Source organism: Rattus norvegicus, chromosome 4, assembly GCF_036323735.1.
Source record: "Rattus norvegicus strain BN/NHsdMcwi chromosome 4, GRCr8, whole genome shotgun sequence".
Classification (NCBI taxonomy): domain Eukaryota; kingdom Metazoa; phylum Chordata; class Mammalia; order Rodentia; family Muridae; genus Rattus; species Rattus norvegicus.
The window spans coordinates 160,577,593-160,721,771 of NC_086022.1; the positions used below are offsets into that span (position 1 = coordinate 160,577,593).

Here is a 144,179-nt window from a genome sequence, read left to right on the forward strand (position 1 = left end):
AGTTCTTCATGATGTGGTAACTCCCAACCAAAAAATTATTTTTGTTGATGTTTTATAGCTATAATTTCTCTACTCTTATGAATTGTAATGTGAATATCCGTGTTTTCTGATGGTTTCAAGTAGCCCCTGTAAAAGGGCTGTTTGACCCTCCATAGATAATGACCCACAGGTTGAGAACTGCTGACATAAATTATCAAGGTTGCCCTTGGATACTTCTTGGGGCTTGAGGGTGGATGTCTATTGCTAAAGATACCACACAGTTAGGACATGAGATTTGCATGAGTCAGGCTGGACCTGAAAGCCTCTTTCCTGTGGTTCCAGAAGATACTATGCAAGCTGCTAAGGGAGCAACACAATTAAACAATCCGACTCAGCTACAACACATAGGAAACATGTTACTGACCAGTACAGTCATTGTGGAGTTATCCACAAGGGGCACTTACATGTCTCTGGTAATCAATAGCTGTCTAATTGGACTTCCGGTCCACTCAGCTGGAGACAAATCATACCTGCTACTGGAAACCTGATTCAATAGCACCTGCTTGCCACCAAGTCCTCATACAGGAAGGTGAAGGGACCTGTCCAAGGGCACACAGGTAGCAGGTGAGGTTGCCGGTGCTCACGCCCTCTTCTGTGGAGTGTCAAGGTCTGGCTTTCTGTTGTGGCCTCCCCAGCGCAGAGTCAATTCTGCAGGAAATGAATCTGTATGGGGGTCACCAGCCACTTAGACACCTGTGCTTTCTACTCTGTGCAGAAGTGGAGCTGAGCTTCCTACAGCTTCCTATAAGCTGACCCTTGGTGGGTCATACTACTGTCATTTCCCTGCAAGCAGACAAGCAGAATGAAGGCCTCTGGGAAGTCCCTAGGCTCTGGCAGGTGGGTTGTCATATGGCTTTGATGCTGGGTTTCTTTCTTTCTCTCTCTCTCTCTCTCTTTCTTTCTTTCTTTCTTTCTTCCTTCCTTCCTTCCTTCCTTCCTTCCTTTTGTCCTTCCCCTCTCCCTCCCTTCCTCCCTTCCTCTTCCTCCCTCCCTTCATCTCTCCCTCCCTATTTCCCTTCCCCCCTTTTTTCCTTTCCTTTCCTTTCCTTTCCTTTCCTTTCCTTTCCTTCCCTTCCCTTCCCTTCCCTTCCCTTCCCTTCCCTTCCCTTCCCTTCCCTTCCCTTCCCTTCCCTTCCCTTCCCTTCCCTTCCCTTCCCTTCCCTTCCCTTCCCTTCCCTTCCCTTCCCTTCCCTTTCCCAAATCATCCTCTAACTGTAAAGGACTCTCGGCAGCTGTCATCCTGGAGGCTTCCAGTGTCTACACCCTGGTCTGTGCCAACTGCACAGGTCCTCATTTTGATGACCTCAAGCACATAAGCCCAGGAAGACATTAACAACTATTTCTTTGCACCTGACAAGAAAGTGCTAGATAGTACAGCCTTGGGGCGCCCACAGGCTGGAAATGCTCCTAGGAAGTCAGAGACCCAAATGTGCAGAGCATGTTCAGAGGCAGAAACAAGCTCCACCGTGCCCTGATGGAGCATGGAGGCTGAGCTGAGGCAGAGTAAAGAGTGAGGGTGCTTTTTAATCCTGTCCCAGCACCTGGGACAGTAAGGAAGGCTGGAGAGAAGGCTCAGTGGTTAGTGCTTATCTCACAGGCATGAGGACAAAAGTTGAGATCCACAAAACAAACATATAAATGCTGGCTGGGTGTGGCTTCCAGCCTGAATGCCACAGAATGCAGAGATGTGATCACCAGTGAGAGCTGGCTACCAAGAATCGCTCTATCTAGAAGTGCTCGGTTTGACCAAGGCACCTACGTGTCTCAAAGATAATGTGGGAAAGTAACAGAGCACACTGCAGGGCATCAACCTCAGGCCTACACGTGGACAAGTAATGAAGGGCATGTTCTACCATCTCTTGCTACACTACATATATGTAAAACATGTATACACACATGCACACCACCAACACAGGAAGATAATACTAAAGGCATCAGCAAAGTGATTTTTATTTTCTGTCGTTTTGTTTTAAGACAGGATCTTACCACGTCAGCCTCAAACTCTTGATCCTCCTGTCTAAGTCTCTTAAGCTTGAGTGCTGGGGTCCTTAGCCGTGATTCCAACTAGAAGCCAGTACTCTTGGTGGAACATGAAGCATGTCGCCTGGGACTCACTGGAAGGAGCTATAAGACCCATCTCTTAAGAACAAAGAAGGGGTGGAACATTCGTCGCTTCACTCAGTGCTGTGATAAAAATCCTGAAGAAAGCTATCAAGGAAGGAAGGGTTTATTATTTGAGGGCATGGCCCATCCCGCAAGGAAGGTGTGGTGGGAGGACCGTGAGGTAGGTGGTCCTACTGCACCTGAAGACAGGAAGCAGAGCCTGATGACTGTCTTTGCTTACTCAGTTTCTCCTCTTTATACAGTCTGGGGCCTGACCCCATGGAATGGTGCTGCCTACATTTAGGGTGGATCCCCCTTACATCAACTAACCCAGAGTAGACATTCCCTCACGGACAGAGGCAGGGCTTTGTCTTCAGCATGATTCCAAAGTTAATCCTCACAGAGGGAGGCAACTACTCAGAGGACACTGTCACATTATATTATTGCCCATAGGGATGTAGTAGAGTTTAATTGGTGCTTTCTGAATTCTCTTATATTTTTGGCTCTGAGCTTAGCCTTTAATGGAGGAGCCATCTCTCCAGCCTGCTTCCTGAATTCTCAAAGTGATGTTATAGAATCTATCTCATGGCTGTTTTTGCAAAATAAGATAATTAAAAATAAGAGAAGAATTAGTGTGAACACTGAGTTGTCCCACAAACATTAATTATGCACATGCTTCCAGCAAGGCACTCTTATGTCTGGGATATAGTAGCATGTAAGACAGCTCAGACTTCTGCTCTCAGCTCATCAAGAGCAATAAATAAGTAAATAAACAAGCATATACTTTTAAGAGATTTTGTCCAGGCATAATCCAGCCATTGCCATCAAAAGCAAAAACTGCTTTGATAACCTTCAAATTACCCTGGGCTATCCTTGGGAAAGGACTAAGTATCCAATTCAGTGATAGAAATACATATAGTACTAATGCTGTTAGCATACTATGGTGGTTTGAATGGATATAGCCCTCACAGGCTCATAGGAAGTGGCACTATTAGGAGGGGTGGCCTTGTGGGAGTACATGTGGCCTTTGTTAGAGTAGATGTGGCCTTGGTAGAGTAGGTGAGGCCTTGTTGGAGGAAGTGTGTCACTAGGGGTGGGCTTTGAGATTTCAAATGCTCAAGCCATGTCCAATGTTCATCTCTCTCCCTGCTGTGGATCCGGTTGTAGACGTTCAGATACCTCTCCAGGACCCTGTCTACCTGCATGCTACCATGTGTCCTGCCCTGATGACAATGAACTAAAACTCTGAACTGTAAGTCAGCCCCAGTTAAATGTTTTCCTTCATAAAAGTTGCTGTGGTCATGGGGTTTCTTCATAGCTGTAGAAACCCTAAGACACATGCCCTGGACAAAGGGGGGTTAGTAAGAGAGTCACTAGACTCTCACCTGGGATTCTAGCCAGCACTCACTGCCAACCCCTTAGCTCTACATGGTCACAGAAGGAAAGTCCATTGGAGTAGGATGCCATCGATGGATCTTTCATGAAATTTCTACCCATGTGGCAGTGGGACTTTTCAGTGATATAGCATTTGAACCATTCATGCTCCCATAGTAGTAATGCCAAGAAGCTTCACAAACTGAACATTAGTAGAATTGTTTCTTTGGTTTGTCAGTGTTCAATCTGGGGTGAATAGACATTTGTTCACATCTCCCTGAGGAAGACATGAACAATCCTATAACCTAGGGTAGCAGTGAGCAATAGGGAGGAATGGAACAGAGTGAAGTGAAGGAGAAGCAAGGATATTTCAGTGGTAGGGAGAAGGGATAGTGGTGATGGTGGCCGCTTCAGCTACTGGGGTTGAGGAAGTTCTTCATGCAAAGGTAGAGTCTGAGCAGAGATGATAAGGAGCTGAACAGTGTTCCACTAGGAGAATCAAGCAGTGCTCCACCAGGAGAGCCAAGTAGTGCTCCACTAGGAGAATCAAGCAGTGCTCCACTAGGAGAGCCAAGCAGTGCTCCACTAAGAGAGTCAAGCAGTGCTCCACTAGGAGAGCCAAGTGGTGCTTCACTAGGAGAGCTGAGCAAGAACCCACTAGGAGATCTGGTTGTGGCAGCAGAGGCAGAGCCAGGCTGCCATGACATCTTATTTTTCGGGTTCTATCTTTGCCTGTAGGGCTGAGCTTGAAGCAAAGACTTTGTATCTTTAAGAAATAAGCTAAGCAGTACAGAGCAATCACAGAGGTTCCCCATGGTAGAGATGTCCGATGAACCTAAGGGGAAACTGTACTGTTAGTGTGACTGAAGCAGGCTCAGAGAGGTAGTCAGAGCCAGGTCCTTTGCAGCCTGGAAGCCAGGACAGTTCTAATTTTATTGTAAATGTGGTTAGGAGCCATTGGAAAAGTTGAGAATTTACATGATCTGGTACACACTGACCAGGGTCTCTCTGTCCATTCAGTATAGGGGAAAGATGACTGTCAAGTTAAAAATACCCAGGGAATTAGTGAAGGACACAGTTAAGTATCTCTGGGCGCATTTACAGGGACAGTTAACTAAAAGGGGAAAGACCTTCTCTGAATGTGGATGACACCATCCCATAAACTAAAAGTTAGGCAAAAGACTTAGATTCAACAATTCGAGCTGCTGCTTTGCCACCCCATCTCTGTCATGAAGAACGGAAACTTTATCGGAGTAGCTACGTAATGGAAAATAAATCCTTCTACCTTTAGGCTGGTTGCTCAGGCGTTTTGGCAATAGCAATAAACTTTAATAAACAAGGTATTCGCATCTTACCCAGGAATGGGTATGGTAAAAGTTATGAAAATTATTCAGGTTCTGTATGTGCTATAAGAGCAGAATTATGGGATTTGCAATCTATAGCATTTACAATCTATAGGATATATAAAACTAGGTGAACGGAGAGGTGTTGGTCAGTTTTCCGTCATTACAACAAATATCCAAGATAATAACTGATTAAGAGGAAAAGGTTGATTTATGAGTCTCTGATTCAGAAATTTTAAGTCATTTGTCCCTGTTGTCTTTTGACTATGGCAACTCAATTTAAATTGGTGGGGCCCTGGTATCACAGGACGCTTATCTACCTTGTGGTAGCCAGGAAGAGCAGAATAGGACAGGAAATGGCTGGAGTTCCAATATCCTGTTGAAAGGCATGATCCAATACCTAACTTCCTCCCGCTAGGCCAACTCCATGAACTTCCACCGCCTCCCAACAGTGCCATAAGCTGATAACCAAGCCCTCAGCCCTTGAGGCTGGGAAACAGTTCAGATCCAAGGTGTAGAAAGTGCAGTATTTCCAGAGGTTGGAAAATCAGTGGGGGGGGGGGGGAGGTTGCTGGGAAGACTGGAGCTCAAGAACTTGGCCCTGAGAATGAACGGCATGGGCAAAGCAATCTGAGGACATGTCTAACTAAGGCTGAGACTTGGGGCTGGAGAGATGGAACAGCAGTTAAGTGCTTGATGCTCTTGCACAGGACCTGAATTTGGTTCCCAGAACTCATGGGATGGCTCATAACCATTTGTAGTTTCAGTACCAGAGGATCAGACCTCCACAGACATCAGGCACACACACACGGTACACATACGTAGACACAAACACTCAGATCTCTAAATTCAAACCAGAGTGATAAGCTCTGAAGCAATCTTTAGTTTCAGACCTTTAGTTGTTAACCAAATCTGAATCCAAGGGTGTACTGGCTGGTGATTTTCTGCCTCTTTGGGGTACAAAGTTGTATGAAGGGAAGAACTGATTAGTTAATCTATGTCATCATTGTGTTTCATCAGCATCTACCTAACTCACAACAGGCTTTTTAAAATACTAACTTATTGGAAGAAAACAGAATGCTTGCACAAGAAAGCAGGATCAACCCTCAGGAGGGCGAAGGGTGTGTTGGCTACACCTTAGGATTCCCACCCCTGCTGCTGTGCAGGCCCAGTGAAGCCTTCCAAGTGCAAGTGGACTTCACATGTGGCTCATGCCACAGGGACAAGAGGTGGGACATGAGTTCGCCTAAATGATATGTATCTTGTCATTTGAGCCACAGCTGACCCTAAGATCTGCTATTTTGTGTCGCCTAGTTTTTATGATATCCTGAAAGAACAAAATCAGGTCTTGTGGATGGTTGCTTGTATGCCTTTGTACACAGGGAGAGGATTGGACACAGCCACAGGTCAATTATATTACCTCCGAACTCAAAAGGAAGAAAGTTAGATGGTTTCTAAAAGTTAACTTAGGCAGTGCAGAGTCAGGAAGGGTGGACTTTTATAAGCTGTCAGGGCAAGGGTACTGACAAGGGAAAAATTATGGGGATCTGGAAGACAAAAATGGTAAACACAGGGTGTTAGCCACTATTAGCCCTGTAACAAACCATCCTACCCTAAAACAACCACTTGCCATCACATATAAGTATACATGTCTGTGGGCGAGCTACATGGCTCTTCTGATTGGAGCCAGGCATTCTTGGTCCAGCCTGGTTTTGGCTGTTCTAGCCTGGCCTTGACTGGGTGGCTGTTCTGTACTAGGCTGGGTCTTGCTCTCTTATCTGATGCTCGTTTGGCTTGGATGATCTACAGTGGGCAAAGCTGAGCTACTGAGACTGGCTCCACGTCCTTCACACTTCCTGACAGAGAGATACAAGGAGAAGAGAAGGAATGTGTTGCACTGAGCTGAAAACTTACAGACTGGTACTCATAGCATTTGGTGGTAGCGGGGGCGGGGGGGAGTAGATACTAAGTTGGTCCAAATGGAAGGAGTGGGGTTGGAGCCCCACCCTGTGCTGAGAGTAGTATAAACACACTATGCAAAGGACTTGCATCTAGAGAGAGTTAGAAACAGGGCCATGTTTGCAGTCTGTTTTCACCAGGCAGCTTGGAGCTGGCTAGAACCGGCATGGGTCTGGCTATCCAGTAAACTGCCTCTGACCCTTACAGAGAGCTGAAGCCCAGAAAGGGCAGGTAACACAATTCCAGATGGCTCCAGGAGAATCTAGAGATGTCTGGGAGATAAGAAATGTCTTCCTACCTTTCATAATGTAAAATCAAAACACCTTTCTAAGGAAGAGAAGAAGACAAGAAGACAAATTAACGTACTCAATTATGAGAAAACAGCCTGGGACGGCATAGAATGAAGGTATATTTCACAAAGGAATCCAAAACCGAGATGAAGGATGTTGGGAGGCCACGCAGGGTCTCCAAACTGCCACGTGGAAACCCTAATAGGATTAGGTGTCAATGGTTCTTACTTAACAAGCCAACCTTACAGAAACAATTGACACCATTTTTTCTTCACTGGTGAGGCAATCTTTACTCAGCCTCCCCTCTGCCCTGTTCCACTTTCTTCATCTCATCCGGGACAAACTACACAGTCCAGGTCAATCAATGCCATTCACTGACTTGCTTAAGACACACTTGCTAAATGCATTGTCCCCTCTTAGGTGCTTAGAGCTACAGGCCTTTCCCCCAGGGCACTCTGATCTCATGGTGGGAGGCGATCAGTGAATGGGCACAACATATGCCGCACAGGAGGGTATGCAGGCAGGACAGGTGATAGAGCACCAGGCTGGCGACTACACAGGTGGCCAGAGAAGGCACCCTGAGGAAGTAACCTCTTTATATATTTATTCATTTTTCTTTATGTGTATACATATTTGGTGTCTGCAGAGTCCAAAAGAGGGGATTAGATGCTCTGGAACTGGTTTCGAGCTAACACACGGAGCTGGGAACTAAGCCCAGGCCCTCTGCAAAACAGCAAGTACTCTTAGCCACTGAGCCCTCTCTCCAGGCTCAAGGCACCCTTTTAAACGTTGCAACCTGAAGACAGATCATTCCAGAACTGCTAGAGGATAAGCCTCCTCCAGAACTGTGAGGAAGGGCCTGGCAGTGGCAGGCTGTAACCTGTCACCTCTAACACATCACAGGTTTTGCTCCAAACAAATAATTTTCAAACATGTTTTTTTTTTCTTTTTTAAATCCCCCTGCGGGAAACAAGCCTCGTCAGAGTTGGCTCAGAAAGTGTTTGCATGTCTGTCCCAGGGAATAAACTCGAAGGTCCCTGAGTCTCAGTGGTCCTCAATGGAGCCAGCGCCCTGGTGTGTGGGGCAAGAAAGATTTGAACCCTGGAACCGCGTCCAATTTCCCCCAAACCCCAGTAACAAGATCTCATGGCCTTGGCAAGCAGGCTCTTTCCCCACTTCCCCCTGTCTTCCCTTCCTTCCCACTGGCCCTGGCCCTACCCCTGGAGCTCTTGGATGGGCAGAACAGCTGCGAGGAGGGATCAGCTTTCAATGAAACAATAAAATACTCCGGCATATCCCTCGGAGTATGGCATTTATGACTAGGGTGGGCTGGTTTGCTTGCCCAGACACCCCCTCCCCAATTCCCAGGCTTGCCAGCTCAGACATCCACATATCCATAGCCAGTCCTCACAGGCAATCCAGTGGCAGTGGGGGTGGGGCAGGCATTCACAGGGCCCTGGAGGACCCTGGTCAATGAGGTGTCAGTGCTTATTGGTGTCAGAGGCTATGCAGTCAACACCCTCTAGAACAGCCTGCTCTCCTATAATCCCCGTGGTCTTGCCCTGTGCAGACAGCTGCCTGGGGCAAGCATTCAGTTCTGTGGTTCAAAGACAGGGAATCCCGCCCTAGGAGGGAATCAAGTGGTTCCCATTCCCCAAAGCACTGCATTCACCCAGCCCCTTTGTCTTCAGACCCTTGTCTAGATGTGAAGTCCTTGACTTCATAAGTATCCCAGGCATACACAGTCCCCCACGATTGGACTCTACTGACGCCCTTCACACCCCTGTGCACAGATGCCCAGAAGGACTTCTTCCAAAAAGCTCAGGGTCTGACACCGCAATGCAAACTTTGCAGTTTCCACCCTTGCAGGTTCCCCCCCGTTGGAATCTTGTTGGTGACCCTCTGCCTGCTACAGAGTCTATGTAATTATCTTACACGTCTCCTCTCATTTTTGTCTTTATTGCTTCATACAAACTAGTGGAAAGCTGAGGTAGAAAGCACAGAGCTCATAAATGTGATACAAAAAGGAACAGGATAGGTGTCATTGGACGACTCACAGAAGACCAAAGGTGTCACAGTCTGAGGCTCATTAGCATTAATCAGATTGACTTTCCTACACAAACCAGACATATCCGTGCCTTGGGGCAATCAACCCAGAATGCTCCTCAATGGGATTTCCACACAAGTCGCTTCTCAACTTCTTTCCAAGTCACTGTTTACATCTTGGTGTATCCACCAGCAAAACTATTCCTGACCCTCCTCTCTCTTTGAAATGCTAGCCTGCATGTCACCTCCAACCACATGTTGGGTCCTCTGCACTGTCTCTGATTTCGCTTTCTCTTTCTCTCCCAATCCCCTTGCTGTTAGCACTTACCACATCTAGCAGTATGCCTGAATGTATCATTGTCCATCCTTCTGCGTCCTTATGGGATGGTGAGTGCAAGGGGTATACCAGACATCTAGATGATGTCTTGTGTCGAGGAGGTACTCAATAAAATCTGTTGAGTGATTAAATGTTGAATTGTAGCATAACTGAATAAATAAATAAATGGGCTCAAAATGTGCGGCAGATATTGTAAAAGTTGTGCCTAGATGCAAGGGTAATTAGGATCTCACAATTTCTTTTAGATTCCTGGGGAAAATTCATCTCTCTGCCACATGGAGCTTTCGTGGCATAGCTTTTGAAAAGTTGACTTGGGACACAGTTTCAGGATCACGCTAGATGTAACAAACAGAAGGAGACAGCCTCAAACAAATTGAGCCTTGAGTTAGGAGAAATATAGGGAAAGGGATTATCCAAGGCAGGGGACTGAAATCAGGGGAGGTTCCTTGCAGGTGACAGTGTGACCTGCTCTATTGGTGGTTAACATTTGGCTACTGTGGGCCTAACTTTGCAGCAGGCCGTTGTGGATCAGTGACAGCCTAAGAACACAGTTGAGGCTGTATGGAAATCCTCACTAGGTGTTTGCTAGTTGGCCTTTGAGGTGGCTAAAGCTTGTTTTTTTGTGTACTCAGTGGGAAGATCTGCAGCTCAGAGTCTCCCTGGAAAACTCCTGTGACTAGAATTAGGAGTCAAGACATGCTGCAGAGTGGGAGCTCCTAACAAGGCCCCAAAGGAAAGAGACAGCAGCAGACTGATGCAGGGACAAGGGCCTTCCCGTCCACCATTACTTGTCTGTGATTCCCTGGCTGATACCCTTCATAAACGCACTGGGTGTTATGATGTGCTAGGCTCTTGGCTCACCACGGTGCCTGCAACCCCTCACTTAGCACACCTGTCCCATGTTATTGCCAATAAGTATTTTCCACTAGAACAATGGGAGAAGAGGAGGAATGAAGGAGTTAACGTAGGCCAGTTTACATAGCTCCTGCCAGATGGAATCAGTGTCCGAGTTCCCTCCAGGGCCCACATTCACATCTACAGTCACATCTTGTTGAGCAACTGTTATCTTGGCTCGAGAGTCACAATGGCCACAGGTCATGTTGGGACACCCAAGGCAACTCCCTCTCTGCCTGCCCCAAAGGACTCTCACTGCACTGAATATGCAGTGTCTGAGTGAACATTGTGCATGGAGGTTCTATGTGGAATAGAAGCCAAAATAAACCCTTGAGGACGAAGCTGTTGGAGGTCAAATGAGCAAACCTGACATCCAGAATCAGAGGACATTTTGACTTGGAGGGCCTGGTGGACTCAGAAGACATGGTTTTCAAGCCAGTGGACAGTTAGAAGACAAGCACAGGAATCAATTACTGCTTCCTACCTTCTCTGAGGCAGGGTCTGTTGTTGCTTAGCATTGAGCTCACCAGGCTCGTTGGCCTGGGAGTTTCTGGAGATTCTCCTGTCTGCTTTCTACCTTACCTTAGGCTGCCTGTGTGTGAGGGTCTCTTACACGCTGGGTACTGCTGGTTCCTGGAACTGCAGGGCAGGAATGGGGATGGGAGAGACATGGACCTGGGCAATCATCCAAGCAGTGTATGTAGAAAGACCCTGGGCATGGGTTTAAGGTCCGTCCTCAGCATTTTGAAGCTTTTAAATTTTTGTGAGCAATGGCTACCTTGTCCACAGTTTGTCCTTAGTCTTTCCAATTCCATAGATGGTTTGTAAGAGGAGGATTATCCCAGTAACTAGTAATGCTCATGGTCTTCCTTCAGAGAAAAAAATTAAAGGATGGGCTGGGGAGATGACCCTGCAGTTAAAGAGCCCATAGTACATTATGAGGATTTCTAGAATCCACTTATGTGCTAGGAGATTCAGTGACTCACCTGGGCTTATATCACCTGGGAGACTGAGACAAGGGGTCCCTGGTACCAGCTAGCTAGCTAGACTAGAGGAAGCTATGGTGAGCTTGGATTCAAGTGAGGAACCTTGCTGTAACACATAGGCTGAAGAGTGAGCAGGGAAGACACATGACATAGACCCCTGATTCCCTCATGCATGTCACACACACATGTGAATGCCCACATGCACACACATATACATACAAGCATACATACCACACAAACATACTCAAGAAGTAATGGAAAAAATGAAAGAAAAAGAGAGGAACAGAGCTCCACAAATGAGAGTTCTGTGTGTGAAGTTCCTTGACAGGAGCCAGGGACCCCCAACTCTGTGGGAACCAGAATTTCCCCTCACCAGTCCACAGGGGAATGCTTCTGGATGATCCCTGAGGCTTGAGCTCTGAAAGTGTTAGCTTTCTTGTTGACCAAGTATGATTCTGGGGAGGCCATAGCTTCCTCTGAGGTTTAATCTCTCCTAGATTAGAGGGAGAAGTTCCAAGTTCAAGAATCAAGACTCCAAGGTCACCAGAGAGGCTTCCTCCAGCAACTGATGGGAGCACCCCAGAACCTTGTCTTTCTAACGCCCCAGATGTGAGCACTCTGTCTTCCTATGTCCTCAAGAATTGTAAGTTCCTTGCTCTGTTCATGATGTAAGTAAGCAAGGTTGAGTCACTGCCCTGGACCAGAGCTGAAAGGGGCTATGAGACCCATCAGAGGATTCTGACTTCATTAACAGTCATGCTGACATAAAGCAGGATTCATGTCAAAAATTCAAGAGGAAACAAGAGAGGATAAGAGAAAAGGAAACATTATGAACAGCAGTTATCCCGGGACTGTGACCCAGCATCTGGATTTCTAGCTGCAAGAGACCAAAAGAACAGGGACTGGAGCTGACTCTCTTCTCAGGATGAAGGCATCAGAGAATACTCAGGGTGGCAGTGAGCATGGGTCATACCCGGGAGGGAGTGAGCGAAGGGGCACCTGCTTCTTCCCAAGTCTTACATCGACTCTGAAGCTAGGATTTGAGACTGGCTGAATGCTTCTTCAGTCTTGCTCTTCAAGGTGACTTTGAACCTTCTGTTTTTCTAGAATGAGATCTACATGGAATCTATAGTGGAACCATTTTATAACTGTCTCCAGATAGACTTGGATTGTTTTATATCAATCCAGAGAGAGGCCTTCTTGATGGGTTGAGCCTCTTTGGTCTGTGATGTCCCTACTAAAGGCCACTCTCCTGCTTCATCTCCACGGGGCACAGGATTGGGTCCTTTTCTGTAGGACTGTGTCCATACTCTCCAGAAAGGCACAGTGGGCCTTTGCATGCACAGAGCTCTGTGCTGGGTGCTTGCATACTTTGCGGTATCTGAATACTCTCTTCAATTTTCCTGCTTAGGAAGAAAAAACTCCCTTTCCTGAACCCACTTTGGCAAAATGAAGAGCTCCTCATTCCTAACAGCAAGTCCCTGTGCTCCTGAAATGGCCATCCCTTTCTATTTGTTCCCTGAGGAGTTTGGGTTGCAATTTGTAGGCCACAGAGGAAAGCAGAAGGTTCATCTACAGAGCAGGTACAGTAGTGGGAGCACGGATGTGCAGAGAGACGGTTGATTCATCCAACGTCTGGTATTCTCCTCCATCGCGGTGTCTTTCCTATCTCAGTTATTCTGTGGTGGAACATGGGATCTAAAGATGACGTGACAAGAATCCGAGATGACAAGAATCCAGCGACAGCCAGTTCAGCCAGTGAATCTAGTACTGCAACCATCACAGATACCAAGCACAGCCCTCCTCTGTAGCTTGACTAGTCATGGACTGAAGACTGAATGTAGAAAAATCTAGCTTCCTGAAAGGGGACAAAGGGTAGAGAGAGAACGGCAGCTTAGTGAGATCCGCTGGGCCCTTGCTAATGCTCTCCTACCAGCCCTATGGTAGTGTGATGGTTAGTGTTAGCCATAGAATAGAGAAGCACCTTGGAGATGGCCTTCTGGGTATGAAATTATCTTGATCATCCATGAAAAGCTGTCTTGACTGTGGCAGGACCATTCTCTCAGCAGGAGATCCTAGACTATAGAAAACTGAGAAGACAAATGAGGAGAGCATGAGTGCATTTACCATCCTCTGTTTCTGATTATGGATGTGATGTCATCAGATATTTTACTCTCTTGCTTCCTTGACTCCCCTACCAATAAGCTATACCTTGACTAGTAAGCTAAATTAAACCCTTTCTCTCTGAACTTGCTTGAGTTAGAATATTTTATCACAGGCCATGAGGAAGAACAGAATGTTTTAGACCATCCGATGGAAGGCCTGATTCTCACTCTGACTCTGCCCTATAGATTATGGGCTGTATGATTTTTTGCCTGTTGCCTAACTTCTCTGAAGGCTAGGCAGTTTCGTAGTTTTGGATAGGACATAATCTGGCCTTTCCCGTGTGTCCCAAGAGCCCACCCAGCTCTAATTACCCTTGGTGGGATCTCAAAGCTCTTGGAGTTGTCTGGATTAGCTCCCAGGACACTGTGTAACTGAATCAGGAATGTTTTTATACTTTTTTTTAAAAGGACAGAAAACTGAGGGTTGTTGAGTACAAACGAGTGAATGACAACTCCGGGAAAATCCCCAAGAGAAGCCTTCTTGAAGTTTGCCTTAGAGGAAACTTTGGGGTGACAGAAACCTGGATCTGGGTGGGGCAAAGGTCCCCACCTACTCTGGCTGAGGACCTGCCAGCAGGAGCCCTAGGCACAGGAATTTGGAGGGTGTGACCCTGCCTATTGCCTGCTCCTAGAGCCTTTTAGAATTGGAGGGAGATCAGGGACTTGCCTTGTAGCAGGAAAGAGGCTGCAACATACTCTTAGACAGACAAACAGGTTTGACTGGGTAGAAGTCCCTGGAGGGAAGAGAAGCAGTGTTGGGCAGAATGCTCTCTGTTCACAAAAATCAGTGTCTAAAGCCTTGGATAAAAGAACAAATATCTCACACAAGGCTGAAAGGGGTGGAGGGTGAATCAGAAGTCTGGCCTTATTTGCACTTATTGTCAAAGTTTGGCTTTCGGTTGGTTAAAAATCCTAGGCCTTAATTAGGATTATTAATTACTCTTTGGCATGGCTACTTCCCATAGACAACCTGACATTACTGTGCACCTTGAATGTCAGCACTGCCACCCTCCTGCCATCCAGTCACTTGCCCTCTCTCCTTTTCCTGTGCTCTAGCTCTCCTATGTGAAGCCATTGCCCCCCCCCCGCCCCCCATAGACCCTAGGGTCTAGAGAGAAGTAAGCTTCACAAAGGCATGAATCTGACTTGCCTGTGTTATCTCTCTACTTGGTGTCTGAAAAGATGGCTGGTACACAGTAGCTGCCATCTGAGTTTGTGCCTGGAGGGTGGACTAATGCGCACCAGCTCATCACTAGATGTTCTTTGTCTTAGGGATGCAGACCTGGGCTATTGTCTTCCTTAGCTATGTTTACAGTTTGTTTGCTTCTGATTTGAGCCTCATTTCTAACATTTCACTCAGATGGAAATAAAGGAGCCTCAGATCTTTGGACAGAGAAGGAGAGGGGACAGGAATGAGTAATAGAGAATAAATCCATGCAAAGTACAATAATATATCCATGTAAAACTTTCATAAAGAAATTTACTATCTGCTATGAGATTTTTAAAAATTAACAATAAAAACCTAAAAATATCTTCGTCTAGAAAGGAGCATTATTATTCTATGCTCCTCAGATTACTGTCTCTCCTAACGTACCACTGATGTCTAAGTAATGAAAGGCTAGCAAAACCCTCCTTAGGACGTCCATTTTCTATAAGGTTGGACCCTTTTTCCTGTCTTACCTGATGCTTATGAAAGGGACACATTCATCATTTTGAACAAGTATTGACTTAGTACTTACTGGTGGCCTAGACAGCTTTTGGGACAACATTCCGACTCTCGCAGGATGACGCCCCTTGGCACAGAGCCAAATGGGACAACATGGTAAAGAAGCAATTACACAAATAGCCTTACATCTATAATTTCATTCGAGCTGTGTGAGTTGAAATACAATTCTGGTTCCTATGAGAATATGAAATGGGAGGGGGAAAGGCTTGGCCATAAATAACCTCAGGATATGTCAGGAGAGGCCCCCAAAGAAAAAGAAGGTCTATATCTATCTATCTATCTATCTATCTATCTATCTATCTATCTATCTATCTTTATATCTATTTTTAAACCAAGCCCTGGGGTCTGGGGAGCTTGTTCAGTCAGTAAAGTGTTTGCCATGTATACAGAAAGACCAGAGTTTGAGTCTTGGCACCCAGATAACCATTGGGTATTGCACACCAATAATCCACTATTGTGGAGGGAAAACAGGTGGATCTCTGGGCCTTTCTATCCTTCCAGCCTATAACCTATAGGTGAACCCCGGGACCTAGTGAGAAATGCTGTCTCAGAGAGCACAGTGAATGTGGTGGTTTTAAATGAAAATGGCCCCTGTAGGCTCATAGGGAAGGCTTAGGATGGGTGGCCTTGTTAGATTGGTATAGCCTTGTTGGAGGAGGTGTGTCATTGGGGGTGGGCGCTGGATTTCAAAAATTCAGTAGCTTACTCTGTCTTTCTGCTGTAGAGCTTTCAGATACCTCACCAGGATCATGTCTGCCTGCATACCACCAGACTTCCTTCACGGATGATACATCTGGACTGTAAGCCAGCCCCAGTTAGATGTTTTCCTTTTAAAGAGTTGCTGTGGTCATGGTGTTTCTTCACAGTAGTAGAAACCCTAAGACAGTGGATAACTCCTGAAGAATGACACCCAGGGTTGAGCTCTTGTTTCCATATACATCTGTACACACACACACACACACACACACACACACACACACACACACACACTCACACTCACACACATGCAAACAAAAACCCAAGACCCAAAGGCAGAGCATGCTTGAATCAGATGAGGGGTGCCTAAGACAGGCATGAACAGCTGAGCTTGCAAAGCCAGGCCAGAGAGCTCTGGACCAGAAAGGTATTTGTTTCCTGCCAAGATGTTCCTCCTTGACCAAGAAGCTTTCCTAAGGGCAACAGCTAGGGAAAGTGCTCACCCAGGAGATGATCAGACTTCTTAGGTGTCAGCTTTTGCTTGGGTAACTTTTTGCTGCTGTAACAAAATTCCTGAGACCGGATAGAGGGTAAAGATCCTAAAAACACTGTGCCAGCAGCCAGTGAGGGACTTTGTCAGCATCAGATGATGGGAAACTGCAAGCATTCTAGCTCAGATATCTCGTCTTTTACTTCTGAACCTCTCAGGACCTCACTGGTCTCATTTTAATTACCTTCCACATGTTCCCACTTTCCAATACAATCAACAAATGCAGCAGGGGCTTAGGTTGGCTTGCAATCATAGCACTCAGCACTCAAGCGTCTGAGGGAAGAGAATGATGAATTTGAGGCTAGCCTTGGCTATATCTAGAGAGAGTAAGATATAGAATGTCGACCTGGCAGCTTAGCATTTGTGAAATCCTGAATTCAATCCCCAGTACACACACACACACACACACACACACACACACACACACACACACACACACACACACACACCCTGAAATGTCCTGAGATCAGTAGTATACAAAACTGACACCTAAGGCCTATCCCCATGTCATGGAATTTACCTGAGAGTGCAACTATACCAGGTCACAACATATTCATTTGCTCTCCTCAGTAATCCTCTAGCAGCCTTTCCAGCTCCCAAAGATATACCCTGGATGCCCGGCATCTTGCCATTCTCAAATGGAGGCCTGAGCCTGGATCTGTCGGGTGGGTTGTGAGTCCCTCTGTCTAGTTGCTGATGTGTTGGTGACCTTGACTTTCACTGAACTTAAACTCAGCTAATAGCTACTTACCTCTGTTTGTTTGCATTTTTTTTTTTTTTGTTCCAAGCATGTGCACAATCCCTTTCCCATTGGATATCCTTACCACGATGTTCTGTGGGCACATTGGGACTCACTGCTCCTACTATTGCTGTATTCTCAAGTCAGATTCAGAACCAGGTATGGAAACGGCATAATCTTTTCAGTGCTTTCGTCTTTCACCTTCTACATCTAGCTAGTTAAACATCATGTTGATTATCTGAAAACTGTGTCTCTAATCTGCTTTACACCCTCTTCCTACTGTTTCCTCCCCACTGTAGGCCTTCCCATGTCATTTTTTGCAAATCATCCAGCTCTCGTGCTAGGATGCTGTCTTCTGTCTATTAACTACGCCGACACCAAAGTTGTCTTCTGAAATGCAGGTGGAGACCCTCTTGTGAATTCATTGACTAATGAACCAGTGATCTTCTCTGTGTAGCAGCATCCCCCCAGAACATTCTAGAAATGCAAATCTACCAACCCCATCCAAGACCTAATGAATCAGAAACTCAGGACTGGGGCCCAAGCCATCAGGATCTGTTGTAACAAGTCCTTCAGGCGATTCTGAACCCAAGCAAGCAAATCCAAGCTTTAGATCCCTCCCTCCTGGCCTTAAATTAGGTTATCTTCAACACTGTTTCCCATTTCCCAGAGCCCTAAAGTTGTCACACCAAACCTTTCTGTTCTCTCTATATATGTTAGATTCTTGTCCATCTACACCTTTGAGGGTTGCTTCTGTCTAGTATATTGTTCCTCCTCCTTCCTCTATAGAACTCTAGACCATCCCTTAAGAGTCATCTCAGAAGTCATATGCCTCCATGAAGCTTCTCTTTTATTTTTATTTTTTTATTTTTTTATTAACTTGAGTATTTCTTATTTACATTTCGAGTGTTATTCCCTTTCCCGGTTTCCGGGCAAACGTCCCCCTAATCCCTCCCCCTCCCCTTCTTTATGGGTGTTCCCCTCCCCATCCTCCCCCCATTGCCGCCCTCCCCCCAACAATCACGTTCACTGGGGGTTCAGTCTTAGCAGGACCCAGGGCTTCCCCTTCCACTGGTGCTCTTACTAGGATATTCATTGCATGAAGCTTCTCTTGACTGTCCTGAGCAGTGTGTTCTTGCCCACATTCTGGACGCCGGCAGCCCATTTGTTGACAACCCAGTTGCAACTATTTCTGTCTCTTGATTTGGCTTCAGCTGAGGGAGAGACTTTCTATCAGATAATCGGGGCTGTTTTAAAATAGAGCAAGCTGCTGGCTGGGCACTCATCGTGAGGCGTGGGAATTGTCAAGGGGACTCCACACTGCCTTCCCTGAGGCCCCGTTGCTTCTACTCACTACTTTTCCAGGGGCGAAGATACCTCTTGTGAGCACAGTGCATACAGCTGGGCAGAGTGCCCACCACCTAGTAGGCATGCCACTTTTTTTTTTAAAACTATCAAATGAATAAAAATAGATTTCTGCCTTATAAGGGAACATGGATTACTGGATCTCCAAGTTTGAGTCTAAATAGAAATCCCTGCCTTCTATCTCCACAAAATACCTACAAAATACTGTAGAATTGTCACTGTTCATACTTCAGATGAAAGCAACAGTCACCTTGTCCCTAGCGCTAGGACTCTTAAGTGACCAGGTGGGTGGAGGGAATGCCTCTTAAATCCTGGTGCCTGGAGGCTGCTCCTGAGGCTGCCATTCTCCACTGGTAGAACAGTCTTTGGGATACAACTACTTGGACCCTATCATCTCCCTGGCTGCACCAAGGGCACACTCATTCACATTACCCCACTGAAATTCAGAGGCCAGCCTCTCAGGCACTTAGCATGGGCTTTACTGCTGCTGCTGTCTTCCTTAGTGAGGAGCTTATGTCTCTAAGCTATGGCGACTCCTTGGGTTCCTATCTGGCCTTTTTATCTGATGAGCTGTGCAACCTCTGGGAAATTGCTTATGTTAACAAATGTCCCGAAATGTTCAACAGAAGACTGAATGACCAGGGATTGGGGTGGGTGGTGGGTGTTGAGAATCTATGAAGATTAATGAATGCTCATAACCTAGCCAGGACCCGGCAGCGTGTCTGTTTTTCCCTTGACTTTTGTTGCCTCTTAGTTTCCACCTGCAGTCCCCAGTACCAGCTTTTATCCCTTTCTTTCTTGATTGGAGGATCCACCACTCCATATCCTTCTGTCTTGCTTCCAGCAGAATCCCTGCTACTTTTCCTGTTTGGAAACTTTTCACCCTACCTACCCTTTCTTAGTCTGCTTCTTCTTCTTCTTTTTTTTATCTAATAGGTTTGCACAACCTATTATTAAATGTTATATATGTCTATATGTATTTATTACATCATTGGCATTCATTATTACACTGGGCATTTAAGCTTTTCTATAATTTTTGACTTTTTTTTATTAACTTGAGTATTTCTAATATACATTTCGAGTGTTATTCCCTTTCCCGGTTTCTGGGCAAACATCCCCCTCCCCCTCCCCTTCTTTATGGGTGTTCCCCTCCCCATCCTCCCCCCCCCTTGTCGCCCTTCCCCCAACAATCTAGTTCACTTAGTCTGCTTCTTAAGCTCCACAGTTGGCTGGCAGTTCAGTCTCTTCAAGGTTAAATTTGTGTTCGAGAGCACTCTGTTTCGAGCATTAATTTCTTTTTAAAAAATGCAGTGTAGCATTGGTTAGAATATCAAAATAGTTACACACACACACACACACACACACAAACAGGTGGGAGAGAGAGAGAGAGAGAGAGAGAGAGAGAGAGAGAGAGAGAGAGAGAGAGAGGTGTCCACACCCAGGAGGCATGCATACCTAGTTATTCATCTGTCTCCACGTGCATAGCTGTCTAATTCATTAGGCTGCGTTTCACAACTTCCCAATAAACTTTAATATGTTTTTGCTGCAGAGCATTCCGTAATTTAATCTGAAATGTCAGTGACCCGCACACAACAGTTCAGCCTAGCCAGACTCTCAGCCTTGGTAACCAGTTCCTTCAAGAAAGGGCACTTGGGGCTGGAGAGATGACCCAGCAGATAGGAACATTCGACTGTTCTTCCAGAGGTCCTGGATTCCTAGTGCCCACCTGGTAACCCACAACTTTCTATAACTCCAGTTCTCAAGGATCTAAAGCCTTCTTTTGACCTGGCACCAGGCATGTTTGTGGTACACAAATATGTATGCAGGTAAAACATCCGTACACAATTTTAAAAAGAAAGAAAGACAGGGAGAAAGAAAGAAAGAAAGAAAGAAAGAGAGAAAGAAAGAAAGAGAGAAAGAAAGAAAGAGAGAAAGAAAGAAAGAGAGAAAGAAAGAAAGGAAGGAAGGAAAGGAAGGAAGGGAAGGAAGAAAGAAAGAAGGAAAGAAAGAAAGAAGGAAAGAAAGAAAGAAGGAAAGAAAGAAAGGGTATATAGAACACCCTTTCCTGCTTTCTTAGTCTTCCCTATTTGGGTTCCAGCACAGGCATATCTGAAGAGGGATCGGCCTCCTCTACACCCCATGATTCCATGAGGCTGAACATCGAAGCAGACGAACCTGTAGTCCTTCAGAATGCTCTCACCAGTACCAGAGTTCTGCTCTTCAAGGTTGAGCCAACCTCCACCCAGAACCAAATCAAAAGCCAGGAGCTTGAGTCTAGACAGAAAGAAGCATTTGAATTTCAAGGTGCTGTGGATCCCATGAGTACATCAAGTAGGCCAATAGCCCACTGTGACTTGAAAAAGTTATGAGAATGTCACTTGAGAGGACATGAGAATGGAGATCTTGAGGAAGAAACTTTTGGTTACAGAAGCTTTCAAATGTATGAGATTTTTGGGAGTTGAGATCTTGGCCTGGGAACCAGGGTCGAAGAGTGAGGAGTTGTTGCTGTGGACCAGCCTTTCCTGAGTTTCAGGGTACTCTGGTTGGGGCAGAGCCCATGCTGGGCAGAGTTGGTGCTTGTGAAGCGAAGCAGGACCAAAGCCAAGACACTCAACACTGGCTTCACATACTGAAGGGCCTCAGAGTTTGAGGACTGGAGATAAGTTTTCCTGTCAGATGAGTCTCTTGACAGCTGTGAACTGATACATAGGCTTCACATTCTCCTGACACACATGCTCAGAGATGGTAAAAAACCAATGCAAATGGTCTCCCTAGCCCCAATGGAGGGCATTCGCTCTGAACTATGGAAGTGTACATAGACACACGTGCACCCACACAGAAAAAGGGAGCAGTAAGCAGGGAAACTCAACAAGTTCCAAACATGGGAATAACAACGACTTTCTAAGAAGAGCACTAGAGCTGGAGGGGGTGGGGGTTGAGGAGAACATAATACATACCTTCAGAAAAGCAGTAGGCACAACTGCCAGCAAGGCATATTTTCACTGCTTAGAGGCCAAGAAATGCCTCCTTCAATGTGTCCATAGAGAAGAAGACTTGGTGAGAGAGCTAACAGAGAGATCAGCCAGTGCTATCTTAATGTCCTTTGCCCGTCCTGTAGGTGAGGGTTACATTTTAACAAGTGTCCTCTACTGCAGACCTTCTACCAGAATCCCAGAATGAGAGTTTCTACTTACCCTCTCAACAGCACTGCCATCATCACTAACACTGAGACCTCAGCTCTCAGGCAGCCTCCAGCCTCTACGGTGCCACATTCTCCTTAGAAATGCTCACTGGGACACTGGATCAAGGAGACCCTGAGAACTGAGCTCCTGTGGATCACCGAACCTCTGTTAACCTATTTGCTGGTCTCTCCGCCCTGAACCAACACCAAGGCCACAGTGTGTCTCCAGGAGAGGATGATACCTCTGGTCCCCTAGCACTGTGGTGCTCGTGGGAAATGCAATCAATGCTCTCCAGCTAGAAGAGAGACAGGCGGGGAGAGAGGAAATGGACATCTTGTGCATCATTGATGTATGAACTTCACTCTTCCCTTTGTCAATGTCCTGCAAAATCCAACCTACCCTTCAAGGAATTTTTTTTTTAAAAACAAACAATGGCAGCCATCTTTGAGAGTGTCCAGTGTATTGTGAGGATAAAGTCAGTAGCTTAATAGTTTAGGACCCAGAATGGAATATAAAATGATGTTTTTAACTGCGGTTGCTGCTTTTTGTCACATGTCATGCAAAGGACATATATTCCCTGTGTGAGTTTTAGAGGCCTCAGGGAGAGAACACATAGGGCTTAAACTAAGGCAGAGCAAGGCAGGTCAGAGCAGGTACACGACAGGGTTTTGGGCGGTCACGGAAGCTTCCATGTGGTAAACCTCTGTGCCTCCAGCAAGAGAAGAGAGCAAAATACTGCAGCTCCAACAGGATGAAGTGTATCCCAGTGGGTATAGGAGATCAAAATGCTCTCTGCTCTCTGCGGGAGAGGGCATGACTAATGTCCCTACTCTCACAAGGACCAGAGTCTATCACTATACTCATCCCTTACCAGGGCTCAACAGGTACCAAGAAGGTCCTTTTTATTTGGACCTTGCACCCCGTGGTTGCATCAGTTAGCATTGATACATGGTTGACCACGATACCCTGGAAAGGACTGAAGGGCCATAGTACTCTTGCAGGCCTACCTCTGGCCACAAAGTCCACGATGGGCATTCCACCGACCTGCCAGATGTCCTGGGAATCTCCATGTGACTGCATCCCCAGGAAACCAAGGCTCTGGTAGTCTTCAAACCCTTCACGAGGTCATGGAGGAGGGGCTGGAGTTTGATCCAGGTCTTCCTCCCAAGACTACCACTTTACAACTGCTCAAGAGCTGGAGGCTGGCCACGAGATCAGTGGGGAAGGCCCTGGGCCAAGAGAATCTCTAATGAGTACATTTATCTTCTGTTTGTGGACTATTCATGAACCATTTCAGTTTGCTCCTGGGTAGACATATAATTTTTCTGTTACAGCAACACACACACACACACACACACACACACACACACACACACACACACACAAATTTGTTAGGAATAGTTAGAATTTTTTTCCCTTTCTGTGCAAAAGAATGAAAACTACTTACCAAAAGCAAAAACCAAACCAAAGCCAAAAGGAAAAAGAAAATTCCAACCCTTACACCACCCCCCAAACAACAAATGTGCCAAGAAATAAAATGGCCTGGTCTGTTATTGTTGGCACAAACCATAATTCTAATTGGCAAGCCTATAGCTGGGAAGAGTAAGGGAAGACCTGAGTGTGAGCTTGCTCCCCAGAAGAGGATGCTGAACTTCATACTACAAGGTACCATTTTCAGTGGGGGTGGGGCACAGTGATTCCTTTAATTCATTAACCCAATGTGGAATATACCAGAAGAGGGATAGAACTCTGTTTATATACAACTCTGACATCATCCGATTTTAAGAAAGTTTACTGAAACCACAGTCATGGCCTTGACAATACTGAATGCCAAATACTGGTGTACACAGGTTTTACAGAAGGGTTCCCGAGAGCCCAATCACAAAACAAGGTTAACAGATGGGAGAGGCCTGAGCGAAGGCAAGCACACGAATTTTATTGAGAAAAAAAAGCTTATATACTGTAAGGGTTGCTGAAGTTTAATAAATAAAGGTCAACTTATAATATATAAAAACAATATAAACATTTATATGCTACATGCATATCATATAATTTAAAGTAATAATTTATATGTGGGGACAGATGCCAATTCATGTTCTTCCGATTTTTCTTGACAAGGCACACACACAGGAAGTGTCTATTCGTATCCAGCGCCAGCCTACGAGTTTGTTGTTTTCTGAAGTCAGTGCTCGGACGTAGGTTTGCGACGTTTTGCACTGAGAGTTCCAGTGTTTGTCATCAATCCCCCTGCAACCGTTTTTGACTGGCCTGGCTTCTTTACACCTCGTTTCATAAAAATATTGTTTCACAGGAGAGTTGCCGGTTTTGATCTCTCCCAACACTGTAACCTGGTGTCCCCGAATGTCAATGGCTGAGGACTTGTCGGTCACCCACAGGCTCTCACTGTCACACACTGAGTACTCTCCTCGGTGACTCTTATGCTCTGCATAGCGTTTCCTCCGTGGTGATGTTCTATTGGTTACCACCGGGTTGCCCACATAATCTTCCATTAGATATAAGGGAGGGGGCTCCAAAGGGGTGCTGTCACTCAGCAGGACCCGGGGTGAATTGTAGCGTCTCTGTTGCCGTAGTAGTTCTGTGTCTGTTGCAATCATCGGCTGGAATTCTGACCTGGTGGCCTCTCCCTGCTCTGGTTCTCTGGGTGCCTCTGCTTTGGGCAGGGTGCTCTGGTAATTTTCCTTAACATCTACCATCTGCTTGGAGAGCTTGTTTTTCAAGATATCCGCCTGGATCAACTTGATAATGAGGGAATTGAGAGAGTCTTCTGGCAAACTCCTTTGATCCATGTTGTTGCCTTGGATGCCACGGAGATAAGCAAGAAATATCACATAAAACAAGATGGACATCACCTTGTTCACCTGTAAGATCTGAAAGAAGGAAACACAAGTGTTAATATCTGACTGGAAGAGTCTGGGTCATTATGGAATCAGCCACCTGCGGCTGACAATCTGAGAGTGAGGGGAGGGTACCACCAGTTTAAGGAAACACCAGAACTCCCTGAAGCACAGGGACTCCTCCTTGTTATTTAGAAGGGGCGGTCTCCTCCTCCAGCCTGACAAATACTGGGGAATGCAGCACAGGTCTTCTGATTGCTTGCCTCCTAGACAGACAGCACCAGTTGGTTTGTTTTTAACAAAAGATGTCTGCATTGTTCCCCCGCCTCCTTCTGTGCAGGGCTGACATCCTGACTTGTCCCTGGAGCTTGGGAAGCTACATAGTCCACCCTCCTGAGACAACTGTGAGGACTGCATCAATGTCTCTCTGGATCAGCTCCGAGCCTTTTCACTTCCTCGAGACATGTAATAGTATCAGTCCTCCAAGTCCAGTGTGTGAGCTCTTCTAGAGGGGCACACAGGGCTGCGAACTAGGTCTGTTGTTTTAAAAGTGGGGCATCAGAGAGAGGCTTCTTTCTGGCCCCGTTACTCTTATAAGCAAACACAACACCACTGGACAGCTGCTGAGAGGGCCTAAGTATCTAGGAGCTCTGTCAGACTCTCAGAAAGACATGTCACCAGGTCACCCTGCCAAGGAGCTACCAACTCCTTGCACTCCTTGCAGAAGACAGAGACGCAGCGGAACTCAGCTCAAACGATGGCCCCACCCGCTTTGGGTAGCGAGGGTTGAGGTGGTTTCTTTGTCCTCCTAGGGATTTTTAGTTTCCATTATACTGTTCCTTTTTGCAGTCCTATGTCTGATTCCACCATCTCCCTTTTGAAATGGCACGTTAACCCACCGCACTGCTCTTCTGTTGCCATAACAGAACCTTAGCACAGGGCTCCTGGCGAGTCCTTGAGGAATTGCAGAGGGATCTGGAGATCTTCCCCACTCATTTCTCCTGCACTAGGGCCAAGCCTGTGTTTCTGGAAGATTAATCCAGGAGGGAGACTTTCAGGTGGAAAGATACCTTTGCTGGTGACCCTGACCTGGCAGTCCCCTCACCCTGCCCCAGAGCATTCACTTTAATCACTGCTGCTGCCACCTCAATGGCCCCGGGGGCATTTTCTCTTCAGAGCCCTGTCTTAACATGGAAAATAAAATCCTTTCCCTTGGTTCGGTGTTGGTATTTTCAGATAGATGGTACAGAATCCAGGGGGAATACCAAGTAAACAAACAAAGGTAACGCAGGCTGCAGGAAAGAAGTCCTGATTCTGAACCTTGGTTGAGGAGCCTGTCCCCAGAATTGTCCACACAGACTCCCACCATTCCCCTTCTCTTCTGGAATATGGCTTGCTCTCCCATCCTGACAGGGTTCCAGGCATTAACGTCTTCCCACTGACTCCTGGCCTGCCTCTGATAAGAGGACCATCTTCCTTCCCTGGGAACCGCTCCTTCAAGGGTTACAGACTCCTTCAAGGTCAAAGCTAAGGGAAGGGTTCTACCACGGCTGCCCACCCTAGAGACTGCTCCAGGAACTGTGTTATCGCAGGAAAATGGTTCCCACAGGGTAATTAATCTCCCTCCCATTTTGCAGAGCGGTGACTTTTCCGTCAATCATGCAAGCCTAACAAAACAAAAGTTAAGGAGCACAAAATAAAGGACATACACAGAACTCGAGCCTCCATCCCGACCCCAGGACAGCTGCAATAAAATCATTTGAAACTAGAAGTCTTAACCTCCAAAACCCAATTTTTCAGATTGTCCCAAAGCCTGGGCCCTATAAGGATGAACACACAAGGGTATTGTTGCTTACAGGGCAACAAATCAGGGAGATGGATGTGTGGGCAGGGTTCCAGATAAAGTAAGAGACCATATAGATGCTGGCAAGGTAACTGTGAGAATGATTTGACAAGGTGGATATGGGATGGTACAGTGAACTTGGGATAAGAAAATAACCTTTGTAGCGGTAGCCTGAATTTTAAAGCAAAAGGTAATGCGAGAAAAGCCTTATCAAGGGCTAGAGAGCTGGCTCTGTGGGTAAGAGTGCTTGCTGCTCTTTTAGAGACCCATGTACAACTATATGTAACTCTAATTCTAGGGGATCTAACAGCCCCTGCTGATCTCCATGGGCACCAGCCCGCATGTAGCATGTGCATACACACTCATACAAATAAAAACCACAAGCATAACTTTTAAAAATAAAAAGCAGATCTAATCTCGTGCCTTTCCTTATGCTGATCAGCTCTCAGCTAGTTTAACATATACCAAAGAGCAGGGGTTTGTTAAGAAAATGGGAAGATGTTCTTGGACTCATAGCTTTTGAGGCTCCAGTTCACAATGAATTGACCTGCTTTGGTCCTGGTGATATGGCAAGAGAAATGTGCTTGAGTGGGAAAAAAAAATCAATCATGGTCTAGAGAAAAAAATGTGGCTCATGGTGGGAGGGCAGTGGAGAGGAGGAGGAGGAGAGGGTAACATCCCAGGTCATGCTTCCAGTGAAAGAAAGATCTCTCACGAGCTTTCAGCACCTGCTGTGCCAGCACTAAACCTTTAACACACGGACCCTTAGAGAAATTCCAGGTATAACCTATAGCTATTTTACACAGAGAGCCTAAGAGCGAGAGGAGATGGGTGTCTTCGCCCTCTTGCCTTGACTTCTGATCACAGTTGTATTGGACTCCCATATTCCACACTCCAATCGGATTCACTGTTTTCCTGCTGCTTGAGCAAGCTTTGTGACTCACAGCTAGGTCTTTCCCATTTTCATGGTCACTTCTGCTGACATTGTTCTCATTCCTCCCTGCTGGCTTCACAAGCTGGCCTCACTCGGACGTTCTACAATTACCCTCAATATACCAGCAACCATGCTTCCTTTGTGTTCTGTCATCCGGTCCTTCAAATGGCTACTCTAGTAGGTCCTGCATTCTTTGCAGACCTGTGGAACTAAGCGCGGATCTCATTCGTTTCCTCATCCATACTCTTGCTTACCATCAATATCGTGTGAATCGAGTCACTCTCATGTGCCTGCTGGTGATTCTCAACTAGTCTGCAAGGTTTTCTCAGACTCCAGTAAGCATCCTCTAGACTCCTTTTGTATAACTATCTTCCTTCCTTCCTTCCTTCCTTCCTTCCTTCCTTCCTTCCTTCCTTCCTTCCTTCCTTCCTTCCTTTTTGGAGAAAGCAAGCCCAAGAATATTGGGACACGGATTTCCCCAAACATACAAAATCGAGGTTGCAAAGGACTCTAGATATTTCATTTTTACAGATCAGGGAAGAACAGAGGGCATTTGGTTCAAAAGCTCAACAAGGCTTTCTCATGATCAGGTAATTAAAAGGACCCAATCGGACATGCAACAAGTGTACTAGAAGTGGCAGTTGAACATGTACTTGAGTTGTCTATGGCAACCTGTGGGCTGCATTCCTGCTCCTGCTGTATGCACACACAGAAAACCAAGCATCTGGAAAATTCCTCTTGCTACATCTGGCTCCCAGCAGTCTGTACCAGTATGGTTGTTCCGGTTGTCACTGCTCACACACACTTGGGGCTCAGACCAACCATGCTGGTTGTAGGAGAGAAGAAACACCAGGTCTTGGGTGCACAGGGACAGGGGATTAGGGAAGCAGTTTGTGGAAAGCAAGAAGTGAGGTTTGTGACTATGCTGGCTATGAGAAAAGGCAGAGTGAGATCTCTGGTTCCTTTTTTCACTTCCTATCGTGCCTCTTGGGTTAGGATTTTTCCCTGGGAGACTGTTTCCCTACTGTGGGGACTGGAAACAGGAAGGCGGTGTCAGCTCATTCCAGGCCAGGCACAACAGGTACAAATTTTTGCTTATGGAGACTTTGCTAGTACGTCATCAACTTCAGTAACTGTCATATTGCTCTTCCCCAAAGGAGAACACTGTCTTTTTAATCCACCTACCCTACGAGCCCAGCCTATGGCTCGATACACTGCAGAGTTGCAATGTCTGCTGACTGAATGGGCACTGACACCAATCAAGACCTACCCAAGGCACAGCTTACTGGCCTGAAATCCTGCATGGGCTTCTGCCAAGCCTGGATTGGAAGCCAATCAACTCTGCCTTTTTTTCCCAAAGAAAATATAGGCTTTGGCTCTGAAGCAGGCCATAGTCTCCAGGCTCTTCTTGGCTATAATTAGAAAAAGACCTGTTAAAGACCTCAGTAAAACCCCTTCCTACCCTCTCCCTAGTGCCCATTTGCCTGCTTATGCTTTTCCAAGATCCCGACCAGCAGGCGCATGCTCTTTTCCTCACTTAGCAATGCTTTCCCACATATGGTGTTTTCTCAGTCCCTGGAGCAACATTCCTAACAAGGTTTCACCATCCCTCAAAATACTCAAAAGAGAGCAATTTCTGATTCCTCCTTTTTGGCTCAGTTTACAACACACACAGAGGGTTGCTGGGTATTCAGCAGCAAGTGGCTGAAACGGAAAGGGGAGCAGGGACACAAGGTGGTAGTGCACAGGAGACCATGGCAGCCTGCATCTGTGCTGGCACTTGTAGAGGAGGCAATTCAGCTCCCTAGGACTGGTTTCCCTACCCAGGAGCTGACTTCTGACAACATGTCTGCCGATCACTCTTGAGCATGTGTTGGAAGTTGCTTTTGTTTGTTTGTTTTCATTTTGTTTTGTTTTTAACTAGCATACATCAGTCATTGCACAAACTGATGGCTTTCAGTACGACATTTTCATCCACCAATGCAATGGATTCTGAGCACGTCCACCTCTTATTAACCTTGTTTGTACACTCCCATGTAGTCAGCCCTTCCGATTGGACATCTCTTTGATGTGAGAGAAACCATGTGATATTTGCCTTTCCAAGTCGGGCTTCTTTTGCTTAACGTGGTGATTTTCAGTGTATGGAGTACTTTTCTTTCATCCTAGTTATAGTGAGATCTTATAAGACAACTAAGGTGTCAAAAGACACACACACACACACACACACACACACACACACACACAAATAGATAGATCTAGATATAGGTATTGTTAATCCTGAGAATCACTCCAGTGAGGTAGGAAGTTTCACTTATCCATTCTGGGGAAACTGAGGAGTGAGGTTAAATACATAAGAAGCAGTAGAGCGAGGGGTTGAGTAGAGTTTGACACTAGGGTTCATGCTTCCCATGATTCCATCTGTGACCTCTTTGCTATCATTGCCCTAACATAGTGGAGCTGGTGCAGAGTCGGGACAGCTGCTGTCCAGCAGGTTAAGCACCTCTCAGAGATGCCTCAGTTGTAAAGTGATTCTAGGCGTCTGAGGCCACCACTTCAGTTTCTTCCTCTCTGCATTTCTTACGAAACCATTACTCATAAAAGTTAGTAAGTTAGTTGGCCCCCGTCCTTTCTGGATTTGGGGTTCTGCAAGACAATCTCTCTGGAGGTCACCAACTCTTGTAGAGATCGGATGTCGTACTGGGTGTACCCTCTCATGTCCTGGGTTTGCGGCCATCTCTGGAAAGCTGAGTGACTTCAAAGAAGGTAAAGAGGCAATGTTGCTTTTCCTCAGGGGAGAGATCAGCCTAACATCAGATTTTAACTTGCCAACATTTTAATAAGATAACCCAAGAGATTTCATTATTTCTTACACATCCATGGTCCTCTGGAGGCAAATGCATCTGGCTGAGGATGGAGATGAGGCTGTCCAGCTGTACCCAGATGGGTCTAGTTCTCCAGAGGATTTCTGCCTTTATGACGAGGTCTCTGACTAAGTCTAAGGGCTTCTAGGACCATGGTCTGCCAGACAGACTTCATAGCTTGTGCAGGCAGTGGAAGGAGGGAGAGGTGAGAAAGTGACAGATTTAAAGCTAAATGACAAAGAGAAAAGGAATGTGGTGGAAATCCTAAATTAGGACCATATAAAAGACTGGTTCAGCTTGTTCCTCAGCACTCAACTGCAGATTAACCCACCCTGGCTTTGTTTTGGTCACAGGTCCTGAGGCTTCAGAATGAGTCAACAGAGTCACACAAAGATGTTCTGACCTCTGACAAGGCTGGGAGGTTGGCCAGAGTGAGAGGCCGATGAAGCCTCCAGAGGAAGTTATCTGTTAATCTTCCAAGGGAACCGGAAGCAGGGGTGAGGAAAGAAGGTCCGATGAACTCAAATGCACAGCTGACACCCAAAGGAAGGCCTGGAAGATGCTGGTGACCAATTAGTCACTAGTATCTGTAGGGGGTTGGCAACCTGGAAATAGAACAGCTGAATTCAAACTGAAAACACACAAGCCAGCTCTCTGGAGGGAAGAGGAATCCACAGCCGAGAAGGGAGGGCAATGCTTCCAGAAGGTGATGGAAGGGGACTTGGAACTGGTTTAAGAGTAAATGAGAGCTTGCCTAGCAAGTGCAAGGCCCTGGGTTCGATCCCCAGCTCCGAAAAAAAGAAAAAAAAAAGAGTAAATGAGAGATGAATTCCCATCCACAGGGCTGAGAGAGTTTCCACAGTACCTTCTGCTTCCCCGTAGAGCTCTGCACTGGTGCTGTCCTAATTCCTGGTCAGCACAGCTCTACAAGGGAGCTGGTCACTCCCTGTCTCACAATCTACAGTAAGGAAATGTATCTCTGCCAGCTTAACACAGGTTGAATGTACTATCCCTCACCCCATCACACAGATACTCTGATAGTAGTGAGCTTGCATAATTATTACTAATTTAAAGAAATATGAGGTTACCCAATGGGGAGAATATAGGAAATTATTTGGGGTGGTCATCTTACATGCTTATATGTCTTTTGAAAAACCTCTGTTTCCTAGAAAGGGAATAATGAAATGCCACTCCTCACTGTCTATAATGAAATGGCTCCCTTTACTCTCAGTGTAGCACACGCTGATACCTGATGGTGTTTGGTTGTCAGAGCATAGCAGCGGGACACAACAATAAAAATTTAACGAGAGAAATCAAGAAGGTAAGGAAGATCAAAAGGAGCCCAGAGGCTAGCCCAAGAAGATTTGAAGGGATGCTTTAGATGCTCATGGAAAACTGAGAGGTGCCAGTAATTAAGACAAGAGTTAACTGCACATTCTCTGTCTGCAGTTGGTGGGAATACTTCTGGGTACCCCTGAGAGATAGGCATGTCAGCATCAGCAGGTGAGGGCAGGCTAACCCGGGCCAGGGAGGTGGAGTCTTAGCTTGTTCTTTAAGATCAGGTTCTGCATAGATGCTTCCTGTAAAATCTTACAGTAGCTGGGCATGGTGGCTCACTCCTGCAACCCCAGTAGGACCAAGGTAGGAGGAAGACGGGTTTGAGATCAGCCTGAGAGATATAGCTAGACCTTGACTGAAACAAACAAATGAACAAACTAAACAAGAGCAATAGCAAGAAGCCTCGTCATTTCAAATTCAGGATTTGGAAACTGGTTGACAGGTTTGATTATTTCCGGGAACAAGGTACAAGGTCTGAAATAGGACAAGCGAGAACCTCCAGGTTCATGAGATTCTAATTGCCTAGTGGCAACAGAGATCACAGCCTGGAGTTAGAGGTCACATGCTAGACTGAAAGAAAACAAATCAGAGACCCCCAGAAAGGTACCAAATTGGCTTGTCCCAGGAACAGACCATGAGAAACAGAGCCCCTTTGTGGACTATGCACAATCCCTTGCTCCCCGATGCCTAGAAAAGCTATCTACACCAAGGAGAAGGTTGGGAACCAGGAGTTTGCTGTGTGCAGATGCTTGGGAATTCCTCATTGTCAAACGTGCACCTTCCTCAGGCCCTCAGGCAGTGTGAGATAGAAGGTATGGCACATGTCAAAACAATGTGCGCTGAGCACTGAACAGGAAGGTAGCGTGCTCACGCCAGGCCAGGAGCTCTCTGCCTTAACCTCATCTTGGCAGAAGATCTAAAGGATGCCTGGTAGGCTCATAGGAGCCCCAGGAAGCTCAAGTTTACTTTATTCTTCACATCGCTCATTTCATGGTCAGAGGTGGACTAGGACGAAATCGTTGAGAAAAATGAGTCTGCTCAGCTAGTGACCATAATGGGTTTGCCTAATAAGTCTTGTTCTGGTTTAGAAAGTCACTCCTACTGCCACTTTGCACAGACTTTTTGCAGTTAGAGGATTGTGCACACACATGCATGTGGTGGCTCCCCCCTTGATAAGGATGGGTGGTTTATAATTAAGCTATTCTCTCTCACACTCTCACTCTGCCTCCCTCCCTCCTTCCCTCCTTCCCTCCTATTCTTCTTTTCTTCCCCCTCCCTCCCTTCCTTGCTTCATCTCTCCATCCCTTTCTTCCCTCCCCTCCCCTCCCCTTCCTTCCCTCCCTCCCTCCCTCCTTCCTTCCTTCCTTCCTTCCTTCCTTCCTTCCTTCCTCCCTTCCTTCTTTCCTTCTTTCCTTCTTTCCAAGCTGGCTCTGTCTCTGAGACAGTGACCTCAAACTCACTACACCATTGAGGACAACCTCCCTGCCTCTACCTCCCAAATGCCAGGATTACAGGTATGTGGCCCCACACTTGGTTTATGTTGCAGTAGGCATCATTTTCAGGGCTTCATGCAAGCTCGTCAAGTACTCCACCAGCTGAGATACATCCCCATCGCTGCTTATGCTTTGTCGAATCATTGAATATTCTGTTACATGTTCATTCGGAAGAATATGATTTTCTGTGTCTGGGTTAATGCCATTTTCCAAGGGCAAATATAATGAGGAAAGACACCTCATACCAACAGCTGAGAGGAAGTGGGCACTGGAGACCAACTCTAGCTTTAGAAAATAACTTTCCCACGTTGACATTTTTATTTGAAACCTATGCCTAGTGTCTGCATTGGGCTTATGCTAATCCCTTGGTTGTGGGCAAGTGCTAGGTAACTAAAAGGAATGCCATCATGAGGCAGTGGCTGCTGAGAAATTGCTTTGTGATAATTAAAATGAGTTATAATGACAACTCATCATTGAATAAGAATGAGATGAATACTAGTGAAGGAGATGCTAAAATATCCATCTTGTCTACCCTGCAAATGATGGATCTCAAATCCAACAACAAAGAAGCTGGCTGAGGGAATTCCCAAGGCTTCTCCTCAATACATATGCCTCTGCTCTCCTCCGAACCAAGACCTCAGCTGGCTTGGCGATGCCTATTCCAATTTCTGCCTTAATCATGGTGGCAGAAGGAAGGCTAGGATCAAGAAACCATCCTGGTTTGGCCTGGAGAGGACTTGGCTGCTGAAAATGTGGTAAGATGGCAGGCTTCCTCCTGTATCTTTGGTGAGCTGACTTATACCAAGCATAGTCAGTCCCTCACAGACCCCCCCCCTCCCTTACCACAAAGCCAGCCTCCTTCCTGGGCAATGAGACAAGGCCCATTGAGCTGCTGTGGTTGTCTTAGATCTGATGCCCTCTGCTAGGAATCTTTGCCGTCTGAAGACCATGGAAGATATCACTCCCTTTCATGTGACTTAGCATCTCTCTTTTCATTCGGTGAGTGTCTCCCCTTGTACTCACTGTGGCCACCATCACTCATTTGAACATTTTTACAATCCAGGAGGCAGAAGCAGAGATGTCTATTTGATGATTTTATGGGTCTGTTCTCACCCACTCATGAAGCAATGCTGTGCTATGTGCACAGGGAGAAAACCCATCTTTCATCCAAACTGGAGTGCGAGACAGGCACTTACTAAACATTAGGACTCTAATCCCGAACAGTCTAGTGTCTTTCTGGGCACCAGGGTGAGACTCAAAGAACCAGCCCAGAGCTTCTCCTCTGAAAGCAATTTTGGCACAAACACACTGAACTCAAAGCTGTGTTTAATCACAGACACAAGTCACAATAATCACTTGTAATAACTGCTAACCTTCGGTGAGCCTTCCCATATGCTAGCCTTTGGGAGACACTTTGCACGGATTATCTCAATTAATCCTTCCAGATACGATTGTTATCCCCACTTTGCAGCCAAGGAAACTGAGGCTCAGAAGGATTAAATCATTTTGCCCAACATCACACACCAATTGAGATGCAGAGCCAGGATTTAAATACCCTTCCTAGTGACCTCCCAACCCTAACATTCAGCTAAGATTGCATAATTCTTCCCACTTAACTCTGAATCCAAGGCACCTGTCACTTTTTCACAGCGGCCTGGCAGCAGCGCCACATTGCTTTCAATGCTTCCTTCCGTGTTTAGAGAAAAAAGAAAGGGAGAGAGAGGGAGACAGAGAGAGAGAGAGAGAGAGAGAGAGAGAGAGAGAGAGAGAGAGAGGGAGGGAGGGAGGGAGGGAGAGAGAGAGAGAGAGAGAGAGAGAGAGAGAGAGAGAGAGAGAGAGAGAGAGAGAGAGAGATTGATTCTAGCCAGGTCTTCTGAATTGTCAGGAGGACATTCCACAGGCTGAGGCTGGCAACCCTGAATCAGAGGGGCTGGAAAAGATTATTCATTCAACTTGTAGCTCGTAGTCTCAAGTATTTGCACTTTTATTTCTCAAAGTTGAAATAGTAATGGGAACAAAGACCAAGGGCATAGGAATTCTTCAAACAAAAGTGTCTGGACGAGAGACGTAACTTAACTGTAATGCTTGCTCACCACGTGCGAAGTCAGAGGCTCAGTCTTCTGCTCACTCCTAAATGGGCTAGGACTTCTAAAACGGCATGTTCTGGGCTGGTGTTTGGCATAGATTGCAGTACACTTGTAAGAAATGAACATTGAAAGTGTGTGGGCTCTAGTATGCTTCTTCCTTTGATTGACTGATTGATCGATGGATTAGTTGATAAAATCAACTATGCCACTAACTAACTCTGGGGCTGTGAGTCACTGATGATCCGGGAGGTCTCGGTTCCTGGCAGTTTCTGCTACTTGTATTTTAGGCAGATCCACTGTATTTTACACACATGAGATTTGAGTCCACATCTGTTAAGTACCTGCCATCACCCGACACCAGTGCCAACCCCTACCAACGTACACTGCTCTAAGCATCCTTCGTTAGGAATGCAGATGGACATGATTCAGAACTGTGATTACAGTTAAAGAGTTGGGGACTCAAAATGTTCACACACGTACATAAAGGAAAAAGTTTGCAAAACAACTTCAATGTGGTCTATAGACTCCCTTAAGCCCCACTTAGTGCCTCCAAGATCCTGTCTTGAGTTACTATTTTTGCAAATATATGTATATGGTGTGCATGCACATGTGTATACATCTTCATTCGTGCATGAGTGTACATATTTGCATGCTTATATGTATAGAAGCCAGAGGATAATATCTGTCTTCCTTGACTATGCTCCACCTTACATATGGAATAGAACCTTTCCCTTGAGTCTGGAACTTACTGCTTTGACTAATCTAGCTAGCCAGATTCCTCAGGGATCTTATTCCTGCCTTCCAAATGCCACCACATCCACCAGACATTTATCTGGTTTCTGGGGATCTGGACACCTAGCTTCATGTTTGCATGACAAGTACTTTTACCTACTGAGCCATCTGTCCAGCCCTACAATTCTAAGGTTCTCAAAGGGGAACATCAGTGTCTCTATTGTTCTATGCTAATCTCCAGTCACTTGTTCACCAGATCAAGCCATCTCCTTCTCCGGCCTTAGTTCTTTGTCTCCTTGAAAGCATGGATGGAGGAGCTGGAATCCTAGTGCGCTAGGATTCTTGTATAATGGGGTGGGTATTGAGGAAAGTGCCTGGGCACACAAAACCAAACAACCAGAGGATCGCCCATGGAACAGGCCCTATGCTGATTATGCAGAGCCACAACAGGACATGGGAAAGAAACTGCTCAGGCTGGCCCGTAGAGTTTTCTTGAGGAAGGGTGCAGGGCCACAGATAAATGTGAACAGTCCATAATGCTTGACACTACTGTGAGAAGGTGGGCTGACCTAGCCCAAGAGGACTCCCTGGGACAGAACCTGTAGCTAATCTATGGCATTTATGTCCTTCACACGTCGGAAGCCTCTATGTTGTTCTTTGCTTCCATTACGTTCGATGGCTTCCTCTCCAAGGCCATGGCTTTCTCCTGTCTTCGATTTCTGCTGCTCCATGTACTCCAGGTAGTATCCTTCCTAATGCTTGAAGATGCCAGTGCTTCTGAAGCGCCTCATTCCATACCAGTTCACTGCCACGGACATGGAGAATAGCATGAAGCCTCTTAATAACAAACAAATGGTGCGGGGTGTCCACAGACTGCTAGCCTCAGAAGACACCAGGGAAACCTGAGAGCGAGGAGGCACAGACGTGGCCTCACTTGCTATAGCAGGTAGCATAAGCAGCAAAGCCTTTCCAAGAAGTTTGGCTGTTAAGAGCACCTGTATTCTTACAGACGGTCCAGTAGGCACCAGGCAAAGCACATGATGACCAGACATATACAGAAAATAAGAGATAAATTCTATTTAAAAAAAAAACCATTACATCTAGATGCTTGTACATGTGTGTTACTAATTTTAAAATACAGATAGTTGACACTTGTTCCTTGTCATGATGGTAAATATGCCCTCTCCTTCAGTATTTAGGCAAAGTTATAACTGTTTTGATCACCTCGACATAAACTGGAGATACATAAATCAATGTGTGTGTGTGTGAGTGTGTGTGTGTGTGTGTGAGAGAGAGAGAGAGAGAGAGAGAGAGAGAGAGAGAGAGAGAGAGGATAAAGTTAGTAGAAGAGAAAGGAGGCGGCTTTTATTCAATTGTTCAGTTGTCCCAAGGCTCCTAGACAAGTGTTGTGCTACTTGACTTGGGAGAGAGGGAGGGATGAGATATGGTACCGACAAAATCTCAACCATTATAGTTCAGGAGGGGCATTCAGATCTGTAACTCTACCACTACTGACTAAAACTATCTTACATTTACTTACCAACCCCCTACACTATCTTACATTTCTTCCTACCTCCAGAGACAAAGCACACTGGCCTTATATAGACAGAGCAAGGAAGGTCCCAGACCAGGAACCACAGGAAAGAATGAAGGCTTGGACACATGGACAAAAGAACTTCCTGGCAGTGTCACAGAGCCCAGTGGGAAAGGCTATGACTGCACAGGTCATGTGTATCTCATTCCAAGAGGAGATGAGGGAACACTAATAAAAGGCTGGGAAGAATAGGACCTCAGATGATACATGCGCACTGGACACAGATGGGCAATGCAGTTCTGTGAATGGTGTGTGTATGTGTGTGTATGTGTGTGTGTGTGTGTAACAGTGTTGTATATAGATCTGTGTATAGGAGTATATTACTCATGTTTGTATGGGTTGTGTCTGTATGCCTATGTACATAGTATGCAAATCTGCAAATCTATGTGTGGGGTGTTTATATCTAAAGTTGTCTGTGTGTGTGATATATGCATGAGAATGTGTGTATGTGTGTGTGTGTGTGTGTGTGTGTGTGTGTGTGTGGTGTCTGAATAAGAATGTGTGCACAGGTGTGAGTGCGAGCGTGTCCTGTAGACCTGTGAGTGTGTCTATATGTGTTTGTGTGTTATATGCTTGGAAAAGGGCATTGGGAGGGCAGAAGGGATTCTCCACCTGGGCTCCCTCACATCTCACTGAACCCTTGGACAAGGCTTTCCTACATCCTAGGGGACATCAATGCTCTTGTATGAAAGGCAGGCATCCCCAAGGCAAATCCAGCTCAAACACTCTGCCTGTCCTCAAGGTCCGAAGGTTAAGAGAGCTTTCCCTTAAGCACAAAGGAGATGATTCCAGGGCCCTTCTTAACCCCCAGGTAGGAGTGCTGCTCACCCTGAGCAAGACACTGGTTTCCAGGGGCCTTTCTGGGTCCCAGGAACTAGAAATGTGAGACCAGGAGAGGAAAGCCAGAGAGATAGAGAAAAACTCTGGGGCAAGTTTGCATTTCTCATTATTTCTCCAAGCCTTCTCAAATTCCTTTTGTTTAGAAAGCTCCTTGAGTTTCCAGAGGCTCCCTTCCCCCACCCACCCCCTGAAAACCCCGAGGAACTCCTTCCGACTGTAACCCTTCCAGATAACGTGTTCCATATGTTGGTCACTCTCTGCATGAGACGCGTGCACTCACTTTTCTGGTCACCTCCTCTGAGGTCTGCCAGGCAATGCCTTGCCCCAGAACAGCTCCTCAGCCTCCTCTGAGGCCTTCAGTCCAAGAAGCTGGGACCTGCATCTCTTTGCTTCTCCCTCTCCATCTCTCCTGAATCTTGCAGGTTTGTTTCACCACTGCCCAGGAGCTGTGGACAGCCACCCGCCTCTGCTCCTGCCCACCACCAACAGCTGCAGGGAGAGCCTTCTTTAAGCACTGGGGCTAATTGAGCAGCGCTCTGAGCAGCTTGCCACAGCATTTGGGAGAGTATGCTTTTATAGCAGTCAACACAGAATTCTATTGTCTCCCTTTCCCACCCCGCCCCCTCTCTTCCCTGTGGCTACCCACCATGGTAAACAGAGGCTAAGACGAGATTTTTTTTTCCCAACACAGCTTCCATCACTCCCTTTGTAAATATGAACAGACATCCTTCCACGCTCACTACAACCTCTAACCCACACACCAGCACTCCAGCTCACCCCATCCCCCCAACTCGCTGATGACTCTTTTTTTTCCTGATTGGCCTTGGTGGCTTGAGATCAATGCTCAGCACAACCTCGTACTTGTACTTGGGGCTTCCAAAGTGGGCTGCAGTGAGAATAGAGTAGTTCAGCTGTCAGGGATGAAGATAACGTTCTATTCCCCACACAAGCCAGAAGGTCCTCTTCCTTGGAAGCATTGTTACCCCAAGGTAACATTCCTGGGCATGTTCTAAGAACCAATCAGCTGTTACCTCATTAGGAGGGCAAACCTGCTATGCCAGGGACCAGACAGGAAGACACCCAAGGCTTCCCAAAAGACTCACACTCTGCATCTAGACACAATTCTCAGAAACATCAACTCTCCTGAAAGATGAGACTGAACTCTTACTGCGGGCTGAGTACTGGATTTAAATACTTACTTCCCACCATCTCTAGAAGACATTGCTAAAGTGAGGAAAATCAGGGCATAGAGTAGGCGAGTGGCGAGCTACCAGTGTCATGGCTGAGCTAAACTACAATCCAGACGCTCTGCTTCCTGACTCCTTAGACTATATCTCCCCTAAAGATCCCTTGCTATGACCGAAGCCCTACCATCCAAAAGAACAAAACCCACGCCTGGAAAAGAAACAGTAATCCTTCATCCAGCTGTGAACACAGGGGAGGGCATGGGGCCTGCAAAACACAGACTGCTCTTTTCTCTGTTCTCACGCTATCATTTGATGTACCAGTTTACACAAAGTGGATTCTTTCCAAAGCTGGACCACTGCTGGCTGCAAGAATATGTCTCCTGTCCAGAGAGGCAGCCTAGATCTCTCTGCTCTGGTTCTGCATCCATTCATCTCAAATTCTAAGGAGAGGGATGCCTCCAGGCCTCTCTGCTGTCTTCCTGCCCCTTCCCCCAATCTCAGTTCTATGTAATCAGCAGATTTATTGTATTAAGGAGATCAAACGATAGTTATGCCAAAGTGGGTATTAAAAACAATCCAACTCAACAATACCTGTATTGAGAAAATGGCAACAACATGAAACAGAACCCATTTGATGATGGGGTTGGGGTAGTCCAGGGGAACTAATGAGACAACTGAACTCACATGGCTGGGGGACCTGACTTCACACGCTCCGGTTGTGCCGACGGGCTTGGCAGGAAGCCCTACAATTTGGTGCTAATGAATGGCTTAACTAGGAGGATAAGGAATGTGTAGGAATGTGCCCTGAGACTGGGATGAGCATTCACCATGTGGTGCCAAAAAAGCCTTGATACACTGAAATTCAAGGAGGGTGGAAGTCTCCTAGGAGGCAGTCATTTCTGGCCAATAGGCTAGCTCTTGCGCCACTGGACCAATGAGTAAACTGATGGAGACATCTATTTCAGGGAGACCTCATTTGGCTTCCTTTCAAGAGTGCTACAGTGGGTTTCTAGGCATGCAGGCTATATGACTGAATTAACTAGAAGAAAGGGCAAAGAAGTTCCCTGTAGACCTTACTGAGAGTCTGCGGTTCTGTGTTCACACTGCGATGGCAAAACCCTTCACCACAGGAGGCAGATGGGGCCTTGGCCTTGGAAGAGCACTGAGTGACCTTCACCCCACCAAGAAGGGAGTCACGGGGCTGGTGGGAAGAGATGCTTGCTGCCTGTGGTCAGACTGAAGGGTCTGGAAATTCTTTGTGTTCCTGGCACCGATTCAGAGCATGGAACTTTTGATCCTATAACATGATACATTTAAATCCCCCTTGGTGGTGTTAATAATGGAGCTGGCCAATGCCCACATGACCAGAATTTATGGCTTGTGGACACTTCCAAGACAAAGCCACAGCAGTCACAGGGACTGTGCAGGTGAACCTCCACTTTTGCCTCATGTAGGCGTCTGAAAGGTTCGAAAGTAAATCAGTTTTTGTTAATTCAATTATACCATGATGATATTAGAGACTTTATTATCATGAGTTTCTACTGAGAGTACGTAACTACTCTTTTTATTTAAAAAATACATATTGGGCTGGGAGATGGGTCGGTGGGTAAAGTATTTGCTATGCAACTCTGAGGTCCATAGTTCAGATCCCCAGAACCCATGTAAAGGCCAGTTGAAAGTGGCTGTCCACTTGCCTTCAAGGCACACAGGAGGGAGAGACGAGGATACCCAGTGAGAGGAGGTGGCAGCCTACTTCCAGCTTTAGCAAAGAGCTTTCCTAGGCATCCCAGGTGAGAGGAATTGAGGATCACACCAGATCGATCTCAGGCTTCCATATGTACAAGCATGTATTCACACAAGTACACACACACACACACACACACACACACACTAACACACAAACACACATATTATGCGTGCATACAAATTACAGCCTAAGCTAGTTTTAAGTCAAAACAAAGTAATACTGAGAATGTAGAACAAACATGCTAGCACATTACAATTTTGTTGTGAATCAGAAGCCTTTGAAATTAAATAATTCTTCCTCGAGGAAATGAAACTTTTTTTTTTTTTTTGCGTAGCTCTTCAACCGTTGAGGCACCCTGGTGTCCCAGGTGGCTTTTTTTGGTTTTGTTTAGTTTTTGTTCTTTAGTCAACTTGACACGAGCTAGAGTTATCTCCATTGAGAAACTAGCTACCCAGATTGTCTGCAAGACAATTCTGTAGGACGTTTTCTTTATCAGTGATTGATGTGGGAGGGCCCAGGCCACTGTGGGCGGGGCCTGGGCAGACAGTCCTGAGTTGTATAAGGAAGTAGTCTGAGCAAGTCTCAGCAAGCGAGGCAGTAAGCAGTGTTCGTCCGTGGCGCTAGTTCATGCCTTCAGGTTCTTACCTTTAGAGTTCCTATCCTGACTCTCCTGAGTGAGAGACCGTGTGACCTGAGAGTTGCAAGATAAAGGTTTTCCTTTCTCAGTTTCTTTTGGTCATGGTGGTTTTAGTGTGGGGCAGGAAAGCTGTGTGACTAGGGGTAGTCAGTCTAGAGCAAGACTAAGGTCAAAATGTGTCCACACCCCAAAAATCTCCTCCTGAGACCAGCAGGAGTTAGGACTGTTCCTCCCTTGCTCTGGGCCTGCATGTTCCGGCACTCATAGCCTGTATACTCCCACACTAGTCTCCCTTGAGGGAGTCACATAACCTGGTGGTCAAATTAGAAGTTTAACTTCCTCTCTCTTTTTAAGGACAGGTCCAGCAAGCACCTGAAATTCCTCTCCATGCAAATGAAGGCATCCACAGCACCTAGGCACCAGCCAATAATAAACATTCATCCCCCAAGCCCCTACCTACTCTCCAAATAGCCCTTGTTGACCCTAATAAAGAAGAGCTATTTTACTGAAAATCATCTCAGAGAAGACTATTTCTCCCCTCTAGTCAAGCCACCTCAAGATCCTGCAAACCCCATCCAGCCGTGTTCAATGGTTCCTGCATACCAGAAGGGCTGAGGCAGAACCATTTTACCACAGTGATAGAAACCTAACTAAGACAACTGGTAATATGCTTCATGTGGCTAATTTCAAAGAATTCCAGAAAATGTGGAAGAGGAAAAGAGGTAAGACCATTCCCTGCTAGACATGTTTATCTACTCTTGTCTCCTGGGTTACCCCTTATTGTGTATCCCATAGGGCACCTCAGTCTTCTCCCACATCCTGACAGCAAGAAGGAGGCAAGCAGAAGGTGCCCAGTCTGTACTTGATGACATCAATTCTGGAGACGGCCAGCATCATGGAACACTGTCAGGATTTGCACTAGGAATTCTATAGACATAGTTTGATTTAGCCCAACACCCGTAGGATGTAGTCTTATCTCTCAAACCCTGTAAGCTGACTCTGGGAAGTGTCTCTTGCTGAAACATTAATATTCCTGCTGTGACATTATAAATAGTCATGTAAGTAAAAGAGGCACTATGCCAATTACGATTAGATTTTTGTGGCCAAGTTACATTATATTTATCTTAAGATGTGAGCAGTTTTCAGGACCTTCTGGGTTTCAGAACTGTGGAAGAACCCCAAGATGTGTCCTTGTCTGCATTAAAAATGAGGAAACCAAGCTCTGAGGTGACCCTGTGCCTCTGCTGTAGCTGTGACCCTGTAGCAGATTTGGGTTTCAAATCCAGGCACACCTGACACCTAAGCCCAGCCCCTCCCTGCCATCCCGTCATTCTCTATTCTGGAGACAATGACAGAGGAAAAAGTCCTTTCAAGAGGTCAAGTTAAACTATAATTGCATAAGCCCCCTTTTATATTAAAACTATTTTCCTTAATTTATCTCATGTTTTATTTTGCCTTTTATAGGCATAATACAAGCATATTTTAAGAACTTCAAGAACTCAAAAAAAAAAAAAGTTCATGACTTCATAAGCTTCCACAATAAAAGAGAGAGATTCAAAGCAAGAAAAAAAAAAAAAAAAACCAGATTAATGGTTTGGGTTTAGGGTGTCTATTGTTTGCTGCACAGGTAAGGGGACCTGAGTTCAGACCCTTTGCTTCCATGTAAAGAGTCAGACATGGTGGCACATGCCTGGAATCCTCTGCTGGGAAAGCAGAGATAAAAGGATCCCTGGAACTTGCTGACCAGTCAGTCTCCTCTTCCTCCTCTTTCTCCTCTTCCTCCTCTAACGCAAATATTTTTTAAAAAGATACTCCCGTTTCTGTAAATACCATGTGCAACTTTATTTTTGCAAGCAATCACCATTTGATTAACAATGCAGGTCAGTCAAAGGTCTTTGTAAAAATACATAGGTATTTGTTAAGGTTAAGGTGGTTATGAGTAATGGATGAAATGTCCTTTCTTGAGTATTCCCAACACTTTTGGCAACTATGAGGAAACCCCATCCCTCGTCTCCACACACCTGAAAGGCAGGGACCGTCGTCCTTCATTTAGCTTTTTAAGAGACAGAAAAGATTTTACATTAATCCATTAATTCATTAATTTTGAAATAGGGCTTGTTTTGCCAAAGCTGATCCTAAACTTGCCATCCCCCTGCTTCAGCCTCCTGGAAAGTTGCAATCAAATAGGTGTCTGTCAGCATGAGAGAGAGTTTTAGATTTAGCATATTTAGAAACAGAAAAGGCCCACAAATAAAATCCAGTATACAAATAACAAATCGAGGAAGGTTTGGCTCCTCTGGATTCAGGAGGTGGAGGTGAAGGCAGGACTTACTGCCCATCAGCTCTGGTCACTGTTGGAAAATTCCCATAAATGTCCAAAGTAACTGAGACTTGGCACTCCTCTACACACATGACCTCTTTTGTAACCCTCCTAATTAATGGCTTTCACTCATTCACTCCAAACTTCTGGGTAAACTAGATGTCCACCCGCTTCCCTGTCTTTACCTGTAAACCTCCCCTCTCTCCCACACACCTGCCTTTGAATCACGAGACTGCTACCCCTTAGTGCTACCTCTGTTCTTTTGTCTTCCTCTTCTTGACTGTTTTAGCTCCTGGCTCACTAATCTTTTCTCCCAGACTACCCCTGAGCCAGGACTTACGATTTCAGTATCTTTTATTTGTTTTTTTTTTTTTGTTTTTTGTTTGTTTGTTTCATTTCCAATGAGACAAGATTTTGCCGTATAACCCAGGCTGCCCTTGAGCTCGTGATTCTCCTGCCTTGGCCATCTGAGAGCTAAGATTACAACATAACTTCAGTATCTTAAGGAGATGATCCTGGTGCTCTGCTTTCTCAGTCCCTCAGCTGCCTGCCTTAGTTATTTTTCATTCACTTGGTCCGTCAGCCTTGCTCACCAAACCTGTAGGCTTCAGCCTTAGTGAGAGACCCTAAGTCAACACGTAAGGTGAACAGAGCTAGAGGAAGGCATCTAACATCAATCTTTGGCCTCCCTATGCATATACTCACAGACAGGTACACGGAGACACTTATACATGCATACACAACACCACACCACACACGTATGTGCGCGCACACACACACACACACACACCTATGAACACACACATGCATACACAACCCGACTTTTAAAATGTCAGCAGAATACATATGACATTAAGCAAAGGGAGAGCTAGTTGGGGAGAGAAAAGAGCCCAGCAAGAGAGAATGAAGGATGGGAAAGCAGCAGGAAAGGAAGATGGATAAGAACTAAGTGTAATGACTTACATGTATGGAAATGCCATAGCAAGATCTATTACTTTGTATGCTAACTTAAAAAATTAATTTTACAAAAGGATATCATAATTTACCGGCTGACATTCCCTTGTTGGCCATTTATTATTTTTAATTCTCTGCTCATGTACAATGAAGCAATAAATTTCTTCCTGAACACAGCTCACTGAGGGCCCAACTTGTTCTCATAGTCCATCACTCTGGCCATTGCCCTACACTGTGGTCACATCTGCCTGAGAACTTGCCTTTTCCGATCAGTTCCAACATCTCCATGCTGACACTCGCCTGGCTAAGATGGGAAATCACAGCACATGAAACACTTGGCCCCAGGCGAGCTTCACTTTCAGGCTCAGTGGGCCATTGCTTTAAGCGGGTCAACAGGTCAACAGTGTGTTACTCCTCTTCCCAAACTGGGTCTTTCTTGTCAACCTCCTTACAATAGAATACAGAAAGAAGATCTTGCTTCTTGGTGCACCAAAAACCAAACCAAACCAAACAAACAACAAAACAAAGAACAGAGTGTTGAAAAGATACATTAAAGACAACCCTGTTGGGCCAGAAGAACAAAGGATCCAGAACATCCAGGGAAGAAGGATCCCCAAGTTCCAGACTGACCGAGCACCCAGGATCAACTATTTCTTATTACAATTAAGTAGTTTTCTATTTCTTCTTGCTCCAGGCTGCTTTTTTGGCCCCTAGTTATTACCCAACCATTCTCCTCGATGATCACTCTTCAATAAAGTTCTTACATTTGGACAAAACAAAACAAAACAGCAGCGACCAGGGTCATGGAACTGTGCCCCTGCAGGAAGTAAGCTTTTCCATGTGTCAAAAAGGGGTGCAAAACACCTCCAGGCATCTTTGGAAGCAGCTCTAGGGCAGTGCTTCAAAGTTGAAGTCACAATCATCTCTCAAACCTCCTTTCCTCACAATTCTTCTGTGTTCTCTCCAAAAAGACCAGAACCAGAGATGATGCTGGTTCTCTTTCTGTCCATGGTCCCCATATAAAATTGGTTTTAATTCTAGTTGATTCTGCGTCTTCCTACAAAGTCTAGGCCCTTTCCCTCCACACCCCATGCTTTCTCTTGCCTGCATTCCATCGATGCTTTCTAGTGGCTTCCGGGACCTTACGCTGCCTTCTCCCAGCTTCCCTGTCGTTTTTTTCTCTTGCACACTGGAAAGCAATGCTTATCGTAGAGATAAACTACATCAGATCACTTTTCTGCTAGGGACATTTTGTTTTTCCTTTGTAACCCTTAAGAAGCAGCCAACATTTCTCAGTGTGGCACGAGACTCTTCACCTTGGTAAAGTTCTGTGTATTGCTGACATCTGGAACATCTTTTCCGTCCCACCATTCCTGGCTAGCTTCTCTTGTCCATCTGATCCTGCACATACATGACCTCCCCCAAGAACTTCCCAGCACTCCCTGAAGTTTATAACCATGCGTTTCCTTGCACATATCCCCCACTTAGCTGTATTTGAGCATTCGTAGTCTCATCTCGCATCCAGTCCGCTTCCACTGCTGTGCTTCTAAGTGCTCAGTTCCCTGACCCTTGCTACCGTGCCTCCTGCTTGCTGCCTGTTGCCATGCGTCCCAACATGGTGGCATCTTATCCCTCTGGAGCCAAAAGCAAAAAGGAATGTTTACGAAAAGTCACCGTACTATTGTATCACGGCAATAGAGGAGTAACTATGACATAATCATTTCTGACCCCTTGGCTTTATATTTTCAAATCTATCACCGTAGTAGCCCAAGAAATATAAAGAAAAAATATTTTCTTCACTTTATGAAAACTGACCCTCTGGAAAGTTTGATGAACTAAATTTGCCATTCTCTGACCTACATGGTTTCTAAACTACCCCACTACAGGTCTGTTCACACACAGCCCCCTTCCCACTACACAGCCTTCTTCACCTAACAGAGCCCTGGAACTCTTAGCTATTCCAAGACACTCCGTCTGCACATAAGAACGTCACGTTGTTGCCACTAATATACTTCCTAAGACCATCCCCTTTCCAGGACCTGTCTATGTTCACATGGTAAACTTCCCACTAGCCAAATACACTTCTTGCCTGATGGTATTCTCCCGGCCAGGATCTCAGGTATCACACTTATCACAATGAAAGCAGGTAAGCAAAGACAATATGGAAACATCCCAGGGCCTCCAGGCTTATTCTCTGTCTGGTGCACAGCACTCCTGAGGCACACTTGCAGAGGCTACAGACTATGTCAGAGATCTGATTCTCCTCTCTCCCAACCCCAGCCCTGAGAGCAGACCTCCAGACTCCCGAAGCCCACTTTCTGCTCCCTACTGGAGAGCAACTAGCTTTGAATTCTACGGACAATGAAAGCTGTGATCCAAGTCAGGCCTCTGTCCATCCTTCTCCATGAAAACACACTGTTCTTCACCACCTCCAATCACAGCTCCTATCTTGTCACCAAAGAAGAGCTTCTCACGACTGTGTAAAGAGATAGGATTACACACAGCAGACTTAGAGACCTTCTGAAAGGCCCTGCTCAAGGATAGTCCACGTCCAGTGCATTGGTGTTTCTCCCCACTCTCTACACAGAGGCTTCATGATGAAAGCCTACCTTTACTGTTTCTGTATGTCCCAGAGAACAACGTCTCAACACAACCGTCCTTCCACATTTTCACAATGCTTTATACATTTGATTATTATATGCATTAGAGTTTCCCAAACTCACACGTGTCTGCTACGTGTTAGGTGAGCAAACTGAGGCCCCACAAGGAAAGGGAAACATCTGAGGCTCACTACTTGGTGACATGAAGGGAAATCTGAACCCGTGGCTCCCCATCCCCTGTGCATGGCTGTTTCCAAAGGGTATCTGTTCCCCATTAATAGACCATGAAATAGTCCATAAAAGCCAGAGGAATGTCTGGTGCTACAGGACTCTCTCAGCCAGTGAGTTCAAGTTTGTTAGCACGAATTCAACTGCAGACGACTAAACTAAATGTTTATTCAAAGATATGGTAATAAGGGAGAGGAAAGATGACTGGGGTGCTGAGGAACTCGAATCGAAACTTGTGCTGCCAAAGGGAAAGGTGGAGAAGGGAAGACAGCAGAGCAGGTACTGACAGCATGCCCTGCTTCTGTGAGTGTCAGCGGTTGAAAGACATGCATTCTATGTTTCAAAATAACAGAAGGTATCAGAAGTCATGTGGGCTGCAGACTCAAGCCACCGCCCATTCATTGTAACGGAACTGCATGGCTGGGCGGCATAGGTTCACGATGCACTTGGCCTTCACGGGTGAGTAAGGTGCTCTGTCCTGGGGGCTCACAATTCTGACAAGTATAGTCCACAAGGGGCTGAGAGGAAGGAAAGATGATGAATGCCATTGAAGGTTGGACTTGTCCCTCAGACCCGGGAGAAGTCATGGGAACTTTTTCTCAGGGATCGGAGAGAAGGAAAAGGGCATGACTGTACCCAGCTACCACAGAAGGCCAGGTGACTGTGGATACGTAGCAGCAGAATGTTCCAGAACCCACATGCCCCTGCTTTTGCTTTGGAGTCTAAACCATGATACAGGATTTGGGCATCAGCATGAGGGGCTGTTTTCTTACTGTGCAACTTGGAATAGACTAGACATTTCCCCCTGGAGTTCATGGCTGTTAGTCCAGCTTTGTACTCTCAGTGGGGAGAAGAGGGCAAACTCCCGTCTTCATATCACAGGAGAGGAATTCAGAGCCTACTGCTCTCCCCTGTGGAAAATTCTACACCAGAGGTCTCTTAAAACAAATAATTACAGGAGGCAGGAAGTGGGGACCATTTGGTGCTGTTTGGTTTTAATAAGATGAAGTCTCACCAACTCAAAGGCAGGGGTCACCAGAAACACAAGCTCATCTCAAAATAAAACGCTTAAATGTTAAAAGGCCAGGGTCACACTGATGGCCTAGGTGGGTCACAAAACACAGCAGGAAAGAGATAAATGTGGGGAGGGGCAGAAGGGGCACGGGGGAGGGGGGAGGTAATTAGGAACATTTTAGAACGCTTAAGTAATAACACATGACTCAATGGTTATTTTTATGTTGTCACAAAAAGTGCATGAGAGACACACCCAGCCAGATCTATGACCTTAAAAAATACCTTTTAGGGCTGCACAGATGGCTCAGTGGTCAAGAGCACTCACTGACTGCTCTTGCAGAGGCCCTGAGTTCCATTTCCAGCAACCACACAGTGGTTGACGACCACCTGTAATGGGATCCAATTGACTTCTTCTGTACTCATATACATAAATAAAATAAATTAATCTTTAAAATAAAGTATAAGCATACCTTCTAAATTTTGTTTTATTGATACGGATTAATTCTAGATTAATTACAAAAGGCTGTGTTTGCATCTAGTTAAGGGAAGGCGATGTTTCTCCATTATGCTGTATACCTTACGGCCTTCCCTGTGTCCTACAGAACCACAGCCCGTATCATGTGATTGGGGCCCCTAAAGAAACATCCAGTGCTGTTCTGTGCCATGGCAACCTCTTCCCTTCACATAGAACTTGGCCGTGCTCTGCTGCCTTGAGTCCAGCCTCCCCTTCCAGTCTGCTAGTTGAAAGAACGTCTCTCATGTCATGATCCTGTGATCTCCCAGACTTTGGCTTTCGTTGAGCAAAGTTAAATTTTTAAACTTTACAGAATACTTTTTATTTCTCTGAAGTGCCTTGCCCCAGTAGTTAAAAACCATGGCTTGAAAGAATTGTCTGTTAGAGACTTACAAAATGGGTGGCCTCAGACTTCTCTGTTGTAGGTGACGTCCACTTTCACCTCGGAGATGAGTGTTAACATTGGAGGACTTCTCTGTCATTGAGGCCCTGCATCCCAGCATGGCCAGCAGTCTCAGCAGATGGCCACTCACACACAAGTTGTCACCTTGGAGTTTACAACCCTGGTGCTGCTAATGGCATCTAGTCACAAAGCTTTCCCTGGCCACCTCATCTCTTCACCCTACCCCTATCCCCCAATACAAGGGATTTACTAGAGGACAGAGGTGAACACACTATATGGCAAAGGATTCCCGAATAGATACCTGAATTCTCCTCCATCATAGGTTCATTTCCTGCGTGGGAGCTGTGATGGGCATGGAAGTCTAGACCCAGAATATCACCAGTTTTTGGTGTGAAGTTTAAGTGTACTTAAAAAAAATAAAAAGTCCCCTGAGTGTCCCTAAAAGGAAGCCAGTTTAGGTGAGATACATTAAAATATTGACTTAGAGAGATAAAACTGGCAGTTATAAACAAGACCCAAAGTGTCTCTCTTTTGTCATATTGCACACATATACACACACGGATTCATACCACATGAGTCACATGACGAAATCAAAGTAGAGTTGGTGTTGTGGAAAAGATTGTGATCATATTAACTGAAGCCAGATTTAAGGAAACAGGTAAGCTCATTCGAGAGTGTCATCTCAGCAGAAAAAACATATCTGGGGTCCCACACATCCGGGAACAGCACAGGGTTGTCCAATCACTTTTGACAGTGTCTGGGAGAGAAAGTGATGCATTCACGAGTGTCTGAGGAATACAGCAGGGTGAAGCTGGGGAGCAGTGACGGGGGTAAGTGATATTTATAGAGGAGGGGGAGGGAGAGGGAGGAAAGAAAGAGGAGAGGGAGGGAGGAAAGGAGGAGGGGGAAGGAGGAGGGAGGAGGGAGGAGCTGCAGGGAGGGCAGCAGGGAGGAAGAGGTTCTTTAACTGCTGCTGCATTGCTCACCCTGGGAAGCCTGACAGAGCTGCGGAGTCACCTCATCCTCAACAGTGGAGTTAGAGCATGGGTGCTCATCACATGGGGGTTTGAAAGAAGGAAGATTAATGGACGAGTCTAGCAAGGAGCATCAAAAGAATCTCTTCAGAGGAGATCACGTGAGAAGGGAGATAGCAAAAAACCTGGCATTTGGCCAAGCCCTGGGAAAAGAAAACAGCAAATGGGAATTCCTCCCCTCTAAGTTCCTCACAGTCACTCTCTGCTATTGTGGTACCCAGAGCCCTACCAAAGACGGACCCCCAGGACAGCAAAAGCTCACACTCATCTGAAGGATCTCCTCAAATGCATGCTCTGAAATATGGTGGCACTTACCACTTGGGGACTTTTGGGTATCATGGAGTCCCCTCAGTCTTCATCTTTAAACTGGAGAAAGTAAGGCCTGACAACCAATGTGAAATGCCTGATGTCACACAGCTAGGGAACAGTGGAGGCAGAACTGGGGTTTGTGTCCCCAGTTAAATAAAAAATGTCCCTTTCCTTTTTAAGTTTGTGTTCTTTTTATAATAACTATGTCATAATCAACAGATCGATGGAGAAGCCCCATGGAGCTTCTCCTAAGAACAGGGAAATGGAAAACAGGAAGAATAAATACCCCTTTAAAGGCATTTTCCTCTCAGCTACTGAAATGTCTAAGTTTGAGGGAACTACTGTTTGTTCGTTTGTTTTTTAAATACAGTTCTGTGTTTTTCATCTTGAGTTTTGGGGAAGGGAAGGACAGGCAAAGGTCTTCTAGAGGTGACAGAAACCCTAATCCTAGGATGGCCCCTTTCCCAGAGAGCAAAAGAAGGGGGAATGTTCCTAGGGTAGAGGGTTTCTAGGGGTGGCAGGTACTATGCTCCCTAATCCCCTGCCTGCTTCAAAGAAAGTTTATAAGCAACCAGAATTCTGGCTCTACAATCAGTCCCAGTCAGTCCATTTCCCTGGGATGACCTAACCTGCGTTTCTGGCCTGTTCATTTTGAAGTGGAGGCATTTCCATTTTCCAGTTTGATCAGGAAACCTTTACCCACAAAGGAAGACTATCCCCTCCCCTGCCAAATGCAAGCAGCACTCGGGTCAGTGGGCAGTGTGTTCTGGAGACATTCCTTCTGAACATTTGAGAAGACTGAGTTCCATTTCCCACTTCTCTCCCCTCTGCTCCCCCAACCCCTGCCCAGGTATGTGTGTGCTCATAGCACAGGCACTGCTGGAATGAGTGGATGGTCTGAGAAGATTGGATCAAGAGGAGAATTTGTCAGAAGAGTTATGGAACCTGTTGTAAAGACACTCCTGGGGTTTGGAGGACTTTCTTTTTTCTTTATGCCTACGGGTTGGCTTTTTAAGTCAACACCACCTATACAGGACAAGCCCTTGTTCTATTCTGCTGTGCACTGGTTGGGGAAGCTTATTCCATTGTTTTTCCACCAGGGTTATTCAGGAACCCTCATAAATACTGCATTTGGCCACCTGGGCTTGACCCTTCTAAGGGGCCCACGTGTGAGGATTGCTAAGGAGCTGGGACCTGCCTGTGAGCTTAGGCTCTAAGGTTTACAGGTCTCTGAGACTCGATGTGGAGCTGAAAGGAGAGGTTTCTGTTGGGAATGTTTCTTAAACATACGCCCCATGCAGCATGGGTCCTATTGGATGGACCCGGATGCTGTTCCGTGATCCCTGCCAAGTCCTTGCTGCTGCTGCAGCTGCTGCTGGGGCTTCCTTGACAAAGCAGCTTAGGTGAGATCACTGGCCCAAAACCCAGTTCCAGTGAGCGAGCAGCACATTGCAGGGGTGAGAGGTCAGATGGACTCAGGGATTTGCTGTAACATCATAACCAGTAGTCAGGCCACAAATGTGTCCGGATCTCTGTAATCCTCAGGGTTGGCAACCTCAAAGTCAGCAGCAGTTATAAAGAAAACAGGAGGTATTTCACAGCCAGCATATACCCAGTGTGCCTACTGTGTGCTGCAGTGTGCCTTCAAGAAGCAGAAGTCAATCTTTTTCACTTAGTAGGCATCCTGCCTCAGGTCTCCGTTTCCCGTTCGGTGTACTTCGGAAGAATAAGTTTGCCTTCTCTTTGCGTTATGAAGCATGTGAAGTAAGAAACACATTCTCCGAGGTGGAACTACCTCACAACACAGTTATGGAAGCTGTCCTCAGTGGCAGAGTCCGTGGGGATTGGAACAGTGTTACCTGCCCTGCTCCTAGCTATGGCTACAGCCAGAGTTCCTTGCTGAACCTTGCACTTCCGAAGTCTGTCCCCCAGGACTCTAGCCTGCCTTGGACCCTTCCAGAAGTAGACTACACCACTCTGAAGTGAGGGGATTTCTTTTCACTTGCTGTGGAGTACAGAGCAATCCTGAACTACAGGAAGGAACTTTATACTGGGACGTCAGGACGCATCTCTCTCGGTCTAAGTTCCCATTTCAGGAATTCTTCTCCATCTCAACTATAATCGGGGAATTTTAAGTAAATGCTAAACTGATGCTTTCAATTCCTATGTGAATATTTCCCTTCCTAGCAAGGCAGTGGGTGGTCCTGGTGCTCAGAAGTGAGTCTCCTCACATGGTCTGGCTTGCATTTTCCACATCTATTTCAAACCAAGGATGTATACACCAGCATCAGACACACAGCGTACTTAGTAAATTCATGTAACAAGAATTGCTTCATAGTATTATATGAATGTATATACATCCATTAAAATGCAAGCAAGCCGGAACATGAGAATTACCTTTAGATCAAGCACTTGTAAACTTAGCCTTGGACTGCAGTCTTTTGGAGCAGTTAATAGAATAGATTCTTGTGGTCCCCTTGGATCACTCTCTGGTCAACAAGGATAGGGCTCGAAACTTGTTTGCTAAGGCAAACTTGTCCTATGGTGGTTTCAATAAACATCAAGTCTGAGCCATGAGCCCCTTCCCAAGCCTTGAGTTTCTCCCTCCACTTTCCTAAGGCAGCACAGCACAGGAGTGGGCACAGCACAGCAAAAGCCCCTCCTGGGCTCAGACTCTAAGTTGCTGCAATACAAAATCTTCTCCGTCCTCCACATGGAAAACAGCACCTGCGCAGCCCGCTGCAGACTTATACTGTGGTAAAGTTTAGGTACTGAGCCAGTACAGAAAATAGATCAAGCCCTGCTCCGGCTGAGCCAAATCAGCCCCCTGACTTCTATTTTCATTGGCGGCAGATACAATTTTTCACATTCCATTTTCAGAGAAATATTTAAATAAATCCATTTTTAAAAACAATACTTCTGTCAGCTTTTCACTATTATCACAAAATCAGAGACCTAGAACAGGCTCACTCAACTCCTTAATCTTTATAGATATGAAACTGGAGGCCCAGAGATAGGCAGCCATGTGTGCAAGGTCTCAAAGCAAGGTGACATTACCTTGATTGTGTATTTGGAACCACGCATACATTTGGTCAAAATGTTCTACAAACTGGCCAAGACACCACACTAGATCTTTCTTAGTGCCTGTTGGTATGAGAGTCCCCACCTGTAAAACTCAGCCTCTACATGTGGCCTCTACCCAAGTCTCATTCCTCACAGACTTTCATCCTTCTAGCCTTCACCATCTGGGGAGGTTGTAGATTCTACCTGTCCCAGAGTTCTCCTCTCCTCTCCTCTCCTCTCCTCTCCTCTCCTCTCCTCTCCTCTCCTCTCCTCTCCTCTCCTCTCCTCTCCTCTCCTCTCTTCTCTTCCCCTTCACTCCCCTCCCCTCCCCCTCCCTTCCCTTCCCTCTCCTGCCCTTCCCTCCCTTCCCCTCCTTTCCTTTCCTAGTTCTCTTCTCTTCTCTTCCCTTCTCTTCCCCCTCCTTTCCCTCCCCTCCCCTCTGCTCCTTTCCTTTTCTAGTTCTCTTCTCTTCCCTTCCCTCCCCTCCTTTCCTTAAAAAGATGAAGCCTTATATAGTCCAAATGGCCTAAAATTATGTAGCCTAGAATGACCTTGTATTTTGGATCCTTCTCCTCCATCTCCTGTGGTGGGATTATAAACATGTACCACCATAGCTGGTTTTTATGCAGTGCTATTGATTGAACCCAGGGCCTCCTGCATGCTAGACAAATGCTCTACCAGTTGAGCTACATCCCTAAGCCCTGCTCACTTTGGCAACCTTTTGCTAATTCTTCTAGTTTTGGCTTGTCCTTGGTGCATTTGTTTGTCCCTCATGAGTATTTTTAAACTACATAGTGGCAGGAACTGTGCTTATACCTATCAATAGCCCAACACCGGGCAGCATATGCTTAGGCAATGGATATGCATCTGCTCAATTAAATGGAACTTAGAACTCACGTGGTTGTCTGAATTTCATCTCTCTCTTGCCAGAAGGAAGGAGACAAAGCCCTTGGATGACCAGAAAGGATGAAAAGAGGAAGACCTGAGAGAACCTAAAACCATGTAGAAGAGTCCTTCTTAGCTGTTCTTCTGTGACTTGGTAGGACAGAATGAAGGTGAAGATGGCTGACTGTGGTGGCTTAAATAGGAATGGCTCCCATGGACTCTTGTGTTTGAATGCTTGCTCCATAGGGAGTGGCTCTACTAGGAAGTGTGACCGTGTTGGAGTAGGTATGGCCTTGTTGGAGGAAGTGCCTCATGGCGGGGGTGGGCTTTGAGGTCCTATATGCTCGAGCTATGCCCAGTGTGGCACAGTCTCCTTTCTCTAACACCGTGTCTGCCTGCATACTGCCATGCTTCTCACCATGACAATAATGGACTAAACCTCTGACTGAACTGTAGGCCAGCTGCAATGAAGTGTTTTCCTTTACAAGAGTTCTATGGTCGTAGTGTCTCTTCACAGTAATTGAAACCCTAACTAAGACACTGAAAGACAGAGGAAATACAGAAAGCCATCCACTGGGGCAAGTGCTGGGAAGGAATTTAGCCTCAGAGTGTGAGGGTTTCTGAGTATGAGAGTTTGGATTGTTTGTTGCTATAGAAATGAGACGCAGACCCAATCCCAGCCCCAACACCTTAGAGAAGCCATGTTTGGGATCCAACAGACCACATTTCACATTTCTGACCCAGGACTACGGTGAACAGCAGTAACACCTCTTCCGGAGAAGCCTGTCCTCCTGTCCCAGTGTCCCACCAGATCTTGGTATTCTCTACCAAGGCAAGCATCAGCAAACTAAGTCACGCTGTTAGCCAGTGTTTGCTCTTCTTGGTCACAAGAGTTGGCTTTGGACAGGCAGAATGTCGAGGCAAGCTCAAGGTTAGCACAAGGCTGTAAGAACTTGTGCTGTGTGCCTTTTGGAGCACGTCTCACTCATGTCATTGCATAACACAATAATTCTGCCTGCCCAGGGCAACAAGGCAGCCTTAAGAGATTTCATGAGTTCGAAGAATGTGAGGCTGAAGTGAGAGAGAAGGGAGAGGTCAACTGTTCTCCATCTGCCTCCGGTGAGGATATTAAGAGAAGCAAGAACGAGATAGAGAGACAAGCATCCTATTGGTTGGTGATGAGTTGACAGTGGTAGAGCAATGTAACTGTGCTACCTCAAATTCATGTGTGGCTATCATTTGCTTTCTTATACTTTAAGGATTTACCTAATCACTACCTTGGGTCTCTGTGATAAGCATTGCTTTTGGTAGGGGGTTATTGTCATTCTTGTTGTTTTGTACTTTTAATTATGGAAAGAGAAACTGAGGTTGGAGAGTCTGTTTTTTTTTTTTTGTTTTTTTTTTGTTTTTTTTTTTTTATGGGTGACTCAAATTCAGGTGTGTTGATGCTGAACTGAGTGGTCTTTCAATTGAATTAGATGTGGCAAATGAGTTTTGATCCAAGTTTCAATAAAATTTACTAGCATATAGCTACCCATACAGTGGTGGTGGTGAGGATTGAAAGATCTCTTGGAGCTCAGTAGGAAATAATACTGTGATTGATTCGCGATGTCTGCTGTTAGCAAAGGTGCAGGAGAGGAAATAATGTTATGATTGATTAGTGATGTCTGCTATGGTAGCACATATGCTATATTCATTTGTCAATCTCGTGAAAGAATAGCCTCTGTACATTGCACAGTTTTACTGCAAATCTGATTGTCTACCATGCCATTTTAAAATATCTCCATATATACACTCTGCAAACAGTTTCAGCATGCTCTTGAAACACCAAACATTTTCATTGTCTTTCAAGTTCTTCACAGTTCTCTTTAAATAACTAGCCTTAAAAAAATCCCAGATCAGGATGGCTTACTGCCATAGACTTCCTTTCTAAGGACTTCTTCCTGTGGGCTGCCCCAGTTTGACCTTCCTCATTATCGAGAAAGGCCCTTTGGGGATGGAAAATATTCTCAGGACACAGAAGGGGCATGCTTCATGTGACCTTTGGAAACTATTCTCTGGAACGATCCTTATTGACTGAAGGCTGCAGCTGATGGGGCATGAAGAATTGAATCAAGGAGAGCACAGTGTCTAAACACATGGAAGAAGCCTGGTGGGGATGGGATTCAGTTTAGGGGTCACCAGGTAGAAAGAAGGAAGCTAAGAAGGAACTTTGAGAGTTTGGATCAGGCAGTGCTGCCTGTTTGGAGCAGAGTTAAGAAGAGCAAAGAGCGGGTTTAACAACCAATAGCCCATTCGGTCTTTATATGACTTATTGCCACATTAGAACCAACCATTAGAGAAAACCTAGGAACAGAGAGAGGAAACATGTCTCTCCTTCATTTTAACTGCATCGTCTTAATCATCTGAGTCATTTGTACATGCTACACACAGAACTGACTGCAGCTGAGCACGTGGAGAAACCAGATCCTACCCTAGGCTCCCTTTAAATGATTTAACGTGTGTCAGACCAGGCTGGACACCCCCCTCCACTCCCAACAGCAAAGACGTCATGCTCCATGCTCAGAGCAGCAACCTCGAGAAATGCTCGCTGGGCAAATCAAGATCCTAAAAAATAATTACAGTTTGCACACCCTGAAGCAATAATGACTTCAAAACCCCCTTCACGTGTGATTTATACACAAGCATATTTCCCCCTTGCCCCTTCTTCCCCTGTTCCCATTCTGCTCGCCCCACCCAAATCCAAATTGCTAGGAAGTCAATATTCCTAGGTCTTGTTAGAAAGTCCAGATGGAAAATCTCTGACCTGGATGAGGAAGTGAAGAGCCAACACCACCTGCCACTAAACTTCATGTCCACACAGTTGTGCAAGGACACGAGTATGTATATATTCCAAGAAGTTCAAAGAAGAAAGGAATAAAATTAATTAAGGCTACACCGCAATGCCAAGGCATCAAATGCTCTCTGGGGCCTGGTATCGAAGCAAAGAAATGTACTCCAGCAGAGCTACTGGTTCTGATCCAGGGTTCTGTGGAAAGAAGGGAACACGAGGTTGAACGTGGGAATGGGAGGCTCTGCTAGAATGTGTGCCTTTTCTCCTGTTGTTGACCCTGGGAAAATGTCCAAGGTCATACAAGGGAAGGATCATTAAATGTGCATCTGACATACACCAAGTGGTAGCACAGAGAGGCAGGAAAGAGAAAAGGTCTCTTGTATGACCAGCCTCGTGCGGATAAAAGCACGGAACAGATGAGTTCTGTCCCTGCAAGTTACAGGATGATTAGGTGGGGTCAGGACAAAGGAGTTGGCAAGCTGGATAAGCTAGTGTTTGGGGACACATTGTGAATCCCGGGTACCTTCTAGAAGGGTTCATTAAATATAGTTCCATGTCAGCTCTCAAGGCATGCACCAAGTGCGCAGACATCCCACAGGAGAATGAGGAAGACTGATAGAGAAGACAGTTAAAGAGACACAGCTCTTTCAGCTTCCTGCTCATGCAACCTCAGGCCTATATCCCTGTTGGAAAATGACAGCCCTAGCACCTCGATAGCCCAATGTCCATGAGCTCTGGTCTTTAGTCTCTCTTATTGCAACCACAGGTGTAAGAAATGGAAATGAAATTTCACGGCCAGGCAGCAATCCAACAGGCACGCTCTTCCCTGAAGACAATTGAAACAGAAACAGCTCAGGCGATGATGGAATGACTTCAAGGACCTCCAGGAAACGTTCGCCTCCTGTGAGGTGTGAGGGTGTGCATTTGTGTGTGAGGGGGAGCTTGGGTTAGAGTAGCCTTGCACCTTAGCAAAGGAGTGAGAGACAGATTTGTCCTGCCTGGGGGGATTGAAGATTCCCCAAAGCCTTTTCCCAGGTTCTCCTTTTTACTCACAGAACTGACAGCCTCCGGGTACAAGCTTGCAAAGAAGCTTTCTCTGGGTCAAGGAGAAGGGCTACACTTCTAACTTCATCCTACCTGAAAAGTCAGACAAGAAAGAGGAGTCCTAAACAAGGAAGGAGCAGGTTCTGTAGAGCCAAACCTGGGCTGAAAGAAAGAAGACGATGTAAACAGAAGAGCCATGTACAATCTTGATTGTAGGAACCAGACTTGCCTCTTCCCTGAGAGCTACAGCCAATGAGAATCTTCATAGCATGCCAAAGAGCCCAGGATGCTCTACGGATTCCCATCATGGGAAATAGAAGAGAAGTTAGGGCATACCCATTGATAAGCACGGACGTCCATCAGCACACCTGTGCGCGTGAGTGTGTGTGTGTGTGTGTGTGTGTGTGTGTGTGTGTGTACACCACTGGCCACAGAGAAACAAGGGCCAATTTATCTACCTGCCAAAATAATTCCAGACCTTTTAAGGATTTTTCAACGGAAGTCTAAGCTCTTTGCAAGAAGAGATTAATCCTCATTCAGTTTTTTTTTTCTTTTTTTGGCCTGACTGTGGAGCATGGAATAAATGTTTTCCAGAGTGAATGAAGGTTAGTCACCTGTTCTGGGAACTCACAATGTTACCCTGAGGAAGTGTTTCCTTAATCTAGCCCTAGCCTTTCATCGTCTTCCAGGTCTTAGCTAAGAAAGGACCTTTCATTCACTCATCCATTCAACGATTATAGGTTGACTCTTTGGGATTCAGCAGGTATTAAGTATACCCAGCTGGCATACACTGCTATGAATAGCAGAAACATTTCCTACCTTCAGGAAGCCCAGCATCCGTGGCAGGGGTGTTGAGCCTGGAGTCACAATAAGAAATGTTGGACGTTAGGAAACAATGACGGTGTTATGGGAACACACTGCAAGGAGCCGAGTATATGATAGAAGAGTAGAGATGCTTCAAGGATGCTGAAGTTCGGGGACATTACACATACAGGTAGGGAAGGGTGGGTATTCCAAGAGTTGGAACAAATACCTAGGTGCTGCGACTCAGCAGTAAAGAGATGGAAAGGGAGGGAAAGGGAGGAGGAGGAGAAGGAGGAGGAGGAGGAGGAGGAGGAGGAGGAGGAGGAGGAGGAGATCATGGTGAAGTGGTACTGAAGCAACAATATATATTTTCAAGTAGGAAAATGAACCAGTGGGCCTTGCCAAATGTGAAGAATGGGGAAATATATATATATATATATATATATATATATATATATGGATCATGACATTTGGGAAAAGACAGGAGAAATTAAAGAGATAATCTTGGAGATTAGAGTGATGAGCATTCGGGGTTTTCTGATGACAGGGAGGGAGAATCACTTGCAGATGGCTCCTATGACTTGACCACGAGTAGGAGCAGGTGGCTCCATCGTAAAAATGGAAAACAGTAGAGAAGATTCCCTGGAGGTGGAAAGGCTTGGAGATCCCTAGCTTAGTTTAGGGAGCACTAAATTTAAGGAACCTCTCAGTCACTTGGGAGCACCTTTGGATCAGTTGGATATGTGGGTGTGTAGCTTTATGAAAAGCCCTTGGATATTTTGAGAGTCCTCCTCATGCAGGCTGAGACCAGTGGAATCTTGGACAATGGGAGGGGCATTATTGAGCCCAGGGAAGGCAAAGGAGAAGAGTCTTCAGGAGCAGGGGTGAGAAAAGGTACAGAAGAAGGATGAAAGTCAGCGCAGGGGGAGTTCCACCAGAGAGGTAAGATTTTGAGAAAGATGACATCCGAAAAGGTCACACAGGGCACCATTTCCACTAGTGAAAGCCTGGATGCTGTGGGTCTCAACACCAAACAGGCATGTGGGAGTGTAGGTAAAGGAAATTCTCCATGAAGGCGAGAATATTATGGTAGGACCGGAATGGATAGAATCCAGACAGTGAAGGGGGCACCAGTAACCACCAGATCACGGGTCCCCAGACTTCCTGGCAATGGGGCATTTGGCTATTGTCTAGCTTCTGCCTCTGTGCATCTCATCCGCTGATACACCAGGATCTATACTGTCCATTCTAAGTTGCAGGAGACACCAACTATTTCTTCTTTGTCTTTACTCTATATGCTGCAGAGAAGACAGATGATGGTATCTTTGTACCGCTTGCAAGTCTGGATCCTGGCCTGGGCCATCTCAGCTCTGCATCCATAGGTTTGTGGGGTGTGGGGTGTGGGGTGTGGCAGCAACAGGTTATTCTTCACATCATTCTTTTCCTGCAGCCACTTTTCTTGGGTGAATTAGCAACATGCTCACACCAGTCACAGGACAGTCCTTCAGAAGCAACGGGTCAACTTGGGCCCAAGTCACTTGTCCTAATGAAGTTTGCTCTATTCCCCTGTCTATTCCAGGAAGCCTGGGAAAAGTCTTGGCAAATATCAGCACACAAACACTGAATCTGGCCCTTGTCATCCCATGAGAGCTGAGCTACAGGAAGGGAATCTTATATAAACCTCCTCTCCAGCAGCCAGACGCTTGACAGATTCATGTCAGAACTCTGACCCTAGGAACGGAGCCAGTGAGGCTGGGGGCGGTGGAGGTGGTCCCAGAGCTCACAGCCAGAGATACAAACAGAAGGCATGGAACAGTGATGTTGTGCACCTAACTGTCCCAAGGAGTTGGCTCGGGAATTTACGACATTGGTACTAAAGCAGGAGATGAAGTAAAGAACACTTGAAGTTCTACCTGGGGTTCAAGAGCCAACAGTTCTTGGCATTCCATAAATTTTGAGGGTGAAGAATTGCAAAAATTATGCAAGTGATCTATCATTAATTCCCCTTCCACTCAGTAACTCATGTTTACCTATGAGATGACCTTTTGGTTCATTAAAGTTATACATGTGTTTCTGGTTGTCATGGTGACTGAGGATTCTGATGCTACTTGACATTGGCCATGTAACATACTTTGCAGCACTAAGAACCAACTCATCCCAAAGGGCCCAAATGTCTCTGTATGTAACTCTGCTCCATTTGACTTTGATGGCATATCATCAGCAGTACAACTCCAAGTACACAGGCAGGAAGAAGTCACCAATCCAGAACAGCATGCCTACCTTGTTGTGGGGCCATACGCCTTTGCTCTTTTGCTCACACAATAGTGATATCTACCAGGCTGGGGTGGGCCTCATCATACTCAGCCTACTAGAGTTAATAACCACTCTCCTACACTCTCTGCAGTACCCTTCTCTAACCACTACCCTTATTCCTGATGCTTCTCCTTCACCATCCCTGTCAAACATTCTGGGAGCTTTGGAGGAAAGCTGGACAGAGGTCACCTTCTTAAAATTTGCATCCTGAGTCAGCAACACATCTTAGTTCAGCAACTGAGTACCCCGAGTAAGGCCACAACGTCTGTGAATCACACCCAGCTCCCTTCGTCTCGGCTATTCATGAGGAAGATTGCCTGTTAGCTAGGATGGCATGAATAGGGCTTAGTTAGTGTGCATTCAAATGAGGTGTGGGTCTGTGTGCGTATGTGGGGTGTGATTTTTACATGCATGTCTATGTGTATGGGTATAAATACTGTGATGGGGTAGACAGCTAAATATGGTCCAAAGATCCTTTTTTCTATGGTGGTTTTCCTCTTCTTCATCCTCAAGTCTGAGGGGAGGCCAGGCCCTGGCACTGCTATTCCCAGCCCCAAGTCACAGCATCTCCCTCTCACCTCCTGGTTGCCTCACAGTATATAACCCAGGCAGTCTTGGGCTGCGCTCAAGAAGCTTGGCATGGTCTCCCAGAGCTGACAGCGATCGAAGACAGATGTGTACAGTCAGAGAGTAATGGGAATCATGAAAAGGAGTAGCAGGCTCCCATGTGGGGAGAGCCAGGAGCTGGGAGGGGAGTGGGGGGAGCAGTTTAAAGACACTCAGGCAGGCGCCAGATGCGTGCTGCATGACCCGGTGGGCAGGGCAGCCTTGCTCCCCATTCCTACTTGAAGATGTTTCCACAGGAAGACAGGCTGTGCTCCCTGCAGGGGTCCAGCCCAGAGCTCCCATTTGCTCCTCCTGCTCTCCAGCTGAGAATTTTGTTTTGGCCAGGAAGGGATTCCCAACGACATCATCTGCCTCAGTCATCCTCACAGAAGCTGTAGTCCTAGGCAGTTCAAGGCCAAGTTCATGCAGCCCAGAGGGGCAGGGTGAGGATGAGAATTCACAGTCACCGTAAAGCTCTTGTAGCCTCCCCAAACTTTTGTTCAACTCACTCTCCACCTCCTCCCCACACCCAGCCCCTCCGGCTTCATACCACCCTCTCTTTGCCCACTGTGGCCTACTTGCTTTTCCTCACAAGTCTCAAAGTCCCCAGTTGCTGACAGTGAAAGGCAAACTGGTGTTGGAAGTGGAAAGAGCTGAATTGAGTCCAGGAAGGAAGGCACCTTGCTCTTTGCTCTCGGATTGATAAAAGACCCAGCTCCCTGGTGTGTATGTATGTGTACGGGCTTGGGGCGGGGGATGAGAGGTGTTCCTGTTAAGTTTCATTCTAAAAATAATTGGCTGTCTGTGACTCGGCCGTGCACTTCACAGGGGTGACAGGTCCTCAGCCGCTTTCTTTCTGTTAAGAGTTGAATTGGATACCTCAAAGCAGATATATATGAGTCCTACTCCCAACTCAGAAGCTCAGCATGCTGCCTCATGTACAAGCAAAATCTTTGCCGAAGCAATCCTGTTAGTGTCAAGTCAGGAGCACAGATCCAAATCCAGTAAGACTGGTGTATTTATAAACACAGGGGCAAGTACTGTGTTGGCACCACTGACAGAGGTTTTCAGCACTGGATGGATGAGCTAGGAAATGCCCATGGCTTGCAGATACAAGATAAAGGCAGGGACAGTGGCTTCCTTAGTGCCTTAAGATAGAGTACAGTGCTTGACTCTGTGTATCTGGCCTCTCCATACACAAATAAAATAGGTCCCTGTCACCTTTAGATGCACGATGTGTGGTGCTTTGCCATGGCAACCCCAGTAAACACATGCATGCCCCGACTCTCAGCTGTCTGCTTAAGCTTATTGCTTCTGTGTTGGTCTGCAACAGGCCAGGTAAGCTTAGCTTTCTGCTAACACACTCGAGAGTGCAAGCCATATCATGTCTATCCTGGATCAAAAGCACTACTGGAATGTGTCTAGGAAGCTCCATCTGCACCCTGCAGGGATCTCTCACAACCCCCCCCCCCATTCCCTTGAAGTCAACACTGTCGAATGTCCTGGTTTCCAGGCTGCTTAGGGTGCTTATGGGAAACCTTAATACCAGATGGTTCTCCTCTGTGGTCCATGAGAGAAACAATCCAGAGTGAACGTGCGCTTGAAGGGGCATGAGTTTGGCCAACTGGGAGAAGAAAACCCTCTAACTCCTCAGAAACATCTGCTGGGAGAAAAGATACAGCTAAACGCGGATCAAAGAGATTTCTAAGCAACAGAGGGAAGGGTTTTACAATATGGCACAGAGGTAAAGCCAACTGCGAGAGCTGCCGGCCGGGATCCAGTTCTTCCTAAGTGGGATAAGCTCGTAAGGAGAGTAGGTCCAAGAGGGATGGGAAAGAGAAACATGCGCATGTCTAGAAGCCAGAAAAGCCTACACTTCACCGAGCAGCAAGCCCCACAGTGATGGGGAGAGAGAAGAGCCAAAAACTGCGATATGGGGGGACGAGAGCCAGTATCGGGGGTGTCTCATCCGTTAGTCACCCCCACACACTGCCGTGCTAAATGTACTTGCAACAGACATTAATGCCAAGTGATATGAACACAGATGACAATGCTTATCTTCAGTGACTGTTTTCTACCTGTGTCTCCGTGAGCACTGTTCTGAGCCCTCTGTGTGTAGCAATCATTTAACCCTATACAAGCTACAGGGAAAGTAAGGTCAATACAGGCACCAAGCGTCTTACTCTAAATACTGCTGCATGTAAATGACATAGCTGGATTCAGGGCCAAGGTAGTCTGGCTCCTGACCCCAAGTTCTTTTCCAAAAGCATAAGGGAAGCTGTGTACTTAGCTGACATTCTGAGGGTGCGTGGGGTTGGCCAAGAGACTGGAGGAGAAACATTCAAAGATTAGATGGAGAAAGCACATAAATCTAGACGACCAAGCTACTGGAGCCAAGGGGAAGAGACTGTACTTTGCTCATGGGGTGGCCCTTGTGTGAGCTAACCAAGACCTCTGTGTCCTCCTGTGATGATCATTATCCCAGGTTCCCCACTCAGCAGGTGCCACGGTATTTGAGAATTATCATCTTTCCTGAAAAAGTTGACACCCTTAAGCCCAGAAGGGTAAAACTTCTAGAAGCTTGCTTACTCTAAGCGAATGGACAGCTATGCCTATAAAAATAATATAAAACCGTAGTGCAGAGATTGGGGCAAGAATTAATGTATGCACCAGACCTGGGTTAGATAGACAAGGTACACAAGAGGATGCTGTTCAGCGATGATCAAGGCTCGTCATCTATTACTCGAAGTTAGGAGCTCATATAAGGCAACGGTAAGTAGAAAAGAGCAGGCAAAAATCTTGAACAAAGTAGGATGGGCCCCTCATTATAAAAAAAATGAAAATTTGGTGGTGTGGATCAATTCTTAGATCTAGCATGCTCAAGGCCCTTGGTTTGATAACCAATGCTACATTTAAAAAAAGGGTATGGGAACACACACTGGTAATCTCAACACTCAGGAGGTGGAGACGTAGGAACAGAAATGTATGGTCATCCTTAGACCTATATAGAGAGTTCAAGGCTAGCCTGGGTTACTTGTGACCTTGTCTCCAAAACAATTATGCATACATATATACCCACAGAGAGAAGATAAGGAACTGTGACCAGTACATGCTGTGCTGCTGGTGCTGGTGCTGGTGCTGGTGCTGGTGCTGGTGCTGGTGCTGGTGCTGGTGCTGGTGCTGGTGCTGGTGCTGGTGTTTCTTATTTGGATTATTTTTATATTACATTTTCCTAACTCTGTATACTGCAAACATGTTACAAAAGACATTTGGTGCATAATCAAAAATCAACGTTTTTAGTTACAATTTCTTTTAGTCCCCCCCACCCCCAATGCCCCGTTCGTCTTTTTGTGCTGTGAGGAAATCCTAGTCTAAAGGACTTCTGAGAGGAAAGGGGTTTTTAGGCCAAGGCAAGAACCCGAGTCAGGACTGAGGCAGAGATGATGGAATAATGAAGCTAACTGGCTTCCTTGAAGACTTATATTCAGCTGCCCTTCTTATACGACTTAGGACCACCTGCCCAGGAGTAGCACCACCCCTAGTGGGCTAGCTTTTTCTTCATCTGTCAATCAGTCACCAAGAAAATGGCCCATATACCAACAGGCCAGTCTGATGGAGGCAAATTCTCATTTGAGGTTCTCTCTTCCCAAGTGTCCTAGTTTGTGTCAAGTTGACAAAGACTGACCGACACATACCCCAGTGTTATAGCTGTGCCTTTTCCACTCATACCCCAAGCACAAGAAAGAGGGAAACCCTGAAAATGACAAGCTACTCTGTGGGGCTTTCTTCATGCTTAATATTAACCCAGGAAAAGCCAAAACTGATGAATCAAAGAAGTCGATATTTTATATTTCTGATTAGATAAAAAAAAACAATGAAATATGTTAACTGCATCTTAAGGACCCTGCTGAAGGGACAGAGTAGATGAGGCCATCCACAGAGAAATAGGTGGCTTGCCATGTCTAAGAAATGCCAGGGAGGAAGATGAAGAGTCAGGGAGAGAGTAATGTGGGAGGAAAGGGAGACTTGCTCCCAAGTAAACAAGCAAGGCATGTGAAAGACTGGTGAAGACTACTTGAACTCCTGGATCAGAAGAGTAAATCCAAGCTTCATGTCACCCCTTCCTAACCATTGAACTCGAGGAGAGCTACTCTGTCATTCCACAAATTGCTGAGCATTCTGGGTGCTGGAGACAGCTGTGGAACACAGATGGGCGTGCTCTGCCTTCTTGGAATGTGCATGCTATTATGGAGAAGAGAACAGTACGTGCATCAGAAAAACGAATACCGTGTTGGTTGTCAGAACTCCTAGGTGGAACTTTGAAAAATCAATATAAGCCTTGGCTGTCTCATGTGCACAATGGAATGGGGTAATAAGGTAGGCATCTCATGGTGCTTTATGCAGGGTCAGAGTGCGTAGGGTCTCACTCAATATCCATGATGAATAACCATTACCATTCTTGAGCCAATTTTATACCTCTTGCCAATGTGGCAATACAAGGAAAACCTAAGAAATGGGAGCAGCCATTCAGAAATGACAGAGGCTAAGTGATGGGGGAAATTCGGCAAAGAGCACCTGCAGCAGGATTTGGGGGTTCCTAGTGGCTGAAGCTACAAACAGTGTTTCCTTTGCCTTGTGATGTACCCAACTTCACAAGAAGTCAGAGGAATATGATCCCATCACACGATAAAAACAGTCCGCTCCCAGAAATGTCTCTCACTCCAGAGAATGGGGTCCAGGTGTCATCTACAAAGACCCCACTTCACCAAGACCTCCTCTGCCGGGTCCTAACAGTGCCTTCATTCCCAACTGAGCTTTCCATAAAGCCCAGAGGAAGGAAATCTGTTGGTTCCCAGAGTTAAAACATTTCAGGGAACATGTGGGAATTGGGGAATCGACACAGTTCTTCCAAAGCCTGCAGCAGACAACAGGTCACTCTACAAATGCTCATCCGGGCTCCAGGGCCAGCCCTGCAGAATACAAGGCCAATGGTGGACTTCCCTCCACCAGAGCAACAAGAGTAAGTGGTTCTTGGGGAGGGAAGGAGTGACTGGACAAGTTTTTTTTTAGATGTCATATATAATTCGCGTTGCATCCCAGCCTCTCAGGGATGAAAGCTGGGAGAGGACAATGAGCGAGTAGGTACATTTTGTGTTAGCATGTACACATGTTAGCAAACTCATGCTCTAGAAGGTTCCATCAGAGTAAATACAGAGTTTAAATCCAACAGTAGCTGTCAAGGGGTGGACCACAGGGAACAAATGATTTGTTTGCACTTGACACCAAGGAACAAGGCTCGTGAGGGTCTTTCTTGCAGTGCCTATTTGGCTGAGCTTGGGAAAATTGGGTGGGCATCAGAAATGTTTGGGTTTTCTCTGGCACCCTGCCTGTAATCCAAGTAAGCTTTTGCTCTCCTGGGGCTGAAATAGCAGAAAAATAGGAAGTACATATGGAATACCCAAGTCAGAAGAAAACCTCAGAAAGGCTGAACGTCAAGCATTGTGATGTTCACAATGGAACCCCACGAGATGGAACAACATTAAACAGAGGAAAACTTTTCAAGGGAGGTTTCCCAAAAGCTCAAAGAAGGTAGTCTGCCTCCCTCCCACTCCTAGGGAGGAAGTGACAGGAACTCAAACCAAAAGGAAACAGAAGCAGCTGATGGGCTCTTGACCCCCAAACCATGCTCTGTGGGAAGTGGAGGAAGCAACTCCAAGCACAGCTCCAGTCAGTGTTCTGCTTGGATTTGGGGGGGGGAGCACATTGTGGAGTTCTGTTCACCACATACCCCTCTGCATCTCCTGCCTCCTGCCTGTGTTATCTGGGGTCTCACAATGTTCTCACCAATGTTCTCCCCTAATCCAGGGCCTATCCATCACCTACCAGAAGTTTCTGAAACTTCACTGCCACCTTGGGCTCCATTCCCAGGGTCCAGTCCAACCACTTCTGTCTTGAGTATTACTCAGTTGGAGCTTCTAGTTTCCCTACACGTACTGTCAGCCCTAGGAGGTAAGGAAAAACTTCCTCACTGCACAGAACATAATACCTAATACCTTACCATATCAGGCCCTGGGAGGGAAGTCAATAAATGAGTTGCGTTTTAACAGCAGAGTTTATGTACAGTAGGTCAGTGGGCAGAGTGTGTGCTTCAGATTAGATAAAGGAAGCCTCCTGAACATTCTATTTTTCGTTTTCTGGGGTGTGGTGGCAGTGCATAGTTGTCAGAGATGCTAAGTGAGGTCTTGACCTATGGAGAACAATGTCCCGTCTCTCCTCTGAAGGTTTGGTTGCTGCTTCTTCTGATGCGTTTTTATTTTTCTCCCACATTCTACCAGCAAGTCCTTCCCAGTTCTATTTCCAAACAGAGCCTTAGTCTCCTGGCTTCTTGAATCCTCCATCCTGACCACGGAGGCTAATACCACTGTTCTACCTTAACTACTATATTGGCATAAACTTATCTAACTCTTCCCACAGCCCATTTTTTTACAAAGTAAGCCAAGTGACCTTCAAACATGTTGACCGAATGACATTATTCTAAGTTTCGTCCCCCAACAACTGCTTCACATCACACTTGAGAGGAGATTTAAATGCTGGCTTCCTACCATGTGTCTCAGCTTATCACCTAGTGGATACAACCAGGCAAAGAAGACTTTTTGCACTAAGTTATTAAGGCCCTACTGAGGAGTCCATCCCTCTCTCTCTCTCTGCCTCAGCCACACAAGCCTTCTGTTGTGTCCCAGCCTGCCTTGCACTGTTTGATTTCAATACCCATCCCCACAAGGAAAATTTTTTGTATCTATTTGTATTCTTGTATTTATAAATACTACCTATTGGAAGCTGAGTTTTTCATGAGGGCAAAGGGTACTTTGTGTTTGCTACTCTGATTACTGCCTCAAGAACAAAAAATGGAACAGGGACTGAAGGAAAAGCCATCTAGAGACTGCCTCACCTGGGGATCCAGCCCATATGCACCCACCAAACCCAGTCACTATTGCTGATGTCAAGAAGTGCTTGCTGACAGGAGCCTGATATAGTTGTCTCCTGAGAGGCTCTGCCAGAGCCTGACAAATACAGAGGCAGATGCTTGCGGCCAACCATTGGACTGAGCATGGGGACCCTAATGGAGGAGTTAGGGAAGGGACTGAAGGAGCTGAAGGGGTTTGCAACCCCATAGGAAGGAAGAACAATATCAACCAACCAGACCCCCCAGAGCTCCCAGGGACTAAACCACCAACCGAAGAGTACACAGGGAGGGACCCATGGCTCCAGCCACATATGCAGCAGAGGATGGCATTGTCTGGCATCAATAGGAGAGGACCTTGGTCCTGTGAAGGCTGGTTTCCCCAGTGTAGGGGAATGCCAGGGTGTTGAGGTAGGAGTGAGAGCATCCTTATGGAAGCAGGGGGAGTACAAGAGAGGGAGGAAAGGGGATAACATTTGAAATGTAAATACATAAAATATCCAAGAAAAATAAAATTAAAAAAAGAACAGTGCCTAACTTACAGCTGAACTTACCAGTATTTCCAGGTTTTCCCTCTTTCCCACTCCCTCCCCTACTCCTCCCTCCCTCCCTCTCTCCTTTCCTTCTGTCTCTTTCTCTCTTCCTTCCACATTTTCACTATCTTTACTGATTCACTTTGACTTAAGCACCAAGGATCAAAACCAAGATACACTGTGTACAAGACAAATGCTCTACCATTGAGCTACACCCCAGTCTACTGCGTATTTCTGAATGAAGGAAAAACCTTTATAAATACTGATAAAAGAATTACCCATCGGTGGGGCCTCTAATGTCAGTATCACCCAGAAGGTAAAAGCCAGGGCGTTTCATCCTTTATCTAACCCTTTCTATCTTCTAGCCCTAGATTCCCATGGAAATAAGGGTGCTTTGAAAGACAATCTCAAACTTTACAGTTAAGATAAGTTCAGCCTGGGGAGACGGTCCCTTGGTTAAAATGCTTGCCACATTTGCAAGAGGTCTGCAGTTTTAATCCTCAGAACTCATGTAAATGCCTGGTGGACACAGTAGCTAGCCTGTTGTTCCAGCTTGCAAAGGTGGAGGGAGTCAAGAGATCCTCAGAAGAACTCACTAGCAAGACTGGTTTCTATATCTTTGCATTCTGGTTTAACAGATTCCTGATATAAACCCCAGGCCTTCCCATGTGTGGGTAAACACATGCATGTGCATTGACACACACATCTGCACCCATACATATGTAAATGTGAACACACATGCACACATGTATATCTGAAAGAAGAAAAAGAAAACAGAGTAGTAAGGTCTTAGCTAAAACAGACCGAACAAGTCCTGAAAAAAACAAAAAAAAAACCTTGTCAACATCTTCATGCCCTGTCCTGTCGGAAGTTTGCTTGGACTTCAGTCTTATATGATCTGCATCCCTTGAAAAAATGTAAAGATGACTAGAATAGGACCTTTCCTCTCAAGAGTGTACCATGCAGGGGAGGCAAACATGAGCACATACATTCTAGCAAATCACAAGCCAAAGGTTTATCTGGCTTTGGGGGAAATTTCTGGATGAGGTTACAGCACCTGAGAGTCGGGCAGGAAAGGAGTCCTCAGCATTGGAAATAACTGTATAACGAGTGAGGCTTAGCAGCAGCCAGGCAACTTGAGTCTGAATGTACGGTAGCAGAGACCAGTGAGCCATGGTCAAAAGCTTAGACTCTGCATACAGAAGGTAGCGAGAGTATTTTTTTCACACGTTCATTATTTTATTTGTGAATTCGTAGATTTACATTCTCTCTATATACATGCATTTATTTACTTAATGGTTTCTTTAAATCTAGTTCATGTGTATGTGGGAATGCATTTGAGTGTATGTATGTTGTATGTGCATCATGTGTGACAATACCCATGGAGATCAGAGGACGATGTCAGAGCCCCTGGAACTGAACTGGAGTTACAGGAGTCTGAGATCTGTCACGGGGATTCTAGTGGCCAAACCTGGGTATTCTGCAAGAGCAGTAAGCGCTCTTTACTTCGGAGACATCCTTACAGACTTATTATTTTTTTAAAACCTTTACTTCTTAAGGCAATGCCTTCTGTGAAGCCCAAGCTGCCCCTGAACTCCTAATCCTCCTGCCTCAGCCTTTTTAGTGTTGAGATTACAGGCAAGAAGCTTCCACACTCACCTTTATCTCTTAGTTATTAGAATATGCAAGAGTTCTCTTGTATTAGATCTAATACCTCCTTTCTTCCACAGGCAATGGCTTGTTCATTAAAAAAAAAAAAGTCAGCTAGGAGGGAGACAAAGAGATAAGGGTAAGACAACAAAATAACCTGGGTGTGAACTAAAGTATTACTAGAATTTTCCAAGTTGAAGTAGCAAACTGGAGTGTTAAAGGGAAGATAGAACGCTGCTTGGTAGAAATAGCTACCTCACAATGTGGTGCTCGCAGCACCTTAAACCATGCAGTCAGGACTCCTATTATGCAGGGATGTCTCTGGGTCCTAGTTTCACCTCCCTACCTTAAGGGAAGGAAGATTATCCTGCAGAGGAGCTGGAGGACTGAACTTATGGACATAAGACACTGATCACAGTGTAATATCCAGGACTCAGGACCTCATGTGCAAGTAAATAAGCCAGGAAGTCCTAAGCAGATTTGAAAAAATATCACATTAAACACCGTCATACTGGATCAGACTGATGATCTAATTTAGCCTAAGATTTAAGGATCTAAATCTTGGGATCTTCCCCCAAGGTTTTCATTGTTTAAGCTAGTGCTTAGCTCGATAACGTTAGGAAGTAAACAGTAGAAGGTTCATACAAGGTCAGTAATGGGATGTATACAATGGAGATGTAATAACTTTTGCGCTCAAGTGGTAGAAATTGCTGACAGCAATTTCTAAAGAAGAACATGAGATGTGCATGTGGAAAACAAAGGAACATGATAGGAAAGAAAGCTGGCTTGAGCCAGGGTGTCCTGAGTTCCAGATCTGCCGTCCTGAGGGAGTCTCACAGTGCAGCCTAGCCTTCTCAACATACTCCTCAGGACTCATCCCATGCTGATTTACTCCATAAAGGTCCTGATGCTTGATGGCCCTAATTACCCAAAGGTAGAGGACAGGGACAGTTTTGTTCCACTCTAAGGTTCAGTAACAGTTGGAGTCCCGCAGGTAACCCTTTCCCCTCCTTTCTGGAAGCTCCAAGCCATTTATTTATCACCCACATTGTTCTGTGTCTTGGTCAGGATCCCTCCCTATCATTTGGGTAGAAGCCACTAAGAGCAGAGGCCCTGCCTTACAGGCAGCACAGACACAGTGTACAGCCTAGAAAAGATTGGCCTCCCTCAGGCCGTCCTTATTTACTCTCACCTGGGAATCTTCCCATCATCCATAGCTGCTTCCAGTTATGACATCATTTTAACATGAAACACTGTTTCATGTTAAGTTGAGTACGCTCAGTTTATCAGGCATGCGTGAAGAACAGCTGCCAATTTGTTGAAAGGTGGGTCCCTGGAGCGGACATCTATTTTGATGGCATGACGTTGGGTTGTTTCTCTGCTCCATGAGCTTGGTGAATTAGTGTGAGCCTCTGACACAAGCTGGACCAATCAGAATGTCTTTGTAAGAGATCTGAAATCTGGGGCTCTGGGAGAATCAGTCAGAAAACCTAGAATCACACAGGCAGCTAGATGTAGAGCTCACAGCACATGCTATTATGTAGGTGGATAGTGGTACGCTGGTTCCTGATCTAGTCTCTTATGGAGTCTTTGAAGTTCTTGTGTTTGTGTTCCTTCAGATGGCACAGGATCAGTTATTTTCTCTTTAGGTTTATTAGTAATATTCTAAAAATTCATCTCAGAACTGTGTCGGCTAACGTCTCTTCAACCCTACCCACATTTTGGACTCAAAAGCCACTATGACTGTATCTTGTAGGAGACGCTCAACAATGAGCTGGGACAAACACAACTACTGTCTGTCCTCAATGTCATTTTATTCTTAAAAACACTGACTGAATCTTGAAGCTGCTGTCCATGCTCTACCTCTAAGAAGTGGTCAGAGTGGGCTTTAAACCCATGTTGGTGCTCAGCGGAACTAGTGTCTTAAAATACAGCAACGTGTGGCTGGCCAGCTAGTGGTGCTAACTGCATTTGCAGAGGGTCTGGGTTTTGTTCAAAGCACCCACATCAGAAGGCTCAAACCACCTGTTCCAGGGGATTCAGTGCCCTCTGGCCTCTTTAGGAATCTGCAAACACATGGTGCACATACATTTATGCACGTAAAGACATATGTTTAAATAGGAAAATTAGTATTTTAAAAATTACAACTGTACATCTAATCATATAGTTTCATCTCTTTTAAGTGGAACAGGCAACGTGCTAAGGAGCCCAGCTCTTCTTACAGTGTTTTCTCCTACCATGAAAGACAGCTTTCATTTCTTATGTGATAGGAGAATTCTTAAGAACTGTGAAGAGATTTGCATGTCAACAAAGCATGCCGAACCCTCCCTACAATTCATCCATTACTGAGTGTTGAGCATGTGCGCGCGCGCGCGCGCACAGACACACACACACACACACACACACACACACACACACACACACCACACAAAAATATACTAAAAATAAATTCCTAACTGCCTACCCTAAAAACAAGAAGGGGGATTTCCATTGCCTGAGGGATCCCTACATGAAGGTAACGTTCAAGAAGTCACTGACAGTTCAATAAACTAACCCGGAGTGCTGAAACCACACTCAGGTGTATCACAGAATGTATGTCACAGGAGACCAGCTGAAATCAGAATCCAAGAAAGCCAGCCTCGTGAATACATAAGAAACCCCACTCCTCAGATCGAGGTCCCAACAAAGACATTAGTAGAGCCATCAAGAAGGAATTTGAATGTTTAGTAATCTCAATGACACCGGAGCACTGCATGTATACAAATGAGAAGATGGATTTCCAAGGAGATAAGAATATAAAGGCAAGGGTCATCAGAAGGGAGAAGGCAGTGAACTAGGGTGTTCGTTAGATTTACCATTGGATGTGCTTTGGTGCTGGAAGGAAATTCTGTTCTACTTCTTAGACCAAACTAGATAAGATGGATGAAGCTTATAAGTCAGGCTGACAGGAACTGGATGTAGATCTCTCCTGAGAGACACAGACAGAATATGGCAAATACATAGGCAAATGCCAGCAGCAAACCACTGAATTGAGAACGGGACCCCCGTTGAAGGAATCAGAGAAAGGACTGGAAGAGCTTGAAGGGGCTCGAGACCCCATATGAACAACAATGTCAAGCAACCAGAGCTTCCAGGGACCAAGCCACTCCCAAAGACATGGACTGACCCTGGGCTCCAACTGCACAGGTAACAATGAATAGCCTAGTAAGAGCACCAGTGGAAGGGGAAGCCCTTGGTCCTGCCAAGGCTGGACCCCCAGTGAACATGATTGTTGTGGGGAGGGCGGTAATGGGGGGAGGCTGGGGAGGGAGAGGGGTTTAGGGGGATGTTTGCTTGGAAACCGGGAAAGGGAATAACATTTGAAATGTAAATAAGAAATACTCAAGTTAATAAAGATGGGAAAAAAAAAAAAAAGAAGACAAATGGAGCTGCTTTACAGGAGTGGCGATTGGTCCATGTTGAAGTAATCCAGCTTTGCTGAGTGTTCTCGCCCAGAAGAGTCTCCTCTGAGCATCTTGCCCATGTGTGGCACCTCGCAGAGGGAAGAGCCCCAAGTCTTAGCTCCCAGTGACACTGTCAGAAAGAATTAGACTAACAGTTGCCTCTCAGAGCAGCAGCAAGAGTTCTTCCCACTTTTTAGGATGCCTCCTGAAGCACATCTAGGAACAGCAGGGTCTCTCCAGGCAACGTTTTCCCAGCCTGCCTTAGGGGGAATCATCAATGTTAATCATGTAAGAAGGTAGCAGATTAGGCTGAGGTTGTAGCTCAGTAGTAGAGTTCCTGTCGAGCATACACAAAGTCCTGGGTTTCATACTGCTTAGTTTTCTTTTTTTTTTTTTTCCAACTTGATATGACTAGGGTCATCTGACAGGGGGAATGACACCTGAGGAAATGTCCCCTATCAGATTGGCCTATAAGCAAGCCTGTGGGGGCATTTTCTTGTTTAATGATTGATGAGAGCCCACTGTGAGAGGTACCATCCTTGGGCCAGTGGTCCTGGGTGCTATAAGAAAGCAAACTGAGCCAGCAAAGAGGAGCAAGGAGTGTGGAGCAAACCCAGGAAGCAACATGGTCCGTAGCCTCAGCTTCAGTTCCTGCCTCCAGGCTCCTGCCTCCAGGCTCCTGCCTCGAGCTCCTGCTTCAGCATCCTTAACAATGGACTATAAAGTGTAAGATAAAATAAACCCCGCTCTACCCAATTTATTTTGGTCATGGTCTTTATCACTGAAGTAGGAAGCAAACTAGGACATGCAAAACAAACACACACACAAAAATACCAGGTTAAGCCATGCCATGTACTTGCAGTCTGAAGCCTGCAAAGCTCTTTCCTAAGTACGAGGTCATCTGAAACTGCACCTAATGTTGCACAGATAGCGTCCATTTTATTATAGTTTGTGTCACAAGAGAAGATTGAGGATCTGAGAAGTTGTGACTATCCATGAGCAACACAAGAAAGAAGAGTCTGGTTCCTTTGTTACTGTCATATTTCCATACCCTTCTCTCATGCCTTCACCAACAGCTTAAGGCGCAGACAGCCCAAGGAACATTTGTACATAAATGTCTGGGAATCATCCTGTAGGCAAGTTATCAGAAAATCAGTCCTATTGATGGTTGCAGTCACTCCATTTACAATCCCTCAACACTGTAGTCAACTTTATTAGTTCGTGGTCCTTGTCAATATGTCCTAGTTCCGACTCCAGAAAACCAAGTCAATCACCTAGTGTTGAGAATGGTTGATTCAACTCATCTCTTACTGCTCCAGGAAGAATCACAATCCTCTAATCAAAAGACTTGGGGACAAAAAGAGAGGAAGAAAGAAAGAAAGAAAGAAAGAAAGAAAGAAAGAAAGAAAGAAAGAAAGAAAGGAAGAAGGAAAGGCCAACAGTCAATCCTGAAGGTGATTGTTACACTTTTGGAACCAGGAGAAAGTAGTTCTCATAGCCAAGAATATCTTTTGTTTAGTCTGCATGAGCTATAGAGATAGTTTTGGCGTCTCCTGATTCTCAGGCTCTTTGTAGAATGGCTCTGTGGTGTGCAGCTTACACAGCAGTCCCTCCTGCAGAGAGTGCCCAGCCCCTCTGCCTACCCAGCAGCCCACAGTGCTCTCCACATTTCTGTCGTCTTGAATCACCATCCATTCCACACCATGGTAATTCCTATGCTGCATTTAGGTCTCTCAGCAGTCCTGAGAATTCCATGTCTAAGGGTCTTCAGAACACATTCAGCAGCAGATGTTACACATCCAGCCCCAGCGTGCCTGATGGCATCTCCAACAGCATCTTTCACAGAGTTGTAAGCAAGAAACCCAGGGCTTGCAAATAGCACCATATGGTTCACTTAACTAATTGGGAATATATGATTGGAAACAAAACCATTCAGGCTTGTTTTGGAGCCCTCTTTCCCCAAACCTCTTACACATCCCAGGAAATACTAAGACAAGTAATGAGTACTTCTTCATAGGAATATCTTTGGTTAAGACCTGGGGTCAGGTGTGTCTCTTGGAAGGACCATCCCAAGGCTGATGCTTGTGTTGGGCCACCAGTGTCAGTAAGAGGCTGACTTCATCTAGGGTTAAGGGCATCTGTCTGCTTTTCCCAGGAAAAGCTATTAGGAAAGGTGATCATAAACGAGTTGCGATAAAAGCACATTATGCAAACTGATTGCCCTGAGGGGTGCTGGGAGAACTAATGAGATAAAATTGCCTAGACAAGCAATAATGCCCCCCAGATGATAGTCTGCTTTTTTTTTCTCCCCTCTTTACCCCACCATTTTACCCTCAATATCTCTGTCAGTAGTTGGGAAGAGTTGTACTTTAGAATATGCCGAGAGCCTGTCCATGTTCTAACTTCTAAGGCAAACACTGGATAAGTAAGAATGCTGAAGCCAAATGACCTTGACATCCTCAAAATAACGAGTTCTGAAGTACACTAGGGATGGCAAGAGATCAGATGCCTGACAAGGCTGAGGGAGGCCAGGTGAGGGGCAGTTGCCTATGTCTATGGTGGCACCCAATCTAGGCTACATAGTAGCATCACCTGATGATCGTCGCAAACTATGAGCACCCAGGCTTTACTAGACTGAATAATAACTCAGAGCAAGCACCAGCAGCCACAGCTCACAGACCCTGGAGCGTTAAGGTGAGAATGGGCAAAGCAGAATACGGAGAGTCTTTGCTGGGCAAAAGCCTTGAAGATGTCACTAGACGTCCAAGATTCATCTTTGACTCTCACTGGCTTCACCCAGGACAGTTGTAGTACTCCCACCTCTGAGGCTGCTGGGTGGCATGCTGTGTGTCCATTGTCTGCATGACTCTCATACATTCTCATCGTATACACCCTGAATGATGCGTGCCTGCCAACCAAGGTCCGGGTGAGCTACTATTCGAAAAAGCACTTCTTTGGGGTTTAGAACATGTGAGCTACTATTTGAAAAGAAAAAAAGAGGTTCTTTGGGATGTAGAACTTTTCTTCCCTCACTATACCCTCCACACAAGTCTCAATCCATAGGATGAACCTGGAAGTTCTTTAAGTGTCCCTGAAGCTCCAGCATTTGGCCGTGTTCCGCTATGAGCTTAGCAAAGACCCACGGTACAAGTGGCCTTCTATGGAGCAAGTCACTGTCAGAATGTCAAAATTTCTGGTTGTAAGCTCCAAAGGCTTTTTCTCCTCTGATCATGAATGAAATCAGATTAGGATGGGAAAATATATAAGGCAAATGACTGGGAGCCCCTGACCCCTACTGTCAACTCCCACACTCAGCTCTGCAGTTACTCTCAACTCAGTTTCCATGTGGCCAGCCACACCCTAACCGTCTGTGTCATGCTCTGTCTCCCAGGTTGGCATAATCTCCCCAGAGCAGGAACTCTCTGACAAAGTATTCGCAAGGATGACTCAAGATCAATCACTCTTGCGGTTCTTGGTCCATACTCTATTCATTTGCCCACTCATTCATTTATCCTTCTGTCCGTAAAACCATTAGCCACTCTTCACTTCCACACTGTAGCCAGAGGGAGCACTTCAGTCCCACAGTGCTCTGGTGCCTTCCCACGCTGTCTGCACACCTTTCTCAGTTCACACTGCCCTCTTTCCTGTTCCCCACTCTATTACCCGATGCTGTGCTGGGCTTGGGTACCACTCACCAAGACTTCTTGCCGTTTTCTTCCTCTCTTTGGAGTTACATCCCCAATCTCTGGCTTTCACCAGGCACTAAAAATTATATCACAAGCCAGCAGAAAATTACCACCATTTCCTGGTATCCTTGGCACCAAGCAATTGTCTGGAGACTAATTATCTCTTTCTATGTTAGTTGGTCTGAGAGAATTTTCCTTTTACTTCTATCCCAGATAACCATCCCACCACATGATAAATACCTGGAATCCTGATCTAACCCTCTCATATCCTGCTTCTACTTGGTCAAAACCTTAATCTTTGGGGCTGGAGAAATGTCTCATCTGCTCTTTCAGAGGACCTGGGTTCAAATTCCCGATTCCACATTGCAGTTTACAACTGTCTGTAACCCCAATCCCAAAAGGATCCAAAACCTTCTTCTGGCCTCTGTTGGCCCTCAAGCACTTGGCACACATATACATTCAGGCAAAACACTCATACCTGTAAAAAATAAATTTTAAAACTTGACCTTTGGCAATGGACCTTGGCTTGACTTTATCTCTGTCAAACAGTACCCTCAAAATCCAGGAAGCTTGTTATATGAAAAAATGACCCTTCAGCAGATCTGAAAGGGGATGTCAACGTTAACGGGGCACTGGGGTAACCAAAAAGAAACCAAGAAACTGTTTGAGGGCTGTAGTGAGGTGCTGAGATCCTTTAAGTAGTAACCTGATCCTCAAACTTAAGTGGATTTCCAATACCCAATAGAATTCACCCTCTATTCCGGTCCTGCCCCTCCCCACCCTCTGTCATGTGCACACATTATATCTAAGGACAAGAACAGGAAATAAACACTCTGGAAATTCCCCGGGAGGTAATTTAAATACTAAGAACAAAAAGCACAGGAAGAATAAGACAAAGAACTATCCAAAAGTAATCTCAGTAGACAAAGAATTATTCAAGTCTTACGACAATTAAAATACAAGACAAGTCAGGTATGGTGGCCCATGCCTATAATCCCAGTAATTGGGAGGCTGAAGCAGGAGAATTACTATTAACTCTAGGCCATCCTCAGCTACAAAATGAATCCCTTGTCTCCCTGGACTTGAGAAAAGTCCTGTCTCAAAGAAAAAAATCAAGCAGTCAATCAATCAATCAATTAATCAAACAATCAAGCAAACAAACAGCCTAAAGGAAACACCAATGAACTCTCCGATGCTTATTGGGGGAAATGAATTCAGACAGGAAGGAATCTTAGACTTAAGTCAGGACACTGATGCAGTTCCTTTAAGAGAAGCTCTGGCTCTAGCACTGGGCAGGCGTACCATGGGAGTTAGACAGCAACTGGCTCAGGGGCAATCATAGGACACCTCAAGCTTTCCGGACCATCTTTCCTAATAGTAGAGTTACTGAGTGGAGATGCAGGACAAGCTGTTCACACTTACCTCTTCTCTGCCGGGACCTTCCTCTACACCCCACAGCCACTACAGTGCTTGGCAGTCATCTTCATTCTTCAGACACACAGTGTTTCATCCTACTGGGCAGCTCCCTCATCTCCCAAGGATATCCCAAGGTAGCTGATGGCGAGATCCTGCCTTTCACCAGGTCCTGCCAACTAACCGTAGGGAGCCTCGAGAAATGCCAGGCAGCCTCTTTTAAACAGCACTTCGTGAAGCAAAATGGAAAACCACGTAATATGTTACACTAAGTTTTGCAGAAACCATGGAACAAGTACCCACCGTCTATTTCTCTGTGGTCTGTATAACCATTAAAGATGAAGGGAGGGAAGGACAAGGAGCTGGCTGAACAGGAAGGACTCAGAGGATAAAAGTGGACAGTAGATGGCAGTCTGTCCCTGTGTGCGAAGTGGCCGCAGAGATGATGCATAGAAGTCAGTGAGGGGGCAGGGAAACAATTCTTAGAGGAAGATCTGCTGCCTTCCCACTTCCTTCTCATTGTGCTGATTCAGCTGCGAAGGGGACCACTTCTGAATGTAATCTTGTTCATACATTGCCGAGAGTACCACCTCTTTATCTATCCATAATGTTCCTGAGACTGTTTCCATGAAGAACCAAAGGCTCCAAGAATCCTCCCCTCTACCCCAGGCCTGACCCTGGGGAATTCAGAAGCAATACAACCCTGGTCACACAGAAGTAGAGGCTGGGCCTGTCCCTGAATCGAGAGGATGCTTTATCTCATTCACGCTACAAAGCCGTAGTCAGGAAACCTTCCTTCCACCTTCAATATTCGTCGTTCTTTCTTTTGGAGCCTGGTTATAATGTGACATGTACCTATCTACTTCCAGCCCTTCAGGCCAAAGCCTCATCCATTTCTGCATCTTCTCTAAAATCTAGCACAGAGCCACCAGCAGGACACACACTGAATTATCTTTACACATGTATCCAGACCCACTTTCAAAATATCTCAAAGGGATTACTCCAATTCATGTCCAATAGCACCCAATTCCTTAAGACCAAGAGCTCAAATATACAAAACTAGGTAGGTTAGGACATGAGGGAAAGAGTTCAATGGAGAGCTAAAACAGCCTTTCTTGGCAACTAAGCTGTCAGCATTTATGACCTAGCCTTTGGGACAGAGCAGAAGATAATCACAGAGGACACGTTTTAGAACTAGTGGAGAGGTGCATCACCATTGCTGAGTCCAACTCCTGTTGCCATCTACTACTAAGCTCACCGACACTTCTCTTGTACGTCTGTGCATCCAGTCGACACATTTCCATGGCAGACCATCCAGGTGTTGGTGAGCACAAAGATGAGAAGCCCAGACCCCTCTTCAAGAATTTTGTCCTTTAGTAAGAAGAGAGGAATACAACTGCAGCACAGGCTGTAAAGTGCTATAACATAGAGGATGGTGGGAAGGGAGCCCGGGGCTCTCTGGGGGAATGCAGGGAGGCTTCCCAAGGAAGGTAATGGAGAAACAAACGTGCCTAAGATGATTTTAATATTACTGGTGAAGCTGGAGAGATGAGCATTCAAACTACAACATAAACAGACACACAACATGTTCTGTTTCTGCCTCCAATATGAGAACAGACACATGTTTTGATCCCTCCTCTCTATTTTGCACCAGGCTATTTCCCATCACCTGTAAACTTTTTAAGGGTGTCCTTTTCTTGATCCATTCGCCCTCCCATCCACCAATCTATCGAGAAGACAGGAAGACTTCGGCAGTTCATCGAAGCTCTTCGCTTGGACATTTACTAGGGAAGGAAAACAAGACCCAGGATGGCTCAAGGATGTTCCAAGTTGCAACTAGTTTCTGGGAGTATCAGAGGCAGGTTTGGTCTCATGAAGCACAGTTTAGTATCTTTCGGATTTAGCTTTCTGAATTCAGCTACCCACAGACAATTTCATCCCACATAAACCTCTCCCCCATGCTCCCAGCTAGCAATCCAAGATCCACCACAAATCTGGCAAGCTTGCTTCTTCAGCACCCCATAAACATTCACTCATCCATATGTTCAATAACTTATCTGGCATCACATAACTTAATTTCCTCCACCACCCCCTCCACATTTCTGTACGTAAGTACTCCAGGCCAGAAGGAGTACCTGAAAATCCCAGGCATGAACCATGGTGAGGCAGAGGGACGAGCAGAGCCATAGAACATCAGAATAGTTACATCCTTCAGGTTCCTTTTGATCAGCCCATGAGTCCAACTCCCTTCTTTTCCAGATCAGGAAGCAGAGGCCCATGGAAGGAAAGGGCTCTGTTTAAAATTCACCATTAGTCTGAGTCCTATGCAGGGAGAAAGGCTCTAACGCTATCCTAGAGAACCAGCTGCGTGTCAGCAGAGCCAAGCTTCTTCTCTGTGGTGGAGCACACCTGTTGGGAAATCAGGTGAGTTTTACAGCTGCACCTCACTCTTGAACCCAGTGGAAGTACCGTATAAACCAGCAGAAACAGGTCTGCTAGACACAGGATGGAACTAATCCCAGACTGAGAACTTGAAATACATTCCTCAAGGGACAATAGGGAGGCAGAGGGGGAGGGAAGAGATTTTTAAATGTTGGAGGCTTAGGTCTAGAAACAGAAGGGAACAGTAAATTGTAGTAAGTTTCAACTTCTTGGCACTCTGAGAGAGAGAGAGAGAGAGAGAGAGAGAGAGAGAGAGAGAGAGAGGAGAAAGAGAGAGAGAGAGAGAATGAATGAATGAATATCTCTTATGTAGAGAAGAAATGCATCGCCCTACATGTGAAAAGTTTAAAACAGAGTAACTACATGTATTTGGAGCATATAGTAAAACAATCAGGACATTTGGTCAGTGTTTTTTGCTGTGTTTTACAGTGAAAATACCTGTAAGCAACACAACAAAGTCACCTCTTTTATTGGTCTTGAAGGTTCGCACATGCTCGTGTGTGTGTGTGTGTGTGTGTGTGTGTGTGTGTGTGTGTGTGTGTGTGCGTGTGTGTGTGTCTCAAGAGCATTCATTCAGCCACACCCTTTGAAGAGGATAAGAGTTACCTCTTAGAAATCTTTTAATTTCCCTACCCTTGGAAGTGCTTTTGCCCAGAAAGTGAAATTCGGAGGCAGATACTAGGGCTGAAGGACATGATGTCTGCTTTTTCTGTACCAAGCACACCTTTGGAGCTCAGTCCTTTGAAGCAACCCATGTCCCTCAACCCTCCAGCAAGAAATCTGCCTAGTCAAAGCCCAAGTCTAAATGGTTGGGTTCCCTGCCCTATCCAGTCATCTTTCATCTCTGCAGAGAACTCTGTTCTCCATGTAAGTTTAGATTTCATGCAGTCCTCATCCCAGGACTCAGGAATGCTAGGACCTACCACCTCTTATGGGCTTGTGGATCAAAACCAGATGTCCAGCTCCACTATTATAGACTTTACAAGGAGGCAATTGTGACTTAGATCAATACCCACATGCTGGAAGGGCAACTTCCCTTGTCAACAGTATAGGAAGTAAATTCGGGTATGAGGGAGAATGGAAGCTATGACAGATCTGACACATGCTTGCCAGCAGGTGGCTAAAAATCCTAAACATTTGTCTTGCACAAGCAAAGGAAGCTTCTGGTGGAGTAGGCTATCCTGTGGGGTGACAAACTTCACAGAGGGCTAGAGGACCAGCTCCCATCTGGATGATATCATAGAACACAGAAAACACAATCTGGTAGACACTGGAGTTCTGTTGGCTTCAGGAAGGAAAGCTTTGGTATCCTTGGTTATTCATGGGGTTGTCTGGGGATGTTGAGATAATGTCATGCAATATTTGTCATAATGCCTGAGAACCACTATCTACTCATATACTGTCATTGTCATAAAGATGGGTGCTCATCTTTTATTGAAATGTTGACAATGAAAGGTATTAGAGAGGAAGATGCCGAATGATTAGCATCAGGTCTACCAGAAAGCCAAACCCAACTACAATCTGCTCCGTAGACTGTATATTGTATAGGCCAAGCCAACATCTTGAGCATTCTTGGACAAAACAAAATGTTCTGGTAAATTCTTTGCATGCCTTTCTAGCTTTCTCCAAAGATAAAAACAGGAGCTCCTTAGAATGTGCCAAGGCACGCTCCAAGTAAAGGCATATTAGCAAAGATTAAATGGGACAGGATTAATGTAGAATCTTGGAGTGGTGGAGCTGGAATGGTAGCTTTGAGGCCTGAGGTCTTCTAATTCAAGCCCTTCACTTATAGTCAGGGAAATCACGGCCTGGGGTGAATATTCAGGGCCACATAGCAACAGTTAATTAGTGACAGAGCTCAGTTAAAAACTTGATCCCCATATCCATGTCAGCAGGCCATCTGCTGCCTCATGCTGTTTAAGACCACCTAGTACTGAATGAAGTCCTTTGAGATGAGTAAGCTACTTAGTTCTTTGCTTCATTTGAAAAATCACTTGTTCAGATGTCTTCTTGGGTGATATTGCCAGACAATGAGCAATCATAACAGAACACACCAGAATTCTATCATGGGAGGATGCCCAGAGTTCTAGAGACCTCAATAGTTCTTAATCAATATTGTCAGAGGAGCACTATGACAGATAAGGAAATGAACACACAGCAAATGCAGTCTGATCACATAAAAATAACTATATCTAGTTCCTTAGTATTTGTAGGTAAAATTAGAGTTGGCTTTGCAGAAACCTATCAAAATCTCTTGGACTACCTACATGTGTGTTCACAGTTTGAAAGTGAGACTTCTTCATATATTTTTACTATATATTATTTCTTTTGTTCATTCATTTGTGTTTTTTCTTTGTTTATTTGTTTGCTTCTGTTCTGGCTTCTTGATCTTAGAGCTCTTCCCAGGCAAGGATGAGGTAGTATTTACACTGGCCCCACACTTCAATACTCACAATTCTCATATGCAAATGATCTGAAAGAAAACTGCTTCTTTTATCCACAGTAAATAAATTTGAGCCAGTACCCACATAAGCATAAGCTCTAAAAATGTTTTTGGCCCATCCAGGACAGCTCCTATGTTCATGTATCTTCCAACACACACACACACACACACACACACATGCACACACGTACTGTGATCTCATAAGCAGGTGCTGGCCCATGCACAAAATGTATCCACTGGCCTTATCAGCAACCCGGCATGGGCCCTAGGCTTTGCTCCAGTAAAAGATTTGGTCCTTTTCCAACAAAGTCAGTCTTACATAAAACTCAGTCCAACAGCCATTAGGTCAATATCCCCAATGTCAGAAACTACCCGCAACATTAATGAGTAGAACAGCAGCTGCTGAGGTCTTGAAACAGTGGTGGGTTTAAAAGATCTTCCATGACACCCCCAAACCCCTTCTCTCACTTCCAGCCAGCACCTGGATTTGCAGCCCTTCTGCTTAGGGTGGGAGCCTTGGAATTGCTCAGGAAAAGGAGGTCTGCAGCCTGCAGCAGAAGCAGCTTGCTCAATTAGGCATCCTGAGTGGAGGGGAAGAGGAAAGGCCTGAACATCTGATCCGTCTGGGAGTGCAAAGGCAGAGATGGGAAATGTTATGTAATTAAACTCTCCTGGCCTGTCCTGCTTGGGGAATGAGAGACCCATCAGCAGTGACCTCTTCCAATCAACTTAATTGGCCCAATCTCGCCAAAAAAAGCAAAAGAATTGGTTTAGTGCCTCATGGAAATAACTTAGCTCCTGACTATTTATGGCCACTGAACTCCAGGATGGGAGCTTTGACTCAGAGCCAGGAGTTGACAGCGTGTGCTAACTTCTGGGAGGACTGGGATGTCTCAGTGCCTCTGGGCCTTTGTCCTTGTCTCAGTGGAGAGTGGCTGTGCCCAACTTGCTGCACTGGGCATGCAGCATTTCACAATTCCAAGCCCTGGGGTTCTTCTCTCCAGGCAGGCTGAGGCCTGCCAACGACTTATCGTCTAGAGAAACACAGACCTTGACAGTAACACAGGGCGGCTGGACTTTGCCTCCCTCTTATACAAACGACGGTGATGCCAAGGACAATTACCACGCTCTGCGTTTTCAAAGTTCGCATTTGTTTTGGCATTGTAGCTTGCGAAGGTGATGCTAAAGCACAGCTTGTCTGAAAATTAATAACTGATCCCTGTGTTGCCTCTCTCCCTGAATAATCCAGAGACCTATCAGGTTTCCAGTAACTGAAATCTCAATTTACCTGCCTCCAGTTTATGGATAAGTAGTAAACTGAGGCAAGCCTGGAGAAAACTATATTATTTGTTTGTTTGCGTGATGGGTAAGCATCAAAGATGTGATGCTATCCAGGAGAGACAAAGATCCCATTTTCCCAGTGACTGACAGATACCAGCACCTGAGTACACGTAGATTGAATCCCTATCGACCACAGCTTCTATAACGGGTCCCTTTGTGCTCTGTCAGGTAAAGAGGAATACATTTTCCTTCTGACACAGTCCTCCTCAACAGTCACTCTGTAGGGAGGGGCACGGAGAGTCCCAGACATCAGAAAGCCGTCGTTCCAAAGTGGCAGACTAAATACAAGTGCTTCCAGCTGTGAGCCTGCTACCTCGACATTGTGCTCCCACAAAAAAACCAGGGGCACCAGCTCTGCCCAACACCAGCTATTTCTCAAAGAGATGAACTTCCCTGAAACCCTGGGGGGGAAACCTCAAAATAGTACCGTTTCTATCTCACGAATCAAAACTGTCATTAGCCTAATAGTGTCCCACCCAGATGCCCTCGAATGATGGGAAGGGGTTCCTTGTCAGCTGGCCCGGGTGAATGATGTGTTTACCCCTAAAGTATATTACTGTTCCTCCTGCTTTGGCCCAGTTACTCCACACCCCAGTGAGCTCAGTGAGCTCCTCCTTGTGCTCACTCCCTGAAACCCACAGCTCCTCTTTTATGCATACCTTTGTTCTCTTAAGACACAGATCTAAGCGTCCAAGACCAAACTTCCTCCTTCCCCAATCCTACAGAAACCCTACAAAAAGCACACAGCATACTCTTTCATGGGATCATTAATGTTATGCACATTTCTCCATCCTGTTGTCCAGTTTTCTCATGGTTGCTTTAGCCTCCATCAAGCCCATAGACAAAAGCATTAGGACATACTCAGCTTAGCTTTGGATTCACAGCGCAGAAAGCCTCCAAGCCCAGCAAACACTACCAGCCTAGCCTTTCATGAGTATCATTGTACCTTCCCCCAGGTCCACGTTTCAAGATTCATTCCGGCTAGTAAAGAGACATTGCTCTCTCACTCCATCCTGAAATGGATCAGGACCCTTCCCATCCCCCCACCCCCACTTTCTACCTGGAATTTCCCAGCCTTCCTATTCTCAGCCTAGCATGTACTCCCTATTAACAGCAGCAACACTGTCCAGCTCTCTTCCCACCCAGGGAAGTATCCATCATCCCTTACCTTTATCACCCTCTTTCACAAAACCACAGATAGATTTCAAGTCAGGTCAGTCTCCCTTTGGCTCCCATGATCTAGAAGAACCCTCCACAGCCAGTTCACTCTCTATTCCTGGCAACGGCTGTAACAGTCAGCTGAACCCGGAGAAGGGATATTTTCCAAGGCAGAATGCCATGTCTCAGCCCCCAACAATGAGCTGAGCATCCAGGAGGCACCCGGTTAATTTTTTTTTTAAAATAATAATCAACATTAACTGTGGTAGCGCGTCCGTCTACTAAATAAGAGAGCCCATTACATAGTCTCACGCAGTGTGAGTCCTTAAAGCTTGGCATCCAAAAGGATTTCTTTACTCAGGAGTCTTGTGCACACAGCACTTCCTGTCACTGGACCCTGTTCCCACACACAGGAACTTTCCCCTTGAACGTGTAACCCTCATTCGAAGTCCTCCCGGGCTGGCCAGCCGGCTCCTTCACTGGAAGATGGAGAGGCAAAAGCTGTCCTTCCCTGCACTGTTCTCTACACGAATGCCAGAGCCTGTGCTTCTTTATTTTCCGTGTGCCCCAGAGTCCTTCTAGTTAAATCCTAGGGCTGTCCAAGCCTATGGCGTTAACACTCCACTCTCCTCAGGTAATCTCCCTTTACATCCCTTTAGTAATCTTCAGGCATCCAGCCCCCACACATGTCCACCTTTAACACACACACACACACACACACACACACACACACACACACACAGCCGCCCTCCCACACCACACCCACCCCATGTGTCTGTGCAGGCACGCACAAGCCATCTGTCTTCAGCATACTACACTTCCCCAGCTCCGACACCCTTCCCAGACACAGATTTCTCATTAGCTACACCTATGTTCCCACAAGCTCTCATCTCCTGCTAAGCACACAGATGCCCATCACACAAGCTCTGCACCCCTCCAGGGCCAGCCAGGCTGGAAGAAGCTGGGGCGAGCTCCACCCCCAGCTCTACTCTCCTACCCCCCAAGCCCCTCTCTCACTGAGACTTGAGAAAGCCCTCCCAACTAGTTCTCTGGCCACCCAGGGATCGGTCTCCCTTCTTAAGAAATCAGACCCAACTCAAACAGATCCGATCTTCTCAAGGCCAGCTTCAACATAGCCCTCACCAAAGGGCAATCCTACTTGCTCTCCCCGAGGCAAACGCCGGGTAAACTTTCTTCTATCTTTATATACAGATACAGCAGCCCGCTGCTCTCTTTTTCTCTCTCCACTCTCTCCCAACGTTACACTCGGGTCTGTTTCATTCGAAGGCAGAGATAGTTGGGTTTATACCTTCTAGATTCCACCTCTCAAATTTCTTTGAGCAACACCTCAAGATCAGGGAAGAAGGAGTAAACTGGCAAAGTTCGGGCTGTTTAGAAAACAGAACCGATTGTAAAGCTTCCCTGGAACAACTGACGTTTAGGGCAGTGTGCTTAGTTAGCTATTTCCTCAGCCGCTGGTTTGTAGTGGAAAGACATCCCTTTACTGAAAAGCAGGTTTGCCACCACACTCCATAACCCGCAGAATCTCCAGCCTCAGACTCAGCGAGTAACACCCACCCTTACAGTCTTCCTTCCCCTCCCCCATCAGGTCCCCGCCCCCAACCTCTTCACACTCATAAACAAGTCCCGGCTCAGGGGCTCCAGCACACTAGCTAACAAGCAGCCTGCCCTGGCTGGGACCGCGTCCTAGAGCAGCCTTCACTCAGACTCTCAACCTGCTACCCGCCGGTCGCCAGAGGTCGGGGTCAATCTGGTGGGTGCTTCCCAGATCTGGAATACGCGAACCTCGATTCCAATTCCAGCCTGCGACCTCTCTAATCAACTGTGTCCACACCATTCGGTGCTGGAGTTCCAGTAAGGCGTATCTGAGCGCTGCGGAAGAACGCCAAAATTGCGCAAAGCAGTAGCGCCTCTTGGATGCACACCCACTCACTCCCGAAAGCGACAAGGAAAGAGGACCTCCCCACCCCCTCCCATTCCACACCTTCAAGAGTGCCAAATTTCATTAGAAGTATCCACCACTATGCAGAGCTCCGTGGTGGTAACAGAAAAGAGTCCAGTTCGCTGTGGGTTCTTCTAACTCCGACCTAACTCTGAGGGTCTCTAAAGCTCCCGGCCTTCCCATACCACCTCTTGGGGCGGGGGCGGGGACCCTAAAAAGAACTCTGAGAAACTGGTACCAAATCCCTACCGATGGCACCGCCTAGGTACCCACCGTTCCCTGGTTGCGTCTCAGACCCGCAGGCTGAGCGCTAGCTCTAACATCTGCGCGAAGACCCAGGGTGGGGAGCCACTGGGTTGGCGCTGGCCAGAGTAGCCTGGAGCTAGGGACCCTCTCAGAGAAAAAAGGTTTATGTGGGACAATAACGCAGGTACGCACTGTTGGGCTTACAGTCTCAACTCCCCCAACCTGACGGTCGGGTCCTAAGCTTTGCACCCCCCTCCCCAGCCCACGCCCTGCCTGGCTGCGTGGTGAGGCGGTCGGTCGATCGCTGTCTGGTGGCCAGCGGGGTGCAGGGCGCAAGCCGGGATCATGGCCTCTTCCAAGCCCCATTTTTGTCTGCTATTCGCTTTTGTTATAGTATGCGCGGGAGTCTTCTGGGGGAACCAGATCGGAGGGTTGTAGGTGTGTATGTGTGCATGAGGTGGAGCCGGGTGTGCAGAATCCCTTTCTTGCCTTTTCGTGGTCCCCATTTTCCCTCGCCTTCACCTCCTTCCCTTCCCGATGCAGGTTTCTCAAATCTGATCACTTTCCCAGACTGAGGGAGGTTTCTTGAGCAGCCAGGGGACCAGAGGGAAAAGGACAAGGAGGAGGAGGAGGAGGAGGAGGAGGAGGAGGAGGAGGAGGAGGAGGAGGAGGAGGAGGAGGAGGAGGAGGAGGAAAGCCGTATCCACGCGCGCACAGTGTGCATGCATGTGAAAGGAGGGTGGTGGTAATTGCGCCAAGGCCTGGGCAGATTCTATAGCTCAAACTTTAGGGAAGGCACAAGAACCTAAAAGTTAAGAGTGTGTTGCGCGATGGGGGTGGGGCTGGGTGCAGAATTGGGGCCCCCACGCGGATCCCCAGGAAAATTTCCCCCACGCGATCCCCCACCCCCTCCGGGACCTGCCCACCCAACGTGCCCGCCACCTCCCCTTACCGTGGCAGAAGTAACCATGGCATCCGTATGACTATTTCCAGGGACGTCGACATGAAGAGAAAGGTGGACTCGAGTTCGGTCATTCAGTCTCGCCCACCCCTGCCGCAGCCACTACCCAGCGGTGGGAAAAAAACGGGAGGAAGAAAGAAAGAGGGAAGAAAGTTGCGCCGGGCTATCTCGCGGGGCGGTGCGCGGAGATGCTGGGTAAGGAGAGGAGCCTTCAACTCTGAGTCCCGTGAACATAATCTGCGCGGTTATAACCAGCCAACCCGGCCAGATGGCTCCGCGCTCAGCGCCTTAACCCCTTCCGCGCCAAGCCACTCGCCCCCGAGCCCCGCCCGCAGTGACTTGCAGGCCGGTGCCCTGGCACTTTGGAGTTTGCTCTTGAGACCAAAGGGAAGACCTAGTCATTTCTCCTAGTCCATTTCAAAAGATAACAAACGAACAAACAGCAAATAAGCCCTCTCAAAATAGCCTATTCTTTAGTACCTCCTCTTGTGACCTTGCCTTTTAGAGATGGAGAGGAGCCGACGAAAACATCCAATTTATCATATTTTACACGCTAATATCTTTGATTTGTCTTATTCTTGATTTTTTTCTTTTAATCTTTCTTTCTTTCTTTCTTTCTTTCTTTCTTTCTTTCTTTCTTTCTCTTTTCTATTTAACCAGGCAGAAGAAGGCCTTTCTTGCCCCTTGGCTCAGGAAAGCTTAAGCTTCAACCTTAGCTCTGCCTCCAAACCTCAGACCCTTCTAGCTTTGGATCTCTCCCCACCCCCTTATCAACCTCCCCATCCCCCATCCCTCCTCTAACAACAACAGGAATCTGCTTGCTTGCCCTTGAACTCCTCAGCCTAAAGCACAGTTCAAACTGTCTAGGAAGTTAAGTTGCTGAGGTCTGGTGCGAGAGGGACTGCTGAGCAACCAAGGGAGGGGTGGCTTGCATGTGTGCCGCATGTGTGTGAGAGAAAAGGAGAGGCACGAGTCAAAGTCCCACTTCTTACACACTCCCTTAACTTCTTTACCCCTTCCTTTCAAGGTAGGACGGGCCCTGGAGCTGAGCCTTGGCCCAGCACTCACCACTCTGTACAAAAACAATTTGCCCAGAAGAAAAGCAACACACCTCTTGGACTCCCTGAAAATAGCGGTGCTTTCTTCCACAACCGCTAGACTCATTCCAGGAAAAGATCCCAGGGTGGAGGCAGAGGTCTTATTTATAGATAATTTTAGCTATTCATTAGACCCTCACTTGACCCAAGCTGGTCCTCTCAGAATTTACAATGGTGAGAGCATCTAGATTTTGCTCAATTGCGATCCAAGAGAAGTGAAGGGGGAGGCGGGGAATCCTAGTGGTAAGGGGAAAGTAGTATAGTATCGCTCCTCATTGCCTCCCTCATTCTTGCAAGGTGGAACTCAAGTCCAAGTGCTCCCCTCCCCCCTCCCCTCCAAGTTGCCTCTCTCAGGACATTTGACTCACACGCACTAGGAGAGGCGATTTAATAGCCCACCTCTTCCTTGCCTCCTGATGGAGTCTGATAAGCAGCTCGCAATGAGGTTTAGCAAGGCTCCAGGTTCAAAACCTGAACACGCATTCCTTGGAGATGTATGGGTCTGGTCCACACCCAGGAGTGCCAGAATTGCACTCACCGGTTAAGGCCGAGAGAAGCTGCGGGGTGAAGGGAGGCCAGAGAGGATGGAGAGTCAGAGTCGGGGGGGGGGGGCTGCATACTAGATAGATTGTACCTGCCTCATCATTATCCTGGCTGACGGGGGCTGCCACATCGAAAATGGCCTGCAGCACCCACAGAGGCCCAAGGACGTCACCTCGAATGGTCCCTCAAAAGGGCTGGGTTCTCCTTCAAAGGCTTCCCTCCGGCCAAAATATCTTCTTCCTCGGGATCCGATCCGGCTGCAGAGTTTTCCCCTTCACCCTGCCACACAGCACTTTGGAGGTTTGGCTTGGGCGTGCTCTGTGAGGTTCTGGTTTTCTCGCGGTCTTCTGGCCCGCCCCTGCCCTCCCCCACTTCCCGCACTTGCCTTCCCCCCCAACCCCCCCCCCGCTTTCCCCCTCCCTTCCCGCCAGTCTCCCTGCCAGCGGAGTTCTAGGGGCTCATTTCTCAAGCTCCTGGTCCCGGGGCTCTACAGACTGCAACCAAAGAGGTGCTTGATTCCCGGAGAAGGAAGGAAGGAACGGGTTAAATACACGTGTGGGCTGCTCCGCCGCCGGCTGCTCCCCGGTCACTGGCGGTCTGGAGGGAGGAGGGGTCTAAGAGGGGCAAGCTTAAATATGAACAGTCAGAAGAAAAGGCAGCAGAGTTCGAGACTCCGATTTGTTCTGCAGATGCGGTGCACTGGCTGGCCGCCTCCCTTTGCCAGACCTGGGCGACGTCAGGAAGACTGCATTGTTTCCAACTCAAGGGTGCAGGAGGGTCTGTCTCTGCCTGCAATCAACAGGCCTTGTAATATGAGAGGTGACACCTTAATCTTGCCAAATATGTGCGGTGTCTTTCGGGGGAGGGCAGAGAATGGGGAAAGGAGAGGGGAGCAGGGAGAGACCTAGGCCACAGCACAGAGCAAAGACGCACTTTTGTAGAACTGATCCACCTGCCCCCACTCCCAGCCCGACCCCCACCCCCAACCTGTGGAGAATGCTCGTCCTTTTCTTTATGTAAGACCCAACTAAGGATTTTCTTTTCTTTCCTTGTTCTTTCCACTGAAGGGCTAAAGTTCCCCTCTTCCTTCAGGAGACTCTAAAGGCATTTTGGATTTCTAGGAGCTCAGATATCAAAGAAGGATGCGGGGCAGAAAAGGAGGCAGAAAAAGCACCCTGGTTTACAGGCGGAAAAAAGATTGTCAGAGTTATAGCGCCTTCTAGGCAAAACCAAGTTTCTCAGTGGAGTTTTAATTTTTGTAGAAAGACAAGGGCTAAGAGCCTGATATGTAGCCAGAGTTACCAGCATATGGGACAGGAAGCAAAGGAATGTGTGCGCGCCATTGAAAGCAATGCCTTCTGGTAACTAAGTCGTGGTCTCTTGGGGTCAGTGGACTTGATTTTTCTCTCTATTGTGTCTGAGGTCCCGATTCCTGAAAGCAGTTCGTGAGGGCAGAAACCAGGGTCAGCTTTTTGAAAACCCTGTTTAAACTCTCTCCTCAGGCAACTTCCTAGAGCTTGCCTTTGGCCTACCCTTATCTTTTGTAATAGCGCCACGGTGTGGTTGAAACTCTAAACAGAAACAAAAGGAAAAGGTGGAAAACCGCATGGACTTCTGTTGCCCTTCAGTGGACTCCCACATGTTTACCTGGGGTGGAAAGGGTTTCCTGTGCAGCAATGGTATACACATAGTGAATATTGACCTAGGAAATGAGAGAGTTGGTCCCGTTTGACCTGTATACGACAAAGGTATGCTTCATTAAGCAGTTAGCCTTGGCTCACAGACTAGACTTCACGGTGTTTCTTTTACTTGCCTTTGTATAAATAGTGTACCTCAGCTGATCCTGAAGTATCGCCGAGTTGCCTGTGCTGCTGGAGGGCACTAAAGTCAATATGAATAGCCACAGAAATTTTGCTTGCTTTTGCTCTACGAGTCACCCAGACGATGAAGCCAGAAAGTCTACAGTTCTAAAACAAAGTGCAGGAGAAAGGTGTCTGCATTAGAAACAGGAATTTAGGGTCAGGGGCTTGGATGCACTATGTCACTTTGGCTCCCCATGACAAATGCGTTAAGCACACAGGCTAGCCTGTCAGTTAGCAGCGATTCCCAAATGTCTGGAGCATATATGAGACATTATTTGGGGGGATTCTCTCCTCCCTCCCAAATGAGATTATTTGTCCCCGGAAGCCGACGGATGTGCCTATGCTTATGCAGTAAGCTTAGCTCTCTCTAAAATGTCTGCTGTCCCAGGAAAACACGTCATGGCACTAAGGACCAGCTTAGATCTAATAGAGATATGAGAAGCAGTGTTCTGAAGAGATGGCTCATCAGTTACGAGCACCGGTTGCTGTTTCAGAGGACGTGGGTTCAATTCCCGGCACCCACACGGCAGCTCACAATTGTCTGTAATTCCAGTTCCAGGTGATCCAACACCTTCGTACAGACACACATGCAGGCAAAACCCCAATGCACATAAGATAAATAAATTAGTCATAGTCTAACATCTTTATTGAAAAGGGTCGGTTTTGTAGAACAAGGAACCTGAGTTTTGAGATGCTCTGTCAACCTTCAAGATGTGCTTTCATACAGGTTTCCTAGCTGATCAAAACCCACCCAGAATTAGAGAAGTACCGATCTCCCAGGCGCTTTAGAAGGACTAAGTAAATCCCGTGATTTGAAACTTACAGCATAGCATGGCACAGCCACGGACCCAAAGAAAAGCATTTATTATTTGGGTTCCCTTTATATTTCCTTATTGTAACTTTTGTGTGTGTGTCTGTGTGGGCACGCATGCACGTGTGCACATATGCTTGTGTTCTCAGACAGTAAGAGACGAGCAGAATGAAGTAGCGAACACACAATTTATTTAACTCCCTAATGTGGACGTCGTGAAAGACAGAGACAAAGAGTTAAAAAAAAAAAAAACCTCATCTTATTCATTCCCCACCTCTGAGGCAGAACTACCTCCCCATTCAAGAGGAAATTCCAGCACATCCTTCCACTGTTAACAGATTGCCTAGTGGATTATTGCCCTGTTGTTATCACTAATTACGTTCTGGGGCTTATGCCGAACGATATAAAGCACCGAATGGAACAACAATGAATCAACTCATTTTGTGAAATAGAACGCATATTTATAATTAGGCTTCAAAAAAAAATTACCCCTAATGATAGAGCGAAGGGTGTGTGCCTGCCACACAGGTGGATCTCCGAGTCACAATAAACTCTCCTGCTTTGCCAGTCACGACATGAATTCCTAACCACCCTATAAATTAGCTTTATGCTGTACCAAACTCCACTCATAAAAAAAAATGACATTAAGGTTTCCTAGGTAACTAATGCATTTCCAAAGGGAATAGGTCTCAGGAGACAAAGAGGGCAGGGAAAAGGGTGGGGGAGGGGAGGAAAACTTAAAAAAAAAAAGCATTAGATTAGACCCATGTGACATAAACAGAATATTTCACAGGGAGAAACCATAAAGTTTTACTGCGTGAGTTTGACATAGATATGGCGTTGCCATCAATTCCATCTTCGGGCAATAAAATACCCCGTAGACTGTCCTCCTATTACGTATGCCAGTGTTTCCCTTTGCAGATTCAGTTTTACAAACTGAGAAACCTGGACCCTTCAACTCAGCTGCTGAGCTGTATCCTCGGAGTCCTCTGACCCGAGTCTCCTCGCTATGAGCCAGCTAAACCAGAGCCTGCCTTCCAACATGTATTGGTGTATTGAGATGTCACCGAGTGTCAAGGTGAAAGGGAGAAGTGGGGTCCATTTAGATCTTTTGAAACACGCACGTACTTTTCATCGCTATGGACTCAGACTCCAAGAACTTTGGTGCAACCATCATAGAAACAGAAACACTTCCCTAATCCAGGAAGCAAAGGCCTTTTAGAGCATAGTAATTTGTGAGAGATAAAGATCCCCAGGCCTTTGGTGACTATGTCTGCAGTGGCGACTCATCTGAGACATCCTGTCAAAGCTTTCATGGGGTCTGTGACAGTGACTCTTCATTGTTTACTGGAGAGTTCAGGATCACTTTGGAAACAGCCCCACAGGTGTGTCTATGAGGGTGATTCCAGGGAGGTTTAACTGTGGGTGGGAGTGGGGAAAAGATCTGCCTGGCTGTCGGAAGCACCATTCTGTGGACTGAGGTCATGGACTAAACAACAGGGACCTGCCAGGAGTGTGTGGACAGCAGCATTCCTTAACCCGGCTTCTTGACTGCACACACGATGTAAACAGTACCTCACACCCATGGGAATGGGAATGTCCCGCCAGGAGGGACTGGTACTCCATATCAGAAGCCAAAACAAACCCTTCCTTTCTTAAGCTGCTTTTGTTAGGGGTTTTGGCACGACAACAAGAAAAAGCAATTACTAGACTGTCTCATGTAGAGTTTCTTATAAAGAATTTTTTTTCGATTTGATTTCATTTGTGGGTATATGTGTGTTTCTGTATGTGTGCCTCCTGTGAGCGAGAACCCTTGCAGGCCAGAAGACTGTGTTATAGAATCCATAGAAGCAGCTTATTAGGGATCAAGATTGTCTGGGCCTTTGGGAGAGGGTAGGCAATCCTGTGAGCAAGATTCCATCCAGTCTATCTATGGACCATGCAGGCGAGCATGTCTTACTCCGGGACACTGGCTTGTCATATAGGAGAAAGAGTGATTTCTTTATTGATCCATCCTCCAGGTTGATTTCTCAGTGAAGGTAACTGTTCATGACAGCTTAGGTAAGAGAACTCTCACAGGCATGTGAGACAAAGCCTTTTGGTGCCAGGGTTCTAAGAAATTTATCTAAGACCATTGGCTTTGTTCCAGTGCCTGAAAAGACATTTAAATCAAAACTCCTTGCATTTGCAGAATCGAGATATGGAGGGAAAAAGTCGTTGAGCCCCGAGACTGCAATAATTCATTAGTGAATGCATAGCCAGAAATTACGGAATTTGAACCTGAACCTGAGGACAGTAGATGGTTAACTACCACGTGTTTCATTTGAATTCCATCCAGTAGCAACTGGTCACTCATAAAAAATGCTTGGCCATCTCGAACAGACACAGATTTAAATGCTACGATCGAAGCCTGCTTGTGGGTGAGCTTCGAAACCTGGGGCTGCTTTAAGATAATAACCACACAAGTCGCATGCCATTTCTTTATTTATCATCCTTTTCTCGGCCTCCAAGAAAGAATGAGCGTCTCCTGGTTCTTCCCATACCTTAAGAGGTCTCCCACAGGCAGCTTGCAAAAACAAGCCCCCAAACTAGAAAGTAGATCCTTTGATGTGGAGAGAGTTACTTTACAGACTGCAATAGTAGCTGTCTCTTCACCCATGCTCACCACCCCTCTGACCCTAGAGACACTTTTAAAATAAAGCAAACAAGAGAGGCAAGCAACAGGATTGGAACGGCTTTCTACACATCGCCCTTGATAAATCGAAAGCAGTGAGTTTTGCCCAGAGTTAGCAGGGAGTCTGTGGTTAATGACAATGGAATAAGACCTGGCAAGGGATCACAGGATGACACACTGGTCCCCACCCCTTATCTCCAGTTGGAAGACAGGGACTGGCTGCCATGTGGAACCAGTACATGAATGGCTTGCTTTCTTTTGGGGCTAGAAGGTGCCTGAGAGTTTCTAGTCAAGTCCTCCATTTCACAAAGGGAGTCATCATGGCACAGGGAAACGAAGGGATTTGCTTGAGAGCATTCAGAAAACCAGACTCGTCAGTGAGTGTGTGGTACCCACGCTCCTGATCTCCGGGGTGCTCATTATTCTACCCATACAGTCCCAAGAGACGTATGACTGTTTCCTCCAGGACATTCTGTCCTCCACTCTTGATTTCCCTTCCTTTCTTCTTACTACCTTACTTTACTTATTTCAATCTATTTTAATATTTCATTCCCTTTAAATTGTTCTCATTGTGACTACTGGCCAAACTTGAACAAAAAATAAGTATGTAGAAGGCAAAGTTAAATCAGGGACTGGAAGGGTTTTAATCAAAGGGAGGTTAAATGATAGCTTTGTCTTAGTGTTAGTGATGTAAAGTTGGCTCCTTATGGAGATAACACTTCACAGTGGTCTTTCCTCATTCTTAGGGATTTTAAAATCCATAGTGAATGCCTGAAACCTCAAAGTGTGTGTGTGTGTGTGTGTGTGTGTGTGTGTGTGTGTGTGTGGTTTCCTATGCATATGTGCCTATGACAAAATTTAGCATGTAAATAAAATACTGTAAGACTACCAACCAATAAACGAAATAGAACAATTACAGCAGCATTGTGTTGTAAAAGCTATTTTAAATTTACAAGTTTTGTATTTCTGGAATTTTCCATCTAAGAGGATCAGATTCTTGTTGGCCATGGGTAATGACAGCAGCGGGAAGCAGAACCCTAGGTAAGTGGGCTCTCTCCCCCTTAGGTGATCTCTGTCTAATTGTTCATAGTTGTTGCAGATGACCTTACAAGGCTCCCACCTAAAACCTTTTCACCATTCCCTTTTGCTTTCTCATCTTCTCTGTATATTAAAAAGTGGCCAAATGGTTCCTTTAACTAAGGGAATATTTGGTAAAATTTTTAGTTTCATTTTTCAACAAAAGTTGGCTGATCTACAAGATCTCCAGGATAGGGCTAGTGGAGGTGGGAGTTCTAGGGAACTGATGTCAAGTGAGGTCAAAGGTGATGTCTCTGACTTGCAGAATTCTCCTAAACAGAACCACTCACTGCCTCCATAGCTTTTGAGTTGTGCTGTGTCAACTTCTTTGAGGTGAGACTGTGTAAGGGGTTCGAGGTTAGCTGGGTAGCTGATGAGTGAAGATACCTTCCTAGCGTGAGAATCACACGCTAGTACCCAGTGCCTTCAATATGTGGGCACTTTCTCAAGGTCTGTCACTGATAAAATGTAACATTATTTTGGGCTGTGCATGGATAAACATTTTCAAATTTAATAGTGATATTTACATTGTGCTAATGCATCAAATCTATTTGTGGAGATATAAAACTTCCCTTAAGTACTTTTATTGGGAAACTTGACTTCTGGCTATGTAGGCCAATTTGTAATATGCGAAGCTTTCCTTCAGGAATATCTTTAAAAGCCGGGGACATTAAAAATCATTTGAAAGTTCCATTTATGGTCTGGCTGAAGAAACTCTGGAAGACCAAACCTTTAACATTGAAAAACTATGTCCCAGGACTTGAGGGTGAAGGTAACTGAATTCTGCGAAGGGGAAGACATTTCAAACAAGCTGGGTACCGGGTGAAAGTATCTTTCATTGTTGTTTTGTCTTTAAAGGTTTTAGGTTCCTAGTTTAAGAGCAAGCTGTGGTTGGGATGTGAAGTGGCAAAAAAGGTTACAGATGATGAAGAAAAAGAAACTTCCTGGTCGTATTTGAGATCTCAACAACCTCTTTAGTAAACAAGAACAGAAATTTAAAAATGTCAGTAAGGAGAGAGATGGTCCTCTATGCAATTCTTACCTCATCGCCATCCACGGTGTGTCACACTGACATGTGCAAGATACACATCCTGGTCAAAGATGTGTGGTCTGTTTATCGCAACAAGCTGTGTGCTGGGCGCAGATCATATCCCAGTCAATTCAAAGAAAGAATTAAAAAATAAGCTAGAAGTCCATAGGAGGAGGAAAGGCCAACAAGCTGTTGGGTGTTGAGGTATAGAAAACATTCTCAGCAATAAGGAGGAAAACCTATAAGTACACACAATAGTGAGAGTGGATTTCAAGGATGCTACACTCAGTCAAAGATGCTTCGAAGAAAATATTTCATCTGATTCCACACTTTTTGAAACTAGGTTTTAGAAAATTATGTGCATGTATGTTTGCCTGCGTATGGAAGTGCAGGTTCCATGGAGACCAGAAGAGGGCATCAGTTCGTCTGACACTAGAGTTTATAGGTGGATGTGAGAGATGCTTGGTGTGGGTGCTGGGAATTGAACTTGAGTCTTATGAAAGCAGCACGTGCTCTGAACCTCTGAACCATCTTTCCAGTCCTTTGATTCTATTCTTAGAAAGTTCTAGAGTAGCCAGCCAGCAAGAAGCATCTGTTAGGAGTGAGAATTGACTAGAAAGAGGTACTAAGGGAATTCCTGGAAGATAGCAGCTTCGATTACAGTGCACACATTTGTCAAAGCAGTCAATGTTCGTCCAAGGTTTATGCCATTTGTTTTCTGTACATGCTGTGTCTAATGAGAAACACCCATTAAACAATATGGAATTCAGCTTAATTAAATGCAAGCAGAGTATTTAAAGAAAAAAGTCCTGGTGCCCTTTGTTTATTCTGAAATTCACCAAAGAATCTAAATGAATTGGTGAACAGAGGGATGAGTAGATAGCGAGACGTGGAAGAAAGCAAGGGGTGTAAAATTCTGATGGCGGATATGACCGTTTGGGACAATTTACCTTTTCTTACATCTGAAAGTCCCATAACTAAGACCTGAACGAGGATGAGAGAACTTTGAAATAACTGGACAGCAGCCAAAGCATCGTGAATGCGAGGGACAGGATCTCTGCAAAGCGAGGTGTGGGAAGAAGGAGGCTCAGCCTCGCTGCACTTCCCCCTTGAGGCACAAGTGGATGTGTAAGTGGTGGCTGGGAAGACATGACTGACATGAGCTTGAACAGTCTCTCTAGGCTCCAGAGATGAAAATTGGAGCTAAGTATTCAGTGAGGAACAACGTCGTTTAGTACTGATTATTGAGAGCCCCCCTTAGTGCCAGGAAGGAGACAAAGCAGAAACACCTTTATGAGGGGAGAAACTCAGGTATTAAACATCTCAATCCAAAGAGGGACTTCCTTCAGTCAGAATGCATCACAAAGACAAAAGGAAATTTTTATTGTTAAAAAAGAACAGTGTACTTCAAATGATTTGTACAATTCTACCTAGGCAATCTATATCCTTCAGTTGTGAGTTATTAAGAAATAGGTCTGAATTATCAAGAACCGAAAGAAAAAAATGTCATATAACAAAAATAATATTAAGGATAGTCATGTATTGAATTCATTACATACAGACTCTAAAATAATTTAGTGTGTTGAAAATAGATGTATAGCAAGATGTAGAGTTTAACAAGGCTAGGAACACTTTTAAAAGAACCAAATGTGTGAAAAAAGGAATCAAATGTGTGTTTGTTGTGTATTTGGCCTACATAAGAACCGATTATGTTATTTGGCTTCCCTGATTATATGAGAATCCTGCATGTAAGATACCGAGGGTCCTCGCCCCTTGATTCTGATTGGTGAATAAAGTTGCCAGCAGTCAATGGCTGGACAGCGAGACAGAGGTGGGACTTCAGGATTCATGGGCAAGGAGACCAGGAGAAGAAGAAAGACAGAACTGCCATGCTGAAGGAAGTGTAGGACAGAGAGACAGGCAACAAGTAAGAGCCAGGGAGGCGTGGTCTCAGGAGGGTCCTCCTGACTGGGTCTAGGACAGCACAGATGGTGAATAGATTGTAGCAAGTGATAACTCGGGAGTATCTGAGGAGGAGAGGAATTAACCACATGGAGGGTTAGCAGTGGCCCATTGAACTGATCAAAGCATATCAAATATAAGGCTGTGGGATGTGTGTGTGTGTGTGTGTGTGTGTGTGTGTGTGTGTGTGTGTGTGTGTGTGTGTGTGTGTGTTTCATTCTAGAATCCAGAACACTGGGGCAGGTATTGAGGAACTCATGCCTCTGTGGATTAGAGCAGATTAATCAACTACAGCTACGTGTGACATTCAGCTTTCTACTCTATCTACTTTTGGTCTGTGGTGAGATCGGAGATCACCGCAGGGGTGTGTGGCTGAAGAAAGTTGCTTACTTCAAGAAGGGTGAAGAATGAGAGGAGAATTAAGGTCTCCCATTGGTCCTCACTGCTTAAAGACTTCACCACCTTCCGCTATCACCATTCTTAGGATCCAGCCTTTAATGTGTCCGTCTTTGGGGCAAACATTTATCCACACAGTAGCAAAGTATAAATATTAGAGCTGAAATGTCCAACAGAAATGAAGCATTCAGATTGTATTGTAACACAAAGTAAGTATTAGTAGCAGAAAGGTCAGTAGAAAATATCTATGTAAATAAAGGACGTGAAAATAGTGGTGAAGACAGAAGAGAAAGAAAACATAATACACCAAGCAAAGAGCTAATACACAACACACGTATAAGTGGTGTCCCACCAGGAACGGAGATGTGAATCAAAAGACACCCATCAAAATGTTAGAAATTTAATGGAAGACACCAATTGACATACCCAAGAAAGTGGGCAAAACTGCGTGTGTATAAATAAAAAGGAAAGCACCTTTCCCCTTGGCAAATTGTAGCCAATCCATTGAAAAGAAAAATAGAAAGAAAAAGTCATCCAAGGTAAAATACACCTCATATTCATTTCCAGTCAGAAGATAGGAAGGCGAAGCTACAAAGCAGCACTAAAGAACACAAGAACTAGCCTCAACAATAAAAGGACTTCAGGGGGAATCACTATCCCTGAACTCAAGCAGTATTACAGAGCAATAGTGATAAAAACTGCATGGTATTGGTACAGAGACAGACAGATAGACCAATGGAACAGAATTGAAGACCCAGAAATGAACCCACACACCTATGGTCACTTGATTTTTGACAAAGGAGCCAAAACCATCCAATGGAAAAAAGATAGCATTTTCAGCAAATGGTGCTGGCTCATCTGGAGGGCAACATGTAGAAGAATGCAGATCGATCCATGCTTATCACCCTGTACAAAGCTTAAGTTCAAGTGGATCAAGGACCTCCACATCAAACCAGACACACTCAAACTAATAGAAGAAAAAGTGGGAAGCATCTTGAACATATGGGCACTGGAGAAAATTTCCTGAACAAAACACCAATGGCTTATGCTCTAAGATCAAGAATCGACAAATGGGATCTCATAAAACTGCAAAGCTTCTATAAGGCAAAGGACATTGTTGTTAGGGCAAAACGGCAACCAACAGATTGGGAAAAGATCTTTACCAATCCTACAACAGATAGAGGCCTTATATCCAAAATATACAAAGAACTCAAGAAGTTAGACCGCAGGGAGACAAATAACCCTATTAAAAATGGAGTTCAGAGCTAAACAAAGAACCCACAGCTGAGGAATGCCGAATGACTGAGAAACTAAAGAAATGTTCAAGATCTTTAGTCATAAGGGAAATGCAAATAAAAACAACCCTGAGATTTCACCTCACACCAGTGAGAATGGCTAAGATCAAAAACTCAGGTGACAGCAGATGCTGGCGAGGATGCGGAGAAAGAGGAACACTCCTCCATTGTTGGTGGGATTGCAGACTGGTACAACCATTCTGGAAATCAGTCTGGAGGTTCCTCAGAAAATTGGACATTGAACTACCTGAGGACCCAGCTTTACCTCTCTTGGGCATATACCCAAAAGATGCCTCAACATATAACAAAGACACATGCTCCACTATGGTCATAGCAGCCTTATTTATAATAGCCAGAAGCTGGAAAGAACCCAGATGCCCTTCAACAGAGGAATGGATACAGAAAATGTGGTACATCTACACAATGGAATATTACTTAGCTATCAAAAACAATGACTTTATGAAGTTCATAGGCAAATGGAGGGAACTGGAAGATATCATCTTGAGTGAGGTAGCCCAATCACAGAAAAACACACATGGTATCCACTCATTGATAAGTGGCTATTAGCCCAAATGCTTGAATTACCCTAGATGCACAGAACACATGAAACTCAAGAAGGATGACCAAAATGCGAATGCTTCACTCCTTCTTTAAAAGGGGAACAAGAATACCCTTGGGAGGGAATAGAGAGGCAAAGATTAAAACAGACACAGAAGGAACACCCATTCAGAGCCTGCCCCACATGTGGTCCATACATATACAGCCACCAAACTAGATAAGATGGATGAAGCAAAGAAGTGCAGGCTGACAGGAACCGGATGTAGATCTCTCCTGAGAGACACAGCCAGAATACAGCAAACACAGAGGCGTATGCCAGCAGCAAACCACTGAATTGAGAATAGGACCCCTGTTGAAGGAATCAGAGAAAGAACTCGAAGAGCTTGAAGGAGCTCGAGACCCCTTACGAACAACAATGCCAACCAACCAGAGCTTCCAGGGACTAAGCCACTACCTAAAGACTACATATGGACTGACCCTGGACTCTGACCTCATAGGTAGCAATGAATATCCTAGTAAGAGCACCAGTGGAAGGGGAAGCCCTTGGTCCTGCCAAGACTGAACCCCCAGTGAATGTGATTGTTGGGGGGAGGGCGGTAATGGGGGGAGGATGGGGAGGGGAACACCTATATAGTAGGGGAGGGGGAGGGGTTAAGGGGATGTTGGCCTGGAAACCGGGAAAGGGAATAACAATTGAAATATAAATAAGAAATACCCAAGTTAATAAAGATGAAAAAAAAATAAAGAACACAAGAAAACAGCTCAAGTCTTTTGTCTAGTAAAAGATAGTCTTCAAAATGGCTGAAATAAAGTTTCTTTCAGACTATTGACATCTGAGGAGTTGATTGTTGAAGAATGTGCAGTGATGGAATGTGAATGGCAGGTGCTCTGGCGTGGGGAAAATGGTTTCATATAAAAATGGAGATGAGAACGAAGTGACACAGCAGTATCACACTTAAGTGTGAGGGGACTATGACTGTGTGTCAGCAATGGAGCTGTCCCCTGGAGACTCAAATCACCGTAACTGGACAAAAAACAAGCGAGCTGTGGGTGAGTGAAGGATCCAGACATCCTTGCAGTCTTTGGGAAGGAAGAAAACGCTGTACACTTTAGACTGTAAACATGGGAGTTTAGGGTGAGGAGACGCTCAGTGGTTAGGAACACTTGCTGATCTTGCAGGGATCCCAGGTTCAGTCCGCAGCACCCACTTGGAAGCCCACTGTAACCAGGGCTTCACAGGGTGTCTGAGAACACTTGTAGACTCTGCACCGACAAATACAGAGGACAAAACACCTATTATAAACAAAATAAGATGAAGAATAAATGATTTTGTAAAACTTGAGTTTAAATGCTATCTCTATGACAACCACAGATTCAGTAATAGGAGGAGTCTTTAATATGCGAACCCAGAGGATTAATTCCAAAGAAATCCAGAAAAGAGAGCAAGGAGAACCTGTTACAGATGAGACGATCCAAACACATTCATTATTAATATATCTGTTACTATATAAATGGATACAATGAAATAAGTAAATCTAGATAACTGAAAGTGTTATAGAGCAACTGTATAAAACACCTGTATAATTTCAAGACATTAATCCAAAGAAAGATGATGGCCCCATACAGACACTAGATGCAATAGTCGACCAAGACTAGAAATAAGGAGGAAGAATGTAGAGGAAACACTCATATACCTGGTACTCTGTGTTTATTGACAGGGAAAAACCAGAGAGAACAAAACACAGAAAGGAGGAAGAAAGAGAAACTAAAAATCCCCAAAAAACTTTAAACCAGCAAAACAACAAGGTATATCATAGCATATAAAACTTTAATATGGATTTTCCCAAAACTCATAGAGCAAATGAGCAAAAAATCCCAGTGAAGTTATGAAAGATTTGTACAATGTGGCAAGTCAAATTGGCTTACTGGCAACAAACGTATTTTTAAAAATACTGCAACTGCTGTGTGTGGAACAGAAGTGAGCCAGCCCTCGCTCAGCTTCCTGTGAGCGAGTCCCAAGCACCAGTGTGGCATCTGGAGACATTCGAAGGGTTAGATGATATCCTCAGGGAGCAGCACTTTCTCTCTCAATGCCGCGTGAGTGTACAAGGGGAGGGCGTCCACTAACAACCAGGAGATGAGCCTTTGTGAGAGCCTAACCACGGAATTCTAGCTTCTGAAAATATGGAGAATGCATTCCTGTCAGGAGAATGCATTCCTGTCCTAAGTAACCTAGGTTAGTATGTGTTATTATGGCCTTTTATCACGAAGGACGGTCCTCTAAACTACACGACTGCCATTTTGGGGAAGTCAGTTATGCTTCCCTTGAAAAAGAATATTCCAGATAAGCTCGTTCATAGTGTGTTCCTCCTCACAGAGGGCCAGAGAGGATCAGGAAATCTTCACTCGAACAGTTGCTCTCAACTTTGCCTTAATTGCACATGGGCTAGGAGAGGAGTTAGAGCAGACAGGACTGGAAGACCCAAGCCAGGACTCCATGTATGTAGTAGCTATGGGGAAGCCTTCATCCCTTCTGGGTAAGGCATTTAGGTGCAGCCTGTCTTGGGGTGGAGAGGAGAATCCACATCCTGTAAGTGACCCTTCACCTAATCTCTGTCAGGATCAAACTCACCAGTTCCTTGGAGTGAGCTTCAGTTTAGTGCTTTGGTTGCTTTTTTGGGACCTTAGGAGAAGGGGTAGCTATTGCTTGGGGTGGGAGTGGGGGTGAGGAGACCTTAGCCATGCCACTGGAGCTGACTAATACAGCATCCACTAGTTTCTTCCAAGTATACGTGCCGGAAGTAATTAAAACCAATCACGTGTTGGAGTACAAAGCAAGACTCGAAAATTTCAGTGGTTTAAAAATAATGTTACATTTTCTTGTGAGACAAGTTTAGAGTAAATGCTGAAGAAACATTAAATATTAGTCCATACACTTTTGTGCAACTCACAACCCTAGTTAAATAATTAAACTCAGTTGTTCAAGTGTAGGAAGATGTGTGGGACTCAAGGCAACAAATAAGGGCAAATATGTAGTCTTGAATATATATTAGGAAAGAATTGAAGCTAACATTAATTTAATCTAGTACTATCTCAAGAAGTCAGAAGACAAAGGACCAACTGAATGAAAACTGTCAGGAATAAGACTGAAATTAATGAAAGAGAAAAAGTTGTTATAGAGAAGTTAAAATTTTTAAATGATTTTGTTAAAGATCTTCAAAAATGACTAATACAATTGATGTTAGATATACTTCATCTTGGCAAAGCTCATAACAGATTAATGTGACCTAGAATAAAGAGGGGACGTAATCAATTCTGAGCAATTTAAATACATTTAAGAGGACACAGTGAACAGAATGATATCAATGTATTTGAAAACTTAGATGAAATGTACAAATTTCCAGAAAAGACACTAGTTGCCTTAAGCCCCTCTAACTTACAGATATGGACATTAAACAATGGGGAACATTTCTAAGGATGCAGCACATTTCCTGGATCTAAGTCTACTCTCCACTTAAGCCATTTCTCAATAAAGGCTGGTGAATGTAGTTTACCCTATCACCCTCCCTCTGGCTCATGTGAAATGCCTATACCATTCTGTCCTGGAGGACCTACCCTGTGCCCTAAAATAGGCTAATAGAAGTGAGAGGATTGGGGTTAGGGATTTGGCTCAGTGGTAGAGCGCTTGCCTAGCAAGCGCAAGGCCCTGGGTTCGGTCCCCAGCTCCGGAAAAAAAAAGAAGTGAGAGGATGTAAGATAATTAAAAAATAAAGGCAGAGGAAGAGAAGCTGTGGAGATCAGAGGAAAATGGAGGGAAGTGGAGGGAGAATGAGAAAGAAGAGTCAAGGAAAACCAGGGCTTTAAAATCAAACAAACTGGCTTTGAATGTCAATGCTTTTGAAACCACTTTCCGACTAGAAAGCTTGGTGGAGATGTTTGATAGCAAGTGGTTGTTTCCCTCGTATGTGAAATGAGTTTGTAAGAGCCATAAATGGTGACTGCACTGACACACTGGAGGCCTTTGGTCTTGTGCCTGGGCATCACTGAGTGGAAGGTTCTGCCTCACTGTGAGATTGCTTACATGGAAGGATTAAAGAAGGAAGTGACTTCAGTTCATCTGCACTACAGGGTCTTATTATTCATTGAGCACCAGGCATGTGGCATCATTATGAAAGGAAGAGGACAAGGCTGAACCTCCTGAGAAACTCTTTACTGTGGCCCTTGTGGCACCTGTATGTGAACAACGTGACTGAGAAGTTCACGTAGAGACATCTTGTCCTGCATCACTGTTAGAAGACAACCTCTCAGGGTGGCTGCGGGGAGGGGTGACTCATTTTGCTCACCGTAGTACCCCAGCCCCTTAGCATCTCAGATGCATCAGCTAAAGGAAGGATCTTACAGTAGGAGGAGGTACACACTTACCAAAGATGTCCTTCCAAGTCATCCAGGAGCAGGAGGGCGCCTTTTCCCTGACAGTTAAATTACAACATCAGGAGCTATGGCTTCTGGGTACAAACCCCTTTAGACTGAACAGGTTTAGAGCACGTATTGACCCTTTCTATGCCTCAGTTTCCATATCTACAAGATAGTAATAATTGTTACAGTGCTTGTTTTTGTTAGATCTTAAACCTGGGACAAATGAATGAGTTATCTATTAAACCTATCAAAGTAGACCTGGCTTCCGGGTTCCCAGATGCTATCCTTAACAGGGTCCCCTAGCTGGCATACCCCAGCCCATACCTTGAACTTCTCCCACCCAGGAGTTGGACTGTCCTCCCCCCAGCTGCTCTCTCCTCTATAATTCAACCATTTTTGTTACCTTCCCCATTGTCTACTTTTCGGACCTCCTGACTGCTACACCTGGCTCCTCTCCCGCTGCGTCTCCTCTCATGACTCAGACTCACGTCTACTCTGGATTCTCTGAGATGTCCCTACCTCCGGCTGTGCTCTTCCTTTTATTGACCATAAACTTTCTTCATCACCATATCCAGGAGCAGTCACATTTTTTCTTTTTGTTTCTTTTCTTTCATTCAGATTTATAAGGGTATTATAAACAGCACATAGATTATTACATTATAATTCCCAGGAGCCAGCTGTATAGTCAATACTTCCCGGTTGTTTGTTACTCTAGTGAGAAAGTAGGATGCCTGGAGGAATGACAAGGAGGAGCCAGGGCACAGCAGAATCTTTTTATTTTATTTTATTTTATTTTATTTTATTTTATTTTTTTGGAGCTGGGGACCGAACCCAGGGCCTTGCGCTCGCTAGGCAAGCGCTCTACCACTGAGCTAAATCCCCAACCCTTTATTTTATTTTTTATTGAAATTTTTTTAAATTTACATTTCAAATGTTATCCCCTTTCCCAGTTTCCCATCCATAAACCCCTACTCCATCCCCTCCCCCTTCTTCTATGAGGGTGTTCCCCAACCCACCATCCACCCCTTTCCTTCCTTGCTGCTCTGACATTCCCCTACGCTGGGCATCCAGCTTTTGCAGGACCAAGGGCTTCTCAACAGTGTTGCCTGCTTCTTTTTCAGACCAGTCTTAGGGTTTCATTGCTGTGAAGAGACACCGTGACCAAGGCAACTCTTATAAAGGACACATTTAATTGGGTCCTGAGGTTCAGTCCATTCTCGTCAAGGCAGGAAGTACAGCAGTAGCCAGGCAGGCACGGTGCAGAGAGAGCTGAGTTCTATATGAGAGCTCGACATCTTCATCCAAAGGAAGCCAGGAGCAGACAGTTTCCAGGTAGCTAGAAGGGTCTCCAAGGCCACCTCTATAGAGACACACTCCCTCCAACAAGATCACATCTACATCAACAAGGCCACACCTCCTAATAGAGCCATTCCCTAAGCCAATAATATTCAAACCACCACAGGACCTCTTCCTTACTTAAAGTGCCCTTAAGGCAGACTTACTTAAATTGTTGTTACTGCTCAGCCAAAATCATTTGCCTCATTGATAACGGATTCTAATACACTACTGAGGTTTTTAATTTCTATCATTTTAAGTAGGTCTTTGTGTCTGTGAATGACATGTATGTCTGTGGGTACAAACATGCCTCTGCTACAGAACACATGCCATGGTTAAGCACATGGAGGTCAGAAGACAGCCTCTGGAAGATGATTCTTTCCTTCCACTGGGGTCTGGGAATAAAACACAGACGTACACAGCAAAGCCTTCTCTTACTGAACTATATACAACAGACTAACTACTCAAGGTTTAGAAAACGGCTCTTGTATAGGGAAAGAGCACCTGTCAAAGGTCAGGAGAAAGAGGCCCATATGTGTCGCCATTATGGGTGTACTACGTAAAACTCAATTAGGCCATGTTCCCTCTGTAAGAGACCCAAGATGAGGGCTTCACTAAACAATCCCTGAGTGCTCTCCCACTGCTAACATAGTACAGTCTTTTTAAATTTGCTAATTGGTTTCAGGGTCTAAGCTAATGAAGGTGCGAAGGACATGGCTTGACAAGAGGATGCTGCCTGATGACCTCACTGGGTGGTCTTGAGAGGAGTAACACTTTGTGTTCTCCTCCAGAAACAGATTAAGGAGGGAGGGAAGTTTCCATGTGTGTTGTGTGTGAGACAGTGTCCAATTAATAGACTCCAAATGTGTCTACTTCAGCCCGCCATGGAAGAACAGTCAAACAGCCACAAGAACAACCAGCCACAATTTAAATTCAGATCTGATAAAGAATATATCAACATATTGAGTGAATCAGGGGTTAGAATCTCAGAAGCTTTGAAGTGTCATGCAAAACTGAATGGATCTTGGACATGGGCAAACGGGGAGAAAGATAATCACAGACTAAATTAAATAGCTAAATATTATATTACAGGTTGGCAAATAGCCTAGAATGTTATTAAATGTTCTGAATCTGTTCCTGATGAGAGAAAGAAACAGACTTTGTACATCTTTTCTGGACTAGGTGATTAAATCAATGATTCTCAGTTCTTAGACCAGAAGGTGTGGGTCTTCAGGATCTAGAGAATGTCTCCTGAAAAACATGCTACAAAAGACAGACTGGCTTGAGGCCTGGCTGTCTCAAAGGTTGGGGACATCCTGTACCAGGTGCCAAGCATCATCTACGAAAGCCTGTGGGCATGTTTGTGCTTCTTCTGCCTCATCAGGGTCTTGGAAGAAGAACAGAGTTCCTGATTTCTAAGCTTGTAGCTTGCTTGGCTCTTTAAAAAATATGGATATAATGAAGTACAGGTATAAGATTAAAAAGAATTTTGAGATACTAACATGGGCATAAAAACTAGCAGCATCAAACTAAAAGTGAGATAAAAAGGTAAAATTTCCAAATCTAGGCTTAAGTTTAAAAGGCATCTCTGTCAGGCAGGGTGTGTGTGTGTGTGTGTGTGTGTGTGTGTGTGTGTGTGTGTGTGTGTGTGTGTGTAGCTGGCAGGCTGGCTGGTGAACAGTACTCCTGGGAATGAGCCGATTGTAGAAGACCCTGGCAGAAACTAATGTAGTCTTCAGATGCTGTGAAAGAACTTAAAGTCTACTGAATGGGAGCTAATCCCTGGGAACCCTGAACTATAGGTTAATCTCATGGCGGAGGTCTCTGGATCCCCAAATCCCTCACAATTAGTCAGTAAAGTGTCTTTAAGAATCCAGAGGCAGGCTCTGATGAAGTAATCTAGAGTCTGAGGAAACCGAATATCAGTTTCTCAGATTGTCAAAAGACTTAAGGAGAAGAGATGAGGTTGGCAGGCATTGGGTCAAATCCCAGCTCAAGACCTTATCAGCAGTGTGGTCTGGAGGAAGTGACTGAGAGAAAGGGAGTGACAGCAGTCTATACTTACTCAGAGAGCCATCTCAGTGAGGCAATAGGTTAAAGTGCTTAGAAATAGCGGTAAAGGCTTGAGTCAGTCAGATACCTGTTCTAAGTTGGTTACACAACTGCAGCGGGGGCCAGCATAAGATACCACACAAGGCTGTGGCCATTGCATCTGGCACTCTATGTAAATATTAGTGGAAGGATACCATACCATTTTCTTGGGCATTTGAAAAACAATCCCTTCCAAAATGAAAATACTATTCTAGTGTCTAAATTCATAAAAAGCACCGTTTTCCTACACAGAACACGACTGGGCCATTGGTAACCATTGACTGAGGATGCTGGTGATTCTTACAAGTGCTTGGAAATCTCTTCACATGGATGTTTACTTTGGCAATCTGAACTTGTACAATTGTTACAAAGTTGTAACACATGCACACAGGTGCAAAATAGACACGTCTGCAGCAGCCTGCAGTCCCAGTGTTGTGGTTTGCATGTGAAATGTGCCTCACTGGGCTCACGTGTTTGAACACCTGGTCCCCAGCTACAGATGCTGTTGTTGAGGATGGAGCCCCGCTGTAAAGGAGGCTACTCTGGAAGGCCTGGAGATTGGATTGCTCGGGTCCATCTTGTCTGTTCTCTTCTCTTTGACTGGGAATAAAATGTGACTGTCTGCTACGGGCTCCTGTCTCTATGCCTTCTGTTCCATAATGGTCTGTATTCTTTTATAATGGATAAGCCCAAACAAATGACTTCACCCCTATGCTGCTTGTCAGCTTTGGTCGCAGCAATAAAAAAAAAAATAAGACTACAAATATAAGACTCCAGTAAGACTGTGAACTACTATTGCTTCTTCCTCCTCCTCCTCCTTCTTCATTCTCCCTCTTCCTCTTATTTTAAACGTGTCTCTGTCTTTCTCTCTTTTTCTTTTTGACATAGAGTTTCTCTGTGTAGCCCTGGTTCTCTAGGAACTTGCTCTGTAGACCAGGCTGCCTTTGAACTCAGAGATCCGCCTGCCTCTGTGTTTTGAGTGTTGGTATTAAAGTATTGAAGGCTGCCATATCCAATTTGGCACACTTCTGTGTGCTTAGCTGCAGGGAAAGTGGGCTCAGCAACTCTCATTGGAGATCGAGGCTATCGCTTCCTTTGAGGGAAGAGCTTTTCGTATTTCTCTCTTTTATAATCGAACATAAGCCAGGTGCTTCCAGTGAAATGCCAGAGGTGATAAACTAAATGTGGGCTTGAAATTGCCAGGCCTTACCTTTCGATGTCTGTGTGAACTTGCGTAGTTCCTGCAGCGTCAGTTCCTCAGCTCCTATGTGGTACGGAAAGCAGTGCCTCCCTTTCAGAAGTAAACGGTGCAAGTCAACTGCTCAATGTAGTATCCAAGGCCAATGGCAGCCGACTCCCTGGCTTTTCTCCTTTCTCTTTTCATTTCAGCTGTCTCCTGTACCCTTCATCGTGCTAAATCCAAGTTCGTTTTACACAACAGCCAGCATGTTTGGGTGGTAAATGAATCACCTGTCAATTAGTTCTCTAAAAAATACCAAAATGGATAGAAGGAATAGAATTTATGTTGGTAACTTGCTAGGTTGACTTACAGGCTATGGCCCAAGTAGTCCATTAATGGCTGTTGCACAATAGAAAGGCCAAGAATCCAGTGCAGTCCTCCAGGCTAGATGTTTCTGCCACACTGCCCTGGTGTTGGAGTCTGGGAGGATTCCCGAAGAGCTGCTGTTTTTTCAGGGCTCTGTTAGAGTTCTGAAGAAGGTGCATTTATTTCCCACAGCAGCAATAGGATAGACAAACTTGCTCCCACTCTTTCATACAAGACAGCATTTATTGTCCAACTTTCTCACGGGGGTCTTTCTGTGTTTTGCATCTACTGTACTCTGTGTGGAAGTGTCTTTGTACATTAAACACATAATCAGAAACCATCTGGAGTTGCGGAGAAACCAAGTCCCCAAACTTGTGTGAAATAACCACTTCTGCCCAGAAGGGTCATTCCATCTGTTGGTTCTTCACAGAGTTGAGGTTTTGTTTCCAAATTCATGGGAGTTGACTGAAGATACCTGTTTTTCAGAGTATGGGGAGATTCGTTGCTGTCACTGTGCAGAATTATGCCCTTTCTGAAGCCGTACATTGGCGTTCTAATGCTGAAGTTCAGAATGGGATGTGTGTTGGAGGAAGATGATTTGAAGGGATGGTTGAATTAAGACCTGAGCCTTCAAATGGTCCTTATCCAATCTGCCTTGGGTCTTCACAGGAAGAGGAAATAAGGGTTAGGCAAGTAGAACCACCCTGCTATCTGCCTCCTGAGTGAGATCCGAGATTGCCAGTGCTACACAACCCATTCAAAGCTATCCTGGAAAATAAAACAAGGCACTGTCTCAAACTACAAAAAAAGTAAAAAAAAAAATTAAAACAGGGGAGAGATGTAGCTCAGTGGTACAATACTTTTTTGCTTGCCTACCACACAAGGCCCTGGGCCTTCACTAAACCACACAGAGACAGACAGACAGACAGACAGACAGACAGACAGACAGACAGACAGACACACACACACACACACACACACACACACAAAGAGGATAAAGGTATTTGTTTATAGAAAAAGGATACCGGGGGTGGATGCACACATAAGAAAGGCCACATGGGTGTGTGGTAAGAAAGAAGTCCTTTGCAGACCAAGGAAGGGATTCTCAAAGAAACCAAACCTGGTGACCTTTTCCCCTTGAAATTTCCAGCCTCCAGAGCTATTGGATAGAAACTGTTGTCTGAGTTGCCCTCGCTGTGATATTCTCTACAGCAGCCCAAGGACACCAACACATTTAAGCAACTGGAAACTTTCTCATAATTCATATTTGAATACTTCAAGTTTCACAGAATGCTGGACACAATCATGGCTCCTATTGCAAATGCCACAGAGACTCTGTGATATTGCAGATAGAGACCATATTCTGGGGAGAAGGAAATATCAGAGGAGTTCCAGACAATGTCTAGGGGTCTAGGGAGTTATTGAAATGATGGGGGACTCCAGGCACTGCTGTCCCCTCCTGCCTTCTGAACACATGCTTGGTGTCCTTTCAGGCATTTTCTCTTTCCCGAAGGTCCTCGAATCACTTTGTAATGACAGTGAGTTTCAAGATTCTCTGTTTCACTTCTCTTTATCATGAGGAAACAAGAGAAGGGCCCTTTTCTTTCCACGTCAAAATTTATTAGTATAACCTCCACCCCACATACTGCCTTCCACCTCTTAAAATAGGACATTCCTCTCCAGTGAAATAACATGCCAACAACACAGATAAATGGGGAGTTGCGAGAAAAAGAACCGGGTAGGCTGTGAATTATTTTCTTTCTTTCCCACATAAATATAGTAAAAGAATGTTTGAAGGCATAATTGTGCTTTGGGGAAAGATCCCAACCCATTTATAGGGGAAGAGCGAAGACTCTGTTTTTCACTTGGCCAACTCCTACCAGAAGGAAAATTGATGTTAAAGCCAAATTATGCCCAGAGTGACCTTTCCCTCTCTTCCTCCTCAAACTACAACATTTCCAGAATGTGTTCTGGGATTGCTGTTCCCACTTCACCCTGCCTATTGTAATGTTCTTTTATATATGTCCTTACCCTGAGTTCACTTGTGCAGTCTTGTTAAGTTCCTCTAGTTATATACAGGCTAGCATGCTCAAAACAGACTCACATGCTCAAAACAGGTGACACAGGTGAACAGTGTGGATAAAAGAATGAAATCGAGCCTTTCTTTTTATGCCTACACTATGCATTCATGTCTGTACAACACACACACACACACACACACACACACACACACACACACACACACACACACAACCTAGTACTGTGTATAGACCCTAGTTCTGTGTTTGGCCTATAGCTAAAAACATTCTGGCTTGGCTCAATGTGTATCCTCAAGATACACCATGGAAAACACTGAGCAGAGACGCTCTGAGGGACTGTCATTGTTCTAGTTTGCTTTCCAGTGCTGTGATAAAACATTCTGATGCAAAGCAACTTGGGAAGGGAAGAGTTTGTTTGGTTAAGACTTCCACATCATATACATCCATCACTGAGTAAAGTCATGGTAGGAGCTCAAGGCAGGAACCCTGGCTATAGGAACTGAAAGAAAGACCATGGATCATTCAGTTTGCTTTCCTATACTACATAGGACCACTGGTACAGGGATGAAGCTGCCCACAGAGGCCTGGGCCCTCTCAAATCAACCATCCATCAAGGTCCTGCCCACAGACTTGCCTACGGCCCAGTCTGATAGAGGCATTTTCTCCGCTGATGTTCCCTCTTCTCAGATGACTATAGCTTGTGTGAAGGTGATAAAAAACAAAGCACGACAGCCCCCCAACACTGCTGAGGAACTCAAGGGCTTCACTACCATTAAGAGCCAGACAGAAGCCTCTTAACTTCCAGTTCTGTTCTGGGCTCTGGTTGCCAGTCATTCATAACTCCCTACCTTTGGAGCTTGTTTGGTAGCTTGCAATGGTTCTGAGGTCTATGTAATATGCTTTTGACTGACTGATTTGTCATACACTTGGGGGACCCTACCAGGCAACTGAGAGTGCTATGATCTCGAAAATAAAGAGTAAAGAATGCCTCACTGTTTATGTGTGCATGCTTCTGTGTGGAGGGAGAGGGAGAGAGAGAGACAGAGAGAGTCAGAGAGAGTCAGAGAGAGACAGAAACAAACACACAGAGAGACACAGAAACAGAGAGAAAGAGATGCAGAGAGACAGAGACAGAGAGACAGACAGAGACACACAGAGGACATAAGCACAGAGATAGATAAACATAGATACAGACACAGAGAGACAGAGACAGATAGAGAAGAGACAGAGACAGACACAGAGAAAGACAGAGACAGAGAGCATGCAGAGAAGAGAATATCTGGGTAATTTGAGAAGTTTTCCATCCGCTGCCCATCAGAGCTGGCAGAGTCTCTGCAAAGTATCCCTTCAAACAGGACTTCTTGCTCTGAGTGCGAATCCTTTCCCATCCCATTCCAACTTGCCTTTCACCAGCTCTTATCCCATCAGTTGCTCCAGTTCCAGGACCACAACATTCAGCCCACATAAATGACTGATGGCAAACCAACTACTGTCAGGGGACAATGGGAAGGATCCCATTTTAAGGGGACGGGGCTTCCTTAGAGGCTGGCTGGGTTTAATATATTGGGCTGTGAATAGCTTGTAGCACAATTTCTTCTCCCATAGTAAGAGTTTGAAGAGAAAACTAATTAAGTGCATGTCTTCAACACAGTGAAGGGAAAAATCCCATCTCCAATCATTCCAAAGCATACCTTCTTCTAGGTTTATGGAGTTCCAAAATTGCATAAGGGTGGTCCCTCAACCTATGTTAAAGCAATTGCTCATTTTGGTGCAGTTTCCAATTTTGTAGGGCACCGTTCTTCAAGAGAACAAGACTGTCTCCACATTCCTCCAGGCTCGGGGACTAATTACCTCAGTCTAAGCTCTCTGGAGTTGATGACAGCTGACCCTCTAAAGTAAATTAGGCAACACAGCTGATGAATGAGATGACGCTAATTAATGAACCCGGGATGAATGGCTTATGGTAATTCATTCATTCACCATCTATTTACACACCAAGCACCTCTGTTTTGATTTTCTCAAGGAGACTCTGACATAGCCTTGAAATATAGAGAAATCAAAATCTGCTAGGCTCAGAAATATGAGGCTGGAGAAAGAAGACGAAACACTGGCCTCTTAATTTTAGCTCTTCCAGGTAAGTTGCATGCCGCATTTGATAAAGTATATTTTTACTTTCTGCCTTCTTTCTTCCCAGTGTTTCTCATGGTCTCAGATTGATCAGATGCCCTTTTACAGCTCTGATACAGTGGTGTTCATGGCTTCTCCAGATTTGTGTCCCACACACTCATTGTATGATGAATTGATTTTGCAGAAAAACCCAGGCTTATAAGTCAGCACGGAATGAGTTTCATTTTTTAAAACAAATTTCAAATCATTTCTGTAAACTCTGTTCTTCTTATCTGTAAAATTGATGTAATTGTGCCTCACATGAAGAGTTATAAACAAGAGCATGGATAAACGTGACAGAAAGCATTCTCTTCAAAAAAAAAACTTGTGTGAGAAAGACTTGGTCTTTGGTGACTGATTTGGGGTGTTGGAACCTTTAGAAGCTTGCCTCCAAATAAAGGCAGTAGGTCACTTGGGGGTAGGTCCTTAGGGGTACCTTTTCAATGGTCCATTCCTTTTTAATCTCTGTTTCCTGTTTGTTGAGAATAAAGACCTCCCATATCCCAGAATATCACAACCATGATGTTCTGCACGACCCCATGGAACCAAGTAAACAGACCCAATGAACCCTCGGAACTACAAACCAAAATAAACTTTCCCTCCCTTAAGACATTTTGGTGATTGTGTCAGTTCCAACAAAATGCCCCTGGTCTCTGAGGGCAATTGCTGTCATTTGTCCACAGTCAGACACAAACACATTTACATAGTTAGGATCACAGAGGGGACAGAGATTCCATAAACCAACAGAGTCAACTAACCTGGATCCTTGGGACCTCCTAGAGACCAACCAAAGACCATACAAGGACTGTCCCCTCGCACAGATGTAGGAGATGTGCAGCTTGGTCCTCAAGGTCCTAACAACTGGAAAGGGGGCTTACACTGACTCAGTTGCCTGCCTGTCTGTGGATCCTGCTCCCCTAACTTGTCTGTTTTGTCTGACCTCAGTGGGAGAAGATGTGCCTAGTTCTGCAGGGACTTGAGGTGGCTGGGTGGGTTGGTTCCCTGGGAGGGTCGTTCCCCTTCTCAGAGATGAAGAGGAGGGGCTGTGTAAAGGGGAGTCTGAGAGGAGAGGGTGTCTGCATCTGGGATGTAAAGTGAATAAACAAATAACTTCATGAAAAAAACCCATGAAAATAAATCTGAACAAAAAGGAAAAGACCTAAGAAGTTCTTATTTCAGTAGGTAGAGTGCAAATAGGTTTCTGATCTCTATGAACTTCTGTTGTCCTCCCAATTTCAACCCTGAATCTGAACTAATCAAATCTACATTTCCTTCTTTGTACTGTGACTGATATCATGGCTCTAACTGGCTTCTACGTAGACTTGAAGGTCAGTTAAAGCCAAATGCTGGGAGTCTTCCTATGACCCACTTGATATATCTCGTCATCTCAAAGCACCTCAGAAAAGGGGATTCCCATGCCAGTTGTCCTGTCAATGACAATGCACGAGCATGTCTGTACACACACACACACACACACACACACACACACACACACACACACATGAACACACACATGTATGCACACACATCACATGAGCACACATGCACACATACACACACAACACACGAACACACACATGCACAAATACACATACATACACACATCCATATGAACACACATACGCACACACCACATAAACACACACACATGTATGCACACACACATGTACGCACACACACATCACATGAGCACACATGCACAAATACACACAACACACGAACACACACATGCACAAATACACATACATACACATATCCACATGAACACACGCACACACCACATGAACCCACACATGCACACACACATATACCCACCACATGGACACACACACACACACACACACACACACACACACACACACACACACACCATTCCCAGATGCTCTCTAGTATAACAGAAATAACCTACAATTGTCAGATGAAACTCAAGGCTCCCCACCCCCTCAGGTTTCCTTCTACAGTTCTATACAAATTTTAAAAAATGTCTACAGAGGGGGAAAAATCCTGAATCAAAGAATGAAGCCACTTCCGTTGCTTTACTTGATAAAAGACTCATTAACTGAGTAGTGTTTCGCCCGAGGAAAAGCTCAGGCTTGTTCTGTGCATCACTGAACTTCACCACACTTTATCAGAACAGCAAGGAAACTCTGGAGGGTTGCACATGTGAGCCAAGGGCAACTGCACACTAACCTCAGAAATCTCTCCAGCATAGCCAGCAACTTTCTAGACTCCCCAGTGATGATGTGCTTGGCTTTTACTAATTTAATCAGGCATTCATAGGAAACCCAAGTATTGCACTTGGCTTTGGGAAGCTTCCATTTTGCTGTTATTAGAAGGGAGCAGTACCTTCTGGGATAACATCGGGGGCAGCCTCATGTAACATCAGACCCCGAAGTGTCCTTGGAGACCATCAAGTTCAACTTAAACTTTAAAGAACAGGAAACCAAGGCTCAAAGAAGGAAAGTGCCTTGGCCAGAGCTACATAGATCTCACCACTAGTGACAGATCGTGGGCAACAACCCAGATGTCTAGTTCAGACTTCACCGTGCACATGTTCCTGCCTTATCGCTTGGGTTCTTACATGGAAATTCTCTGGTCTCTGCAATTCAACGAGCTGAGGTTTGTGGACATTTTTCACTTTTAAACCTTGCTGATTTCTCTGATTTCAGCCACTGTTGCTTCAGGGTCACGTTGAAAAACAGATGAATGAACAGAGCCGTTGAATCAGGCGCTCGGTGTGCTGTCTGCCTAACTGCGTGAACAGAATTAACCACACAGTGACAGTGGCCCTTCTTTCTCATCCTTAGGAAATTGATCGGTCCATTCTTACCCACCCAGTGCTTCCTATTTAGTAGGGACCCGTGAGATTCTGCTAAAGAAAGGGGAAACAAGCATCTGGGCAAATGACTTCCTATCTTCTCTCCACAGTGCTCTTGGAATCGCAGAATGGTAGAACTAGAAATGAACCACTCGGATTACTAGATTCAACCATGTGTCTTTCCAGCATGGAATTTGGAGACAATATGAATGGAGCGAGTGCCAGAATGCCCCTTTGATGGGCCTAGAGCTAGATTCCAGAGGATAAGTGGTTTTTGATCATCTTCCTGTTCTGTCGTGTTCCCCGGGGAGCATCTTTCACCTTGACTCGCAACTTGGAAAATATGTTCCAGGAGCCTCTTTGCAAGCTCACACTGTGACCTGCTCCAGGGTGGCATCCTCATTAGGAAGAGCTTAAGGAGCTGGAAGAAAGGCAAGCAAGCACAGCTCAGGTAATCATTTGCACTGAAAGAAATGCCTGTTTTCCCCTCCAACAGTTGGGCTCACGGGTGAGAGCAGGCTCCATTGAGGTTTTGAAGGATTGGACCGCGAATGGGATGGAAAGATGTCATTGACACCCCTCAGTACGTGTATGGCGTTTCCCCACTCACACTCACTGCTCCCTCACAGGCTACACTCATGGAAGAACAGAAAGAAGGATACAATTCACTTTGAGGGTTCTATTAACTTTGAGGCTCAGTAATTAGAATGACCTGGTCAAGGTCTTATGGTTCTACGGTAGAGTGAGGCTATGCCTTGTTGATGGCCTTAGGGTAGATATGAAAATGAACAGACATCTTTAATATCCAGGGTTGGTATCAAAAGAAGACCCAATACCTTTCATACCACAATCCTGACAGCAATGTGTGAGAATCAGACTAAGAACATTGGGAACCCCCATAAGGATGTCCTTTGTTCTCAGCCATTTTCAAAATAAGAAGGTCAGTAAAATCAGGCTCTTTGCCATCATGAAGAAATCAACCTGGAAATAGATTTGCAGTGAGCCAGTGTCTTCTTTATTCCCAGAAACCTGATGAACAGCCAACATGATGTGGGAAGGGCAGCTTTGACTTCCAGGATGTATAAGAATCCAGACTCTTTCCCTATTGTGACTCTGCTCTTCCCTATGGTATGCCTGACCTCTGCACGTCATGAACTAGGATCTGGTCTTGACTGCTATTCTCTCCTTGAAAACAGGTAAAGTCAGGAAATGCCTTTAGCTAAGTGGCATGGAAATTATATGGCATTTCATTCAAGTTGTCTGTATGAAATGGCTATGAATTCAGACAACTTGTGTGTGTGTGTGTGTGTGTGTGTGTGTGTGTGTGTGTGTAAAAGTTGTGCTATTGGTTTTATTATTAACAAACAAAAATCTAAGTGGCTGGGCAGTTGGTATATGTTAGCGTGGTGATTGAAGAACTGTGTATTATTTTAAGCCTTACTTGTAAGAAAATCAAAAGCAGTTACCTTTCCCGACTGTGTGTTGAAAGCCAAAAGATTGGCTGAGCATTTTATGGGAATTATAATATTTAATGATTATAATTACCCTACAACTTAAGCACTTGGTTGTTTTACTTTAGGAAAACTGAGGCTTGGATTAATAAATGACAAACCCAGGACTGGTACTCAACTCTAGCTGACTCACAGGCCTATAGTATATACATTTCTTTAAAACTTGAAATGAAGACTGACTATTCCTATCGAGTAAGATGGCTCAGGTTTCTCGCTTTCTCCTTATACTTCATGTTAAGAAAGTGTCAGGGCTGCCGTTTCACTTGATGAAAGCTGTGGAGTTAAAATGGCACTCACAGGCAACTCACTCATTCACTCATTCATTCATTCATTCATTCACTCATGCATAAAATAACATTGAACATCTTTTAAGTGGCAGTTCCTATGTTATTGGTAGTACATTCAATGCCAAGCTAAACAGATGTGGTTGATGTCCTTAAGAACCTTCTAAAGTGAAAGGAGAGATGCACAGTGACAAAAGGACAATCAACAACAACAGTAAGAATTATTGCATATTGCAAACCAGTTAGCATAGTTCCATGACCTATCTGGGAAGGTTTCATGGAGGAAGACTAAACCTTCTAGCTGCATTCAGTTATGTAGAAAAACAGAGGCAGAGAATAGTTAGCAGGCTCCAGGCATAGGGAGTGGCTTATCTAAGGCTCTTGCAACAGGGGAGTTTGCCATAATGAAGTCATAGGAAGGTGACCATCTTGGAGTTGAGTGAGTGCAAGGGATCTATAAGACATTGGGGGGTGATCTGGAAGGCACAGGTCCTGCTGAGTAGTGGCTTGGAGCAGCTACAGTCACTTTTATATCCACAGTAGAGCATGTCTTCAGAAGGGAGACTGATATTTTAGGAGCTCTGTCTTTCATTGGTTCCTGGAGAATAGATGGGGAAATGGGGCTGCAGAGAAATCTCAGAGGATAAGAGCACTCATGGTTCTTGCAGGGTACTGGAGTTCAGCCCCTAACACCCACAGGGTGACTACTCCTGACTCCAGTTCCCAGGGATGTGTGACCTCTTCTGAACACCATAGGAACCAGGCATACATGTGCACATACAGATGCAGGCAAACACACGCACGCACACACACACACACACACACACACACACACACACACCACACACACACACACACACACACACACACACACACACACACACACACACACACACCAAAGCTTTAAAAAAAGGATGGATGGGTGAAACAAACATGATTCAGGAGGAAAAGTTAGGAATTGGTTATAGCCATTCAGATAAGAGATGATGTGGTATGTACTTGGGAGAGGGACCAGTTGAAGGGGGTGAATGGATATGATGCTCAAGGTGGGTTTAGTGAAGACTTACTACAGTTGGAGATGACTAAGGAAAAGAATTAGGCTCTTGGTGTATATATGACAGATTGCAAAACACATAGCTATAATATAGGAATATTGACATCATTAGCAGTAGAATGTCTCAAATTATTTATAAGAAAGGAAACTGACCATCTAAAAAGTGTCTTCTTGATACTCTGGTCTCTTATCTACTCCTGGCAGAAAACCAGGCATGCCTAGAGCTGTGTACTCCCCTTCTGAGAAAGGTCAATGAATAAAAATTCAAGACTAAGTAAATATATCTGGCTTCTCACCATCTCCTGTCTTTCGTGGGACAATATTCTTTCTCCCTGCCATGATAATAGTACTGTTCCAGCTTCTAGGCCACAGTGGTACACTGACTGCTGTCTGCCATATCAGTAGGTACATCCTCTCCCAATGCCCTGAGCACACATTGTCTACCTCTGCAAGAGTCAGTGTGTCTTTCAACTCATAAGCTCTCACTGTGGGTGAAGGCCAAATCCAGCCAAGTTCTTAAGAGCAGAGCTATGATAATTAAGCTGTAGTCCTGAAAGAGACCCAGGGCATACATGTACAGATGGATGCATGCCGAATTCGCGGCTGAGGAGGAAGTTGCCTCCTTAGTCCTGAGCTCCATTTCATAGAAGTGGGAGTGGGAAGTCTGGCTGGGAGGTGACCTTCATTAGTTCTGAACCAGTACTTCCTCCTCTTTCTTTCCTTCTGAGAGATTTATTTGTTCAGTTGCCTCCATGAAGCTAATGGGGACTTAGGGTGGGAATGGCGGGTAGCCAGTAGGCTGCTGTGGATAGAAGGTGTTATATATTGCTTCCTGAAGTCTAACATGTGCAGAGGGAGGGAGAAGGAAGATGGGCTGCTGAGTTTTGCTCTAATTGAATACCTGGTGAGCAAGATGGATGGTTCCCCAAGAGAGCAGTTAGAACAAGAAATAGCAGGAAAAAAACCAGAAGGGAAAAGGCTGGGCAGAGAAAGTGAAAAGGAGTCTGGACATAAGACCCAGTGATGCCCAAGTCTCAAAATCATCTTATAATCCTAGCAACAGAGGAAGTGCAGGAAATAGGTGCAGCTGTCCCAAAATCTTAACAGGAGCATCTGGAGGCCAAGGGCAGGTGAGTATGATTAAGAAAGACCTTCTTATCTCTCTTTGTATCACCATCCGTCTCCACCATCCTTCTTTACCATCCATTTCCAACATCCACCTCCACTATTCATCTCCATCATCCCTCTCCATCATCCCTCTCCACCATGCATCTCCATCATCCCTCTCCACCATGCATCTCCATCATCCCTCTCCACCATGCATCTCCATCATCCCTCTCCACCATGCATCTCCATCATCCCTCTCCATCATTCCTCTCTACCATCTATTCCCACCATCCATCTCAACATTCCCTCTCAACCATCCATCTTCAGCATCCATCTCCATCATCCCTCTCCACCATCCATCCCCACCACCCGTCTCAACCACCCATCGTCATCATCCATCTCCACCATGTGTCTCCGCCATCCATCTCCACTATTTCCATGTTTGATGATGCAGCAACTTTCTTACATATGTTTAGGAATTTGAATCTCTTCATCAAGGTGTATTTTTACATCTTTGTCCTTATTTAGCAGTTTAGTGTGAAAAAAACTATAGGAGGAGTAGAGTCATTAGGAGAAAGTTAATGGCAAGGAAGGGGAAAGGAGAGGGGGTCAATAGAGGCCAGTGGGATGAAGACACAGAGGCAGACATTTCTCTTCCCATCATGTCAATCCTAGTGACCCATGCCAGGATTTGAGTTATCCATTCTAACACTGAAACACTGAGGAAGTGATACAGGGGATCTTGAGGGAGGGACATGATTAAGACGATGCAGCTAGCCTAACGGCAGGGTCAAGTAAATATGTGTGAAGACTAGAAAAGAGATGTTAGGTACCATATCTCAGGTATTAGTAAATGCTTGATCAGAGATGCCTAAAGAGACACCAATGGAAATGATAACCTAAAACTGTACGGGTCCCGAACAATGGCCTACAGCATTTGGACTTTACACTACATATTACTGGGAGACCCACCAAGACTTTCTTAGCAGGAGGAAAAGAAGAAAAAATAAAGAGAAAGAGGAAGCTTGAGGAAAATCAGCATTTCCTTAACACGTGTTATGTGCCAAGACAAACCTTATTTCCTCCGCTCTGTTTGGAAAGGAGTATCTCCTTCCTTTTCCTCCAGAAGGGTTTTTACAACTCACCCAAGGACTTTCCATTGAGGAACAACAGATTTGAGATTAAAATCCAAGTCTACCTGACACCCTTGGATGTTTAGTAATACAGAAAATTTCCAGTCTGATGCTATTGATCTTCTCTGTATGTGGGTTTATATGATTATCATAATGCATGACTATATACAGTCTTTTTGGAAGAACATAGATATGTTGTCTTACAGTCTTGGAGACCAGAGGTCTGAGATCACCATTCCCTCTAAAGACTCCAGAGTGGGAAAACTCCATTGCCTCCTTGTTGCCCATTGTGGCTTCAAGGAGTCCATGGCTTCTGTCTTCATCTGGCCACATGCCAGGTCCCCTGCCTCTCATATGAATTACTGTTCATGAAACTTGGCTAATCTTACCCTCAGATCATTAACGTTACTATTTCTGCAAAAGCCCCTCCTCCAGTTGCTCTATCCCCCTCTCTTCTCACATTTATGAGAAGGGTAAAACCTTCTCATATATGCTAGGCAATGGCCTAAACAACTGATCTAATTCTTACCCATGTCCACAGGTTTTAATTTTAATTTTGCACAAATGAGTAGCTGATGGAGGCTCATGAATGTATTCCTAATACTTGTGACATGACTTGTAGAACTGTGAAAGGCACCCTGGTTCCTGGTTGAGCAAAAGCTAGAAACCCAGGTGACTCTAAGGGACAGTAGGCATTTCACCTGACTCCCAGGAAACTAGGCCCTATCACTAGCTGCAGCCCTCCATAGATTTGAGGCCATCCATGTCACATAAGGACAGTGCCCCAAGTCTCTCCACAGGTAGAGGACGTGGCCAGAGGTCACGTAAGCTCAAGACAGATCTTTATTATAATGAGGTACCTAAAGGCCTGGAGCCTTAGCCAGTGAACTTTCTTTCCTTCTGACACACTCCTCAATGCAAAAGGTATTTAATCTCAGGCCTACCCTGAGAAGTGGGGTATGGTTTTACTCATCCATTTCCCGCCATGACAATAAATGTCTTAAAACCATGGACTGTCTCTGTGGGGAACCACAGAGAAGGCCTTCGCCTACAGAGCCACTGTCTAATCTCCCGTAGAAGGCCTCCCTGCAGTCCCAGACACTGCTGCCATCAAGCCATACCAAGACTGCCTTCTTTAAGCCAAGGACTATCCCCAGAGCTCCCCTCTTTTCCCCCTCGGCCTTGGGCTAGATCCAGCCCTGTGGGTCCCCACTCCATTCTCAGCTCTTCTGCGGCACTCCAGCGGTGCCTGGATGCCCAAGAGCCTGAGAACCCAAAAGCCCTGGCCTCCCTGCAGGCTCAGGGAACTCCTGAGCCAGCTCCGGTTGTGTCCTGCACTCACACTGTGCTTCCCCACCCCCAGAATAGTGTCCTGCAACTCACTACAGCCAACACGTACTTGGTGGCAGTGACAGCGGAGGTGGCATGGGTCAAATGTGGTCAAACTTACCATGTCCTGCCTCCCAAAGTGGCCTAAGCCCTGTGGCAGAGTGGACATGAGGCCCACAACCCTACAATGACTATCAATGTTGGAAATTGTGGTCTTCGGGGGATGGAGGCAAGGTTAGTGGTTCAATGGGTCCCAGGGGCAATGAGGCACACTGAGACACCACAGTGTTAATGCATTCTGAGTTGTAATTCCTGTTACAATTTTCCCTCCATGGTTCAGAGGAACTAGAGGAAACTTCACTTTCAGAAAGGCCAGAGGAGTCTCTGCAAACCCTGATAATTTCAGCAGGACTCTGCTTCACAGAAGGGAGTGAGGCTGGCATGGCATATGTGTGACATGTGGCAGGTTCCTGTTGTCTGAGACATGTGGGTCAAGGTGCTCTTGACCCTTTCAGGGAGAGATTTAGTTATTGTTAAAGAAGCAACCACAATTTTCCAATAGTAAAAGACAACGTGTACAAAACATTTTTGTCTATTACTGCTGTTCACAGGTAAACTTTCTCTGTTTGCTTTCCTGTTTTTGATTTTATGCTGTTTAAAAACACAATCTATTTGTTTCCTGATTTCTCTTTTCATTTGTGATGTTTGTCTAGAGCAGTGGAAGGTGCTGAGGGGTGATGACAGAACAGACAGGGTAGTGCTGTGGTTTGAATGTGAAATTCATCCCCCAGCCTCAGGTGTTTGAGCACTAGGTCCCCAGTTGATGGCCTATTTGGGGACATTGTGGATCCTTTTAGACATGGGATCTTGAAAGCAGGCACAATGTCATAGGGTCAAGGCCAGAGCATTACAGGTGGGACAAGTTACAGCCTGAGAGCTCTGCTTAGTTTTAAATGGCTGTGATGGGAGGGAGCAAACTATGCCACATGCTCCCAACTGTCTTGCTTTCCCTACCAGGCTGGACTGTGTCCCCTTAAACTATAGCCAAAATGAGCATCTCTCCTCTTAGTTGCACCCATTGGGTATTCTGTTGCACAATGAAAACAATAATTAATACAACTAACAGTCAAACAGTCAACATGTGGATATTTACTCTAAATCAATGGCTGAACACGCAGTCTTTTCACTCACTGTTTTAGAACTCTTAAGAACACACAGACTGATAAAGATGGATCTGAGTCATACAAAGGAATGCACATGTCAAGAGAAGTTTCCTGGGGGCTGGAGGGGTGACTCAAAGGTTAGGAGCACTGATTGCTCTTCCAGAGGTCCTGAGTTCAATTCCCAGCAACTGCATGGTGGCTCACAACCATCTGTAATGGGATCTGATGCCCTCTTCTGGTGTGTCTGAAGACAGCTACAGGGTACTCATATACATAAAATAAATAAATCTTTAAAAAAAGAAAGAGAGAAGTTTCCCTAGGAGTTCAATGTTACTTCTTCTTTTGAGAACTCTAGGCTGAGTATGAGGGTTCTTGGTCCTCTTTCCTCTGGTTCTGAGTGAGGTGTAGAAGCAGGATGAAGGAAGGACTATAGCTTGCTATCTTACTTAACTTACCATCTGTAATGAAGCCTCCTGGGAGACCACAGGGAAGGCAGAAGGTCTGGTCTGAGGATGCTGTTCTCTTTCTCTCTCTCCTCTCTGGGCCTCATTGACTCTGCTATTGAACAAGGGCCAGAACCATTCACTGCCACTGACTCATCCAACTTCTTTATTTGTATTTGCAAATACAGGACTTGCATGATATAATTGGATCCTCTCAATGCCCTGCTCGAAGGTGAGTAGGGGGTGCTATCAACATTTAACAGATGAGGAACTTGAAAGTTAGTGCAGAGCTCAACTATCAAGTTCACAGTGACTAGGTTTTATGGCTGGAACTTGACCTGAGCCTCCTCACTCTAAATCTGTTAGTTGATTCTGGTGGATGCCATTATCATAGCTCTTTGAGGCTCACCCAACCCTGGGGGGACTTGGGTGTTGGTGAAGGAGCACTCAAGGACCTTCACAACCCGGGACTGGAAGACAGGAAGAAAATGACAATTGAGGATGGTTGCTGTGGGGCTGAAAGGTCAGGAAGTGATCTGGAGGGAGTAGAGGATGCTGGTGCCCCTGACACCTTATGCTTGTCTACACCACTGAAACTCTAGTAGCAGCATCTGAGAAAGAATGATGCCTTAGAGTGCTGCACATCCATGAACTCAGTGTGCTTTGTAGCTATGAACACAGTTTGCTCACGGATGGATCATTTACAGAGAACAGAAACTTAGAGTTCCTAAATTTCTGGAGGTGGGGAATGCCAAGACTGAGGATTCCATGTTTGATTATTATCGTCCTGTTACAGCATCTATGCCAGAGGACAAGGAAGCAAGAGGGGACTGAATCTACTTTTATTACTGATGATGATGATGATGATGGTGATGATGATGATAATTATTATTATTATGTGTGTGTGATATGTGTATCAAGGGCCTCACATGTTAAGGCACTCTTGTAGAGGTTAGCGAACAACTTTTTGGGGTCTGCTTTCTCTTTCTTTGTTCACCTGGGTTCCTGGGATCACCCTCAGGTCACCAGCCCTGAGCAACAAGCACTTCTACTGCTGAGCCCTCTTGTCAGCCCTGAACCCACTTTGTAATTGACTAGCACTAGTGGCAACTGCAACAATCCATTCATCATTTGCTACTCCTCTACTCAAGGTCACACTTCTTTTTTCTTAATTAAATTTGTTCTTTGGTAATTTCATATATGCAGAATGCATATTGATCACTCTGTCCTCCGACCTTCTTTTACTTCCTTCCCCTGCTCCACAATGCTTTCCTCATATCGATGCCATTTTGCTTGTCACTGAACTTAACTGGGGCCTTTGGTCTGATCGTGGGTTTAAACCTATTCACTGGAACCAGATGTGGTCGGTACACAGCTGCAACAATGACTGCACCTCCCTCAAAATTTATCAGTAGACAATAGTTCATCTGGAAGGTGAGGGGGTCCAGCGAGCCCTCCATAATCCTTGATTGACTTTCGACAGGCTCAGTCTTGGGCAGGCTCAGTAAAGTCAGCCAAGTCTATTGTGAAATCCTAATAACAATGGCTGTCTCATTCCTGGATCATGAACTCTCTTAGTCCTTGTTTTCAAGGCTCTTACATTCTTGTCTTTTCCTCTTCCTAGATGTCCCCTGAGCCTTAGAGAGGGTGACATACCTGTATTGCCCAGGCCTAAGCACTCAACTGTCACTTATTCTCAACACTCTAGACAGAAAGTTCCAGCCTCTTGATGCAGTTGCCAGCATGTGACCTTTGGAAACACACAGTGTAGCAAGTGTCTCCCTAAAAGCTGTCTGCGTTCAGCACCTAATGTGGTGAGGGAAATTTTGTAAAATTCACTCAGATTATCTGTGAGAGCAGTGAACTTCACTGTGTGAAAGTGGTTCTCTTGCTTCCACTAATCTCTAAGCCAAATCCAATATAGCCTTCAATTATCAAGCAGGTAACAAGCTATTAGCAGTACCTGACACTGACATCAATCAGATGTTTTTATACATATTATACATTTTGAAGATAAATATTCTATATTTCCCTTCACTGCTTCAGATTAAAGTCATTTAATCATGTGGCAACTCATGCTATTTTATATGTTATAAAAAAACTTAGTTTAGTGGATCACTACTTTGTTTTATTATGTTATTGGCAACTGTATAACAATAAAACTAGAATCCATTTTTAACCTCTCATTTTTTATTCCATGCCTTTGAGAAGCTTGCTCTGTGTCTGGATTTCCCCAGACAGCTAAAGTGGTCTACTATGGCAATATGATTTTGAGAGTGTGTGACTACTCTTACTGTAACTTGTTGTGCTGTGTTTTGTTGGTAGCCCTGGGAACCCCGATTTTTTAAAGGGAAACAGAGGAAGAGTGGATCTGGGGGAAGAGGGACCAGGAAGAGTGGAGGGATGTAATGTCTGAGAGAAGAAAAAGAAGAAAAGAAGAAAAAGAGACTCAAATTTTGGGGGTACACCAAAGCTCTTACAGCAGATATCTGAAGAACACCTTGCGAAGTCTTTAATTATGTTGAGATAAACTCATAATTTAACATTCACTCTTTTTTTGTTTTTTAATGTAAATGTCACATTGGGGATGAATCTAGGGAAACAAGTCTCTCTTCTTTCTGCAGCATGTGGTGCCTTTGCCGTTCACCTTGGAGTAAATCAAGCTAGCATATATCACATGTGTCTGATTGGCAAAAGACAAAGGAATAATGGTTATGCTTTGAGGTTTCTTTCTGATACTCTAGAGGCTCTGAGAGGCACTGAGAAGTTCCCGTATGCTGAGTGCAGAACTCAAACTTGGAGCTCACAAAAGAAAGATGCTCAGAAAGTGTTCCCAGTGTAGTCCAAATGCAGCCCATCCTTCTCAGCTCTCTCTGGCTGATAGGCAATTCCTTACCCTTAAGGGGTTATTCCCCAGGGGAGTCACTGGCCATTTGCATAACAGCTTGGGTGAATTCAATTGGAACAGGAGGCCCTTTCCAGGAGCTTGGTCTTCCAGCCCAGAATTTCAGCCCTGGACTTACCCAGTAAGCTTGGGAAAATAAATGGCAGCATTCTCCTAGGGATGCTGGGGGCAGGGAGGAAAGAAGAGAAGGGAGAGGGTGTTGACCATGACCAGGTGGCTTGTTGAGTGCCTTGTGAGGCCTGGGGCAGCCCTGTGTTCATGAGTCACTATAGCTAAGTTTAGTGCTGGCTTTGGTCACAGAACAGATGGCAGCCAGAGCAAAGAGAGGCCGCTGGACTCCAGCCCAATGTAGCCTTGTGCAATTGGTACCTTAGAGCTGGCCCAGGGCAACCAGGTGTGAGTTGACACAGACAGAGACAAATGCTCATAGGACAGCAGAGAGAGGACTGGGAGCTGCAGAAGTCCATCATTCCTTTCCTACTCATTCATCAAATACTCTATGAAGGGAGATGGAGAGGTAGCTCAGCAGGTAATGGTGGTGGCTGCCAAGTCAGGCCATCCAAGTTCTGTCTCTTGCTCCCAAATGGCAAAGGAAAAACCTATTCCTAAAACTTGTCCTCTGACTTGCACAGGATCGCCATGGTACATCCTCCCACAGAAAAATAGATATATTATAAAACCACTATAGAACACCAATTGCACAAAAGCAAATCCAAGGCCTTGCATCTAAAAGCATACAATGCAGGTGGAAGAGAGACCCTAAATGCTTATTCTTGTCATCAGGATATAAGCAGAAGATACACAATGGCTTTAATACTGACAGTTCTTTGCAGTTATTTAAGACTCCCTTAAATCTATCTTGTCAAAATAAAATCAATCTAATTGAACACAAGTGAAATTATATGGATTTGGGGCTAATTAGGATTGCAATCTGGGAAACACAGATTCATGCAGTCCTGAAAATATGCTGTCAGGTTTGACAAAATGGCAGGTGTATTTATAGTCTTGAACAGTGAGGGAAGTTGGAAGTTGTATCACCTGTTAGGAACTGTGGTGGCTGCTGGCAAAATGGTGTTTTGTAAGGTGATTGGGTGTGGTCACTGTCTCTCAGTGGTTTGGTACAAAGAGTCTGCTGAACTGCTCATCAGAGGACAGCAGACAATGTTTCCGGAAGCTATGTTTGGTTCAGTATGAAAGTCTACCTGCACAGAGGATGGACAGATCTCTAGTCCAGTTCTAAGACTAGGCTATGAGAGTGTCTGAGACCAGACGAAAGAAACACATTCAATTCCATTTCAGATGCTTTAAATTAGTGCTGACCTTATTTCTTGATAATTACCATTGGATTTGTTTCAACTCTAATCCTAAAGAGTGGCACAGTTCTCTCCAGAGCCACCATGATGAGCAGTTGCTGTGTCTTGAAGGGAAATAAGGAGGTGAAGGGTGAAGGCGTTATCAGTTCCCAGTTCAGAACCAGTTTCCTGCTTAGGCATGGTTTAGGGTGGTTCATGGAGATTATGTTTCTCTTTGGCCCAGCTGAAAGAAAATGAGGGTTGTTTTCCTTCCAGACATTATTAGTTGCTCAGCAGTATCAGTATCTTCTAGCTGGATCGTTCTTTGAGCCCTTGTTACTCAATGACTTTCCTAGTTTAAGATTGAACACTTTCTCCCTTCCTGTGAATGAGCTTTAACCTTCTTATGACTTTTTCCACTTCTTTGGGAATGCTAGCTCTCTCACTATGCCTTGGGAATGACCAAGACACACATACCAGGACCTGTGAGCCAGGTGGCCCTGGGAGAGCTAAGCAAATCAGAACCTTGCTTGGCTTGAGCCATGACCTGCTCGTCTAAAGCCACATTCCTTAACAATCTGGGACCTCTACGGGCATTAAGCCATGCACACCACTCTTCAAACAAAATAGTCATTCTTACCTACCTCTTCCAAGTAACCCTTGGTAACTCCCACTTTGTGACCAAACACATCCTGAAGCACATCCTAGAAGTAGGGGTGTTGTGCCTGTCCAGCCTAGACTAGGTTTGGATGCATGAATGGTCAGACAAACCATGTCTTCAAAATGAGTGTTTAAGGGGAAAACTCCTATTTACTATGCTATGCCTACGTATAACAGGACATGCATATGATTAAAATCAGGAGCATCTTTGGAAAGAACTAAGGCCTTCATAATCCAAGCCTGTCAGTCAAACAAAAGGCCACTATATCCCTAGAAAACAATCTTCCTCCTTCAGAACCCTTAACAGGAAGTCCTGGGCAGTAACGGGTGCTTTTGAACTATATTCTTGTCAGGGCTCACTGAGTCTTTGCAGAACATCTCACCTGTACCTGAATTTTACCCTTTAAAATAAAACCCTGGGTTGATTTACTATTTGTGTGTGCTTCTTCTGTTCCCTGAATAAGATTCCAAGAACCTGAAAGGCCTCCCACCAGATAGAGACTACCAATAACTCTCGCGTCCTGGACTGGGTGAGTAACGAACAACTGTGGGCAACATCAGTTTTTAAATAAGGTGCTAGGAAAGCACTGTGGTACATTCCTTGAAGGCTTTGATGAATCTTTTAATTTCTTGCCTCATCTCTCCAGGGTTATGGATGGAGAGAATTCAACACAGTGGCATTCATTTTACCATTGCACACTGCGAACTCAAGCCAAGGTGCCATTTCTTCAGGAAAACCCATTCTTGCCGCAGGCAGGGAAAGCCCAGGATGAACCCACTGGGATGGAATCCAAAGGGCAGGCCTTTTTTTAAGTCTGTAGTGTGCCATTGCAGGCAAAAAACTGAGGGCTTGTTCTGGGATCTGGCATAGCCCTCTAATGGACGCTTCGTGGGTTTTCTAACTCAAACTCGCTTTGCTTTGGCACGGTACGCACTCATCATCAAGCTTTCAACACGATGCAGTAAAGCGTCTGAAAGCTGCAGACAGACACTGGCCGCTTCCAGTCCTCAGCAGCGAATGCTGCTGGAGGTTGCTTTCTAATGAGTTAGTGAGTATGTCTTCAGGATGTGGGGAGGGAGCTGGCTGCAGGGAAGGGAAACTGTGAGTGCAGAGACGGTGTGGTGGGGAGGCCAGGGTGGTTTATTGATGGTCTGCAGGATGACATTCTTGCTTCATCATGTGGTGAGTGTCTCCAAGGCACTGAGCCAAGACCAGCCATAAACCTGTCTGGGGAAACATCGCTGTGAAATACTTCTGAGCTCACAGAGCAGATGTGTGCAGGCAGAGGCAGCCCTGCTCACCTGATTCCATACACATAGCCTGTGATCTAGGGAGAGTGGAGATCGATGGGCTTCTCACATCTAGTCTGTGACAAGAGCCGAGTCTGGGACCCAGTTATGGTGATTTCTAAGTTCATGTTATTTTCCCAGTGCCAGAATGTGGATGTTTGGATGACAGGCACTCTAGTTGTAGCCATTGATTGGCACCGTGGCCATGCTAGGCTACTTATTGGTTCTGGGCTTGGTGTCCTCTGTAAGGCACAGCTTTGGCAAAGTTGCCTTGTAGCCCTGTAAGGGTAGGAGATGGACCTGCAGAACAGATGGGGTTGCCTCGTATCCAGGAGACACATGCATGCGTGCAGGATGTGTGGATCTAGGTTCTGTGTTATCTGTGTGTCTGTTTTCAGATTAGCTCCAGGCACTTTATCTGTCCTCCATTTCTTTGAATCCAATCCCCTAGTTCTAGGTCTATTTTGCAAGTCGAGCCTTTAGATAGAAACAGAACCATGTTTAGTTGTTCTGTTAGGATAGTGTTGGTTGCAGCAAACTGTGATGTTTCCTTTGCTTTATTCACTGTGACAGTGACAGTGCTAGTGGCACAGTGTGGACCTTTGAGGGTTAGAATTGTCCCCATTTGAGTGACGGTTCCTCATTTTTTCTCTTAAGGTCACTGGTTTATGGTACATCATGTAAATGAGAAAGTGTGTAACGATGAGTCTGCGTGTCTGTGTGTACAAGTGTGGAGTATGTGCATGTATGTGTGCCTGTGAGTATAATTGTGTGTGTGTGTGTGTGTGTGTGTGTGTGTGTGTGTGTGTGTGTGTGCTGGTCTTCAGTGCCATGAACTTATTTACTTTGTTTTGTTGGCATCCTTCTCTTTTCCACATCCCCACACATATCCCTTAGGCAGGAGTCTTCCATTTCACTCCATATCCCATGAGTAGAGATGAATCTAATTGCTTCAGAACTGTTTGACCCTTACTAAATAGAGATATCAGGTCTCCTAGCCATAGACTTTTTTTCAGTGATGGGCCCACAGGCCAGTCAGATCTAAAGAGACTCAGTTCCAGATGATACAACAACTTGGAACACTTTATTTGGGACTTAAGAGTTCTAATTCCTGTGGGCAGCCTCTGTCTTCAGGAGAAAACCTGCCCAAGAATAAAGCCTACAGAGAAGGGAGAGCAGAGGAATGACGGTGTACTGAGCACCTGATCCCAACTGGATCTAAACAGAAGCTGCACTGGGGTTTTCTTTTCAGTTGATATGGTTGAGATAATAGTCTCTCGCACATGACAAGAAAATAACATTCTATTAACCTGAGAAGGTCTTGATCATGAACATCACTACCTCCCCCTGCCTCTGAACCACCACTCAGTGTTAAGTCTGGGTCGTGTTTCCTCTTTTAGTTGGTTGCTTTGTTGGAGTTCAAGGAGAGCCCTGCACAAAGCCTCCGCTGACTGTTTGCAGGGTTTGGGGCTGCTGAGGAGAATGTGGGCTGCATCTTTAAAGGTCACTACTGCATTGCTTAACCTTTACCTGCCTTAGGCTGTGGTTTTACACATTTAAAACATTGCCTTGGTGACAATGGAAATTCCAAGTCTGTCAAATGCTTGATTCTCATTCCAGAGATAATTTCCCTCACCAGTTATGCAATCACTTTAGTTTGTCTTTCTTAAGGATTTACTTCAGGGGCCATCCATTACGTCAATCAGCAATGTTTCCCATGGTCTTCCCTTTCTCCATGTCATTTACATTGCAGTTGATTATCTAGCACTGTATTTTTCTTCTTGTAATTGCTGGGATATTCTTGGGACTTTACCCCATGTCATGTTGTATTAAAAGACTTTGGATGGTTTATGTCAGAATAATTACATGACATAACTTAAGGGAAGGAAGATAGATTTGGTCTCATGGTCCTTAGAGCCATCCATTAAGGGCCTGGAGTAAAATAAAGCATTATGGTGGGAGGAGTCTATGGCAGAAAATGCCAACCCCATCACAAGCAGAAAAAAGGTTAGAAAAACCCAACCAAACAAAAAGCAAAACAACCCCCCTAAGAATTAGCTTAACTTTGCCACTCTGTTAATGGAGGCAATACCTCCATAAATTTTCACATGGCTTCTAACCTGGAACCATCAATTGTGGAACAAACAACATGCATCATTCCTATGGGGGACATTCCCACCCAGATCTTAGCATCAGTGCTGATTCTTTGATTTTCAGCTAGAACTGATCTTTTCTCTCTCTCTTCCTTCCTTCCTTCCTTCCTTCCTTCCTTCCTTCCTTCCTTCCTTTTTTTCTTTCGTGGACTCTGATAGTACTGTTTCTACTCAAAACTTTCCTTTAGATCAGAAAACACCTTGCTTTGTGGAGTTACCCACAGGTTTTGAAACTAAATCTTAAATTAAACTAAATTTAAATCTTAAACTATAAAATTAAATCCTGGGTTGGAGAGACAATTCAGTAGTTAAGAGCATTTGTTTTGCTTAAAGAGAGCCTAGGTTTGGTTTCCAGGACCCACGTGATAGCTCACAACTATCTATAGATTTAATTCTATGGGATTTAACACCATCTTTAGGTTTTGTCAGGCAATTCACAGATGTGTGTAGACATGCATGCAGGCAAAACACCCATATACATAAAAAATAAACTTTAAAAAAGGAGGATCAACCTTTTTCTACATAATAATCAAAACACTAAATGTACAGAACAAAGAAAGAATATAAAAATTATAGGAGAAAAGGGCCAAATAATCCATAAAGGTAGACTATTTAGAATTATAGCTGACTTCATAATAGAGACTCAAAAAGCCAAAAGGGCTTGGGCAGATGTCTTGCAGTCTCTAAGAGGCCACAGACACCATATATGGAGAAAACAAGATATTCTAAGAGAAAACCAATTTAAACAATATCTACCCACAAATGCAGCCCTATAGAAGATACCAGAAGGACAACTTCAACACAAGGAGTCTTAACTATACACAAAAAATGCAGGAAATGAATAAGTTTACACCAGATAAACTAACAGAAGGAAAACACATGCACAAACACACACACACACACACACACACACACACACACACACACACCATGCATGAACACACTCACACCACCACCACCAACAACAGAATTAAAATAACAGGAATTGGCAATCATAAGTCTTTGATATATCTCAACATCAATGTACTCAATTCCCCAATCAAAAGAAACAAACTCTCAGAATTGATGCAGAAACAAGGTCAATCATTCTGCTGCATACAAGAAACAGATCTCAACATCAGATACACACATTACCTCAGAGTAAAGGGCTTGAAAAAGATTTTCCAAACAAATGGACCCAAGAAGCAAGCTCAAATAGCATTTCTAGTATCTAATAAAATGGACTTTCAACCAAAATTAATCAAAAGAGATGGAGAATACTAACCAAAGGAAAAACCCTCCAAAATCATGCCTCAGTTCTGAATGTCTGTGCTCCAAATGCAAGGGCACCCATATTTATAAAAGAAACAGTATTAAAGCTTAAGTCACACAGTAATAGTGGGAGACTTCAACACCCCACTTGCACTAATGGACAAGCCATTCAAACAGAAACTAAACAAAGAAATACTGGAATTAACATATGTTATGATTCAAATGGACCTAGATATCTACAGAGCATGTCACCCAAACACAAGGAATGTGACTTCTTCTCAGCACCTTATGGTACCTTCTCCAAAATTGACCATATACTTGGTTACAATACAAGTCTCAAAAGATTACAAGGGAATTGAAATAACCCCCTGTATCTTATCAGACCACCATGGATTAAAGCTTGGCTTCAACAACAACGAGCCTACAAACTCATGAAAACTGAACAACTTTCTACTCAGGGAGAAATAAAGAATTTAAGACTCTAGAATTCTATGAAAATGAAGGCACAAAATAACCAAACTTTTGGGACATAATAAAAGCAGTGCTAGGAGGAAAGTTCATAGTACTAAGTACTTTCATAAAGAAATTGGGAGATCTCATACTAACAACTTAAAAGCACACATCTATTTGCATTCTTCTGTGGATATGCAGACATCCAGTTAGACAAACACCATTTGTTGAAGATGCTTTCTCTTTTCCACAAAAGCTCCAGCACAAAAAGAAGCAAACACACCAAAGAGGTATAGATGACAAGCAATAGTTAACTCATTACTGAAGTCAATAAAATAGAAATAAAGGGAAAAAGAACCAATGAAACAAAGATTTGGACTTTGAGAAAATCAACAAGAGAGACAAACCTTCAAGCAAACATAAGGCAAATAGAGAATATCAAAATTAACAAAATCACAAATGAACAGGGTGACATAACAACAGATACTAAGACATTCCAAAGAATCATTGGATCTTATTTCAAAAACTTGCACCCCAAAATATTGGCAAATCTAAATGAAAAGGATGATTTTCTTGATAGATACCGCTTACCAAAGTTAGATGATCAAGTATACAATCTGAGTCAACTTATAACCCTTAAGTTAATACAAGAGTTCATTGAAAGTGTCCTGATCAACAAAAGTCCAGGGGCAGATAGTTTTCAAGCAGAATTGTACCACGCATTCAAAGAAGAGGTAATGCCAAGTCTCCTCCAATTATATCACAAAATAGAAACAGAAGGAACACTATCAAATTCATTTTATGAGGTCAGAGTCACCCTGATAACTAAATCAAACAAACTCAACCATGAAAGATAATTTCAACCCAGCGTCCCTTATGAACATTGATGTAAAAACATTCAAAAATACTTAAAAACCAAAATCCAAGTTCATATAAAAAACATCCTCCACCATAATGAAGAGACTTCATACTAGAGACACAGGGATGGGTCAACATACAAAAATCTATCAATGTAATTCACTACATAAAGAAACTGACAAAAAACCCACATGATTATCTTTGAAGATACCAAAAAAGCCTTTGACAAAAATCCAACACAAGTTCATGATAAAAATGTTGGAGAGATCAGTGATAGAATGTATATACATAAAGACAAAAAACAATAGCCAAAATCAAATTAAATGGAGAGAAACTTAAAGCAATTACAGAATTAGGACAAGACAAGACTGTCTGCTCTCTCTGTATCTTTTCAATATAGTACTTGAAGTTTTTACTAGAGCAATAAGACAACTAAAAGAGATCAAGGGAATACAAATTAGAAGGTAAAAAGTCAAAGTATCTCTATTCATAGGTGGTATTATAATATACGTAGATGATTTGAAAAATTGTATCAGGCAACTCCTATAGCTAATAAACACCTTGAGTAAAGTGGCTGGATACAAAATCACATAGAAAATCAGTAGCTTTCTTATATACAAACTATCAATGGGCTAAGAAAGAAATTAGGGAAACAGTATCCTTCACAACAGCCACAAATCATATAAAATATCTTGATATAACTCTAACCAAGCAAGGGAAAGGCCTGTAAGACAGGAACTTCAAAATCTTTGACGAAAGGGATTGAAGAAGATCTCAGAAGATGGAAAGATCTCTTAAGTTCAAGGATTGGTAGGATTAACATAGTAAAAGTGGTCATCCTACCAAAAGCAATCTACAGATTCAATGTAATTTCCATTAAAAGTTTAACACAATTCTCTACAGACCTTGGAGAAACAATACTCGAATTCATATGGAAAAACAAACAACCCAGGATAGCTACAACAATCCTGTACTAGAAAAGACCTGTGGAGGTCCTCATCGTCTTGATTTCAAGCTGTACTACAGAGAAAAAGTACTAAAAACTGCATACTAGTGGCATAAAAAAAGGTTGATAAATGGAATCAAATTAAAGAATTAGAACTAAAACCACATGCCTATGGACAATTGATTTTTAACAAAGAAGCCAAAGCTATGCAATAGAAAGGAAAAAGCATCTTCAACAAATGGTGCTTATCAAGATGGATGTCTGCATATCCACAGAAGAATGAAATAGATTCACATCTATCACCTAATACAAAACTCCAGTCTAAATGGACCAAAACCCTCAGCATAGAACTGGATACACTAAATCTGGTAGAAGAGAAAGTGGGGAATAAACTTGAATGCACTGGGTAGGAGACAACGTCCTGAACAGGACACCACCTGCTCAAGTACTATGGTCAACAATGAATAAACAGGACCTCGTGACACTAAAAAGCTTCTGCATAGCAAAGGACACAATCCAAAGGACAAAACGACAGCCTACACAATGGGAAATGATCTTCACCAACTCTATATATGATAGAGAATGAATGTCCAAAATATACGAAGAACTCCAGAAACTAGATGTCAAGAAACCAAATAATCCAATTTAAAATGTGGTACAGATCTAAAGAGAATTCTCAACAGAGACATTTCTATTGAACGAGAATCATTTAAAAGAAACGTTCAGCATCCTTAGTGATCAGGGAACTGCAAATCAAAATAACGGTAAGGTTCCATGCTATGTCTAAGTTTTAAAACATTTCAAGTGAAAGTTCATACTGGTGAGGATGTGAGGCAGGGGGAACACTCCATTGCTGGTAAAAGTGTATCTCGTACAACTGCTTTGGAAGTCAATTTGGTGGTTTCTTAGAAAATTGAGAATAGATCTACCTCAAGGAGTAGCTATACCACACTGGGCATACACCCCAAAGAAACTCCACCTTACATCAAGGAAACTTGTTCAACTATCTTCAATGCAGCTTTATTTATAGAAACCAGAAGCTGGAAACAACCTAAATGTTCCTCAACCAAATAATGAATAAAGAAAAGGTGATACATTTACACAATGAAATATTAACCAGCCACTAAAGGTGATAACATCATGAAATCTGCAGGCAAATGGATGAAACTGGAGAAGATCATCCTGAAGTGAAGTAACCCAGACCCAGAAAGACAAACCTGGTATGTACTCACTTGTAAGTGGATATTGGACATGAAGTAATGGTAACCTTCCTGCAAACTACAGGTCCAAAGAAGCCAAGTAACAAGTGAGACCTAGGGGGGCTTGCTTGAATCTCACTGAGAAGGAGAAATGGATTAGACATCATGGGTGGATGAAAGGAAGGGACTGAGGGGGGCGGTCAGAATGGAAACAAGGATATGTGGAGGGGAGGACTAGGAGAGACAACTGGAATAGGAAGGGGGCATCTCTTGGATGAGATGGAAACTTGGGGCAACGGAAACTCACAGGAATCTATGAGGGTGACCCTAACTAAGTCTCCTAGCAATGGAGGATATGGAGCCTGAACTGGCCATTTCCTGTTACCAGGAAAGACTTCCAATGGAGGGAATGGAACACCAACCCAGCCACAAAACCTTAGAGCTACAATTTGTACTGAGATCCTTAAAGTGTGAGCAGGGGCTTTCTCTGACTACATAACCTGCTTTCAGATCCTTTCCCCCTATCTGTGTTGCCTTGTCTAGCCTCAGTGGAAGAAATTGTGCCTAGTCTTTCTTGGGCTTGATATGTGTGGGTTGGTTGTTGTCCATGGGAGTTCTCCCTTTTTCTGAGGAGTAGGGAAGGGGAGAGGCAGGAACTAGGAGGAGAGGAGAGAGGGGAAGCTGTGACTGGGATGTAAGGTGAATAAATAACAATTAATAATGAAATTAGGATCAAACTCTATTTAAGTATGTTCTATAGTATGAAGTGCACAGATATATCCTTTCTTAGACATTGTTTCCTCTGTGCTGAGATATTCTTCTGAATGGTGTGCACTCTATGTTGCTGAGGTAGTTTTACGTGACTGACTTCCTTTTGCCTTGCTGAGGCTTTATGTGAATGGCCTATGTTAATCTTCCATTTATTTTGGAAACAGGCACAACTTCTTTCTACCTGGCTCTCTGTAGAAAGGCTACGGAGAATTATCTAGTTCTTTAATCACTTCGCTGAATGTCCTCCTTCATGGTTTAGGTGTGTGTCTTTTTGTCTTCTAGAATATCCTTTCCCTAAAATCGATGAATGGCTGCTGTCTACTCCTGCCCTACCAGAGATGCAGAAGTCCGCCATTTCAAGCCCATCTCCTAAGTTCGAGAGTTGAAATACAACTCGTCTTAGCTTGTCAACTCATCAGTTCTGTGTGAGGGTTGAGAGGGCGCCAGATGCCTGTTTATTTCCTTGAATTCTAGTTTTTAGCTCAAGGTTGTGTCTTTTTTCTGATGACAATATATTATACATTATAATCAAGTCTTTATATTTGCATTCATTTTTTTTCTGGGCTGAAATGAGGGATACATTCACAGGGACAGACTGGCATCATGGGAAGGACTAACAATCTACAACCTATCAGAGCACCCATGGGACTCAGAGAGCTTCAAAAGCTAATTCATCCTATGGCTGTTAGCATAGTTGTATCTGCTTGAGCTGTTCTATGACTTACAGTAATGTAGGATAGGTGTGAGACATGTAGGGTATGCAACCTTGAGTGGAGGTGGTGGAAAGTGGGGATGATGGGTGACCATTGAGTATTTTCTATATTATTTGTAAAATTCCTTAGTAAATGGAAAGAGGTGACTGGTCCAGAACAGAAATCCATCTGGTGCTCTCAACAGCCTGTCCCTGAAATCTATATAGTCTCTAAGGCTCTCTCTTACAACGACAAGGACAGGACTCCATCAGGAAGTTCTTTTGGCTCACTATATTTCAGTTCTACAAATCCCATGAGGGTCACCTGCAGACAGAGGCCAAGGGATAGTTCCTTATGATGCCAAGCTTGTATAGCTAGGACAATGCCTACTAGCTGTTAGGACCCACACTCCTCTGTACCCCATGTTGCAGCAGAGAGCAAGACTTTCTAAGTAAGGAGTTCTTCCCAAAGGGTACCCCAGGACTGACCTTGGATGGGATGTCCTTGTTAGTCCTAATTTACCTTCGGGGTTTCCTTTAGGCAGATCCCAACTTATACAACCCATTTAAAGGATGACAGGAGGGAGCAAGGAACCACTGTCACTGGCCTTCATGACTGTGACAATCAAAGGCCTTCCTTTGAAGGGTGGATGTGACTTTATTTGTATTGACTATGAAAAAATCACATCTCTCAAAGGGTTGAGGAAGCCAGTGTTTCAGTCCTGCTATGGTCACTGCTGGAAAGGTCAGAAAGGAGAACCAAAGTGGAAACAAAGCCCACTGAACAGCCTGTCTTCAGCCCCTGGAAGCATTAGTTTTCTGTCAGTAAACTGGGACTAACAGAACACCTGTCTCAGGGCTTTGCTG

At 45.1% G+C, this 144,179-nt stretch overlaps 1 protein-coding gene across 5 annotated transcripts; it reads right to left on the bottom strand.

The window, feature by feature from the left end:
- Positions 1 to 23,568: 23,568 nt before the first annotated feature.
- On the bottom strand, positions 23,569 to 93,031 carry Ntf3 (neurotrophin 3). Of its 5 annotated transcripts, none has more exons than NM_031073.3 (3): positions 92,842 to 93,030; positions 91,098 to 91,208; positions 23,569 to 24,682 (listed from the first exon to the last, which is right to left on the bottom strand). In NM_031073.3, exons 2-3 carry the CDS (start codon positions 91,113 to 91,115, stop codon positions 23,885 to 23,887), a joined length of 816 nt encoding a protein of 271 aa, NP_112335.3. In that variant the 5' UTR covers positions 91,116 to 91,208; positions 92,842 to 93,030; the 3' UTR covers positions 23,569 to 23,884. The 5 variants fall into 5 exon arrangements, with proteins under 5 accessions (NP_112335.3, NP_001257797.1, NP_001257799.1 ...); NM_001270868.1 differs by lacking the exon at positions 92,842 to 93,030 and adding an exon at positions 59,963 to 60,000 and having other exon boundaries at positions 91,098 to 91,315; NM_001270870.1 differs by lacking the exon at positions 91,098 to 91,208 and having other exon boundaries at positions 92,842 to 93,031.
- Between the last annotated feature and the right edge of the window lie 51,148 nt (positions 93,032 to 144,179).